Source organism: Rhamphochromis longiceps, linkage group LG11, assembly GCF_057381845.1.
Source record: "Rhamphochromis longiceps isolate RC_006_pf linkage group LG11, R_longiceps_female_GT1.1, whole genome shotgun sequence".
Classification (NCBI taxonomy): Eukaryota; Metazoa; Chordata; class Actinopteri; order Cichliformes; family Cichlidae; genus Rhamphochromis; species Rhamphochromis longiceps.
In genome coordinates, this window is record NC_140567.1 from 38,100,478 (window position 1) to 38,241,118 (window position 140,641).

Sequence of the window (140,641 nt, forward strand, 5' to 3'; positions counted from 1 at the left end):
AAATGGCGGACAAGGATTGGCAGTAGTGAAGATGGGAGGGCAATCAAACCCTCAAGGTTTTTGTATAAGCCGTCTCTGTTATCTAAGGTACAATCATTACTTTCCCAGTAAGTGTAATCTAAGGCAGAGGCTTGCACTTGTATGAATTTTAGGTCAACATTTGTTTCTAAATAGTCTGGGAGCGTGACAAGTGGCAGCTGTAAAGGCAAAGATAATACTTCCTTTCTGGGTGGTTGCTGTGAGGCAGCAGCTGCTTTCGCGGTTACGTCTGCAAGAGCATTAGAAAACATAGCTGTTATCAGTATCTGCAAACATTTCACCCTTTGTGTTAAATGAAATACACAAGTTCATTTTTGCCATTAAATCTCTGCCTAATAAATTGACAGGCGAGTTTGGAAGAATTATGAATGGATGATATGTAATTTCGTCTGGTTTTGGGCCCCAGTGTGTCTTTAGAGAATGAGTTTTGGGGCATTGCACTAGAGTTCCGTTTATTCCCATGGTGTTGATGCACACAGAGGAAACAGGCCCACTATAGAATTTTCCAGACAGTGAACTTTTAGTGGCTCCACTGTCAACTAAAAAGGAATAAGTCTTTTCACCTATCTCTATATCTAACATGGGCAAGCTTTCTGTGTTACGGGACAATTGCAAATGCAGCATCGTGTGTAGTGCTTCACACTGTCCCTCATCATCACCTGGGCCTCCCTATTGTCGGTCCAGTCTTTCGTTATCATATGGGTGGGGATTAAAATGTGGATTATAAGGTTGCTCCCTAAGTGCAAAGGGGCCGTTTCTTTGATGTGATTCCTGTCTGCGTTGCCAGTTACCTTGTCTGTAAGAGCTCTGCCGACGCCTAGTGGCAGGAGCTGGTCCTGTGTTTTGTGGTTGAGACCTATGTGCTGCTGATTTGCATTCCCTCCTCCAGTGTCCTATTTTTCCACAGTAAAAACATACGTCTCCACTCCTATCTCTCCTTCTGAGATCTCCCTGCTGCGCTTGTTGAGGGGGCGGGGCCCCTGCATACATCATTTTCTCACTTTCCTCTGAGCCTTCAACATCAAAATTTAACATCATTCTAACATTTTTAGCCTTCGTGCTGTTGGGGAAAAGATCTGCACCGGCTTTCGTTTTGACAAGTGTGATAAAGTTCTTTATCTTCATGTCATAGAGATTATCAGTGGCAGTCAGCTTCAATAGTTGTGAACATTCTGGATGAATATTGTTTAAGAATGTTGTTATGAAAATCTGATCATTTCCACCTTCAGGCATGCATGCCTCATTAGTCCAGCAGTGCGTGAAACGTTTCATAAACACTAGAATGGATTCATCTGGCTTTTGCTTACACATGGTTACTGCATTTAAATCAATTTTATCTCTAGACATTGTGAGCAGAAATTTCTTTAGATTTTGAAAAAAGGCTGTGATTTTGTCATCGTTTATCCACAAAAACGAGGTGGTGTTGGCTGCTTGGTCATTTTTAGGGTCTAGTTCCTCTACTTCTTCAATAAGCTGAGATTCAGTCACACCTGGGATTCGTTGACATAATATATATCTATAATCAGGCCCACCCAAGTGGTGGTATCTGGTACTTCTCTGTAATGCAGAAACAAAGGCTGTAGGATTTTTTAGAGGATCGGGAAGTTCTTTAATGGTTGCTGCTAACTCTGAAATTTTAGGGGGTTGAATGCAACACATGTCCCCTATTATCATGAACGGGAGGGAGGGGCTGACGTCATTAAATTGTGATCCCTGCTTTTCTTTATAACGGGTGTTTTTGTGGGGGCCCTCTTGAGTTTTTTCCTCTTTTCTCTGCTTTAAGTAGTTCCTTATTAAATTTCTGGTGTTAGTTATTGCTTTTGGCACAGTTAAACCATTCGCTACTCTAGTGTGGCGCTGAACATGATTATCTATGACGGAAACTGCTTGCTGCAGTTCAGCTTCCGTACGTTCAGTTAAAGGGTCTTTCATGATTTCCTCACACTCTGTCATTAACTGTTTTGTTTGCTTTTTATGTTCCTGTAACTCTCTTTCTCGTTCAGTGTATTCTCGTTCCTGTCTTTGATCTAGGTTAAACCAGTCATCTTCTTCTGATTTAGGTGTCATTTCAGTGCCTTCCTCACTCTTTTGGGATTCTGCTGTTATATCAGGATATACGCGCTGATGACGTGCAGCCGCCGCAGCAGCTATTAATTCTGTTTTTTCATCATAAGGCGGCGGAGCCGTAGGTTGAACGGATGGGCATATAAGGCTAGTTTTTTCTGCAGTGGATTTACTAGAGCCTACACTGGCTTGATTTAAAGCATTTACGTCTGGCTCGGGTCCTTTTTTCCATAGTGGTAGCATGCGATTGGTCACATCACGACATTCTATCATATATTTTTTACAGGACTTTTTAATCAGCCTACTTTCCTTATCACAAATAGTATTTAACATTTCTACTGACCTGTTTTCTGGCGATAATCGTTCGGGATAGGGCTCCGGAAATACATTAGGATGCATTAAAGTTATAGTTCTTAAGTTCGAGACGAAATCAGTCACGTAAGCACTTCCGCATGTTCTGGATACGTAATCATGGAAGTCTTCATTGATTCGCGAGCGTGGGTTAAACGTAACCGGAAGTGGGAGTCGTACTGAGCCGCTATTTGTGATTTTATATTTTATTTTTTTCGGTTTTACAGTTAATTTTGAGTTTTTATCGGACCCGTCTAAGGTCTTTGAATTATTCTGACCCATGGTCAGTGATTTCCAGAGGGGTTTAGACGCTTGAAGGATTTAAGTTAGTTTTTATTTTGCTGTGGCACACCTGAGGTTACTTGATTTTTTTGCTAGCAATTTTATCTTTTTAGTGAGCAACTTCTCACTTTTTAACGAGCAACTTCTCGTTTTATGACCCCAGGCAACTTCCTGTGTCCTTTCTGCTGGTGAGCAACTTCTTAGTTTATGACAGCAGGCAACTTCCTGTGTCCTTTCTGCTTTTATTTACAAAACAACAGGCAACTTCCTGTGTTTCTATGTGGGCCACTAACGAAGGCTCCTCAGTGTATCCCACTTGTTACTATGTGGGCCACTGAAGAAGGCCTCGTCAGCGTATCCCGTTTCTATGTGGATCACTGAGAAAGGCATAACACAGTCTTATAAAATAAAAGACGAGTGCCTACCTTCGTCAGTATCCCACTTCTGACACCAAAATTGAAGGAAACGGTTTCCAGGGCCTACTCCGTGGATCGGCTTCCTCCGAGGCGTGGACGTCTATCAGCAGAGAATGTACCTTCACCTATCAGCAGAGAATGTCCCTTAGTCTGTAACACAGTCAAATATATTCTCAAGTAATATTCAAGCATGCCATTCAGCGTGTTAGTACGAGCTCGGGAGCAGCTTGGGAGAACAAGAAAACAGAGACTGCTTCAGGTTGTCTTCCCAAAGTGACTCAACTTTATTCACAAGTACAACAGTTTATATAGAGGGTAAAATTCATGAGACAGCAGATTATCAGTTTAAACCAGTACAGACCAAGATAAGGCAGCGTCTTCCTGCCCTTGGGTGAAGAAGCATCCTTTGTGTAGTGTATCAGTTCAGCTACAATTGTGATTATCTCAGCGACATATTTTCAAGGCACAAAACGAAGAGTTCTTTCATTAGTGAAATCTGAAACAAACCATTTGGCCTTCAACAGGCATCTAAAAGATTAAGAAACTAATGTAGCTGAGGGAGTGATCTCTGTGGTATTTCAACCTTGTACCAGCCTGTGATTCTCACACATCAATTCTTGGGTCAAAGAGAAAAATAACTAAAACAAAGGGGCCTTATTGAATGACAGAGTTTTCCTGCATAATGTCACTATAAAACAATATCTAGTAAATGCTCCCATGGTACTAAAATACCTAACAGATGTGAGACTGTAACTTCTCATCCTGCTTGGTTTCATTGTAATTTATGAAATAGTTACGAGTTCCAACTCTTTTTAAAACGTGGACACCGATGTTACAGACATGAATTTACTTTACTTACTTTAGTGAAGAGCAGGTTTACACAGCCTACTCGTACTTTGTTGAAGTATTTGTGCTACTTTTGACTTTTACTCTGCTAATTTGAATCCAAATGTCATACTTTGTCATTTATTTTGCTGATCTTCAAGTCACAACACATCACAATCGCCTGCCAGTTTGTTACTCATGTAAATCATCTGTGACTCACATGTTACAAGCAACTCAAGCCAAGTTCAAACCCAGCAAAACAGTTTTTGTTGGCAGGTATTTCAGAAACTGTGGATCTGCTGTAATTCTCCCACAGTCGGGCCTGTCAAAACCTGAAAAAACCTGAAGGGAAGCCAGTATAGGAGAAATATGCTCTCTTTCTACTTACAACATGTGCTCAGCTCGGGTAACTAAAGCTATGCTGTCTGGTAAGGTAAGAACAGACATGGTAATGCACATGTGTTTGACAGTTTATTTCCAGCAAAACGTTCAGAACATTTTCATGCTTTCGAGCAGGTGTGACGTTGTACAAGTACAGTGTCCCGGATTCGACAAGTGGCACAAAAACAAAGCAATGGAGGCCCAGTAGAGTGCAATCAGATGAAGAGTTTATTAAGAACACACGTGTGGGAAGAAGTACACAGCATCACATCTGCGGACTTCTTCTGCCACAAATACACAGAGAATGGTTTATATAACGTCAGCGTTAAACGCCCCTTCACGCGTTCTGATAACATATTTTGTATTTCTAAGAACATCATTTGCATTTTGTACAGACAATGAGCAATTTTGAGAGCTAAGGTCAGACACAGAAGTTCCTCTTTCTAACATCTTTTCCCAAATATGGCGATGATTTCAGGCCCTGGAGGTTCCCGTGGACTTTTCTTCCTTTTGACCCATCTTCTGTCACCTGTTACTAAGCAAACTCAAATGCCAAAGGCTACAACAAGAAGCTGAATACATTCAGGCCTTCACTCAAGCCTGTTTCTAGATTATATGTACTATATGTGTTTTGTAAGCGTGTATGCAGTTTTAACCTTCTGTTGCTCTAAGTCACCTACAATAGACTGCCCAAACAAAGCTTGAGACCTTCGATTGACTGAGCAGAATACACTTCTTTAATGAGCACAAAATGCCATGTGTATAAAATGGTCTTAGCTGTAGCTGTAATAAAAGGTTAATGTAAAGCCAGCAGGTTTTAATAAACATCTTAATGCAGTATCAATACTATAGATTATATCATTAATGATGCAGAATATATTGGAGCCATAAAATAATTACCTGTTCCTGTTGTGGAATTAAAGAAAGTTTAATCCACAGATCATGTAATGATAGTGAAGACAGCTAGAAGAACATCAGTCAATAAAATTCATCAACATGAGAATAAATCAAACCGAAACCTTGTCAGGCTACATTCAGCACAAGTGGGGACAAAGAACAAGGGGACAAGCTCTATTTTAAGATTAAGGGATGAATTCATTCAGCCTATGAACGTCAGCCAATAAGAATTAGGAAACGTTTAGACCGTGTCACAGTCTTCCTCCCCAGAGTATCCAGGAGGCTCCGTTGGACCCACTCTGTGGAAAATCTTCCCATCAGGCTGCGTCTTCCACGTCAGCTTCACCTCCTCCGTGATCCCTTCCTCGCCCAGCTTCACCTTCAGCTGAAACACAGTTTTCATATATCAACAGAAGCTCCTCACTGACTGGTCGAGGTGAATGAAGTTTTTATCGCTATAAAGTGCGACTGATTCACGATGACAGGTCTGGCTGCAGTTCTTTGATGTCCACCACATGCTCCTTGATAATTTACAAAAATAAAGTTAAAAAGTAAGATTTTGTTTATATAACACCTCCCATGATAAATATCACAACCGGCAGCAATAAAGGCCCCAAAAGAAAACCTGGCGGTACACCGCAGGAAGGAGAAGGACCTGCGCACAGAGCCAAACATCATTCAGGCAGAGAAGCGCTCCAGAACAGACCCTGATCTCAGCCTTCAAGGATAACACGATGGTCAGCAGTATCAAATTCTAAAATGAGGGCAATATGAAAGTGTGCAATGTTGAGATTGATCTGTAACTGCAAAGAAAAGAAGGGTCAAGGACTTTATCAGGGTCCAGTGAAAATATTCATAGCGAGCACACGGAGAATAAATGGAAAAAATAATAAGTTTAGACTCAGAGATATCAAAACTACGGAAGCCCGTCTCCGCCACTACAAAAAAAAAGTATCAATAACTTGAAATTTTGAGTGATTAACTTGAAATTTCGACTTACTTCAAAACTTTGAGTTAATAAATCGAAATTTTCGAGTTAGCGCTGCCGATCAGTAATCTACGTGAATGACGTCATTTCCTTGTCAGCCGGAAGCTGAAGCCCTCAGCTGCAGCCAGTCATGAATGCAAACATTGCTGATCATTTTCACTGTGGCTTCACAAATGATGAAATCCCTATGCTATTAGCTGAATCACATGGCGTTACTATCAGCAAACTCTCGAATGCGCTAATTTGTTGCGATCCGGTTTTGAGTGATTACTGATTGGCAGCGCTAACTCAAAATTTTGAGAAAAGTAAGTCAAAATTTCAAGTTACTGTTCGAGAAATTTCGAGTTAAGGATTGTTTTTAGTGGCAGAAACGGGCTTCCATTCCCTTTTTCCAGGTCTCAGCAGCTTCTTAGTCGGCTGTATTGTGAGATACTTTTAAATTTACCCGGTAACTAAAGCAAGCAGCATGGTGGTGCAGCGCTTGCAGTTTCACTTTGCAGCATAAGATTGTGGGTTTGAATCCATGGACTGGTCTTCGTGTGCTCTCTGGAGCTCCATTCATTTGATATTTTATTTTTTTTAATTGGATTATAGTTGCAGGAATGCGACTTCCTGTACCTGCATTTATTATTACAGTTATTATAGCTGTGCGCTCACTGAGTCAGGGCATCGCGTGTCCTCTGACCTGCTGCAGGATGGATTCTTGCACTGTCGGGTCGTTCAGGTCTGCAGATCCCACCCTCAGCTGAACCTTCACGTTGTACTTCACGTTGTGCGTCACGTTGTATGTCATGTTCTTCTCTGCGGGCTTGACATCTGCAGTGAAATAAGAAGTCACCAGACCAGGAAGATCATACTCTGAGGAAGCAGTGATGAAGGACCCACCTTGGTAACAGAGGAACTCATGATTCTTGTTACAGTCTTCACCGAACCAGAAAGCTGATGACGTTTCCATCAAGGCACAGTCCTTACCATCCTTAGGCTCTCCAGATTTCCAGTTTGTGTACGTGGCATTGCTTCCATCTAACCACCCCCACGATGTTTTGTACAAACCAATCCAAGCAGTTTGGGTGTTTATAATGTTTGACAGCATCAGAGCAGTGATCTTGATGTTGTCCTGCTCTGTGTTGATGCTTATCAGGTCTGTGTACTTCTCCCTGCAGTAAGACTGAGCAGCAGACCAATTCATTGGTGTCTGAACCAGGATTTGATCATGTGTTGCACCTGAACAAGGAAAAAATAGACAGATTCACACCAGTGACTGTTCTTTAGAGACAGTCTGATGCTTATGTTCTTTTCTGTTTGCAGTACTTTCACTTGTGATGTTTTTAAGTGCAGCATCTTGCATGAGTATAGACTTTGTTTGATGCTGATGTTGGTGAATTTAAAAATAACTCACCACTGTAACAGATGAAATGATTCTGAACTGTACAATCTCTGGTAGACCAGAACCCAAACTGAGATATTATGACACACTGTCCCGTCCCTGGCTCATTCCCGGCCCATTTCCTGAACCAGGATGACTGAACCAGGCCTGTTTGAGACCATTTCCACATGTTCCTGAAGAGTCCGATCCAAATGTGTCCTCCTGATGCTGCCTGCTGGGCTTCCGAGTTATTGGCCGGTCCCTGGATGTTAGCGAGGTCGGTGTACGTCTGTCTGCACTTTTGGAAAGCTTCATACCAGTTCAGTGATTGACTGACGTAGTGGAACTGAACAGGCTGAAGATCACAGACCACCACACAACCTGAGCGACGACACGGGAAACAGTCAAAAGATTCTCTGTAGATTAAAAAATCAAAACGGTGCTCGAACCCTTTAAAATGTTGTTTGTTTGTTTGTTTGTCATTATAAAGTCACATGAAATGCAAAGTTACAAACAGGACTCTCAGTCTCGACTTGAGGTGACTGTTGTGATTCGGTGCCTTCTACATGAAATATCATCTGTGCATCATTTAATCATATGGACCACCTCGAGTACCAACTCTGTGATTGAGGCCTAATGATTTGAGGACAGAATCGCTAATTTGACATTGAACTTCTCCGTATAACAAAGTATTCTAGAGTGAAACTTGAGTCATGCAAGAGGACGATGGTCCCATCACAGCAGCATCTGAAAAAAGTCCCAGAAAGTTGATTCTGTTCATCTGGATGTTTTCAGCGGGAGAAACGTTTCATCATCATCAGCTGACTGCAGGTCTCCAACCTTGTAACCAGAACATTTACATAATGACTGAAACCAGCCAACTGAGGGAACAATGGGCTGGGACGTCAGCTCCCTGATCATTAATATCCAAATAGTCATGACCATTTGTTATGACCCGGCTCGAAATGACCGTAACAAGAGCGGGGTGTCCCATGACTTCCCTGTTAGGATGTTTTTGAGTTTATTATATTATTTATACTTTCTAAATGGTAAATGGCCTGTATTTGTATAGCGCTTTACTAGTCCCTAAGGACCCCAAAGCACTTTACACATCCAGTCATCCACCCATTCACACACTGGTGATGGCAGCTACATTGTAGCCACAGCCACCCTGGGGCGCACTGACAGAGGCGGGGCTGCCGGACACTGGCGCCACCGGGCCCTCTGACCACCACCAGTAGGCAACGGGTGAAGTGTCTTGCCCAAGGACACAACAACCGAGACTGTCCAAGCCGGGGCTCGAACCGGCAACCTTCCGATTACAAGGCGAACTCCCAACTCTTGAGCCACGATCGCCCTGATTCTAGTCTTTGGTTTCTTTGAGTTCTGTCTTATGGTTTATGTCTGTCTTCTCTAGTTGCTCTGTCTCCAGTTCACGTCTCTGTGTATCCTTAGTTCCTATATCCCCGTGTCCAGTCAGTGTCAGTGTCTGCCCTGGTCCCACTGTAGTGCCTGCATGTGAGTCTGTGTCTTTGTTCAGTCTGTGTTATGTGTCTTATCTCAGTATGTTCAGTTTACGCTTCCTTTGTCTCGTCAGTTCTGATTTGCCCCAGCTGTGTTTCCCTCCTGTTATTCATTCCCTGATTGCTCCCTCTGTGTATTTAAGCCCTGTGTTTCTCTGTGTCCGTGTTGTGATCTACCGTTTACCAAATGGTGTGTTCTGTCAGTCCTCCGGTGTTAGTTTATTTTGATTGTTTCCAGTTATGTTATATTTGAGTGTAACATTAAAGCGGTTTTGAGTTCACATCTGTCTCTGGAGTCTGCACCTTGGGTCCTTTTCCTGTCTGCACACAGCCGTCACATAACATTCCCACGCCCAAACAGACACAGCCACAGCATCGAACTTTTAACAACGGTTTATTCACAACAATGACACTCACGGTAGTGGGAGTGTATAATTTCGGGGTGAGCTAAGGCCAACACAACAAACAAAACTCAACCTAGGCTTCGGTTCCCCTCTGACCTGTTTACGGAAAAGAAAGAAATAACACAGTCTGACCTCCCTGGTCTAAAAACACAGGAGAAACGAAGGCTTCCCAAAATAATCGGCAGCTCACCCCTACTTGCTCCGCACTTCACACACATGCCCGACCTTTTATCTAAATAGCTATGGCTGCGGCTGCTCCGTCCGGACCTGAGGCAAGTGCACGGGAAGTCTGCCACACACCCCCGCACCGCAGCGCTTCGGTCGCCCTTTTATAGTCCATGTCCACAGCAGGAACCAGTTACATCAGGCCGTGGCCCTGCACAGGTGAATCTGCATACACACGTTAAGAAACAGAGAACCCACCAACACACGCACGTAACACCATTGATCAATGATTAATTCTTTGATCAATAACCACGAGTACCATTCACAGAGAGTTGGAGAATGGCTGCAATCACAGCGTGTATGTCACAGCATGACAGATGCACCCTTGGACTCAGAGATGGTCTTTACACAAATGGCCTCCTTGACTGAAGAAGTCAGTTGGATGTGAGACGAAACTTTTTTCCCACTGAAGACGCGTCAAGATGAATTTCATATAATTATGTTCCTGTGAGTTTGAACTTGGCAGAACAAGCTATGGGTGTGGTCCGCTTTATTTATTATCATGTCCTAGCAGCGTGTGCTTTTGAAGCCCTTGAAAGAGCAGTTTGCAACTTTACTTTGTCCCAGGGTTTAGTTGGTAGGTGACAGGAGGCAGATTCTACAGTCATGGTACAACATTGTGACTTCAACAGTTCTTTGATGGAATAATTTCACTGACCTGAGAGCAGCAGGAGGATCACTCCACATCCAATCATGACTGAGAGCTGAAAGACTGTGAAGATGTCGTCATTAATATCATTTGCAGCAGATCACGAAAGCAGCAGCATCAGAGCAGACTCAGACTCCAAAATATAATTACACAGAGCTCTACTTAAAATATATTACTTTTTATTAAAATGTTTACTTAGCCCATGTAGGAGGTACATTTTTAGACAAGTTACTACAGTCAGCGCAGTCAGCAGCCTCACCTGAGATGCAAAGTAATGTAACTGCAGGTTCAGAGTAAACTGCACAGACGTCAGTATCACAAAAAGAAGGATGGATACAAAAAAACCTTTCTTTTCATCATTAGCACAAAGTTTTCAAACATCCACAGAGCTCAGACAGGAACAGAAACGTGATGTAAGTGGGCAATATTCTTATCAGGGACATGTTGTGCACGGGCACAGTGAGGAGTGGACCCAAATGCAGACAAATTAAACGTGAAGACAGAACTGGATACTAACGAAATGCGAGCCGTTTAATAAGGCTGATGAAACAAAACAAAGGGGCAAAGGTGAAACAACATGAAACTAAACAATAATCTAAGCTGGCAGAGCTAAGGTAAAGCAAACGGACATGAAAACCTGGACACGAGGAACGTGGAACACAGACAGATATGTAGTGATGTGACGTTCTGTATCGAGGCTTCGGAGCGTGTGTCGAGTAATGGAGGGGGCGTTTCCGCGAAGCGCGTATCGAGGCTTGCTTCATTTATGGGAGGAGCTGAAAATGATGACGTCCGAAGCCTCGCTGCCCGGCTGTACCACGTGACTGGTTCAGGAAGCGGTTCGAACTTTGCCGCGAGATATGACAGCGATATAAACCCCTCAGACTTCATTCAAAATGTGGGTGTTTGATGGAGAGTTGCGGTTAGTGAGAGTTAGAGACCGTTTGGAGAGAGTTAGAGACCGTTTAGAAAAAAAAGAAATCGCCTACGACCTGCCACAGTGGAGAAACTGTTGTTTTTAAATAAAAACCAATGATGTGTCCCCTAAACACTAATCACTGTCCTTGCCTCAATGTTACAAAAGCACAACCACTGTCCACACCTCACCTCACAGTATATGATCATTTCCATTTTAAGCATTTCCAAATAATCATTTTCCATACTGCCAGTATAAATATACACAGTATACTGCCATCACTACAATATACATGTTTTACACACTCCTTTTGTTGTTGACATTTACAGGCTGTGTGCAAAAGGCCACAGTCTTCAAATTCATGCCAACTACTATTTTTACATCCAGTAGGTGTCCTGCTAGAGCAAATGAAGCTTCATGAAGCTTCGCGTTGGGGTGAACCAATTGGATGAAAAGCTTCAGTGCTTCATGAGGCTTCATCTGCCCATCACTACAGATATGGGAAGATTAACAGGCAATCCGACAAAGACTGAATGACAGCTAAACCAAAGGAAAGGAAACACACGGGGAGCACAGCTGGGACGAATGAACATAACGGCAAGACAGGAGGAAGCGAGCTGAACACGCTGAACATGGGATACGAGACTGTCAAAATAAAACAGGAAGTGCAGAGAAGCAGACCCGAGACACACAGGCTTGACATAACCTCAGGGAAATAGAAATGGGAGATCGAGCACGGACATAACTTTAGCTGCGTTCACTCTGCAGGTCTTGATGCTCAATTCCGATTTTTTGATCAAATCCGATTTTTTTTTGTCTGCTCGTTCACACTACAAATAAAATGCGACAGCAAACGCGCTCCAGTGTGAACGCTCAAAGCGGCCGCATGCGCAAAAGAAGACGTCACACACAACGCGCTCTGTTTAGACCCAGAGCAAACAGCATTGTTTGACTGATGGCCGTTAATATAAAGACTTCGGACTCCACGTTTCCCAATTTTTGCTTTAAGTTATTTTGTTATTTACATAATAATGTAAATAACCTAATAATGATCCTTATTGCTGTTTGAGAGGAGCGCTGCTTCAAAGGATAGCTTATACAGTACAAAGAAAATGTTCACGTTTCTCCAACGTTGTCTTCACTGGATGGACAGGAAGCGTTCGCGATGTCTTCTCTGGAGCTGATAATTGGCGTCTGTCTTGTGTCGGTGACATAAAAGACAGATTTAATGCGACATGACCATCAAACAGCAGTCGCTTTCTTTCTTTCTTTCTTTCTTTCTTTTTTTTGCCTGTCCCATTTGGTTCTTTAGCCGTCAGAATTGTTGTCTGAAGACCAACAAGGATACCCAATGGATTTATTTTGCCAAATGGATCATCGTGGCATTGCCGTATTGGTCCATTTGATCGACCTTTGTTTTTATTATTTATTATATTTTATTTTCAGATGTTACAGACGGGACAGACATGAGTGAGGGATAGGAATGGGAGAAAGAAAGAGGAAGGAAAAGAAAAACAGAAGGGGAGAGGGACAGTGAGAAAGGGGGGAAGAAAAAAAAATCTCCTGGATCACCTGTTGAGAGAAGAAGAATAGAAAACAAGCAAAAAAAAACCAAAACCAAAGCAACATACTAAACACAACACCATCGCATTAATCTAGCTAAGTGTAAACAGCAGTAAATACTAAATATTCAATGTTGTTGTGCAGCACGCAGGACAGACAGCGCACAATGTGCTTTGAAGTAGCAGCCAAGAAAGGTGTAATTTAAGTCTACGAGCAGTGAACACCCGTGTGCACACCTGTGTGGATCAGTGCGCTTGTATTCAAATGGTTTCCACATGTAATGGTCTGCAAGAGGATGTAGCGAGCCATAGCCCCGTCCCCCAGGGCATGAAGCAGGCATGGAGGAGATCCAGGTTCCAGACATCCAGAGGCCTCAGAGTGCGAGAGCCCAAGGAGGACCACCGGAAGGGCATCCGTGCCACCCTCATGGGAAGGGCTGAGGTTCCTCAGACGAGGCGTCACCCAGTAGCCACCGAGCAGAAGCCAGAGGGGGCTGCACCGGCGTGCCCGCCGGCTCTGCCGGCAGCCAGCTGTGCCAGAGTGAATTGAGCCGCAGGCCCAGAGGCCGGAGGCCCGAGGGCCCCCCGCACCCCGGAGGAGGCCTGACCGAGCAACAGGCGCCAGGCCCCGCCAGGTAGCCACCGGGAGTGAGCCGGTACATACCTGAGTGCCCAGCCCCGGACACCAAGAACCACCAATGCACCGACCCCTGAGGGCATCAGTCACCGGCAGGGAGTGTGGTGAGGGGAGACAGGCCTTGGAGGGCCTGGGAGTTCCCAGAGAGGTGGAGTCTAAGACCCGACCTGACATATAGACACAGACACAAACATGCATTCCCACCCTCATGCACACATATACAAACACTCAGCACTCACCCAACGTAAGGATTGACATAAATGGACATGTACACACAATCACACTCCCCAAACATACTCTATACCCCGGGTCCAGGTACCCTCGCCCCCAGAGGGGGAAACAGAACCCAGACCCAAGAGATGTTACCCTTCCCCCCGGGGTGGAGGCAAGCAGACCGTCCCAGGCTCCGCAGCAGCAGAGAGGCCAATCGGACAGCCAACATCTCCTCCCAGCCCCCCCGCCCCGATGGCTAGCAGAGAACGGGGGTGTGTGAAGACCACACACCTCCCTCCTCCCGCTCATGTGTAGTGTTGCTGCGTGTTGTTCTCAAGTGCATTTAAAACAAGGGAGAGCATGGTGCTGCTGCCAGAGAGCAGCAGGTGTTAGCACGGCCCCTCCCGAGAACCCTCAATGTCTACATGGATTTAAAATTGAGAGGTGGGCACCGGCGCCAGAGGTAGGTTTGAGTACACCAACCGTCCACTGGACGCCGTTAACGTGCCCCGCTTTCTAAAACATCGGATATGTATCGGATTCAGGACCACATACGAAAGTGACCCAGATCGGATTTGAAAATATCGGATTTGTGCCGTTCACACTGTCATACCATGATCCGATATGGGTCGCAGAGGGTCAGAAAAATCGGATTTGATGCGCTTTCGCCTGCAATGTGAACGTAGCCTAAGAAACAAATACAGAGAACATGACAGCAGGGAGACACACATGACAGACAGAAGGACACGACGGGAGACGTGTAGCCAAGATGAGACGAGACCCAGAGGGAGACAAAGACAGCACTGAGACACACAAAGGGAGACTTAAACACAGGGGACATGACAAAGTGGGGAAGAAGACACAAGGACACACACATAAACAGAGACACACAGAGAGGGACACAAAGGACAAAGACACAAGCGGAGCCTAATAACAGAGAACCGGTCATAAGTAAGCTGAGAGACGTAGTAAGAGTGAAGTCAGAAATAACCAGTTAAACAAAAATAATCATAATAATACACAACAGAAAAGTCAATGACGCTCTGCCAGATTAGCTACATGATAAAACAATAATAAACATGTAAAGGTATCATCTCTGTCCAGTGAGCTTCTGTTGAGGTTTGTTCATGAGAGCAATGACGTACCTGAGACGAGGAGCTGCAGGCGGGCTGATGGACTGACCGCTCAAAATTCTCCATCTGATATAAATCTGATGTTTCTGCCTCCTCCCACATCAACATGAAGTATGTAAAACCAGATGAAGTGTGAGTAATCGTTCATTAGAGTCCATTTGTTTAGAAGATGACATATTCAAACTTGCTGCAGATGCAAACGGGTTGTTAATTACAGCTAAATGAGGTCATAAGTGTCCATCCGTGAAACAAAGACGGAGCTCGTGCACAACAAGCAGGATGTCGAGGGGTTTCCCTCAGTTTCCCTCAGTTTCCCTTCAGTTTTCCCTCAGTTTTCCTTCAGTTTTCCCTCAGTTTCCCTCAGTTTTCCTTCAGTTTCCCTCAGTTTTCCCTCAGTTTTCCTTCAGTTTTCCCTCAGTTTTCCTTCAGTTTTCCCTCAGTTTCCCTCAGTTTCCCTCAGTTTCCCTTCAGTTTTCCCTCAGTTTTCCCTCAGTTTTCCTTCAGTTTTCCCTCAGTTTCCCTCAGTTTCCCTCAGTTTTCCCTCAGTTTTCCCTCAGTTTTCCTTCAGTTTTCCCTCAGTTTCCCTCAGTTTCCCTTCAGTTTTCCCTCAGTTTTCCCTCAGTTTCCCTCAGTTTCCCTTCAGTTTTCCCTCAGTTTTCCTTCAGTTTCCCTCAGTTTCCCTCAGTTTCCCTCAGTTTCCCTTCAGTTTTCCCTCAGTTTTCCTTCAGTTTCCCTCAGTTTCCCTCAGTTTCCCTTCAGTTTTCCCTCAGTTTTCCTTCAGTTTCCCTCAGTTTCCCTCAGTTTCCCTTCAGTTTCCCTTCAGTTTTCCTTCAGTTTCCCTCAGTTTCCCTCAGTTTCCCTTCAGTTTTCCCTCAGTTTTCCTTCAGTTTCCCTCAGTTTCCCTCAGTTTCCCTCAGTTTCCCTTCAGTTTTCCCTCAGTTTTCCTTCAGTTTTCCCTCAGTTTCCCTCAGTTTCCCTCAGTTTCCCTTCAGTTTTCCCTCAGTTTTCCTTCAGTTTTCCCTCAGTTTCCCTCAGTTTCCCTCAGTTTCCCTTCAGTTTTCCCTCAGTTTTCCCTCAGTTTTCCTTCAGTTTTCCCTCAGTTTCCCTCAGTTTTCCCTCAGTTTTCCTTCAGTTTTCCCTCAGTTTCCCTCAGTTTCCCTCAGTTTCCCTCAGTTTTCCCTCAGTTTTCCTTCAGTTTTCCCTCAGTTTCCCTCAGTTTCCCTCAGTTTCCCTTCAGTTTTCCCTCAGTTTTCCCTCAGTTTTCCTTCAGTTTTCCCTCAGTTTCCCTTCAGTTTTCCCTCAGTTTTCCCTCAGTTTCCCTCAGTTTTCCTTCAGTTTTAAGTCTCAGACTCGTCCCTTTACCAAACCTTTATCCAAACGTCACATTTTCCGTGTTTCTTCTGCATTGTTTGTCTTTAAAGACGGACACGCTTGAAACATTGGTGTCTTCATTTGAATTGGAAGCAGCATTTTGTGTGTTTGCCTTTTGTGTTTGCATAGATGTTAGAGACTTTCTGGCTGACAACTTCAGGGTTATTTGAGTAATGTTGTAATTAAGATAATTCCCTTGAAGGCTTTACGCATCATCTAAACAAATCTGTGATGAGCAGGATGGAGACACAACCTGAGACATTTAAATCCTAGTCATAAAAACATCCTAATGGCTCACTCACTTCATTCATTGATGTTGGAGCAGTCATTTGTTTTCCAACATTTTAGTGTTGCTGCATCTCCTCGTGTTGTATTCGAAAACTGCAGATATAAAATTTTCATTCATCATTTGCTTTGCATGCGTTTTATGCAAACATGGTTTTCTGTGTAAAAAGCAAAGTTTCACTCCAACGATGAAATCAACCTGACATTTTACTGAATGAAAAAGAAGAAGAAGTGACATCAGAAATATTTGCTCATGTTGAATTTGATACCTGCAACACGTTACGTCCAAAATAAATCAATAAATACAAATAAAAGTTTCCCGATGTCTGATGACACGTCGCCCGTGTGTGTGTGTGTGTGTGTGTGTGTGTGTGTGTGTGTGTGTGTGTGTGTGTGTGTGTGTGTCATGGATTGATTTGTGTCCACTTCAGTGCTGTGACTGACTTTGTGTGACATCAAAGTAAAATGATAAATGCACGAAAGAGTCAAAAGAGTTCAGACTAAACATGTAAACACAGAAAAACAAAAACAGACTTCCATCTCTCCGGTTTCTCATTTAAAGGCCTGGAGACCAAATATAAACATTTTATGGGAATAACATTTTTCTTCTGATTGTTTTTTAATCATGTGTTTTGTTAAAGTTTGGGACGCTCCATCATCACGTTTGTGTTCGCAGCGCCGTGATAGCGGTCCTTAAATGATCAGGCAGCATGCTGGCATGTTGTGGACAAAAAGCTTCCCTACAAGAAAAAGGAAAGAAAAGAGACACATTACAATCAATAAATTGATCAAACAGGAGAAGCGTTGCTCTTCTGAGGCTGTAAAATTGCTGCGTGACGGATGAGTGAAACGCTCTCACAGCCTCTTCTCAGCAGCTTTGTCTCATAAAGGAGGAAAAAAAACTACTAACAATGCTAACAATTTGTTTTTGATGCACTGATGCAGCTGAAAGAAGCTTAGTTTATTACATCTATATTGGTTCTGGAGTCTGACATGACCGTGACTTATAATCCTGCAGCTTCTACTTTGAGATGAGAGACGAGACTATTGTTCATCTCACAGACCGCATCCACTAGGATCTCCAGAAACGGCCCCCGTTCTCCTCAATTTTTGGAAGAGGTGAAATAGTTATGGCCTGGGGCGATGCTGTCTCCGTGTGTTCACATCTGGTTTGGAGAGAAGTCACGACAGGGCGCAGTAACCCCAGTATTTCAGGAAAACAGAGTATAAAGTTTACGCCTGTTTTGACGACTGTCAGTAAGGTTGTAGCAGAAACCTTGATTTGTGGTGACAGTCGAGCCGACGGCAGAGATTAGCGTGGCGGACAGACAAACTGAGTGTGACGCATGTTTGGGTAAACTGTTTCATCTTTCTGGTGACTGGAAGATAAACTTATCGCTCATCAAAGCGGGGATAGCGCAGGTCAGTAGGTGGAGTGGTTACCTCATGATCGGAAGGTCGGGGTTCGACTCCACTGAACGGCTACCCTGAGGTACCCCTGAGCAAGGTGCCGTCCCTACACGCTGCTCCCCGGGCGCTGCATTGGTGGCTGCCCACTGCTTCACTGGGTGAATGGGCTCAATGCAGAGGAGTCATATCCCTATGGGAGACTAACACACACACAGTGGGTCAGAGCCCTGACTGTGCCCCTCAAGTAGCTCCACTCACTCGACCTCCACGGCACTGTGCAGCGTGCTTCCTGATGGTCTAAGTAGAACCTGTCTGGTGTGATCAGTGAACGACCCAAAGGTCATGTGCTCTCCTGTGTCGGGCTGAATGAAAGGCTCCATATTGGTCTCAGTGTTCAGATAAACTCAAACGGACGAGTAGGGATGGGTACCAGTATCCGGTGCCATGATCTGTCATAAACGGTAGTAACCAGACCGAAAAGCAGCGCACATTTCGGTGCTTTATTTCGGTGCTTTTTTTTCCTGAGCTGTGATACACTTTAGATTCTAGCCAATCATTTTATGTTTCTGAGGATAGTAGGCGGGGCCAGGTACGTACGTTCTTTTAGAGCAGAGCTACAGATTAAAAATGCCCAAAGCGAAGCGGTCAAAAGTCTGGCTGTACTTCACAGCAAAAGATGCAAACTCAGCAGCAACAAGTGCTTTAAGGTGATACTGTGATACTGTCAAAGGAGGTAACTCCTCGAATCCGATGAAACACCTGGCGACGCATAGCGTTTTTTAAAAAAGTCGAGAAATGCGTCGTATTTGATAGCTTGCTGCGAGACCTCACACCGAGCACGTCTACTGCAGGTGGGTTGCCTGTTATCGGACCCGGAGTTAGCAACATCCCCCAAAAACACGAAGAGGAGAGTCCTGGCCCCTAGCCCTGCCAGTGTAGCAGAAATGATGAGGATGATGATGCAGCAGCAGCCGTTCTTCTCTGCGTGAGGAGCTTAATGTTGTTCGCGTGTAATTTACGTTGAGTAGGCTAACCACGTTATTACATTAATGCAGGTAAGGTGAACTAGCAAACATCATCATAGCTACATGCGGCTGTCCTCTTGTTTGATGGCAGATACTCCCTTCACCCTGGCCAAAAAGGCTAAAATGACCAAAGAAAAAGTGGAAAACAGTTAAACATGAGAGGTTTTTGGACAAAGTTTGTGTTTTCCATTGGTTAAGCACTGCTTCCAGCTAAGAGTGATACCATATATGCCCCATAGCTGCAGAAAAGGCTAACATTGTTATCTTTTTACAAAAAAACAGCTGAACATGAGAGGTTTTTGGACAAAGTTTGTGTTCTCCATTCTTTAAGCACCGGTTCGAGCACCGTTTAAGCACCGGCACCGTTTCAAAAGTACCGGTTTGGCACCGGTATCGGATAAAACCTAAACGATACCCATTCCTACGGACGAGTCATGTTTCACATGTGTGACCATGACAGAGACGTTGTCTCTATTCTGTGTTTGCAGGCCCTTGGGCTCAAATATATGCAGGCTGCTGCCACACTGTTTGACACCTTTGATAAGGAAAAATAAACCAGTTTATTTCCAGTGCAATACTTCAGTTACCAGTCAAGTCAAACAGTGATGAGCAGTGCATGATCACATCCCCAGTTCATATACTTCAACAATCACCTTAGGTCAAAGCATTACTGTCGCACATACCTGTAGACACAAAATGCTGCGACTGTATATGATGCGAACATAAAGAAGCACGAGCACAAATATTCTTGGCACGCTGTTTGTCTGCTGTGTCAGATACCAGGATCCATGTAGATGTGCTGTACTGTGATTAGAATATTTACCCATGTTTCTCGCTTTATTTACAAACACAAAACTGTCTGATTGAGTTTATTTAGATCAACATTCACAAATGGGAGAACTTTATGAGAGCTGCTGTAATCAGCTGTGCGACAGCATTATTTACTCTCGCTGCTAAAGGAGGGAATAAAGGAAGCATCCAAGCTCCTTTCCTAAGCTCTCATCATGACCGCCATGCAGCTGCTTCGGGGTCACTTCACACAGGAGGAAACCTTCATGAGCAACAGAGGTTTTGATTGGACGATCCGTTTTAAACCGTTTGATTTTTGGATTTTTCCTGTGTTTCTCAGATCTCTCTTTAATGGTTCCCAGTAAACTTATGCTCACCTAAATGTTTTTCCTGAATATACAGGCCTCAACACATCTTCGTGACTTCGTGTTGTCCTATCAGAGCACTTCGCTCTCAGACGGCAGACTTATTTGTGGCTCTTTGAGGTTCAGAATGAGAGAGTTGGGCTGAGCTATCAGCTCTCCTGTGGAACCGCGTGCTGTTTGGCCTTTAAACTTTCCTTCTTTTGACTGTGACCCTGAGTCATCTTTTAATTATTATGCTGCAGGTTCAGGTTGCTGGAGGACGTCCCGTACACTGAGCGCTGCTCCCTCACGCTCCTCTGCTTCACTTCCTGAACTGTTTGTTTCTCTGCCGCAGCGTCTTTATTTGCCTCTCTGGGAGGAGTGTTGCTGTGAGCTGTCACCTCGTAATCTTCTTGTTCCTCTTTTGTAACCAGGAGTAGTTGGGTTAAGACAAGTATACCCAAACAGTTTGAACATAGCAGCACTGCATCAATACTTAAGCAATACTGCAATATTTTCACTGATCCATTTAAATGGAAAGTCTACCTCATTAGTCTCTTGTCTCTGTGAGTCTCGGTTTTAAATCCCTCGACTGTCACATTTGGCTCAATGCAATGTTTCCAGTTTTAAGCAGTTAATAAAAGCTCCCATCGGTGGAACAGCTGCAAGGTCCCGTTAGTGATCTGATGTTTTCCTGAACAGTGAAGACTGGTGTGTTCAAATGTGAGGCCTGTTTGCTTCATCATTTATTATTAATTTTGCTGTTTTAAATGACAATATTAGAGAACTGTCACGGCGGGGTGTGCCAGTGTGAGGAAAGAGGTAGACCCAGATGCAGACACGGTGGAGACAAAACGTAGTTTCAGAAATAAAGCGAGCCTTTATTGGCTGATTGCAGAAGAAAAAACAAGGAACTAGAGAAACTAAGGAGGCTATGAACACTGTTAACAAAAAGGCTGTAACACTCAGTGAAAAACTATGACAAGAACACTGAGTAAACTAGAAACACAGAGAAACAATGGAGTAAACCTATGAAAGCTGTGGTGAGGTTAACAGACGCTCTGACACTGACTGAGTGGAACACACAGACTAAATACACATAAGGAATGACCAAAGGAAGTAGAATCACATGGGGAAAACAGCTGACAGCAATTAATACAATGACAGGACAAACTAAACATAATAAACACAAAACTCTTTCAAAATAAAACAGGAAACATAAGGAGATCCAGACATGACTTGAACTTGACAAACAAAGAAAACTTAGAGATGAAACATGGCAGAATGTAACCAGATAAACCGAAATGAAACGAGACTAAAAAGAATAACAAAACACCAAGAAACTCAGAATACTGGGTCACATGACCCAGGAACATGACAAGAACACGGAAAAAACAATATTGTAGTTCCAATTTGGCACAAAGTTGAATTTCACACTACTGTAAAATAAATAAAATAAGTCACATAGATTCATCTTTTTAAAAAAGAAGAATCCTCAACATGAAATTCTGACTCACAGAAAAATTTATTTTCATTCAACTTTCACGGCTGATTGAGTAAATACGACAAGTCACACCACAAACACAAAAATATCAGCAGCGTCTAATCTGAACAGAACAAAATTCTTTCTCGATGGCACTAAGTATAATATTACAGGCTTACAAGTAAAATACTGTCCGAATAAGACATAAAGGATTTTTCCTTTCATAATTAAATTATCACAAAGCAAAATTAAAACCTCAAAGTGCTCAGAGCGCAACAGAAAACTACAAGTGACTAAATGTTTTTTATTACTAAAATGTTGTTATGTTTACACTTTTTCCGACTGTTATTACAGGTTTTAGTGCGACATAGAGGATGACATCATCTGATTCCCGAGCTTCTGCTTGAGCTTACGCAAAAAAAGATGCGAAACAAAAACTTGGTAACTTACCCGACACAAAGATGCCGACGCTCTGTTCAGCATCAAAACTCTCCATCTGATATAAATCTGATCGTTCCTCCTCCCACGCCTATCAGAAGGTCCTCGTGTAACGTCCATTTGATGCTCGCAGTCATTTAAAGTGAAGATGACTTATTCAAATGTTATTACAGATGCAAACAGGCTGAAGAGATAGTGCGAGATAAATGAGGTCAGGAGTGTCTTCTTCATGTGTCCCGTACCTCTTTATTAAAGTGCGTTTCAAACCAGCACATCTGCTGCATCATCTGTCAGTAACTATGGAAACGTTTGGAAACGGCGGCGGCGTCCTCTGAACTGAAAGCAGCTTTTTGGGTGTTTTTACACCCAAAATCTTTTTGCCTGAGAACTTCAGTGATATTTGAATATTATTATAATTATGATAATTCTGTCACAGGAGTGTTCAGGCTCGATTCCTCCTCTGAACCAATCAGTGATGAGCAGGACGAGGATGCAGCCTGGGACAATTTACATCTCAATCCTTATTTTAATGGAAACACAAAATGCTCGTACTTTGTCTCAAACCTTCATTTTGTCGTTAAATTTAAACTGGATCAAATGATTCAAACTCCAGTCACCCGTCTCCACGTTACAGTTAACTGAAAACTGCAGGAAGCGAATATATCGACCTGGGAAGTGTTTTGTTTTGTTAAATGCATGTAAGTACTAAAAAAGACAAAAATCTTAGGAACTCTGCACAACAGAGCTGTGGGCTCTAACAACAAGAATAGCAAAGGTCCACCCTTAAAGATGGATCATCGCGGCGCAGTGGTTAGTACTTGTACCTCACAGGAAGGAGGTTACTGGTTTGAATCTGCTGGTCAGTTCGTTCTGTGCCGAGTGTCCAGGGTTCACAAAAGGAGTTTGTCTGCACGAGTTTCTGGTAAGAGTCCAAAGAGATGCTTCTCGGGTTAACTGGTAATTTTAACTGGTCAAACTTTGAATGTGAGCATTATAAACCTTGAACAAAAAGTAAGGAAATTTGTGTTTGCTTTGTTAATGCTGATTCGCCTTCAGAATTAATAAAGTTCTATGAGATGGGCCCGGATTTATCTCAGACTGTTCAGGAGCTCAGTGGTCCAGATGTGGGCAGAGATCCAGGACACCATCTTTTACGTGTCGGGAGTGAGAACAGGTTGAAATATTTTACTTTACAGAGGTTTTTTTTTCTAATTTAACACTGCAGTGATGGCTCTCATACAAATTGATCAGCTCCTACTCAATGAGTAAGTTTTCTAAACTGAGTTAATTCTGCAGTTTCAAATTTGTTTCATAAGGAGTTTTTGTTGCATCCTGTTGTAGTTTAATCACTGAACGTCATGGATCAGCAGTGTGAAAGGAAGGATGTGGACCCAAATGCAGGACTCGGGAGGCGGGACTTAAACTCAAAATTACAACTTAATCAATGGCCAAGAACACAAAAGGGAACTAATGAGAACCAACTCGCATGTCAGTGGTAACAAAAATAACAAGAACAGAAGCTCATAAATCCATAAAAATGCACAAACACGAGATTTGAGAACACAGAGAACAAAACTAAAGAAGCTCCTCCTCATTCTCTCTGTTTTGGTCTTAAGGGAGCACAGACGCTTCCGGACCTCAGTGACCAGAGTTGCTGGGATGGGAGAGGTCCATCGTGACCTTCATGCTTTGGTCTTGCACGCTTGGTGTAGACGGACCGCAGGTTCCCGGGTCCACACCTGGTCCTAGAACACAGGTACAGCTGTTTCCTGTCATTCTGCTTCAGCGGTTTGTGGACATATAAGTACACTTCCTGTTTATTATCTAACACTGTAATGACGCAGCCTGGGGCGGGGTCTCCGCTCCCGCGAGTACCAAGCGGACCCTCGCAGTGATGAGGATGCTGTGATGATGTCTCACTCTGTTCACATTTCTGGAAACCACAAATTTCAGACGGATTTTAAAGGAAAAGGCTCTTTTGTGTTTTTAGTTTACTTTAAATATGATGTAATAAATATATTTGAATCTTCACTACAGAAATTGACATTTTCTTTATATAGAATATGGACACATTTTGAATTGACTACATTTTAGTTTTGATCTTTTGTTTCTGTAGTCACATAATCAACAAGTACTGCCACACTTAAAAATCTGTATCATCCAAGTTACGTTATGGGGCATAATATCTAACTGAATTTATGAAATTAATATCTGTCTCTCTTCCACAGCATGTCTTTATCCTGTCTTCCTTCTCTCACCCCAACCAATCACAGCAGATGGCCCCGCCCCTCCCTGAGCCTGGTTCTGTCGGAGGTTTCTTCCTGTTAAAAGGGAGTTTTTCCTTCCCACTGTCGCCAAAGTTCTTGTTCATAGGGGGTCATATGATGGTTGGGTTTTTCTCTGTATCTATTATTGTAGGGTCGACCTTACAATATAAAGCACCTTGAGGCGACTGTTACTGGGATTTGGCGCTTTATTAATAAAACTGAATTGAATTGAAAAACGTTGTATAAATCTCTCTGAGTAATCCAGGAGAGCAGAAAGGTGCTGTATGAGAATCATTTACCATTTATTGTTATCATTATTGTTATTATGCTCATCTGAGAGGTCTCATGTGGAAAGCAAAGCTCTGTAGGCTCGAGGTCACACAGTTCACATCTCAGATAAATAAACTATGTCTGACTAGACCTGAAAATGTTAATTCCTGCTAAGCTGAACTGTTATAATTCACATTACTGACACATGGGTTCTTCTTGTTTGCAGCAGGCTGACAGATGAGGTCAGGCTGGAGCTTCTGTGGACTGTGATGTTTGCAGACGACACTGTGATCTGCAGTGAGAGTAGGGAGAAGGTGGAGGAGAGCCTGGAGAGGTGGAGGTCTGCTCTTAGAGACAAGACAAATTAAAGTCAGTAGAAAGAAAACAGAATCCATCTGTGTGAATGAGACGGAGACCAGTGCGAAGGTCAGAACTTATTTCTATTAGTTTTATTGTTATTTTTAACGCCTCAGTTGACCACATATTATTTTGTTTTTTATTTGTTTTTGAGGAGAAGATTTGGCTTCTTTTTCGTTCCAGAGGTTTTTCTTTTAATATTATAATTTATTTTCTTTGCTAGTCATTATTTTTTTTATGAAAGAAGAAAATGTGGAAACCCTGTTCTGTCAGCAATAAATAAAAGACGGGAAGGTCTGCTTAGCTGACATCTCTGCAACACAGCACAGAATTCATTTAAGAAGTTTCTCGGTTTTTTTTCAAACAAGGATTTTACAAAAATAAAAGTAAAAAAATCACCAAACATATTCAGCATAAACCTTTACATTCACACACTGCATCAAAATTATGCAGCCAAACTTATTTGCAAGCAAAAACGTTTTATGAGATTTATAAGATCTGTACTTTTCCTTATATTTATATATATTTTAAACATTTCTAATTACTTAATATTTATATGTAAAAATAAAAATAATATGTACTTTTAGAATGTACTTTTTGTCCTTGTCCTTTTAAAAAATAAAGATTCCACAACAATAAAAAATAAATGAGACACGTTGGCGCAGGAATCCTGCTTTGAGTGAGTCATCTTGTTTTTAGACAACCTTTGGCCAGCCTCATCGCGAGCTCCTCCGCGCAGACTCCCTGCATCCTAACGGGAGCATCACTGCGCACCGACACGGAGACCGACGCAGCGAGCGGACGACACCTCCGTCAGCCGATGTATGAAGGCTTCCTTTCCCGGATCAGCGGCTTGTTTTCGGTGATTCTCTTCTCATCCGTCGCTCCTCTATGGATGTGAAGTAAAAGCGGGCGGTAGTCAGTCGGTGTCTTCTCATCTCTGCGCTCTTTCTCCCCGCTCGGTCAGGACCGCATCCTGCCCCGATCCACAAAATGGCGGATATCAGCGAGCTGGGACCCGCCTACGGTGAGATCCAGGCCCTTTTGGTCTTCGTATCTTTTCCATCTCACCCACATCCACCGTGTTTAAATGGCCTCACTGCGTTAGGCTGTGGGGTGTACTGGGGTCAAATGCTGTGACATATTTAACGGATGCCTGCAGCAGGTGAATAAAGCGGCCGCACAGCCCATCACATCCAGTCTTTCCTTTCATGCTTCAGGGGTGGAGCGGGTCATCTTCCCGTGACTGGCACCACTGCCAGGCCGGTCAAATGAGCTCACACGGTGATTTTGTGACCGCAGCCATGTTTGAGTGGACGGTGTTGGGGAAAGATGACCGTCCTCTAAGTCATCATTTCACTGCCACGGAAAAAAGTGCGTGGGGTTTAAACGAGGCCTCGCGCGTGCCTCTGCATCATCGGTGACAAATTAAAAATAACAGCAGCCCGCGCGGGGGAGAAAAACAGGGCGTTCTCGCGGCGCTCCCACGCACGGTCTGCCTCGCTCTCGTGCGTGAGCGCGCGCCCGTCGGGGTGTGTATGGGTGACGTCATGTCTGTGCTCTCCGAGTGAAAAAACCTTTTAAATCAGTTTAATCGTCGCGTGGGAGCTGATCAGCGAAAGGAAAATAAAGTAAACGACGATTACGTCATCGATGAAGCGCCTTTTAATACAAATGAGCTGAAGATCCAGACTTACACCACATCTTATATATACTGGCTGATAAATGCAGTTAATCGATTGGCTGATTGTGGTGCGATCATAAAACTGGATGATGGTGTTTCTGTGGAAAATTATAATTGCTCCTAGTTTTCTGACATTTTTAGATAAAAATCTATATTGAAGGTTTCTGTTGTTTGCTGGTTTAAAGGACCCAGTAAAGAGCTCTGTCTGTGGTGAGCCTGAACATCCACCCAGAAGACACTCAGCCACTTTATTAGGCACAGCTTGCTAGCACTGGGTTGGGCTCCCTTTTACCTTCACAGCTGCTCTAAGTCGTCATGCCACACATTCAACATTTGGTCTATGATCACATGACATCATCACACAGCTGCTGCAGATTTGCCGGCAGTGTCCACGATGAGAATCTCCAGCTTCACCACATCCCAGAGGTGCTCAACTGGACTGAGATCTGAGCCCAGTGGAGTCACCATCATGTTAAAGAAACCAGTTTGAGGTGATCTGCAGTTTGTGACGTGGTCTGTTACGCTGCCGGAAGCAGCCATCGGCAGATGGGCCACTGTGGTAGTATTAAGGAGATGCACAAGGTCAGCTAACAGTGCTCAGTTAGCTTTGGGGTTTTAACGATCTTTTTCGTTAAGGAGCCCAAAGTGTGCAACCAAACCACACCTTTACCTCACCAGGCTGAACCACTGAGTCGGCTTCCTGTTCTTGACGGGAGCGGTGCCTGGTGGACTCTTCCACATTCAGCAAAGAGTCTTGACTGCATCCCTCAGTGCACTGAGTCGCTCCTGCGTGTTTGGCTGAGGACATATTTGCATATTTGCAATTCCAAGCAGTTGAATGGGTGTGCCTAATAAAGTGGCTCGTATAGTATGTGACAGGAAGTTCTGTCCTAAAGATCTGGTTTCACCGACAGAAGCTGCAAATAAGCAGAACGAGGGAGCTTTAAAATGACAGGTTAAGACTTCTGAATCAATCCACTGTATTATTCAGGAGCTCGTTGATCCACATACCGATCAGCTGAGGTTATGGATCAGCTCAGGACGGTGCTGATTGGAAAAGAGCTTTTGGTGTGAAGAAATGGTGGCTTCCAATGATTATGTGAACAAATCATTGAGCGTAAAGACAATCAATCACCTTCTGCATTCGTTTTAGCTGCAAAGCTACAAAGCTGTGCGCTTGAATGGTTTGTTCTGCTTCCCTGCAGAGCGAGAGTTCATGTTGAACCCCAGTTTAGTTGAGCTCCGATGACTCAGAGAACCTTTAGTCAGCAAATTTAATCCAGATTAATCAAACCAACAGGCGTCACTGGGCCCACTGAAGGGCTGTGCAGAGTTAGCATCCATACATTCTGGACTTTACTGCATTTTTTCATAATGTCTGAATCCCACTGACGAGTTTGATATTAGACATTAAATTCTCTTCATTGTCAGTTTAAATTGGGGGGGGGGAGGGGGGTTCAGTAAAATTATTATATAGTTACACCTCCAACCTTAAAATAAAGATGTTGTTCCCCACAAACTAGAACGAGCTCGACGCACCTCACATACCAGACATAGAAGCTGTGTGCAGGGAGCCTGAGGACGGCTGTGCAGACAGCTGTCTGTAGCTGTCAGCAGGGGGTCTCAGCGCTGCACAGCTCAGGTGCCCGTTAGTTGTTAATTAACTGGAGCTCTCTTTCTCTTTCCCCGTGGCTCCCACTTCCTGCAGGTCACCTGAGGCGCCGCTCTGTGTCCATCTGGGCCAAAAAACTCCCACTGTGTTATTTATTATCTGTATTGTTCAAGTGTACAGACACATCTTTAATATTCAGTAAGTTCGTTGCATTTACTTAAGTGAATCGATATGTTAAATAATCACAATTAAACCTGAAAAATTGTGATTATGTTTCTTTCCACAATCAGACAAACGAATACGTCTCATGCAGCACGGACTTCCTGTCGTATCCTCCAGTCATTAAATATCTGGATGTGAGCAATTACAGTTATTGGACACTTTTTCCTGTAATCGAGTGTAATCAGTCAGAGACAAAGGTCAGAACAGACACAGGTTACAGATGAACTGGTTACTCCGTGAGAAATCACATTAAGTGATGATTTAAACTGCTGAGAATAAACCGAGCAGATCAGAGACTGTGAGCTTCTCCTCAGTGTGTGTGTGTGTGTGTGAGCAGGAGCGTGTATTCATATCTTTGTGGGGACCAAAAATTGGAAGTTTTAGGGGACCAACAGCCCTTATAGGGACCGAAAATCGTGGTCCCCACAAGTTTGAAGGCATTGTTGAGACTCAAAATGTGGTTTTAGTGTCAGGGTTGCAGAGGGGTTATGGTTAAGTTTAGGGTAAGTGGCTCAGGAAAGCATTATGTCAATTAGATGTCCCCACAAGATATGAATGCCCAACATGTGTGTGTGTGTGTCCCAGAGTTGCCAGGCAGCGAGCTCAGCTGCTTTCAGCTCTTTCCAAAACATGACATCATCTGATGGAGTCTGAATGAAAAGCGAGAACAAACAGGAAGGAGGATTTTCTGGACTTTGATTCTGCAGCTTTTACACTTTGAGCAGCGACTCTGTGTCCGTCACCTCAGCAGCAGAAACACGTCAGACCTGCATATGAGTCAAAACACTGACAGCAAAGAGGAAACAGGGAGGCTTCAAGTGTGTGACACAGTGTACCAGGCACAGACTGCGTGAAGCTGTAAATGCTGTAACCACAGCTAATCACACAGTTCACTTCATCAACACGAGCAGTTTATTGTTTTATTCATATTTTATTTAGCGTTGTTTCCTTTAATCTGACTGAAACACGCGCTGATGTGGTTCTGACGCAGCCGTTTCTGTCACCAGCAGCAGTGTCCCGCCTGCAGAAGAATCTGATTGGTTACTCATCACAATTTAAAGCCTATAGGAGCCAAACAAAGTAGGTCATTCATTCTGGAGCAGCTCTGCTGAGCTGTGATGGAGACACAATAGCAGATGTTGGTGAAGTTGCAGTAAATAGATTTTACTAATGAAGCTTCTTAGATTTGATGGAGTTCTTCACCTCAGTTCTGCTCTTGCTCTTGTGTGTTTTTTCACCTCTCCTTGGCTTTTGTTCTGCGGTTGTGTGTTTATTTCATTCAGCGAGGTTGCTTTTCATGTTTTGGCTGCTGTGGAAATGCCAAGGGCAGCCTCGCGCTACGGGGCTGCTTCAGGCTGTGTGGCAGTGTTTAGGAGTCTGGAGCCTTCCAATGAGAGGTGGATACACTCTGCTAACGTTGCATCCTCCACCTGGGGTGGAGAGATTCTGGGACATGAGGACTTTCAGAGAACAGTGTGTAAAGTGGCAGAAACACGAGCTCCCTGCAGCTTTCCAAGAATCCCAGTGACTCAGTGGATCAATTGAAAAGGTTTTTCTCGCACTAGTTTTCTGGGATGGACATTTACTAACTGCGTCCTCTCTCTGTGGATGCTTTGCGTCCGGCCTGATCACCGACATATTGAAGCTACAGCTCGCTACGTTTTGCTTTAGCTGCTGGGTAGCACACTGAATTCTACCTCAGCATTCAGTGAATACCAAGTCAGTACATCAGTGCAGTTTCTCTGGGAAAGCTACTGTGTGTGTGTGTGTGTGTGTGTGTGTGTGTGTGTGTGTGTGTGTGTGTGTGTGTGTGTGCGCGCGCGCGCGTAGCATCAGTGTGCCCTTGTGTGACTCACAACAATACTCTTTTATACCCAGCAAACAAAGAGCTCCACAAACCCCGCCTCTCTGCTCTTCCTCCGCCCAGTGCTCAGATGTTTCTAATGAGATCCTCGGAGAGTCGATGTGGTGACTTCACTCTGTGTTACTGTTTTTAAATATGCTGTCACCGACTGCGCTGCCCTAGCTGCTGTAGGATGCTACAGTCTGCACTCTCTGGTGGTCCCAGTGCTCGAATATCTCCACCTCTTAGATTTGGATTATATGGAAGGGAAACACTGACGGTCTCTGTGAGGACTGCAGCGATTCACCAAATAACTAACTAGCTAACTACAGAAGTTAAAATAAAAGTGTGCGTCTGCAGACCAACTGTTAACGTAGCTTGACTTAGCTTCAAATCGGGCAGCTGAAGTCAGACGGCAGCTTTCTTACTTCCTGTCAGTGAACCTGAAGCGAGCAGGGGAGAGTCTAAAGGAGGGCACGGGGGGCACTACGCTGCAGATTATCATTTCTATAAAATCTAAGTAAATAAAGTAAAAACACAAATGGGTCAGTGCAACACTGAAGTATTATTAACATTAATTATTAACATCCACACCGTCTCAACATGTGTTTTACACACTGTTGCAGTCATCACATGCTCCTTTAAATCTCACACACACAAGGACTCACACATGAAGACAGTAAAGCTACATCATAGGGCTGGGCGATATATCGAGTTTTTTAAAAATATCGATATATTTTCATACGAGATATAAGATGTGACCATATCGTTTATATCGATATAGTCTATGTTACGTTATAATTATACTTGTGGAGCCGCAGGTTTGCCTCTCTTTCGTCCACTTTTGTCTCTACACAACGTTACTCGGCCTGGCCTCTCCTTCACTGAACACAACTCCGCCTCCCCCATAGCTTCACCTGCAGGCAATGACAAGATGAAAGCGGAAAATCTCCGTTAGCGAGTTACTGTGCGTGGGGCTGGACGGCGTCAACGTGTTAGCGAGCTAACCGCGCTAACGAGCTAACCGCGCTAACGACATGCAGCCAGGAGGTGCTGCACGGCCTAAAATCCTTTCATTTTCTCAAAAATCGACAGCGCGCCTTATGTATGAATTCTGGTTGTGCTTACTGACCGCGAACCGATTTTATGTGGTACACAGCGCTCAGCAATCTGTCAAATGTTTTAATATGACTTTGCTAAGCTACGGAGCTGCACGGCTTGATTGATTGTCGGAGGATTACGGCTACCGAGGAGGAGCCTCGCGGAGTGATACGTACTGTGCTTCAACGTAATATTACCGTACTGTGTGTGTATAAGGACCACAAATGGCACCTGTTCAGAGACGTGGTGCAGCTGTGAAGTCTGTCTCTTTGTTATTACGCTCAGCGTCTGTTAGTTTACATTTTGACTGCACAATTGTGAGCTTTTTGTTATGCACAAAAACAACATTGTTTTCTTTTATTTATGGACCATGATTATTTAATAAATGCTGATAATTTATTTTTGAGTAATTTCTTCATGTACATCTACGCTGTATGTAAATAAAAGTGCCCGTGTGACATCTGGGACACAGTGTGACTAAGAACTCTCTTTTTGTTCTTAACTTATGGCTTTAAAAAAAAATCGAGATATATATCTTATATCGCCATCCAGCTAAAAAATATCGAGATATGAATTTTGGGTCATATCGCCCAGCCCTACTACATCATACACGAGGCAGTGATACGCCTCCCAAAATACAGAGTAAAGACTATTTTCTGTCTCATTTTATATTTAATTACTGTTTTTATTATTTAATTATTTTTGCACTTGAGAAAATAAACATAAACACACTACAAGCGTTACGCTGGCACGTTATGTAAACCACTCAAAGTACTGCGATTTCTAAAATGGAAAAAATTAACAGTTTATTTAAGATTTGTTTTGAATATTTACTGTTGCTGATTAATAAGACGACTACTTCGTATCCGATTACTCGATATTCAAAAGTCCTCTTGGCTCCGCCCACAAACAGATGTTAATTGGGCAAAGCGTTCGGTTATATTTGGTTACTCGGTTTAGTGTTTTTAATTATTTGTCCTCCTGATAACTGCAGTTTGTTCTCCCAGTGAGGGATTATTCTGAAAGTCCTGGACCCTGCTGTGCGGTGGATGGCAGACTTCAGGGTTACAAATGGCGTCACACTGGGATAAACTGCGTGTTTGTGTGTTGACTGAACAGCAGCCTGTTGTGTCTGACTCACTCCACTGTCGCTCTCTCTCTCGCAGCCATGTCTCCGGTGCTGGCGGGCTTCCTGGGGGCTGGTGTTTTGGTTTTGGTCGTGGTGGTTCTGGTGCTGCTCTGGTCCTTCTGTCAGCGCCGTTACCTCCGAATCTCTGGGCGCTACAAGCTGCACGGGGACCGTTACTATGACTCGGAGGATCCGCCCTACAAGTTTATCCACATGCTAAAGGGGATCAGCATTTACCCAGAATCCCTCAGCAGCAGCAAAAGGATCGTGCGCGGCATCCGGCGTGTCGACCGTTCCGACCGTGACGGAGAGCGAGGCTGCACCACAGCGGGCACCGCCGGGAGGGGGATGGTGCTTGTGGACGCTGAGAACAACATCCTGGATGTCCCCGGTCAGCTGCAGATGAGTCACCTGGTCCCTCCTGCCGGCGCAGACGCCGCCCACGGCCAGGGTCGGCTGGAGCGGGCTTTACCGGTCCGTGCTGACTACTGCTGCCTGGACAGCAGCTCAGCCAGCAGCAGCCAGACCAGCAGTAAGACGGCGTCCCCCTTTACCCCCGCCTCCTCAGAGCCCGAGCCTGAGCCCAGCCTGGGCTCCATCAGCCTCACCGTCGACTACAACTTCCCCAAGAAGGCTCTGGTAGTGACCATCGTCGGCGCCCGGGGCCTCCCCGCCATGGACGAGCAGGCGGGTAGTTCAGACCCCTACGTGAAGATGACCATCCTCCCCGAGAAGAAGCACCGCGTCAAGACCCGCGTCCTGAGGAAGACCCTGGACCCACTGTTTGATGAGACCTTCACTTTCTACGGCGTGGCCTACAGCTCGCTGCCTGAGCTCACCCTGCACTTCCTGGTCCTCAGCTTTGACCGCTTTGCCCGCGATGATGTCATCGGGGAGGCAGTGGTGCCGCTGAAGGGCGTGGACCCGAGCACGGGCCGAGTCCACCTGAGCCAGCAGATCACCAAGAGGAACATGCAGGTGAGCGAGGCTTTGCTGCAGCTGTAATAAAACTAATGGTAGTTGTATTTGAAACAGTCGTGGAACAGACTTCTAGTCTGATCCCAGATTAGGGCTGCCACGATTAGTCGACTAGTCACGATTACGTCGACTATCAAAATCGTCGACGACTGATTTAATAGTCGACGTGTCGTTTGAAGCTTTGTAAGATCACAAAAGCAGGAATAAGTAGCAGGATTTAAGAGTGTAATAACGGACTGAAACAGAAGATGGCAGCACTGCATGTACAAGGATGCCAGCTGCCGTTAAACTCCGACGAAGAAGAAGCAGCTGTGTCCCAGAATTCATAGCGCAGCCCAGCTCAGTTTCCAACAATGGCGGCAGCTAGTTAGTTTTAATATTACTCTTATTATTCTTTCTGGGTCACAAAATAAACGTTTAACATATTTTCATGGAGAATGTAGCTGTGTAAACCTCAAATATCTGCTCAGTTTATCAAGACACCACATATTTTCAAAAGCGCTCCGACGTTTTCGGAGACGTCTGCTACCCACTAGCTCGATAGCTAGCCGGGGGCCATGAGAGCACCGGACTCCCGGCAGATCGTTTTCAAACCCACCGCCCTACTCAGGTTAAACATATACAAGTCACTTAGATAACTTAAAAATGTTATTGTTTGGCTTTTTTCAGTATTTTATTTGTTCCTGAGTAAATCGGCTGAGTTTATTAAACTCCACCGAAACAATCTGCACATTTCATTAAAATTTAATAAACTATCATCTTGTCTTTATTTTTAGTTAGCACAGACCTTAAACACTTAAAGCTGTAAGCTAATGATAGTTATATAAGAGCAGATGCTGCTGGTGCAATAAGCTGTACTTTTACGTTCAATGGATGATGATCTGATTAGTCGACTAATCGCAAAAATAATCGGTGACTAGTCGCCTATCAAAATAATCGTTTGTGGCAGCCCTATCCCAGATCAGCACTGAAACAGTGCCCTCATATAAATATGTTTCTGATGTAATCTCCAAAAGTTGAGTCTGTTCATCTGGATGTTTTCAGAGAAACGTTTCGTCACTCATCCAGGTGACGTCTTCAGTCTCAGCTGACTGAGACTGAAGACGTCACCTGGATGAGTGACGAAACGTTTCTCCCACTGAAAACGCTACGTGTGTGTGAATGTGTGTGTGAATGTGTGTGTGACTGGATGTGTAGAGCGCTTTGGGGTCCTTAGGCACTAGTAAAGCGCTATACAAATACAGGCCATTTACTTTCCTGGATGATGGAGATGCATCAAGACGTTTCTGATGTACTGTATTTGTATACAGCTGAAGTCACAGTTAGTGACTCTCATATGCAGCAGGAAGCAGCAACATAATAGTGACGTGATGTCCAGCCCATTTTTCTTAACCAATAAAGTTCTCAGTTTCTAATAAATATAAAATCATGTTCACAGTTGGGTCTGTTTTTGGTTGTTTCCATCCTAAATGACAGAGTTAGAAGTCACATGAGGCTAAAGCTTCCTGTTAGTGTTTGCACTCATGATTGACAGCAGTGGTCCTGGCACTTTACATACGTGACTAACTGACCCTGTTGTCTGCTCTCTGCGTTACCATGGCAGCCAGCTGCTCAGTCTGTGTCAGTGACAGCCTCGCTGTTGTTCCGTCTCTTATCAGTTTAATGTTGGATCGTCAAACATGCGAGCAGTGGACGAGAGAAAACACCGTAAACAAGAAACAGTCACCCGGATACAACGCTAACTTTGTTCCCTCTGTTGTGTGTTTTAGTGCGAGAGTCGTGGAGAGCTGCTGGCGTCTCTGTCCTACCAGCCGGTGTCTCATCGCCTCAGCGTGGTCGTCCTGAAGGCTCGACACCTCCCCAAGATGGACATCACCGGCCTGTCAGCCAGTGAGTAGAAAGCAGGACAGAGAGCAGGAAGACGCTCAGCGTTCAGTCTGACTTGCTTAGAAGATATTTTTCTGTTTTTTGAGGCACAGTCAATGTTGTGGTTGGAACATGCAGCATGGAGCGAGTCGGCCTAAAGCACCTGAATTGATTGATTTATTCATAAACTATCCACGCATATCCAAACACCCCCTGATAAACAACATGCTATAGAGCTGCTGTGCAATTGTTGTTTGTTCTTATATTGATGTAAGAGGATATTTGTCAAACATCGAAGCTTGATCTTAGACCGTTCTCCTTCTGTCCTCAGACCCCTATGTGAAGGTGAACGTCTTCTATGGCCGTAAGCGCATCGCCAAGAAGAAGACCCACGTGAAGAAGTGCACGCTAAACCCGGTCTTCAATGAGTCCTTCATCTACGACATCCCGCCCGAGCTTCTGCCCGAGATCTCTGTGGAGTTCCTGGTGGTCGACTTCGACCGGACCACCAAGAACGAGGTCCTGGGTCGCCTCCTGCTCGGCCTCCACAGCCCCTCCCCCTCTGGAGCCTCCCACTGGAGGGACGTGTGCGAAAACCCCCGCCGGCAGATCTCCAAATGGCACAACCTGAGCGAGTACTGAGGGAGGAGCACCGCCCAAAACCAGCCGACACCACCCACTGGCTGGGACTCCACCAGTGAAGCCACTGGGAAATAAAGACTCAGTGTACAGCACATACACACACACAGACACACACATACATAAAACAACACAGTCACACTGTTGTGATCATAGGTAAACTCTCTCCCTCTATTATCTCTCTACCACAACTACATCTGCAAGTATAAGAAGAATCCTGCAGCTCTTTACAGCCAGTAAACAAACCATGACGTCCATCTCTAAGACTGTTCTCGTGTCTCCTCTGGCTGTCGATGTGTGTCGACGGGGAAAGGAATGCTCAAATATGATTAAAAGAAATGTGAGAAAAAAGAAAAAGTTCCCCCTCTTGCTGTTGTTGCCATGCAGTTCATTGCATGTCCGTCTGAAAAGAAAAAAAAATCACTCCAAATGAAGAGTTGAGATCTGTGACATCACCACGGCAGGAAGAAATTTCAGCTCTGATAGAAAATATGATGAAAATACTGCATATAAACTGAAACGCTGAATATATCCAAGTAACGATTGCTCCTCTGGAGGACCAAACACTGCTGCAAAGAGTCGCTGCGACGCTCAGTCAACGTTCCATTTGCAGGATAGTTGCTGTTGTCAGACAGCAGCGTGCTTCTGCCTGCAGATCATTTTCACCCACCGCTCCTGCAGCAGATCGTACGACCGCACCCGACCCCGGAGGAAGTGCACTCGGCCTCGTTTCAACGGGGATTCAGGACCGTCAGAACCTCCTGACTGACCCTAGATCGTGTGAAATCAGCTCCTGCTCTTGAAGACTGAAAGATTATGTAAAATACTTGTTTGTAACATGAATGCATTACTCTAATTTAGGTTGCGAGTGACGCAGAGGGCGGCTGTGGTGCCTGATGATGTTTCAGCTGTTCTATCTTCAGAACTAAAACTAAAAGAGAAGCTAGTTTACCACAGGAGTGCTGTAGTTACGATGAGGATAACACTCGCTTTAAATGATGGGAGGTAAATAAGAACTTCAGGGCTTAAAACTGAAACCAATGTGGAAGTGCTAAAACCTGCAGCTCCTCTAAACACTGTTCAGGCAGCTGGGTGACAATTCAGAAAAGAAAACAACCAAAATAAAGTCTGAAAACCTGAAAGGACATTAAAAAGCAATGAAATCTGCAGCATACAGCAGTTAATGACTAGAATTCAGCTGACCGTCGAAAGTACAAAAAGTCTTTATAGTTCGACTACCTCTTTGATGCTAAAAGTAGCGTAACCAGAAACATCAGATGTAGCTTTTGTTGCTTACGACTCTTGCTGGAAAACGCTGAATATCCTGAAATGCAACAGTCCACATTCTACAGAAAAGCACTTTACTGTCATGTGACAAAAGTCCACCAAGTAATGTGTGTAAGGGCTGTTCAGTACACGCATTCAGAACTAATTAAGGCTTGTTTATAAAAGACTAATTCAGCGTTTTGACACAGTCACTGTTGATTTATCGAGGTCTTTAAAAGCTCTGATGGCAGGCGTCCACTCCAAAGGTCAGACTTCCATCTTGGACATAAAAGTTGGATGTAGGTACCGTGACATCAGCTTTTGGTCCCTGTGAAATCAAGGGAACTGAACACTCCTGCTTTTTAACTCTCATAAAAAATGACATCATGCTGCGTTCATAAAGACCTAAACTGTCAGGTGAAATGATAAATTCATCATGAAGGTGATAACAAGTAGGATTTCATTTCCTCAGTTCTTTCAGACTTCGGGCTTCTTATTCCAGCCCTCGCTGCCCCCTGCTGGTCATTAGAGGGAACTGCTTCCACATTGGGTTCACTTTTCAGACTCTGAACTTATGTTCATCTTCTGTATCCAGTCTTTATTTCTGCTGATTAGGCTCCACCTTCTCGTCTAAATATGGTCATCCTGGCACTAAACGCCAATGCTAAGGATGGGATGTGAAACATGCTCGGCGACCACGGCAGCGCTCCTCTGCTTCACTGCGCTGGTCTCATTTTGTACATTTCCCTCTCCTCCATCACACTGAGACTCTGATTTGCACTGCTTTGTAAAGCGTATCTCTCCCCCTGTGAATGTTCCCCTGCAGCCAGCTGGTGGCGCTGTTTTATATTACTTTGTTCCTACAAGCCCAGTGAATGTGTCTGAGGTGACGTTGGACTTTGGCTTCATGTTTTCTTACTGACGAGTTTGTTTGAGTGATGACACACTGTGAGTTTAGTCTCGAAAGCACATTTTAACCCCAGTTTAACTTTAACCTTGAATCTGCTCAACAGCTTGCTTACTAGTGCAGAGAGTAATAAAGTTTGTGTAAGTTTCACTTTGAATCATAGAGAGGTGAAGAAAACGCCACCTGAAGCCGGATCTCCATCGACGCCCTCGGATTCAAACTGTGACCTGCTGGCGGACGGACAGACAGACTGAGTGTACATTTGTACAGATGTGAAGATGTTTGCTGGCTTCCTTCCTGTCCGATGTTCTCAGAGCTTTAGTGTGTTTGAGCGCCCCCTGCTGTAGACCTGGATGCTAACCTCTGTGTTGGGTTTGTTAACACTCATTGGACGTACAAATAAAAACAAGTTATCCATGACGGCCGCGCCTGAACGCTCATTTCACTTTATTTACACTTGATCGTTTATTTTATGGGTCCAAGGTGGCGTGATATTAAGAATATTGTATATTGTCAACACAAACAATGGCAGATTTAATTGGCTCTATAAGGCATTATCACGCAGAGGTGGGACCAAGTCATTGTTTTGCAAGTCTCAAGTAAGTCTCAAGTCTTTATCCTCAAGTCTCAAGTCAAGTCTCAAGTAATGTCAGGCAAGTCAGAGTCGAGTCTCAAGTCACTGGTGTAAAAGTCCGAGTCAAGTCACAAGTCTGAAACTTTGAATTTCGAGTCCTTTCGAGTCTTTAAAAAAAAAAAAGAAAAAATAATGTTGCAGTTATGCTAAATGTAAATATTAGACCATGTGATTTTTAAATCTGTGTTTTTCTCAACACATGACAAAATAGTGAACTTAGAAAATATACACAAATTGTGAAATTGCACCTCTTTAAAATGCAGCTCAATTAAACTTAGCTCCAAGAATAATTTTCACCGACAGTTCTGAGATAAGCTGCATGTTATTCTTGGATGCGGTTGTAGGACCGGCTTTAAAATCGCATGACAAAAATATCATACACATTAAAAAAACTGTATCACCAACGTAGCCTGGAAAACATTTGCTAGTTAGATGAAGTCAGCTATCTCATCGTAGCAAGAGAGAAGCACCGCCTACGTTCTTTATGCAACTTCTTGAAAGTTGGAAGCTGCTCCATCTGTCTGTGATTCTCTTCTTGCATGTTTTGCATATTGCATTTCGGTTTTTTGTTGACTACTTCATAGTTTATGTACCTGAAAAAAATATCTCCTTGCAGCATTTTTGAGCGGTTTTTTTTCTTTTTTTAAAAAAATCTGGTTAATTTGATTGGCTGTGCTACAGCTCACGCACACATACGTACGGAGTGTGGTTTGAATAAATGAATCAATTGAATTAATGGTGCACACTTTCTATATAATATAATATGCGTGTTAAATTTTATATTTGGGGTGAAATATCAAGTCCCAGGTCATTGGTGTAAAAGTCCAAGTCAAGTCACAGTCTTAGAACATTTTTTCAAGTCAAGTCTAAAGTCATAAAATTAACGACTCGAGTCTGACTGGAGTCCAAGTCATGTGACTCGAGTCCACACCTCTGTTATCACGTCAACCTGCAGATCATTCTAGCACAGTAGTTCCCAAACTACCGTACGCGTACCCTCGGGGGTACGCAAGTGGCTGTAGGGGGTACGCGTGGGTTGGGGTTGGAGTGGGGATCAAAAGTTTTAAAAGCCGAAATTTGCGCTAATGCAGTTTTTTTTGCCTGTCAAATACATGACTATATACCACCCTCTGGTGTTCAGCAAAAAAATAGCTCTGACAAAATACATGGGCGTGATTTGCCCAAATGACTGACACCTAACAGTTGAAGTTGCCTCCAAGCATTCAGTGCAGCGCGAAAATGGACAAGTGGTTAACAAGAAAAAAAGGCCCTACCACAGAGACACCGGCCACAACAACCAATAAGCTCATATCTGAAGATGCATTTTCCAGTGACCGCACAGGTGATTGTTCAACAACAATGTGTTCGTCAGATTTGGATGCTAGCAGTGCTAGCAGGGATGTATCTGTGGTTACTAGCCAAGTGGCTAGCATAGCTGGAGCCAGCCATGTGGAAAGTGATGAAGTGTCTGATGCGGAGCGTCAAAGTGGGAGAAAGCATGACAGCTCGGACTGTAACACAACCTCATCAAAGAAGCGCAAATATGATGACAATTATATTTCGCTGGGGTTTACGTGTATAAATATTGGTGGATTTTCCCGGCCACAGTGTGTTATTTGTGCAAAAGTATTGTCTCAGAACTCAATGAAACCTTCACTTTTGCGCAGACATTTAGAGACAAATCATCCCCATTTGAAAAATAAACCAAGGGAATATTTTGAGCGACAGCTAAAATCACTTTCAACAAGTAAAACCTGCATTCAGGTGCCAGATCTTATGAATAAAAACAGACTACAAGCATCTTACATGGTCAGTTACAGAGTGGCTAAAAACAACAAACCCCACACTATTGTGGAGGACCTCATTCTCCCTGCTGCTTTAGATATGGTAGGGACAATGTTGGGGGAAAAGGCAAAAAAGACGATACAGTCCATTCCATCATCAAACAATACTGTCTTACGGCGCATCAATGCAATGTCAGAAAATGTTTTACAGCAGCTACTTCTGCGCATACGCCACAGTGAACGTTATGCAATACAGCTAGATGAGTCCACGGATGTGGCTGGCCTGGCGCATCTTCTCGTATATGTGCGCTACATTCATGAAGGAACCATCAAGGAGGACATGCTGTTCTGTAAACCGCTGGAACAAAGGACAACTGCCGCAGATATTTTTCAAAAGCTGGACACATTCATGAACACACATGGACTCGTGTGGGACAGATGTGTTGGCATCTGTACTGATGGCGCACGGGCCATGACTGGGAGACACGGAGGTGTGGTTTCGCGTGTGCAAGCAGTCGCGCCAGATGCCTCCTGGGTACACTGCAGCATCCACCGAGAGGCTCTTGCTGCAAAGGGAATACATGTCCGTTTGAAACATGTTTTGGACACGAGTGTAAAAATGGTTAACTTTGTGAAAGCCAGGCCGCTGAACTCCCGCTTATTTGCTGCGTTGTGCAATGAGATGGGCAGCGAGCATGAGACATTATTACTCCACACAGAGGTTCGCTGGCTATCTAGAGGGAAAGTGCTGACCCGTTTCTTTGAGTTGAGGGATGAACTTAAAGTTTTCTTCAGTAACCATCCCTTTGAGCTGTCTGAACATTTGCATGATGAAGAGTACCTTACCTGCCTGGCTTATCTGTGTGATATATTTTCTCGTCTGAACGAGCTCAATCTCGGATTACAAGGCGTTTCTGCAACTATATTCAATGTTCAAGATAAAGTTGAGGCCATGATAAAGAAGTTAAACCTTTGGAAGAACTGCTTGGATACAAACAACACTGAAGTCTTTCCTGTGCTGCATGATTTTCTGTGCTCTAATGATCTCACACTATCTAAAAGTGTAAAGCGCGAATGTAACGTGCACCTTGAGGAGCTGGCGGTGCAGTTACGCCGATACTTCCCAGAGACGGACGGCTCAAATGATTGGATACGTCACCCGTTCACCGCCGTGCCTACTTCGTTATCACCGTCTGACCAGGAGAGCCTAATTGAAATCGCCACAGATGGATCTCTAAAAGTTGAACACGCTCAAAAGAACCTGGCGGATTTCTGGATAGGGCTGCGCACTGAACAGCCCGCGCTGGCTAAGCGCGCTGTCAAGACTCTGATGCCTTTCGCCACCACATACTTATGCGAAAAGGGATTTTCTGCTTTAACAAACATGAAAACAAAATACAGAGCAAGACTTTGTGTGGAAAACGATTTAAGACTCAGCCTTTCCCAAATTGAGCCAAACATTGAAGAGCTGTGTGCCTCTGCTCAAGCACATCCATCACATTAAATAAAGTTCTGTTTAATGAAAGTTCATGGCCTTTATGCTCTCGACAAAAAAGTGAATTCTAATAAATCCTTTGATACACTGCTAGTATTAAGTAGTAAAGTTTGTTATTAAAACTCTGTCATTACTAAAAATTATTGATAAATTCATTTGGTGGTGAGAAATAATCGACTGTGCAGTATTTATCTTTATGCATGCGATATTGCAATGTATTTATAGACACTAATTAAGAGTCGTTCGTAGTAGGGGGTATGCGGCTGAGGGTGACATGTCTCAAGGGGTACGTGGCTGGAAAAAGTTTGGGAAGCACTGTTCTAGCATATCTAAATCTTTACGTGGTACTTTCTATATGCTGGCAGTACACACCTCACTTGTAAGGGTCATAGTTTCTACGTTACAGGGTTTTTTGTCAGTCTTTGACGTGTCGACCTCATTGGATGGAAGCCAGATTTAATTGGATTGTCACAATGACATCACTCTATGCCTCTAATAAGTTTAAATACGTTTTTTCACTGTGAATGACGCAGTTTTGATATTAGTAGTGTGTAAGCCATTTTAACCATTAACTTTATTTGAAGGAGTTTTATTAAAGTGAGGAGCTGTATCAGTAAGTGTGCACCGGATGTTTTAATAAGAGAAAAATGCAGCATGTCACCAGATTTTCACATCATTTAAAGATTGAGAAGATGTCTTTCTTAGAAATCACCAGAGCCAGTGTCATCTGACCTTTGATGATCCCTGTCACATGAACGTTTCTCAGAAACTCTGACACTGGTTCCTTCATCCCGCCTCTCTCTGAGCATACTCTGACTGCATTTACCCAAGAAGACACTGACGTGGTCCACGGAGAGCGAAACGCCTGTAATGACACAGATATAAACGATTAACCTGCTAACAAAAAAAAAAAGTGAAAACCTTTTACATAATATTCTTTCAGTGGTTTTGTAGAGTCTCCGGCAGGCTGCTGCTGATGTTTGCTGATCGTGTTGAAGCATGACCTCATTACTTTCACATTTTACATTAACAGTGAGCCAGTGTTTTCTTGTTTTTATGTTTTCAGACTTGTATCTTATTTGAAGTTCCTGAATTGAGTCATGCAGCTACAACAATTTGTAGGGTAGATTACAAAATGTCACTGCTATGTATCAAGTGACAGAAATATCGGTTGTGTCACGTACGCCTCACAGTTACAGGAACACGGTCACGATCGATGCGTGAACACCAAACCTGAGCAAAACACTGGGAGACATTAGCTGATGAAGGCAGATTCAAAACACCAAGCTGGCCATGGTGAAACCACTCCAGGATTCATAACAAGCTTCGGTAACGAGCGGACCAACAAGCCTTAGTACTGATTTGATAATATCATTTTTTTTAAATCAGTCAAGAAGAAGCCAGTCAGTCACTCCTTACCTTGCAGCTTCTTGTTTCAAAGTGGCCACACCCCCACCTGTAAGCCTGATCAGTTACAGCTTCCTGTTTCAAAGTGGCCACACCCCCACCTGTAAGCCTGATCAGTCACAGCTTCCTGTTTCAAAGTGGCCACACCCCCACCTGTAAGCCTGATCAGTTACAGCTTCCTGTTTCAAAGTGGCCACACCCCCACCTGTAAGCCTGATCAGTTACAGCTTCCTGTTTCAAAGTGGCCACACCCCCACCTGTAAGCCCGCTCCTGTGTCTCGTTCCCTCATTACTTCCTTGTGTATTTCAGCCTTGTGTTTTCCTCTGTCCGTTGTTGCCTCTCAGGGCTGTGTGTTATCGCCTTATTGTTCATTTTGAGTTCTGCGGTTCCACTTGAAAGTTTTGTGTTTTCCCTGTTTGTAATTTTAGAGTTTTTGCCACAGCCAATAAAGCGGCCTCTTACTGTTCAAGCTTTTGTTTGAGTCCTCATCCTGCCTGCAACACAGCTAACCTGGACAGTATCGGATCGATACTAGCCTGATCAGATCAATACTTCTCTCCTCTGCGTTCAGCTCGTGGCTCCAGTACATCAGAACGCAGACGTGGCTGTGCAAACGCCGCCCTGCCCGTCCTCCACTAACATTTTGCATTTTAGATGTTTTAAAAAAGGCCTTAGTTTTAGAGGAAGTCTAAACATAGACCACACACCAGAGGGTGCTGCAGAAAGAGTTTAATGTCTTTAACTTTACGTCTGTTTGAAAGGCTTCGATCAGTTGTTGGTTTATAGTTTCGTCAGCTTATTATTACCTTTATTCTGGATATTTCTGCTGATATTTTCCGGTGGAGCGTTGTGACTATCAGCTGGATTTACAGTATTTATATTTTGTGTTGCGTTTCCCTCGGCTCTCAGTTTCCTGTACTTTCCCCCTGAATGACCCTTTTGATTCAGAGGTAATTGATTAGTCAGAGACATGTACAGCAGGGCAATCATTCAATTTCCCCATTAAAGTCTAAAACCTCAGTGACATCACACCACGCTCCAGCCAATCTGGTCGCTGTTTATTAACCTCAAATCCCAGGAGCACTCTTTATCTACAGATTATAAAGTCAGAGTGTCTTCATGATTTTTGTCATCGTGACTCGGCTCAGCTGCTTCATCAACAGTCCTCTAATGGGGTAAGACTCTCCTGTGTGTCTGTGTTAGAGTTAAAACAGAAACTCTGTTACTGGCGCCTTGTAAAACCTGATGCTTGCAGGCACCAGAAGCTCTTCCTGAGTTTGGGACGATCAGCTCAGGACTCTGTGTGAAGTTTCCTTTCTCATCTGTGGGAAACAGCAGCTTTAAATGCTGTTTTTTATGTGTTGGCTTTGAATTCTCCATTTATTACCTGTTCTGTTCTCATACACAGCAAAATCTCCAGTGTTAAATTAACACTGGAGAGTGTCTATATGGGTCCAGTCCTCTGAGTGTTAAATACAACACTGTTGAGTGTTAAATTTACACCTTTGACAGTGTTATATGTTTAATAGTGACCCAGTCAGTTTTGAAGATTAACAAAGACTAACACTGAGCAGTGCTGATCTTCTAACACTGGAAAATAACTCAAAATGTTAGAAATATTCCAGTGTTAGAAAACCAGCACTGCTCAGTGTTGGTCTTTGTTAATCTTCAAAACTGACTAGGTTACTTTCCACCTGTCAGACGGTTGGTGGTTTGCTCCCTGGCAAATTAACCTGCTTTACGGTTACACAAGTAGTGTTTAGAGAAAAAGTAAGTGCATGGTTAAAGAAAATGTTTCATGTTAACAAAATGACAATTTTTTAAATCATCTGGAAATAAAATTTTTATTGTGTTTGAGCATGTATTCATATCTTTGTGGGGACCAAAAACTAATAATTGACTTGAGGGGACCAACAGCGTAATGGGGACCAGAATCCTGGACGGCATTTTTACACTCAAAATGTGGTTTTAGTGTCAGAGTTACAATTAGGTAATGTTTGGGGAAAGCATTACGTCACTTAGATGCCCCCACAAGATATGAATACCCGAGTGTGTGTGTGTGTGTGTGTGTGTGTGTGTGTGTGTGTGTGTGTGTGTGTGTGTGTGTGTGTGTGTGTGTGCTGGCACACTGGAATATTCAGCCGCTTTTCTTTGCCTGTACAGTAACACATTTTTGTGTAATAACACTCGTACGTTCTGAATGTTTTACCGTTGCATAAGAACCAAGTTTATGTTGTGACCCCGCTCTACACTTCTGTGCGCTGTAAATCCTTTAATTTATTTATTTTCTGCGTATTGTTCATTTTCTTTAATTTAATTATTCTATTTTACTTATTTCTTTGTAGTGAAGTAAGAATCTTATTGCCCAGCGTAACCTGAGCGGTGCGGAGGACAACAAACTTCTTCATTCAAAGTTTATTGCAGATAACAGTAACTACCTTTGCTCCTTCTGAAGAAATTATGATGGGACCCTAAAAAAATTACTACGTACAATAATGGATTTCTATACATTTTACATCAGATGAAAATGTTTGTTGTAAGATTCAGATAATTATTTATTAAAAGTGAGACATTTTAAATGAGAATAAGAAAGTATATCTCTGTGCCCCCCTCTCCCTGTTAATGCCCTACCTGCCCCCCTGGAAACACTTTGCTAGATCCGCCCCTGCACAGTTACCAGCTGTCAGCTACATAGAAAAGGATCCTGGTGTTATTTGTCTCTCAGAAACAGCTCATAACTTCCCTTCAACTCATTCATCCAGCCAGTCCAGCTATGCATGTAACCCAACTAATACCTGTGGTCACTGCTTAACTTTAACGTTGCGAAGCTGCCAATTTACCGCTCAGTCTACATCCCCACCCTCACCGATGGTCACAAGCTCTGGGTAGCGACCAAAGGATGAGGTCATGGATACAAATGAGTTTCCTTGGAAGAGAGTTCGGCAGAATATGGATGGATGATTTCCAATGATCCCAGTCTGAATTGTGGGATTATTTCCACTTCATCCATGTTGAGTAGTTTAAATAGACGTTGCTGAAAATCAAAAACAGCAACAAACAAATAAAGAAAAAGTCAAAAAAAGTTCCCTCATGCAGAAAACTGCAAAATACCGATTATGTGTCTGAAATACATAACGTTTATCTTGGTGCAATAGTTTTCCTCGTGATGTTTTTAGGTGACTTATTGAAGGTGCTTTCCATTTTCCACAGAGACGACTTGTAAAGCTGAAACTCAGATGATGCAAACTCAAGATCATTTTCTCCCTGTAAAGTCTTCACGCCGTTTCTCTGCGCTCTCGTTTTAAAGAAAGGCTTTTGTGCTGCGTCTGAGCCGCTGTGTGCTCGGCGGCTGGAGCGGATGGTGCGAAGAAAAGACGATTTTCATGCTGGCTTTGGTCGAACAGTCGTGAGCTTTGTGGAGGCTTGGCAGCTGACTGCCTCATGCTGATGTGAAGGTCGTGGAGGCGAGTCTGATCTGTGACCTCTGTTTGTTTTTTCTCAGATTTGGCGAAAGAGAAATGTCATCTCATCCAGATCATGAGGTGAGCTAAGAGCGAACATACTTAGGCTTCGCCCAAACGTTTCTCCAGCTCCTCCACAGAAGAGGAGGAAGGGATTCGATCTGTGGAAGCATGAGCAACAAATGATGAAATACAGAATGAATGGGAATAAAAGAACAACGTGATCTGTGTTTGTATCGATATATAAGTATGTGAAAAAGTATTTGTGAGGTGGAGGTGGGCTCGGATCATTGTCCTGCTGCATAACCTGAGGGAGCTTTAGCTCCAATGCCCAAATATTCCAGTATTCCCAGTTCCAGCTTTAAAAAACCCCATTGTAGTCCTGATGAGGTGTAACGGTTTTCCTCCTCGTGTTTCAGACCAATGCCATCCTGAGAGCTTCCCATCTGCCTCTGGTTCGCTCAGCGTTACAGATGGTGACTTCGATGTACTCGGGGGTCAAAGCTCGCAACCGTCTGCTGGGTCTGATGGGAGGAATGGCCGAGGTCGGAGTTCGCAGCTTTTCCCAAGAGGCCATGAGACGAGCCACGCCCCTCCTGCAGAGTTTGGAGCCACAGAGTACGTGACAGCACTGCTGGCACCGTTAGCTTCATCTCACCTAATCACAGTTTCGCTGCCTCTGAATCGTGTTTGTCTTGTTCTCCACAGTCGATGCTGCCAACAGTTTTGCTCTCGTTGGTCTTGATCACCTGGAGAAAACCTATCCGATCCTGAACCAGTCAACAGACGAGGTCAGTACCTGCTACAGATGTGATGTTTCTGTTGTGGTCATGTCACAAACTTTTCTTTGCACCGCTGCCAGTTAAGGTAACGGTAAATTTCTGCACTAGAGTACGAGCGAGCAGCCAGGCTGTCGAAACAACAGGATCCAACGGAAGAAAGGCTCAGCATTGTTTTAAAAGGCTATACACGGATCATTTAAAATCATCACCTTTATGTAAAATTAAAGTAATAAATGTAGTTTTTCCATCCAGCTTAAAGTCCTTCAGACATCACTCAAAGGATTCAGTTGTAGTTTCAGGTGTTTGTCTAGAACAGGACACCTGGGGGCAGAAATCACCTGGAGAAAGCCTCAGGGCACTTCCTGCTCAGCAGCCGACACACAGAGAGCTGCTCTGAGGAGGTGGTGGAAACCAAACCTGGAGCTCAAAGAGATTCATTAGGCAGGCCCAAACAGGACTGTAGATAATTGTAAAGTGTCTCACATGCTTCAGCTGCCCCCAGGTGGATCGTATCAGTTTGATCTCCTCCAACATTTGCAGTGTCTCTGAGCCTGTTAAAGGCTTAATGTGCAAAGACGACTCTTAAAAACCGTTTACAATGTCAGGGAAGGCTGCTGCCTGATGTTACAGGGACTTTAAATCGCTGTAAATGCCTGCCTCTGATCAGGTTATGACTCACCTGAAGGACGCCTTCTTCCTGACCCTGGATGACGTGCAGCTGTGGGTGGTGGACGGCCTGGACGCAGCTCTGGATCAGCTGGAGCGTCTGGCCAACGTAGGCCGGGTGGCTGTGCAGCAGCTGCAGAACACTCAGGTGGGCCAGGCCGCCATGTTGGGACTCGATGACGTGCTGAGTCGCGTGGAGGACGCCACCGCCTACTACCTGCCCCTCCCACCCACACTGCGTGAGTATGAGGAGGGTTGTAGTGCTCTTTGGCAAAACAGCTATTTTTCTGTAAGTCTGAGAGATTTAAGCTAATGTTGCCTCACCTGTAGTTATCGTGTTATCACACAGAAATGCATCCCTGCAGCTCATATTTCAGACGAGATTATCGAGAATCAACTTTTTTCTGTGGAAAACGTGTGTTTTAGTGTGAGTACATATCTTTGTGGGGCAAAATCCCCACAAGTTTGAAGGCATTTTTGAGACTCAAAATGTGGTTTTAGAGTCAGGGTCATGGTTAAGGTCAGGGGCTGGGAAAGCGTTATGTCGATTAGATGTCTGCAAAAGATAGGAGTACTTGACACTGTGGCTGTATCCCAATTCAGGGTCTGCAGCCTTAAAGGCCGCATTTCAAGGCCGATTACGTCACAGCGGCGCGCCGAAGGCTGTCCCAATTCAAAGGCTGCTCGAAGTGCGGCCCTCAAATGCGTCCTTCATTTCCCTGAATTTTAAGGCTGTGGCAGTGTAGACTTCGTGGTCCCATATATCCCACAATTCATAGCGCGGCAGTCGGTGTGGAGAATTCTGCCGCAGACGGCAGAAGCGGAGCGGCCGAAGAGTAAACTGTGAAAAGTAAGTACTGAATATGATGTCACTTATTTATGTGCAAATGTTTAATAACGAAGAACATTAAAACATTACTGTTGGCCACATGTCTTATGGCCTCTGACAGTGGACTCATCTCTGTGCTTGTCCTGCTAGACCTCAGTGCAGCGTTCGATACTGTCGACCATAATATCCTATTAGAGCGATTAGAACATGCTGTAGGTGTTACAGGTACTGCACTGCAGTGGTTTGTATCATATCTATCTAATAGACTCCAGTTTGTGCATGTAAATGGAGAGTCCTCTTCACACACTGAGGTTAATTATGGAGTTCCACAGGGTTCAGTGCTAGGACCAATTCTGTTTACATTATACATGCTTCCCTTAGGCAGCATCATTAGAAGACATAGCATACATTTACACTGCTATGCAGATGACACCCAGCTCTATCTGTGCATGAAGCCAGATAACACACACCAATGAGTTAAACTGCAGGAATGTCTTAAAGACATAAAGACCTGGATGGCCGCTAACTTTCTGCTTCTTAATTCAGATCAAACTGAGGTTATTGTACTCGGCCCTGAAAAGCTTAGAAATATGGTATCTAACCAGATTCTTACTCTGGATGGCATTACCTTGGCCTCCAGTAACACTGTGAGGAACCTTGGAGTCATTTTTGACCAGGACATGTCCTTCAACGCAAATATTAAACAAATATGTAAGACTGCTTTCTTCCATTTGTGCAACATCTCTAAAGTTAGAAATATCCTGTCTCAGAGTGACGCTGAAAAACTAGTTCATGCATTTATTACTTCCAGGCTGGACGACTGTAATTCATTATTATCAGGATGTCCTAAAAACTCCCTGAAAAGCCTTCAGCTGATCCAAAATGCTGCAGCAAGAGTCCTGACAGGGACTAGAAAGAGAGAGCAGATTTCTCCTGTTTTGGCTTCCCTTCATTGGCTTCCTGTTAAATCCAGAATTGAATTCAAAATCCTGCTCCTCACATACAAGGTCTTAAATAATCAGGCCCCATCTTATCTTAATGACCTTGTAGTACCATATCACCCTATTAGAGCACTTCGCTCTCGCTCTGCAGGCCTACTTGTTGTTCCTAGAGTATTTAAAAGTAGAATGGGAGGCAGAGCCTTCAGTTTTCAGGCCCCTCTTCTGTGGAACCAGCTTCCAGTTTGGATTCAGGAGACAGACACTATCTCTACTTTTAAGATTAGGCTTCAAACTTTCCTTTTTGCTAAAGCATATAGTTAGGGCTGGACCAGGTGACCCTGAATCCTCCCTTAGTTATGCTGCAATAGACGTAGGCTGCCGGGGATTCCCATGATGCATTGAGTTTTTCCTTTCCAGTCACCTTTCTCACTCACTATGTAACAGACCTCTCTGCATTGAATCATATCTGTTATTAACCTCTGTCTCTCTTCCACAGCATGTCTTTATCCTGTCTTCCTTCTCTCACCCCAACCGGTCGCAGCAGATGGCCCCGCCCCTCCCTGAGCCTGGTTCTGTCTGAGGTTTCTTCCTGTTAAAAGGGAGTTTTTCCTTCCCACTGTCGCCAAAGTGCTGCTCATAGGGGGTCATATGATTGTTGGGTTTTTCTCTGTATCTATGAAGCGCCTTGAGGCGACTTTTGTTGTGATTTGGCGCTATATAAATAAAATTGAATTGAATTGAATGTCGGCGAAGTTATGTGACATTAGTGACGTTTGCACTAACTTGGTTTTAAAGCCTTTACTTTAAAATATACGCCGTTCAATAGCTGAGCTTAATCTTACAGAGAATGATCAAAGCTCATGTAGAAAGAAACAAATGAACAAAAGATTTTCTCCTTCATTTCTGTCAAACAAAGCTGTATGACACGTTTCCAGCTGTTAGTATCATGGTTGCTAGGCAACCTGGGCAGCGCAACGGAGGCTAGACCGTCCCAATACACAAGCCTCGCACTTCCGGCCTTAGCGGTCTTTGAGTACGCGGCCCTTGAGGATCGTTGAGGCTGCATACTTTAAGGCTGCAGACCCTGAATTGGGATACAGCCTGTGTCTGCGTGTGGGATATTTTTCTGCAGAATTCAACCAGCAGAGGGAGCCGAAGCTCTGCTGACTCCCCAAACTGCTGCTGGCGACTTCAGCTCTTTATGCTGATAATAGCCAATGAACCAATCAGAGAGCAGAGTCCTCAGTGTCACATGTTGACGCCAATAACACTGAAGGTGACAGGATCAAAACCTCACTTCATGTGACACTCTGAGGAAATTTCTAGACTGAGTGTGTTTACCGTTTGTCTTTATATCTATGTGAGGCCTGGTTGGAATTTTAAAACAGCGAGGACATTTGAGCTGTGTCACCGAAAGTGTTTTTAAAATCTTCTTATTGTAGGTCAGGGGCGTCAAATGCAAGGGCCACACCAGGAAATGAGACCAGACATGAAGTTTCTGAACATGCTTTAATGTCATGTGAAATGCACGTCCTGCCCAGACTCCAGTTCAGCACGAGTTCTACAAACGTTACTTTTGATGGCTGCTTGCTGTAACCTATCTTTATGAATGCAAAGCCTTCTGCCTCTGAACGTCTCTGCCATCCATCAGGTCAGGAATGGGAGCTGAGGGTGCAGCAGTACGAGAGTGAAGATGATGGCGATGAGCCCAGTATGTGGACGAGGGTCCGCAGCCTCCTGCTGACTCTCAGCCTGCAGCTTTATCACCGCCTGATGAAGATCAGAGAGCAGCTGCAGAGAGCCGTCAGGGCGATGGGAGACGCTGCCGACAAGGTGAGAGCAAACCAAACTCCCGCAGAACTCGGTGTGTGATGTTTAACGTGAAAGGAAACACGACAGAGTTGTGGGGTTTGTTTAGGCGACCTGAATGCCAGTGAGAGAAGAAATCAGATTCATTTTAAGGTCCGGAAGACCTGGGATCTAATCCACATAAACCTAAAAGAGGAACCAAATCTAAACTAAACTACATCTAAACATGTTGGAGGATCTCAACAGTTCCCCCAACGAAATGGCAAGTCCAGAGAGCGTGAGTTCTTAGAAATTCTTTCACATACCCAGCAGACATCCTCGCGTGGACCCACTTTTGGTAGCTGTGGGTGAACTGTGGGCCTGTGTGGGCAGAAAAAACCCACACTTATCCCACACTGACCTGAGTGGCTGTGCTCACCGCAACTTTGTCCTTTGGGGCCTCAGAAAGGGGCTTCTATGGGCACACTACTACACTTCCCAGCTGGGGCACATCTGGACCTTATAGTGCAGGATTCATTCCATGTAATCTGAATCATATCCAGTAATTTGATTGATTAAAATCAATCCCCCAGCTGAGTTTGGGCTGCAGATAAATGATAAATGGCCTGTATTTGTATAGCGCTTTACTAGTCCCTAAGAACCCCAAAGCGCTTTACACATCCGGTCATCCACACATTCACACACTGGTGATGAAGCTACATTGTAGCCACAGCCACCCTGGGGCGCACTGACAGAGGCGAGGCTGCCGGACACTGGTGCCACCGGGCCCTCTGACCACCACCAGTAGGCAACGGGTGAAGTGTCTTGCCCAAGGACACAACGACCGAGACTGTCCAAGCCGGGGCTCGAACCGGCAACCTTCCGATTACAAGACGAACTGCCAACTCTTGAGCCACGATCGCCTCAAGAGTTGGGATAAAAGTATAACAACTTGGACGTAGCTTCCAGGTCCTGTCTTCTGACTTATGACCAGCAGGGGGCGATATCTATGATCTCCTAGCTTCTCTGGGCTCGGCCGCGTGTTTCACATGATACTGAATAAACGTTTTAGACAGTTTTGTAAACATTGCGTATTTTAAGACTCACAAAGGAGGATTATCGAACAACAACAACAGCCAACAACCTCGAAGTTTGATGGTCCCATCGATTTAAAACACCACGAAGGCGATGATGAAAAAACACATCACAAGGTCAAAAAACAGGACTTCAGGACCCTGGGGCTGATGTCACCAGAGGAATTAAAACATTTAAACCTTTTCTAATGATGATGATGATGATAAGTATCTGTCAATCACACTTTCCAGGTTTTTACTTTAAACCTGTCTTTATGTTTGAATGTGAGGAACTGACTGTGACAGTCACACTTTAAAAATACAAACAAAAGTCCTCATAATTATGACGAGCACATGAGGAAATATGTCCACCTGGGCCAAACTAAACTACACGTTTCTGTGTCCTGAGATAATTTGAGTCCAGTGTGTTCTCGTTTTGTTGTTAATGTTAGTTTCAGTTATTTAGCCTCCTAAGACCCGAACTCTTCCACAGCAGCATTTTTAATTTCTCTTTGATATTTGGGCTGATTGGGTCCTGATGAATGTAAAAACAAAGAATTAGCAGATTTTTTTTTTGCCTAATTTTTGTTTCTAACAAAAATAAGAGCCACATATGAGGATATTCATTTTAAATTTTGATAGAAGAGTAGCATATAATGTCCTCGTAAGTGGATATCAGGCCCTTGTAGAGCAAAATTGAGTATTTTGGTCTAAATAACCCAAAATGTGATGTCAACATATGTGGACGCCAGGTCCTAGGAGGTTAAAGCTTTTAGTTTTCTGTGTTATTTTTAGTAGCTGTTTGTCGTTCAATAATGACTCAGGGTTCGTGAATATCATCGAGCATCATTTACTTCGAAACAAAGCAACCATTACACGTTAGTCATTCCATTCCAGGGGGCGGGTCCCCTCCTCTTGCTTCCCGTCTCACTGCGTGCATGCGCAGCATACTAATACGGAACAGGTATATTAAAGCAGCATTAATGAACAACATTGGTCAGATGTTCTACAGTAGCGTTCACCTTTGACTCGTCCTCCTCAGTTTATCCTAAAACCCCCACGTTTCTCCTCCCAGCAGCTTTTATGACTCTCAGGCTGGGACCAGCGTTTATCGCTGAGAGGCGGCGGCAGCAAGCTCTTTCCTAAAACAAACGTTTCTGTCATTTTCACCATGATAGAAATCTTCTGCCGTCCAGAACAAACAAACGAGGAGACGTGAAGCAGCTGCTGTAAGACGAGTGGTCTCGTTTATCTAGCTCTGTGAGGACCAGTTGTTAAAAAATGAAAGCAAATTAGCCCAACACACAGGTCTGTCTGAGGGTTCAGAGGTCGACACGCGAAGTTTCCGATACAAAAGTCCAACCTGTTCAAAGTGTCTTTCTTTTCTTTTTATCCAATTCAACATAAAATATCCAATAAACCTGAAGAAACATGATTCAGAAGTGACTGTGCAAACCAATGAAACCATCCCAGAAGCTGTGGGATGAAACTGCACTTAAAATGGGACGTAAGACATTAAAAAACACCTCATGCACGCCTGACAAGTCAGAAATGTTCCAACTTAAGAATCTTGGAACATTTTGGCCAGTTTGTCCAGAAAGTCCTAAAACTGAGAACATAGAAACCTGAACAACAGCCCTACAAACTGAAATATGAAACGTCAGACAGGATAAGAGCGGCAGGATGTTTCTCAGACACCTACATGTGTGCTCATTACACCTGGGAGCGCCAAAGTGTGTGTGTGTGTGTGTGTGTGTGTGTGTGTGTGTGTGTGTGTGTGTGTGTGTGTGTGTGTGTGTGTGTGTGTGTGTTGGCGGCAGCTACATGACTGGACACACACGCACACACGCACACACACACACATCAGACTCAGTTTGATCGAGTACAGATTAGCGTTGTTATGTGAGCAGATAAATTGAGAAGAATTTTAAACGAGAAGAATCCAAAGAGAGAAAACGTGACTCGACACTAAAACATGAATGAAAGCAATGGGAGGAAGCTCCAGCCTGCTCGGTGCAGGTGTTGCAGGCACACCTGTATTCACGGCGCTGTAATGACAACAGGAAACGGCTCATAAAGACATCTCCGAGGTCACTTTGACTTTGGCCTCCGGGCCTCACGTGTAAATGTTTTTTAGGGTGTGGATGAGAACAGAAAATAAATATCAGCGTCAGTTTAGATGTCCTGCTGTTAAAGAAAACACAAGTGTTCTCTGAATAGCGAGGGATGGATTGATGGCACACAGATGGGAGTCTCCTGCCTTCGGGAAAATGAGCTCCATTAAAGATAAATGGATGTGCTTCCTCAGCAGACGGCTGTAATCTAAGCGGAGCTCGCTGCCTACGTGCCGCGTGGAGCGTCTGAGCTGATGGGGCGATAACGGCCGAGTGTGGTCTGCTCAGACTCACGGCCTCAGCTTGTTTAAAACATCATCAGCGACATGCAGAGCGACACAGATCTACATCATGATATTCAGCCTCTGCCCTCAAAGTGCACAATGAGAAGTTTATCTGTGGGTGATTTTAACTGTATTTCACAGATGCAACCTGTTACTTTACGCTACACTGAGAAACACTCATTACACTACACTCAGTGTTTGTACAGAAGCAGTTTTTGTAGCGTTGCCTCTACAGGACAGTTTAAATCACAAGTGCAGACTGTCAGCGTCACTTCAAGGAGTTTAAAATTTGTCATGAATTGTTCTGGACTTTCATTCATTTTTATGTACAATAACTGGACAGACTAACTTTAATTTTAAGGACTGGTTTAACTACTTTAATACTAGTCAGTCTAAACTGTGAGGCGCTTTCACCTGCTGCCATTCATGCCCACGCCATCACCCTGCTGGTGTCTGCTTCAGCTCACGAGCTCTTTCTCTGCTTCTGCTTTTCCCATCGTTCAGCTCCAACTTCATCTTGGTTTCTGTGCCGGCTTTTTTTCTGGCTAATCCAAGTTTTCCTAAGTCGGGTCTGTCCTTCTTGTTCTTCAGTGGAGTGCAGTCTATCGTAAACTCTGTATTTCCACTCATGTCCCGATTCAGACCTCATCATCGCGTTCTTCACTCGCTCCCATGTTGTGCGGAGGTTTTCTTAAACAAGGAAAGACGTCTGCACCACGATTTGTCTCCTGTGTGTTTCAGACCTTTCAGTGTTGCTGATCCCGTTGGTGGATTCCTTCTTTTTGAGACTTTTTAAGCAGATTGTGGATTTTTGCTGTTCTTATTTTGGTTTAATTTTGGTTTTTCATGGTAATAACGGCCACCTTCACTTCAACTGCCTGTCAGTCAATTGTTTAAGTACCTTTAAACTCAGGAGTTTAGATCATTCCTAAACCATTAATGCAATTTTATCTTTAATGCAAATGATAATTCGCACTCAAAACACATCTTGATATTCATATCTTCAAGATCAGGCTTCAAACTTTCCTTTTTGCTAAAGCATATAGTTAGGGCTGGACCAGGTGACCCTGGATCCTCCCTTAGTTATGCTGCAATAGATGTAGGCTGCCGGGGATTCCCATGATGCATTGAGTTTTTCTTCTTCACTCACTATGTATTAACAGACCTCTCTGCACTGAATCATATCTGTTATTAACCTCTGTCTCTCTTCCACAGCATGTCTTTATCCTGTCTTCCTTCTCTCACCCCAACCAATCACAGCAGATGGCCCCGCCCCTCCCTGAGCCTGGTTCTGCCGGAGCTTTCTTCCTGTTAAAAGGGAGTTTTTCCTTCCCACTGTCGCCAAAGTGCTGCTCATAGGGCGTCATATGATTGTTGGGTTTGTCTCTGTATGTAGTATTGTAGGATCTACCTGACATTATAAAGCACCCTGAGGTGACTTTTGTTGTAATTTGGCGCTGTATAAATAAAAATAAATTGAATCTTTGTGGGGACCAAAATGATATGAATACCCGACGTGTGTCTGTGTGTGTGTGTGTGTGTGTGTGTGTGTGTGTGTGTGTGTGTGTGTGTGTGTGTGTGTGTGTGTGTAAAGATGCACACAGAGGATTGTGAAGTTATTTGAATGAAAGGCAGAAACGTGACAATGTTTGTCTAGATTGTGTTTGTGCATTACGTCGTCCTGATCACTGAGCCAAACACTGACTGCGCCCAGTGTTATTGTAGGTCTCTATCTTACCGTATAAAACGCCTTGAGGCGTCTGTTGTTGTGATTTGGTTTTATAAAATCAAACTGATTGAATTAGACCTGCTGCTGAAGCTCCACGTGTTGCTGCTTTGATAGCACCATTACTGCGTGCAGCACCACGGGAAAGCAAAGACCTTCACAGTTTTGGTGCAGCCTTCTGAACTGAAGCATCGTGATTCACCGCATGCAGTAGAAGTAGTGAGGAGCGATAAAACGAGTTGGATGCCCTAAAATGTTTCAGCTCTTTGAGTTTTAATGAGTCTTTTATCAAAAGCATCTTTGGTGTGAGGAAACACTGAACTCTATCCTTTCCCCTGTGAAACATGAAAGGCTTCTGTGGTGTTTTTACTTCACCAGTGAGCAGTTTGTTTCTTCTTGCTGGTATCTGGCCGTGCTGTGAAAGGCACGTCGCAGTGACCCTGCAAAAGCCTGTCATCTCCTCCACAGTGTGACTTATAAGCACAGGCTGGTCACATTTCTGAGGCTCGGCTGTGGGCGCAGCCGTCCTGTTTCATTCAGACTAATGAGGACGTGTCTCTGCAGGTGAGCTGGTCAACATGTTGTTGTGTCAGCAGCAATCAGCCGCCTCAATCAGCCGCACAGCGACAGGCTAATGCCTGTCGCTGTGCGCTCACGTGTTCAAGTGGCTGTTTGTCAGCAGCACAGAAGGTCACGGCCCGCTGTCTCAGTTTGACCCAAATACCCGAACCCCAAATTTCCCAGGACAGACCTGAGAACATTTTGTATTCGGAGAGAAAAACAACAATCTCTGCGTAAATATCTCGTTACGCATCCTGGCTTGTCTCTGATTGGTCGGCTGATGCTCAGTCAGCTGTCACTCCAATAAACAGGACCAAAGACTGGAAGCATAAATTCCAAAATGTTCCTCCTGCTGTTTATTTTTAGCACCACTTGCTTTTCTCCCAACTTTTTTGCTGCGAATACTTTTCATGAAATAGTAAAATATCTCAGTTCGAATATGAGTTTATGAGATGTGCAAATTATTGCATTCATACTTTGTTTACATTTTACACAGATCCAAACTTATCTGCAGTTTGTGTTGTATGTATGTTATATGCAATTACATTGGCCCAAATCTAAATTAGACAGAGTTTTGTCTCTCGGTGAGCCCTGAGTGTTTAACCTGCAGAGACGAAGTAAATGCAGACGAGGCAAGGAAGAGGAAAAGGGAGCGCAGAAGGAAAGCAGCAAGTATAAAAGAGAAGGTGGCGAGGGAAGTAAGAAAAATGAGAAAGGAAATGATGTTTCACATAAAGGATGATGGGATGGAAGGTTGTCTGTGTGTGCGGCTACTGCAGGTAGGGGAAAATCTAGACAGTGTGGAGTGAACGTCGGACAGGAAGCAATCAGTGTCCTGATGTATAATTACACTTTGATCCTTTTCCTTTTAAGTAAGTGATGCAGATTGTTGCTGTGAGCCTTTCTGGAGTGAGGCAAACAAACATAATTCCTCTTATTACTGAACTTTCATCCACATAATGCAGTGTTGCCACGAGTTTACAGGCAGGCGAAATAAATGAATGGATGTTTTTATCATCTAAGAGCCCAAATTCCAGGTTTGAAGCTGTTGCTTATGGACCAGATTACGTGTCACTGTGATCCTGAAACAAGATATTTTTTATTAGTTTATAGTCTTCAAAAGAAGTATTCAGCTGGAGGCGTGGTTCTTCTAAATACCAGTACAAACTGGAGTCCTTTCACATGTGAGTGTAGTTAATTCAGTGCTTTTCCTCCACAAAATAAATGCATCACTGATTACATTTGGGGACGTGTGACAGACGGGCCCTCATCTCATTCCTGCTGTTCCTGCCGTCTTTGTTCCTGAGCAATCCCTCCTCACGCGTTGCTTTCTGTGTCCTCACGTGTCGCTCTGCTTCCAGCTGGTACCGGTCCAATTTTTCTCCCCCGTTGTGTCCCAGAAAATTTGCTGTCTCCGTAAACTCTGAGAGGTTTACGGAGAGTTTATGCCAACGAAAGGACACGAGTGTCCCAGTTCGGGTATGGCACTCACTTATTACAGATTTAAGGAAAGTGCAGAGAGGCCCCACTGAACAGTAACACAGTATTTCACTACACAGATCAGAATTCATCACCGGGGTAAAGGAACTCAATCAAGCTGTTTGCGAACTTTCTTCATAATAACACCAAAAACTAAATCCTGGAGATCCTCGGGTACTGTGATCTGTTCCCAGATGGTGTTGCATGTTTGATCCACCTTCTCATTGATCCAGGCTTGGAACTGGGACTGGGAGTAGCTTATGACCCCATGAGGTTGGGTTTGTGTCTCCTCCTGGTCTCAGAATTGTTGAATGTGTTAGCCATGCATAGGTCCATTGCACCTGTCCATGATGGGTCATGTTTAGGCTACTAACAGATACATGTATGTGTTTACTGTAAAACAGCTGTAAGGAATTCTGGTTTATGTGACAGAAAAGTTAAAGGAGCTGAAGAACAAAGCAGCTAGAGGAGTGAAAAAGTCGAATTCTTCCGAGTTCATTCACCATTTTAGTAAGTTTACTGCTGAAGAGACACAAGATTCATGGATGTTCTAACAACAGCACCTGTTCCCTGCAGGTTGGTCTGCTTCGGGTCCTCAAGTTGTCCGGTGACCTGCTGCAATTCCTGCAGGGCCTCCTGGTGGCGCTGGTGTACCAAGCAGAGGCCCTCAGAGAGGCCTCTCTGAATGCGGTCAGAGTTCGGGCGACCATGTTGGCAGAGCTGCGTGTGGTTCGTCTGGTCCGAGCAGTACCCCTCCAAATCCAGGAGCTGCTTCAAGAGCTGAGGGAAGTGGCCAAGATCATCCTTCAGTTCGTGTTCAACACCACACCACTTTACGACATGGTGAGTAGAAAGCACCTGCAACACACCTGTAACACACCTGAGACATGTCGGGATTTCCAACTCCACTCCCCATTTGTTTTCAGCTGCAGAAGCCATCTCCTCAGGAGGTGGAGGAATTCTTGAACCAAGAGGAGCTTGTATCCGACAACTCGTCTCGTCGTGGCTCCAGTAACAGCCTCTTCCTGAAGGCCATGGACGGCCGTCCTCGCCGCCGCCGGAGCCTGTACTCCCGCGCTGCACGAGGTTCCGGGGGTCCTGTGAGCCCCGACCCAACTAATGGCTGTCGTCGCTCGAGTCTAAAGGAGCCCCAAGCCGCAGAGGTGGAGGGCACGCCCCTCCCTTCCGAAGGCGCCGCCCTTCGACGGCCATCTGCCGCCGAGCTGCTCCTCGCCCCGCTCAAACAGTTCGTCTCCCAGAGCCAGAAGGCCTTCGAGTACCTGACCCCCAACTCCTCCGAAAATGCTGCCAACGCTACAGAAACAACCGACTCCTAAACACCACGCTGAGGTTTGACCCCACCCTTATCCCCCACCGACCGCGGCCTTTGACCCCGACCCCCGAGCGATTACAGCCGGCCACCTCAGTCCTGGATGATCAGACGAACCTGCCTCAGCTGCTGCTGGTTTGTGCGTTCGTGTTCAGCCGCAAAGCTGTCACCAAATTATCATTTGATCGCTGACGCCGTTCTCGCTGTGGACAGGCGGCAACATGCAAAACCTACAAGAGGTTTCCTAAAGGAGGTTTTTAAGACAGAAGAAATAAAAAAGGGCCCAAGACCGATTCGTATGGGACGCCTCCCAAAAAACACCGTCACATGAATCTAGAGTATCAGCCTGCATCAATGTAATTCCAGAGAAAACTCTGTCATTAGGTTTAATTGGGTTTAATGTCGAGCCACAAAGTCCCAAATAATCCCAGATCTGTTTCACATTTAGCAGAAAATGTTCTATATTTATTTCACAATTCTTTCAAATATGTTAAATGTATGCTGTTCATAATCTGCTTTGCTTTGTAGAAGAAGCAAGAAGCCTTTAGCCACATTTCATAACCTTTTTCCAGTCACAGAGTTGATGAGATGTGACTGAAAGCTGTTTTGTTTTTTTGGTCAACGTGCAGCTTGGTTATGATGTTATTTTGTGTTTTGCTCCTGATAATCAAGCACTGATGCAAAGTAGTGATGAAGGCTCTGTGTTGTTGGTTGGAGATGTGTGGATGGGTTTGATACCAAGACTTGTTGGGTAGACGAATGTTCGCCAAGTTCTGAACTTTATTATGTAAAAAAGACAGATGCAGCAGAATCTAGTCAAAGTGATCAGCGGTGGTTGTAATTGTCCAAAATATCGAGCACTTTGAAATATTTCACGTTCAAACCTGTCAGGAAGTGACCCGTTTTATTTGGACAGAAATTTGCTGAAACTCATTTAATCTCTTTTAATTAATATAGTTTTGATAATTTAGAAGTTATCATTGGTTTTATGGTTGTCACTCTTGTCTGTATGAAACCACTTATGTAAACGATGATCTGAAAGTGTTTCTGACTGAGCCACAAGTTCAAATAAAAGCTTCATCAAACCTCAGAGGACTGAACAGTGACTTTGGTTCATGTTGTTTATTCAGGTTTGAATTTCAGGGGGAAAAATTTCTGTACAACACTGATATGAATAAATAGATTTATGTACAAAAAGAAACATTCATTTTACAGTACAGATAGGTTCTTTTGTTCTCATATATCCCAGATAGCTGGGTCAGCTGACGGCGGGCCACTCGTTCATCCAGGAGCTAAAAACAGACTGAACCCAGCATTCCTGCAGGTCCATGATGGTGTAAGTTTAGTGTCTGGAGAACCTGATAACCTGTTTGAAATCACAGCCAGAAAAAACGCTGATCGTCAGTCAGTGAGCGAGTTCACATCTAAACCAGTTTTTTAATCCAACAGAAATGTAAGTAGCTGATGAATTAAAGACGTCCGTCTGACACACAAAACTTTCCGACATTCCCACCAGGCTGCAGAGTCCTGATGATTTCAGATGTTTCAAGGGGAACTCGAGAATTTGTTGAGCTTTTAAAATATTTTCTGAAACAATGCAAATTTAGTGCATGCTTGCTACCTTAGCATGCTAAAGACTATACACAAGGCTAATGCTACAGTCAGTGTTTTTGCACATTTGGTCACAAACCAAAGAATGGAGCACATAATGTCGGCCCTATTACAACACTATTGGTTCGATAGAATGGTTACCAGAATTTAATCAGAGGAGGTTACGTGACTGAAGTCAGTCGGGTTCACGCTCTTCGGTGCTGGAAGAGTTCATCAGCTCATCGGATGGAAGAGCATCCTGCCTGTGCGGCTAATGGAAAAGTCAGAGGACCACCTGTGTAATTAGGATTCATCCTCTGAGGAAGAAACTTTGTGTCAGTGTCTGATAAGTGCCGAGATATTCATCGCCTCTCTGCTAGCTGAGCTAAAGGTCTTCAGCTCCAGCTGCCCCTCTTTATTCTGAAACAACTTTTCTCTGACCAGCTTTACCGTCGACCTTCCAATAAAGAATCGTTCTCTCAACCTCCTCAGCCCGTCTCGTATCTGACCTTTGACTTCACTCAGGAGGCATCTGACAGGAAATTCTCGCCCTGACGTTTTCATCTCATCAGAATGAGCAAAAACAACCTTTGCATGTTGAGTCTACTCCGCCCGTTTCTTTGCAAACACTGCAGACACGCTCCTGACGATCCCTCGGACGCCGGCCATGCTTTTTCTTATAGCTCGTGTCTCTTTCACGAGGTCGACCAGGCGGTGAAACACCAGCAGGACGCCGTGGTACGTCTCCGCCGCGGACACCTCGAAGAAGCCACACTGTTGGGACAGGGCGAGCAACCGTCCCTCCTCGCCAGAGACGCTGCGGTGCCGCTGCAGGTCGCGTTTGTTTGCCACGATGATGATGGGGACAGAGGACGGCTTCCTGCTTCGACGTATCTGCTGCAGCTGCTGCTGGACAATGTCGAAGCTGCTGCGATCACACATGTTGTAGACGAGGATCATCCCGTCAGCCCACTGCAGCTGTTTGTCGCTGACGGAGGAACTCTTCTCTCCGGGCTGTGGAGAAAGCAAACGCACAAACTCTAAAATTCATGCTCACATCATTATTTATGGTGTTAATATGCAAATTTGTGCAAAAAGGTTCCCCAAACTAATCTGTCGAACTAAACTAACCACACGCTCGATATAAACGATTGGTCCTCAGTCTGCATTCTGTCTATTGACCATCAGGGGGCGACTCTTCTGACGTTCCTTGGTATAGAGCTCTATTGGAGACACTTGACCTATGACCTTAGCAAACACTTTCCCCATGTTTATTTTATTAATCATGTTTACCTCAGATTTAAGATGCCCTTTAATCACCATGGATACTGATGTGTGGTACCTGCTCCATCTTTAGCACTGACCTTTATTATATTTTTCAAATCTGTTTGCTCAGCCACAATTTGGGAACCAAAAAGGTGTTTTAATATAAAGGATCACATTTTAAAGAGCTGGAAATACACCTGTGTGTGTGCGAGGTGCAGCCAGGTGGAGACCTACCTGTGCATACTGAGAGTCCCAGATGTTGAAGCAGATCTCCTGCCCATCAATTCTGTCAACTCGGCTGTAAACTGACTCTGAAAGAACGCGAGATAAAGGGGAAGCGTGAATAAATATTCATAGTACTGACACTGAATAATGATTTCGATCAGTCGGAGCATGTGAACACAGACGTTCTCTCTGACTGAGCAGACAGAGCTCTCACCGATGTCGCCGTACTCGCTGATGAATCTCCTGGTCAGAAATCTGACGGTGAGAGCTGCACAGAGAGAAAAGATCATTAGATCAAAGAAAACACTGCAAAGTAAAAACAGAAATCAGAACATTGAAATATGTTCATAGCTGACTACAGAGCTGCTTCCTCTGAGCAACATTTGAGCTAGAAAACTAGAAATGAAGTGAAAATACGAGAAGAGAAACATAAAGAGGAGGATATTTCTAACGAATCAACATGAAAACGTTCTGTAAGCAAAGGTGAAATATTCTGGAAATGAGCCAGTTTGATCTTTACTCACCGGACTTGCCGACATTGTGAGCTCCGAGCAGCAGGATGTTCACCTCCACCCTCTGCTGGTTTCCCTCCATCGCCTCCATACGACTTTTCTCCTGTACCACCATCAGGAATCAGTTCAGGTTTGCTGACAATAGATGCCAAAGATCTGGAGGCGCCGCTTCAGATCGCTGGCTTATGTACCCCGTGTGGGCGGGGCTTCGGAGCTGTGAGTCACAGCCCAGTCTGACTGCAGCCCGTGCTTGGTGGAGGGTCTTATCTGGAGTCTTATTACAGCAGTAACGAGGCAGATATGGAGGCAGATATGAGCATCTTTGTGTACGTGCTTGTGCCGGTGTCTTTTTGAGGGTATTTCAGGGCTTTCACTAATTGTGGGAACATTTTAGGACATTTTTGCACCACTCTGATTGGTGGGTGGGGGTGGGAGTGGGGTGGTGGTGATATAATGACCTTTCTCTGTTGTTTACAACCTTTCTGCTTTTATACCATCTGACCTGTTTTGAAGTGAGGGGACATTGAGGGCGTGTCTCTGTCTCATTTTTCAGTTATTGGGACATTTTTGCATCGTGTGAAAATCTGCAGATTTGTGCAGCTGGGTTCGTCTCAGTGGGGAAAGACTATGTGCTGCAGAGCGCGTCGATTAAACGACGAGCTTCGTTTCTGCGCCTCTTTGGCTCCACCTGCTGGCTCCCAGCTGAACAACCTTATTCTTCCTGTTTTTCTTCAGCAGCCGCAGAACTTAACTGATTATTATTTTCCTCAACAAATCATTTAATTTGATATCAAATTTCATTTCATTTCCAACAAATTTAGACCAAGTTATCTGATCTTTATTCATTACTGGATCCCTCGGGGCCATATTTGGTGTATAAATCATGCAGACAAATATGTGACCTTTGTATCGTCGACTCTAAGACTCTCGAAGTCCTCGTGTACCTAAAAGTTTACACTTAATCATTTGGTTTAAACGCGGTTTGTCCCACCGCACGATTTTCAGCCTACCGAGAAATTTCAATAAGACAACGATCAAAGTCTCACGGGGTTTCCACAGCGGATGGTGCATTTGGCAGACTTTCACGGCATCCTGATGCAAGCACAAAGGAATTTGTGTTCCGAGTAAAGATGTGATTTACAGTCACGTGAAAAAAATATTTAATGGTATTTTTTAAAACACAGCCCAACATTTTCTTTGATAAAATGTACAGCCGAAGAAGAATCCACGTTTAGATTTGAATTCTTGTTCTGATTCCCGTTTCTCTTTTTCAGTAGATTTTTATTTTTTCGATGAGTCATCAAAGTAAAATTATTTCAAATTCCTAAAAAAAGGGAACATAAACACAGACTTTCACAATAAAGTTTGAACACAGGTATGTGCATGACATCGAACTGCGCACACAAAGAAACGAGTCAGCGTTCCCCAACCAACACCAGGGGAAACATGAACCGGCTCATTGGTTCCACAGACGTGTGACTGGGATCCGTTTGGACACGACAGCTTTGACATATAATTATTAAAGAAAGAGAAGACAGCGACATGAAGTGATTAGAAAACAAATCGCGTCATAAAGCTGGAATGAAAGAATAAACAACAGCTGAGACCTCAGCAGGATGTGAGTCAAATACTGAAGACAAAGATCAAATACAGAGTCGCCTGTTACAATAAATCACATGTCGACTGAATGTTCACAGTAAATACACGAGACTCATCTCAGATACAAAGCCAGTCAGTTATGGAAAAGAACGTTTATTTTAATGTTATATTTTTATATATGTCAAACAAAGTAAATTCTCTGCGTATTTCATCGTAAGAGAAAAAACAACGTTCGTGTAAAACATGAAATATCAAACGAGAAAACTCGGACTAACCTGTAAACATGTCACGCTACTCGCTGCAGGCGTGCGCGCCTCAGCTTTCAGGGGAAATACCAAAAATTAGAACACGTTATGGCTGATCAGCTGCCAAAGAGATGAAATCTGACAGTAGTAAAGGTAACAATACTGCCACCGAGGACTCGCTGTAATTACAAAAGTAACAGCTTCCTGTCTGAATGAACGTGTCACACTCACTTTACATAAGGCGGTAAAATCGAGCCCGGCACAAAGTCTCAGACGAAATCACCCGTTTAATGTTTATAAAGTCAGAGCGCTCACAGCACGGACACTGGGCCGATCGATGCCGCCATCATTTCATCCCCTTTTGAAGAAAAATGTGAAATACTGAAAAATTATTGCCTCTAAGATGTGACCACTCCCAGAAAAATGAACTTTTTCATACCAAAAATATTGTTTAAAGTTCAGACCAAAATCATCGATTACGACTCGCAGATGCAGCGAACTGAGTGCAGAAATACAGAAGCGCTGGCGAGGACGCGTCCCGCCCACCGCAGAGGAAACCTTTAGCGGTTCTTCACGCTGTCAGTGAGAGACGACGGGGTTAATACTCCTGTGGGGTTACACGCGGCGGCCACTCAGAAACTGACTTCATCATCAGCGGCTGGGTTTCCAGGTTCTGTGGGCGGCTTTAAATTAAGGCACATGGTGTTTCTGAAAAATGCTTTTTAAAGTTACTCGTGCTGTAACTGTCTACAGCTGCCTGCTGTGAGCTCAGATGCTTCCTGTACATCAGAGTGCAGCACACCTGGAGGAGCTCCCCCTGCACCCCTGGAGGAGCCCCTGCACATCTGGAGGAGCCCCTGCACATCTGGAGGAGCCCCTGCACCCCTGGAGGAGCCCCTGCACATCTGGAGGAGCTCCAGCACCGAGCGCACAGAGCCGAGCTTCCACCGATCAAATCTGCATCAGGACAGGTTTTTATTTTCTTTGAGCCGCTGAAACTCTGATTTTGGTTTTTAAAAGCAGCGAGGAAACAAACCGATGAAGGCGGAGCAGACGAGCGTGTTTCCGGTCACACGCACGGTTAGTCGCGTCGTTTCCATCGCGCTACGTTCAGTCTCGCTGGGCTTTTCACACAAACTTATGACATCTGAAGACGGCCCCTTGCTACAGGAAACTGCGACGGGCAGTTTCTCCTTCATTTTATGTGTAAAGGTCATATACGAACTATTGCTGAGGTCACTCGTACATTCATGGGTTAAAAAAGAAAAAAAGCAGCTGTGCAGAGTTTTCTTGGTCATTTAAAACCTCCTCAGTCATCGTCTCTCTTTCTCCTCTTTGGACCAGGACTTCCCTTTAGATCCAGAAAGTCTCTCAGTCTCTTCCTGAAGTCCTCGAGTTTGGATTCCGGTATTAACCCTTCTTCTTTTTCCAACTTTAACCTCTCGTCTTCTCGGCCATGCTGCGATCTGCTTGCGTGTCCAGCGGCAGTTTGCGGGTTTGAGTTCGGTGCGGTGAGGAGTGAAGGATGGAGCTCCGAACTCAGAGTTTCCACCAACTTCATCCGGAAACTTTCCCGCAGTTTCTGCAACTCGTCGTCCTGAAAACAGCAGAGAGAAGGCAGAGTGACGGCTCGTCCTGCTGCTCAGTTATCTCAGCGAGTCTGCGCTGAAGCCGAGCGTCGGCAGCTCGGCGTCACTGAAAGAAGCCAAAGCTCGCGCGTCAGCTGCACGGCAAACATGGCTGCAGGCGGTGAAATCAGCCCTAAATTCTGATTATTTATTTTCAAATTATACGTCCAACATCTTCAGACGTGAAACACCTGTGAGGACGAGAAAGGAAGCCGGCGCATCGACGCCACACTCACAGCAGCGCTCGATGAGGTCGAGAATAATTAGCCGACACTAGCGGACAGGTATCACCTGAACAGGTAAGACTGACTCCAGGTCATTTTCCTGCTCTCTCTTTAAACTCGGGGAACTAACAGTAGCAGCAGGTTAACAGGAAGCACGGCTTTCGCAGCCGCTAAAAAGGCGCCGTATCCTTCAGGTTTCTTTGACGTTTCAGGGACAGGTGCCGCGGGGTGAGGGGCGGGGAAAAGCTGATCAGGACCACAGACTCTCACATCCACAGCACAACTCTGCTGCTCTTATCACCGAGGCAACGCCACTCAGGCTTCATGGTAAAACTCTGCCTCCTAGTGGTGAAAGTTTAAGGTACAGTTTTAAAACAAATACCTGCATAAAAAAGTTGGACGTTATGAAGGCGAGCCATATTTTACTTTGTGTCCTTATAACTGAGCAGCTGTGCTCACAAGCACAAACAGCCCTTTAGAGACCTGGATTATTATTATTATTATTATTATTATTATTATTATTATTAATGGAATAATTAATGTGTTTCATCCATCCGGCATTTTAATTTCATGATAGTATCAAAAAGTACAGTTTAACACCGTCTCATTAATTCATTAAAGAGAGACAAACAGTTCATCGGCTCCGTGTTTGACTCCACCTGCTCCGTGCGTACCTGAGAGGCGTCTTTAAACAGAGTCCACATGTCAGAGACGAGCTCCGCGGCCGTTTGATACGGAGGAGGCCGGCGGAGGGTCAGGCGGTCCGATATAGACTTCAGCCGAGACAAACCGCCAAACTGAAGAGAAGAAAACAGAAAGTCTTCATCGCTGTGACCTGATCAGGCTGCAGGAGCGCCACCTGCTGGTTCAACGACAGCTACAGGAGACCCTTTATTTTGCGTTTCCCAGGTTTATTTTCATTCATGCACCTTTTATGAAGTGTATAAACTTGTTAGCTGCTAAAAGCTTCTACTCTGACTGGAGCTTTGTTCAGACTGACCTGAGAGCACCGACTGCAGACTTCAACCTTCAGATGCAGAACGAGACACTCGCACCTCTGAAAAACAAAAACAGACACAACACACAAAACTTTAGAAGAAAATCTACCACAAACCGATGGAGACAAGAGTCACGTTGTGAAGTGAGGTTCATGAGTAAGCGTTTGTGAGCAGACGCTGACCCTGAGGCTCTGCAGACTGAGGCTGGTGCGCTGAAGTCTCTCGGTGCTGTAGGGGTCCGACGGGTCTGACAGGTTCTGACATAATGAACAGGCCCACTCTGACCTGCAGGACAAGGTCAAACAGCAGAGGTCACTTCACTGTGTGATGTTACTGACACTCATAGTATGCACTTCCTGCAGAGGTTTTGATGCTCAATCACCAGGTAAGGAAGACCCAAAGAGCTGATTCTGTTCATCTGGACGTTTCCAGAGAAACGTTTCGTCATCATCAGGTGATGTCTTCAGTCTCAGCTGACTGCAGGTCTCAATCTTATAAACAGGACATTTGCACAATGACTGAAACCAGCCCACTGAGGAACAACGGGCTGTGAGGTCAGTTCCTTCAGCATTAAGACTTGTCATGACAGCAATTTGCAGTACGGCTGTTCGATATAACCATATATATCCATCGTTTCATTTTACGCTATCGTTTGTTTCGTGGTGTCGAAAAATAAACTGTTTACGTCAATATTTTTTCATGTTCTGATGTCACTGCAGTGGCTATATTCATTTCTTAAAGTTCTCTCTTTCTCTTATATTTAGTATAACCACACTACAGACGGACAAGCGCCTGTTTTAATGCGTTGTCGTTAGCAACAACGACGGTAACAGCATCGCGTGTCCGCTTGTTTATGTTCCACATAAACCTTTCACAATAAAGCTCAAGATCCTGTTGAGACTTTTCAAAATAAACTGAATCACATGAAAGAGCAGATTATTTACGGATGAAAATTTAAAAAAAGAGCCGCCAGGAGCTAAAAAATAAACCTTAGACTCAAACGTTAGAACAGGCTTTTCCCCGCAGCACGCCGTGTAATAAATACTCACAAAGAAAACGGCGCCGTTACAACTTATGTCTAAAAATGTGTCGTTTCATGCATCGGTTAAAACACTCGACTCCAGCTGGAAACACTTCACACAAGTCGAGCTGCTCGAGATTCACAGAATTTACATAAATGTTAAACTTTTGTGACTTATATGGTTATCGGGATGATAGACGTCTTATATCGGGATATGAGATTTTGGTTAAATCACACAGCCTGATTTGCATATCAATGCTGAAGGAACTGACCTCCCAGCCCATTGTTCCCTCAGTGGGCTGTTTCAGTCATTATGTAAATGTCCTGTTTATAAGATTGAAACCTGCAGTCAGCTGAGGCTGAAGACGTCACCTGATGATGACGAAACGTTTCTCTGGAAACGTCCAGATGAACAGAATCAATGTTAAGAGACTTCCTGCAGAGGTTTCATAATAAAAGTAAATCAGGAAAGAGTTGAGTTTTGTTCATAATAACTTAAAATGAAAAAAAAACAACTTTTTGAATAGGCTTTAGATTGATTTTCAATCCAATGGTCACACATCAGTGGACTTCAGTCATCTTAAAGAAGCAAAAGGATAAAAATTATTTTTCTTACCAAAAGTCGAGTCCAACTGGGGGGACGTGGCAGTCTCTGTGGTATCCTCGACCACAGGCAGAGCAGATGATCGAAGTGCCGGGCGATGCACAAACCGAGCAGGCAAGAATCTCCAGGGTTATCGGAGAGTCTGGGGACGATTCCGGCTTCATGAAATCCTCTTTGTCAGCCGGCCCGTCTTCGGCATCGGACTGCAACGGAGCACAACGACGACAGTCTCTTAAAGCTGAGCGGTTCATTTTATAATCCAACTTTCTCAAGTTTGCCTGGGTTACAGATCGTGCATCCTACCTGACAGTCGTCGCTCATTTCCTCCAGGTAAATCTCATCTTCAGTCTCTCCAGGTAACAGACGAAAACTGGGAAGGGACCGTCCAAATCTTGGCAGGGACACAGGCAGTCTCAACACGGACACTTTGGGCTGCCACCGACTCAGACTGAAGTCCTCCTGTCCAATCACGGCGCTCAGCTCTTCGATGTCCTTGTCAGGAGTTACCAGTGTTGGTAAGTCGTCTTTTGGCTCGAGGGCGTTCGGTTTTGCTTCGTCAGAGACACAAGTGGCGTGCTCGGTTTCTTTCGTTTCCTGGACCTCCTCAGTATCTTGTATAGTGCTATCACAGCGAGAGTCAACCACCAAGCCCTCCACGGGAACCTGCTGAGTCTGTTCCTGAGGGGAGGGGGGATGAAGTGTGCTGTCGAGTTCCTGAAGCGAGGACAAAGGGCTGCTGGGTAAAGCCGGGCTCGTATCCTCCATGGTTTGCTGCTCTGACGGTAACGTGCCGCTCGGTCCGTCGCAGCTAGAGTTTCCCGCAGAAGTCTCTGGACTCACTTCTGTGATGCTGCTTTCCTCGAGGCCGCTTCGTTTCTGCGCCGAGGCCGGATGGAAAGCGCGATGATCAGGCAGCCTGATGAGAGCAGTCTCGTTGAGCAGCACCTGATACATACTCTGAGTGTTGGTCAGCATGACGATGGTGGGCTGGTTCCAGTGAGGACCAGCGGTTTGGTTCAGAACCTGCAGTGGTTGGACGGGTTTAAGTGAGGATAGAAACTGACCCGCCGACAGGGGGAACGTGGAGCCGGCAGGCAGCATGCTGAGAACAACTGAGGAACGGGAGGCGTCGGTTTGGGGGAGGAACAAATAGCTGGGAGATGAACAACTGGTGGCGGAGGAGGGAGAACTGATGAAGGACGACAAGGTTGGAGTGATAGAGGGAGCGAAGATCTGTGACGTACTGAGACTGCTGACTGGAAAAAGCGAGTGAGACGTGTGGAGCAGCGAGCGAGACGTGTGGAGCAGCGAGCTGTGCGCCGCTGTGGAGCAGGTGGTGCTGGGCGGGGTGGCAGAGGAGGAGTATACGAAAGCTACAGAGGACGAAGTGGACGAGGAATTCCAAAGAGATGAAGGAATGCTGACGGGAACAGGCGAGGCAGCGTTACTGCTGGTCAGAACAGCAAAGGTGGATGTGGGTGGGCTGGTGGAGGAGGAGTTTATGGTTGTCGAGGAGGTGGTGGTGGCATCAGAGTTGACTGGAACAAGTAGGTTAGGATTACTGAAGTTACTTGTTTGGGGGAGGAGGCACCAGGAGGACACGGGACGGGCGGAGTTTAATGTGGAGGAGGTGGCTGGAGAACCAGCCAACACCATGCTTGAATGTGTAACAAGAGGTTTGAACTGATTCGGAGAGGCGCTCGGCGAGTTAGAAATCTGAGCAGGTGGGCAGGTGGAAGAGACGGTTGGAGGAGAAACAGATGAGAGGCAGGCGGAGGAGGACAGACGAAGATTAGACTGATCGTAGGGCAAGAGCCACGCCGAAGGGCGACACGTGGAACTATCTGGAACAACCAGGTTAGTGACACGGCTGTCGAGAGTCTGGAAAACAGACGCGGTGGTGGCTGCTGGACAGGTGGAGGTGGGAAGAGGGGTGGATAAGGAGGAGGGGGGAAACGCAGACAACTGATTGGTTAAATGTGGTGACGAGAAGCTACTGATGGTAACAGGTGTGTCGGGGGAGGTGTTGGCTTGAGCGATGGAGCCGGTGAACACTGGATTGGTGGAGGTGGAAGGAGTATAAGAGGAGGTGGAGGAGTGGGGAAACATGGAGGTTGTGGAGGATGGCGGAATAGTGGGCTGACTGGACACAAGTGCTGACAGACTGGGACGGGTGGAGATGAAAGGAGTGATGGAGGAGGGAAACATGGCGATCGTGGAGGACAGAGGAACGCTTGGCTGAGCAGACACAGACGTTGATGGTGGAGGGAGAACACTGGTAGTAGCTGGTGGGTTACAGTTCATAGCTTTGCCAGTTTGAGGGGTGCTGTCAGTGGGCAATGGAAAGGTGGAGGTGTGAGCAGGAGGGGTAATGGAAGTGGAGCAGCTGGATAAAAGCGTGCACAAAAGAGAGGCACGGCTGGTTGGAGCGCCTGGGGCATTACAGGATGGGGGGAGGGGCCTGTTGGAGGTTGCAGGAGAGGTGGCGGTTGGAGGGAGAGCATGACTCAACTGACCCGATGGGGAACTCGAGGGCGGAGATCGAGGATTGACCGAATCCTGAGTGCCAACCTGGTTGTGAGTGAGGAGATTATAAAGGGTTAGGTTGGGCGAAAATTTCCAAAGGGCCGAAGATGAACTTGACTGTGAGGATGGAGAAGGTGTAGCAGCACAGTCATCAGGAACAGGTGTAGCACTGGAACCGGCCGTCTCAGTTTGGGGGCCGGGGGATGCCAGACAGGTGGAGGGAGACTTGAAAGAAGTGGAGTCTGTTCCATGTGTGGGGGCAGATGAGGATGTAAACGACAGATGAAGCAAATGAGAAGCAGAGGCGCTGTCCATCACGGTGCTGGAGATGGGGTTGCAGGTGGAGGTGGGAGGAGGGGCAGCAGGAGTCGCCGGAGTTCCTGTGTTTTTATCCAAGGTTGGTGGCACAGCGAAAGGGATCCAGGAAACATGAAGGTTACCTGGAAACCGAAACAATGGAGGAAGAGGAGATGGAGGAGGGTGCAGCAATTATTTTCTCTCGATTAAACTACATCCAAACTCAAACAGCATCGACATGAACTCTGAGCTCGTAAAATGATTCGGTTTGGTTTCCACACGTACGGCCGAGCATCCGCTGCAAAGCTGAAGACAACATAACAAACAGATACACGAGCGGACTTACAAAGCTCAGAGAGGGTTTCCTCGTAACCCAACTTGGTAATGAGCTTCACTTCAGGCATTTTCAGAGGGGGGTCCGAGTCCTGATCTAGAAGCTCCTTCATTTGGGTTTTAATCTGGCAGAGAAAACAAAGCACGGATAAAATGGTTGGTTCACCGTCTACGCTCTACATCACCAGATTAACGTTTTCTGCACAACTTCTGTTTGTTTGCAACAGTGTTGCGTTTTGTTTTCAAAGATTTTTATAAACAATGATTATCTGATATGATTGGGGGACGCTCATAGGGATCCCTGTGCATGACTTAAGAGTCACATGATGTGCGAAACGTCCCTTTTTAGGGGTTTTAATCTTTGTTGAGCCAGATAAGGGAGGAAAGCCTGGCTTTGATGGACTTTAGTCTAACTCTGTGGGGACATACCAGTGAGGACTGGCTCCTCCCACAGTTTTGCATCTACAGCAGACATTAGTGAAGATAGGCGACATCCATGAACATGGAAACAACTCCAGTCTCTTTGCTTCTAACTGTTGTTGTTAGATTTCTGTCATGACTGTTCATGTATGATTTACATGTTTAAACGTCTCTATCGCTCTGTAAAGACTTCAATATTCAATATTAGTCACACAGCATTTTGAGAGTCAGTGCGCCTCGCATGTTTTCATATTATGGTATGATGAGTACAGCTGCAGTGTGTCTGCCACATCTCTGTGTACCTGTGCGGTGTGTGAGAGCAGGGTCGGCAGGTCGGTGAGATTTCGGGCCTTTTCGAGCGTTTCCTTCATGGACATTTGGCTCTGCTGCAGCTGCTTCATCTTCACCATCCTCCCCTGAATCTGCTCACATTCCAGCTCATACACCTTCTACACACACACACACACACAAATCATTTTTTAGGCGCTCCATTTTTTTGTATTTTACCAGAAACGTTGGCGTGCGAGGCTGAGTGAGCACAGACGTTTGATACTGAGAGCAGCAGCAGATAAGACTCAAGGTTACGCTGAGGAGTGAAACTCACTGCAACAACTTCAGAGCACAGACTGAAAGACTTCTAAGAAACATCAGCAAGAAGAAAAATCTGTTCATAAATTCGGTTCCTATTTTGAGAAAAGATTTGCGTCACTTTCTAACAAATGAGAAACGTGCACTTGAAGCTGAGGCAGCGGATCAACTCTGGCTGCAGAAAACAAAGACTTAGATAGAGACGGGGACACTGCAGAGAGAAACAGGAAATGACATCAGCCTGCTAGATAGTCAACAATATTTAAAACAGCTGATGGATGTTACCTTTATGTCTTTGAGGAGTGACACCATTTTCGCTTTCAGAAGTTTAGCAAACGCGACGAATCCCGCCTGCAGCTCGGTCCTCAGACGAGACTCTGTTTGCTCGATGCTCTGCAGCCTGAAACACAGCAGAAGCACGAGGGGGGGTTATTTTCCAGAAAGTCCTCAGACGGGACAGCGAGCACCTGAGGAAGGTTCAAGTTATTAACACTAAGTAGGAATGAGGTGGCGAGCTTTACCGCGTGGAGACTCAGAACAGTGAAATTCAGTGAATGTAACACAAATTCTCTGAATGTTTCCAAACATGAAGATAACGAGTAAAAGTCTGTGTGAGGATTCACAGCAGCGCGGAGGCTGACAGTGGGAGCGTTTCACGTTAACGAGCAATAACGACTTCAAACCCGACGCAGTATGGTGATGGGAGATCAGGAGGAGGCCCTGCAGCCTGTGGCGAGTGACACTTTGATCCTTTCCTGCTCCGTGTTTGAGACGTCACAGGTCAGGATGTTTATCAAGCCACGCTGCACACTTTCCAAGGGCAGCCACACATTATTCCCGTCCACGCTCTTCTGCTTATCGTTGTCAGGGTCACGGGGGGGTGGAGCCTACCCCGCAGAGTACACCCTGGACAGGTCGCCGGTCTGTCGCAGGGCCAACACGTAGAGACTGACAACCATTCACACTCACACACAGTATTCCCGTTTAAGAGTATTTCCAGTGCCACTGTGTAAATTGAAATGTTGTTTTTTTGCCCTCTGTGGCAGATTTCAGGCCCACAAATGATTCGACCAACACAGAACTGAACGTACAGAGACGGTGTTTTTGTGTTGGCCGGTCTGCACACGGTTAAAGACACCCGCTCTGCTGCTCCTCTGTACATTTACTCATAATCTGCTAAACGAAAACACATTTAAGAAGATTAAAAACACTCGAGCTGCTGATATACATTTCTGTTTGGTTCTGTGGAGTAAGGATTTATTCTGCTGGTGAGCCATCGTCTTTTCAGGAAGTAAACAGTGAAATCATCAGTCGTACCTGGTCTCCATGTCCTGCAGACTCCGCCTCACCGTGTCCTCCTGCCTCGTCGTGGAATGAACGTACACGTCCAGCTGCTTCTTCAGGCTGACCACCGCCTCACTGACAAAGCGGTACCTGGAAACAAAAGCAGCTCACGGCTCAGTGTGCCGGCTCACGTCTGCACTACAACCACTTTAACTCGAGAATGCGTCCGACCCGGCTCACCTGTGGTTCATGTGAGTCGTCAGCTGGCAGTCTCTGCAGGTGAGCTGCTTACAGGTGAAGCAGATGAGTTGGAGTGGCTCAGATGGGTGGAGTCTGCAGAACTTGGTGGGAGAAGACAAGATGTTTCCTGAAGAGACAGACACACACACACACACACAGATTATCACTTAGTTTGCTCACTGACCGTGATCTCGATGATTACTATAATATAACAGGTTGTAACAGATGAGGTAAAATCAGGTTCCCACTGAAACCGTCTCTGGACCGAGCGCCCAGACCTGAAACAAAGTATGAAAATAAAGTAAAATATGTAACAATGTAGTACAAATACTGAGTGTACGGTGTTTGATATTATCTGCGGGACTTTCCCTTCGTTTCCACGTGTTGGGCTCGGAGCTCAGTGGAAGTTTGGCAGGTGAGGGAGACGCTGGAGTCCTGACACGCTAATGGTGTAAACACAGAAGCTGGAAAGCACCAGTGTTTCTGAGCTGAACACTGCAGAGACAGGCTGGGCTTAGCAGACCACTCCCCATTAAAGCGAGTCGTCGTTTCTACAGCTCGACCCGTCGGGTCAAAAAGACTAAACTCTGTCCGGCTGTTGGAGGATTCAGTTCTTCAACAATAAATAAAAACAGTGGACTGAAGCGCCTCTGGCTGCTCCTGCTCTTGGAACCATCACATCCTGTTTCATTTGTATCAAACTCCAATTCATGAACCAAATTCTTCACAAGTTGTGGCTTACACACACTTGGATGTGCTTCTACACTTTTACAACATAAAAGATCTTTTTGAAGCTCGTCACTAAGTCAAAGGTCAACAGCGACGGTCAGCTGACAGCAGAGAGCAGTTTCTCTCCAACAGAATCTGGATCTGGGTGTGGGTGGGGTTTTTTTACCTTCTGGCGGGTGATGGAGGAGCCTGTGTGATCTGGTCACCGTGACTCTGCGATGCGCCGACACACAGACGCCGCACAGAGCTTCATTACAGTCGAGACACCAACATGCGGCGGAGGCTGCGTCGCAGTTGCTGCACTGAGGAGATGAGAAGGCGGAGACGTTCACAGGTGAGACCGAACTCCAGCTGGAGGTCTTTTCTTTTATCAGTCAATTTAAATGCCATAAAAATCACACAAATTCACGTTTCCTGCACGTACGGACCACGGGAGATCCTGAAAGTGTGTCACAAGACAGAACGGTCTTCATAGGGCTCGTGGTGTCTTCACCAGCCTCACAGTGTTCTACGTGCATGCAAACACACACTCACACACATTTTCCACATGCTTGACTTTTGTTGCCATGATGCCAGGCATCTCAATGAGACTTTTTACCTGGATAAATAAAGGACTAATAATAATAAAATGCTGCTGCAGGATCATATGTGAATATTCTTTGGTTAAAAAGCTCAAAGCAGGAGATCCTGGTGCAGATACAGATAAATAAAATAAGGTTTGCTGGAGGTTCCCACGCCACCGTCTGAGTTACCTGCTGACTCAGGTTGTCTTCTGATGCTCCTGTCGCTTCCATGTTGCTCAGCAAAGTTGCTTCCTGAAAGACAGAAGCTGATGAAGTCCGGCAGCTATGATGAGAACATTTGTGGCGTTGGTGATGTGCCAATCTAATATGTGAATCAGTAATCAGTCTGATCCTGACACAAAAAGCTAGATCTGACATTGGTGACATGGTTCCCCTTTACTTTACCAGGCGACAGCAGCAGCTAGCGGGAGCGCTAACATAGCACGGAGGAAGTGATCCAAAGAAGCAGGTTCAACAAACTCTAAAATCAGAAACTCTTTGTTTTTGGTTCCAGAAAGGCTGATCACAGATTATGTGCAGGAGTAAAGAAAGTCATCATCAGTGGAGCTCTGATCCCAGGATTCCCCACAGCAAAGAGTAAATAAGGAGCGGAGCCTCCATGTTAGTCTTTGGACACAGTGCGCACCGTGATGTTCATCTTAATCAGGACGGGCTCGGGTCACTGTCATCATCATAAACATCCGCAACAGTTTATCAGCGTTTCAGTTTCTTAATCAAGTTTCATGTTGCCGACGGACGCCACAGGCTGTTTTTATAACACACCGTCTTTACTGTTTTATAACTTTATCTCATTTCAGCCTTCAGTGACAGACGGCAGCTTTCTCACAGACACGTAACTGAAAAAAATACAATTTGAATTTAAAGTTTTGTCTGTAAAGACAAACAAGCTGTAGGAAATTTCAAATCAATGTCTACATGTTGGTAATTTACATTTGAAATAGTTCAGCACAGTTTTGGAAGGATGGTCTCGTTAAATACAAACAGCTTACAGATCGTGGACAGAATAACAGTACGATCAGCTGTGATCAGATCCTGATCAGATATCATGCAACTGGATCCAGGTTGGAGTCTCCTGCCGTGTAGTCGGACCTACTGAGACTGATTTATGTGATTTATATTAATTTAAGAGACTGAATCTTTCAAAATGTTGAATTTATGAACAAATCGATACAAAATGTGAACACAGTGAAACTCACTTTAATCTCATTTCAGCCTCATCTTCACTCAGTGACGCAGGTCGTCCAAAGGGGGCACAGATATACGTATATATACCCTCACTGTGTTTACAGCCCCTTGCTGCACTTTAAGAAAATCTTCCAAGTGAACAGACTAAGCTCAGACAGTCTGTTACCATGGCAACTGACTCAGAGTTCACTCTCTTTAACAGTAAACCTGAGTTTCGCTCATCTGAGAGCTGCTATTAACGGTATTTGTAGTTTGAACGCTGATCATGAGTCTGCGCTCATGTTTGTGCGATGGTGCCGTTTTGTTGGTCACACAGCTGCAGCGTTCGTGCAGTCGCGTGGAGGACAGCGCAAAGGTTTCTGACTGCAACGCTGCTGCAGATGGACAGAAACAACTTTCTGGGAAACATCGTCCATTACGTCAGAGTCTGACCCCGCAGCTGTTGTAATAAAGGTCCATATGTGGCCTCTGCGGGCCCTCCAGAGCTGAGTCCACATACTACAGCAACCACGCTGCCACAGAAACAACCGCAACTCAGCGCGTCTCCTCTGAGCCACATCTGACACTGGGCTTCGTGGGTTTGTCACCCTCAAGTCCACCCTCACGGGAAAAACCGTTAGAGCCACACATAAAACACACGCAGGCGTGTCTGTGGAGGATCTCGGTCATCCAGGTCATGGAAGTTTCACCTCTCATCAGTCCTTCAGTTACAGGGTTTAGCGTGTCTCCACTAGTCACGTCACGGAGCGCGTGCCTGAGGGCCAAGGTGAGCCGAACATCATGTAAACACAGAGGAGCGTCCCAAACACCGCCATGACGTCATCGCGCGGGAAATGGAGTTTTTGCTTCCCACGGTCGCCAAGTGCTGGCTCGGGGCGTGGTCTGACGAGTGGCGCCGCGATTTGGCGCTGTGTAAATAAACCTGAGCTGAGCTAGACCCGGACCCGAAACGCCGCTAAGGGGGCCGAGAGCCCCGTGTCAGAGACCAGCTCCGACACCGGAGGTTCAGCCGAGATGTCATGGACTCACCGTCACCGTCCGCTCCATCCACAGACACGCACACCGTCGACATTCACGGTAACACGAGTCCTCCCGGTTTAGCCTGGAACCAACAAGAACCGTTACAAACACAACACAGATATAACTTCCGCCCCGCTTCTTCTTCTGGTCCGCGCAGGTGACGTCCCGACTGTGAGCGTATTACCGCCACCTGCTGGTCGTCACCGGAAACCTGTGGTATTTACAGACCTGCTGCAGGTTTGGGAAACAGCGGAGCGTCAGAAACACGTTTATACACTCATCGACCACTTTGTTAGGTACACCTCGCTGCGAGTCCCTCACTAACATAAGGAAACACATTAGACATAAAAACACGTCATAAACATCAACCGTCACCTCTGTCCCGTTGTGTTGTTGTTATATTCATGGTGCTGGAAACCTTCCTCGGAGACGTGGTTCCACCACATCCCGGAGGTGCGCTGCTGGACTGAGATCAGGTGACTGTGGACCTTTCAACAGGTCAGTTTGCCCTCGTCTACCTGCCTGAATACACTGAGCTGCTGCCACGTGATTGGCTGGTTACATAATCAGGGCTCAACAGGTGTACCTAACAAAGTGTCCAGTGAGTGAATATATTGGATTTTAAATATATTTTATTTTGTTAATATATATATTTACCTTTTTAAATGTATTATTATTTAAATACATTTGAGATGTTAACATGTTTTGAAAGTAATTTTATGTATTACTCTAAGATAATTAGCAAATTAGTAAAATAGAGTTTATTACTGGGAAATCGAGGTGGATAATAAAGAAAAGAAGGGGCGTGTCCTGTCTGTTTTCACTGTATCACTTCGCACCAAATGCAAAGATGCTAAAAACACAATTTTTAAAAAAAAGATATCCTGATGTTACAACAAAACCGTGTCGGGCTGTGTCCTCAGTCTATAACAAGTTGAGCTTTTCTGCTCTTTCCAGAATTATAATAATTACAGCTTCACTCAAATATGGCTGAGGTGGTGAAGCAGCCCTGCAAACACACAAAACTCTGCTTCAGATTCAAATGAAGACACAAACCTGAGACCTGATGCAGCAGACGTGTTCAAGGTTTGATGCTGTGAGAAAAGCTTTATTACACTCACAGACTAGAAGTGCAGAAGAAGGTCAGAGAGGATGAATGCACGAGCACAGCTTACAGGGTATCACCTCAGTCTGGTTTCATGGTTTCACACTTCATTCCCTCACCATGTGGTGGTTGATGGAGGTCAGTCTGAGGACTCTTTGCTTCTCAAATGAATTTGAATAAGGCAGATTTTTGCATAAAGAAAAGACTCCTGATATCTTTAACCAAATAAACCTTAATGAGCGCTTACCTTTCCTGATACTATATCTGGATTTACATAAATTACGATGACCTTCTGATAGAGGAGCAGATGTTTATTATCTGGACGGTTTTAACTGTTTCCAGTTCAGCAGACTGGATGCTTCTCTTCATGTCAGCCGTTTTCTACATTTTGTGGCTCTATGAAGACAAGCTCACTAGAAAGAGAAGTGAGATGAAACATTCACTGATTCAGTCATTTAGCATCTTCTTGTAGCCATGGAAACGATTGTTATTGTAGGACTCACTGGGTTCATCAGTTGCACAAAGCACAGAAACATGTGTCTCTCTTTCATATTGCAGCTGCTATCAGGCTCAGTACACAAACCTGAGCAACAGCATGAAGGTCGCCGCTCTGCTGGCATCAAACGCCTCTGATGAGGTCACCGTGCATGGAAATGGTTTGAACAGCAGCGGGTGTGGTCAGATGGCAGCAGTACCCAGCACAGACAATGGAGGTCGTGCTGGTCTGAAGCGAATCGTACCGATGGCGCAAACGTCAGGTAAATATGTGTGTTTTTGTCCTGTGTACTGTTTGTTTGTATACATGTCTTTCTTGCTGCTGTTACACCCAAATTTCCCCTTGTGGGACAATTAAAGGATTATTCTATTCTATTCTATTCTTTTCTAAATGGTTCAAACGGCTGTCGTGAAATCAATCCATGTAGAGCAGTGTCACAAACCATGGAAGCCCCAGAAAAGTGCAATGAAACGATGAGTTTATTAACAGCCCGGAGAAAACATCAACATATGTCTTCTGACCAAAATACATGTTGTGGATACTTATAAAGCAGTGGGGTACACGCCCCCCCCCCCCCCCCCCCCCCCCCCCCCCCCACAGCGTCAATGACAGATTAAAATAGGTTTCAGACATTAGTCACAGTTAATCGTACATCTTTAATAGCTATAAGCAGAGATAGAACTTCTCTTTTCTATAACACCTTCCATACAAGGTAATAAACTTCAAGCCCTCAGGGTCTCTGAGGCTAATTATTGACTCTGATCATCTGTTACCAAGTAGAATAAAATATATTAAGACACCAAATGAGTTGAGGCCTCCGGCTGGACACATTCCTAGATTATATGTATTATATGTACTGTGAGCATGCATTGCAGTTATCCTTCTATGTTCTAGTTTCCCTCAGCATGGATCACCTGGACAGTCACGCCAGTGAAGCTTAAGACCCTCAATGAACCGAACATCAACTCAAAATAAGCTCAGATAGGCAATGTGTATAAAATACTTCTAACCGTACCTGTAATAAAAGTTAACATAATGGAAGGATCCTCAAATGGACATCTTCAATAAACAGCTGTAATGCAGTATCAATACTGTGAGAAATATTATTAGATGAAATAATGCTGTAAAGAATGTTATTAATGCAGTTACAATGATGCAGATTATATGGCAGCAATAAAAGAATTTCTGTATCTCCACACGGCCCTTCATCACTCCGTCTGTGAGAGCGAGCACTGTGATGGTTTAGTCTGCACACTAGGACGGGATCAATGATTTATTCCCTGATTTTTTATTTTAGGTTACAAGCTGTAAAGATTCAGTGTTTGTCTGGATTTAAAATAATGTTACAGTCAAACAAAATGTTAGAGCTCTGGACAGAGTGCAGAACATGAATAATCAGTCTGTCTATGAGAGGTAACAGAGAACACGATAAACTATGTACTCGTGTTAAACTCGCGTTGATGATTGGGAGTCACTGGTCTTCATCCACTGACACCAAACACCAGTTCTGTATGGACCGCTAACCCTCACTGGTCTCATTGCTCTCCCGACTCTGTGATTAAACTCCAGGTCTGCTCTGCTCCCGTCTCTTCCAACAAAGGAACCTCTGGATTTATTTCTGGGAATAAACTGTTCAAATACTGTGCAATCATCATCTGTTTTTAGGTTTGGGTATACTTTAAATACGACAAAGCTGTGTTTCTGTGCTTTTTCCATGAACATTTGGACTCATGGTTGCTGCTTATTATCAACTAACTGTATTTTTTTTTATCTCTTTCAGAAAAATCGAACCCATTAAAGCTGTAATTCTCGTGCTATCAGCTTAATGCATGATTAAAAAAGATATTTAGCAACAGTAACAGATTTCCCTTTTTTGGTTATCCGAGGGTTCGAGTAAAGAGGTGATCGTACACAAGTCCTCACTGTGTTTCTGTATGTAGCCGGTGTCCACACAAGAAAAGACCAGAGCCACAGAGGCTCCATGTAAACATATTACTCAGTTATATGTGAGGGGGCAACAAATCATTAACAAACTGGTTTAAATACATCATATAAAGTATAACTGTTTTCCTGATCTGACTGGAATTTGATGGAGAAAGTGCAGCTTTAGGTTGTTTAGTTCAAACTTAACTGTTAATAACTGAGTGAAACTGGATACATCCATGAGGCATTTTCTCTTATCTTCTTGCTGAATGATGACATATGGACCTTTGTTGAGTCCAAGCTTCAGATGAGTTCATTTTAAACATTTTGAACATTCTTCAGTCTCCCCAGCATTTTATTGCCAACTCATATACAGCTCCTCTTTAAGTTAAATAAATTCATCATTTATTGAAGCGGGGACAGGTTTCTGTTCAGCAGTCAGACCGACAGAGAGTCAGAGCTGCGTCACATTTATTACAGTTTACACAATACAACACAACACCTCCCACCATAAAACCCCCCAATGGTTCTAAGACAAGGCACTGTGTGTGTGTGTCTATGTGTGTCTATGTGTGTGATGGGGGTGTGTTTGTGTGACCTCCTGCTCACCAAAAGGGTCATAAAAGCAGGAAGCTTACAACACAAGAAGCAGATCTGTCAGACAGGATGTATCTGCAATAAAACCTCCCCCAGCACAGAGAGGCTGAGGTGGTCAGGATCAAAGGAATGTCTTGATCCTGCTGCTTAAACTAAGACTTTACAAATTTAAGAAACACAATGACAACATTCAACAATTTGACTTAACAGTTTGATTTTAAATTTGACTGATTTATTTTAAGAGGCTGTGCACCACAGGCTTTTAAGGTGTGTCTGACAATCTGAGCTCTGATTTAACTGAAGAATCAAAGTAGAATAATCAAAATCATGAAATGTATTCAAATTAGTTTTATTGGCGCCCTGTTTGCCATCATAACCCGTAAGTTGTGAAAAAGTAGAGGCGTGTAAAGTTGCTCTTTTATTTAGTTCATAAAATAAGATGAAAATTACAAATTTCATGCATTGAGAAAAACAGCTGAAGAAGAAAAATCATAGTTATTAAAAAGAAAATCATTTGCACCTGTTTCCTGACACCACAGCAGGACCCTCAAAGCAGAGCGTCACCCTGCTCAGGAGAGTCGTGATTAGAGGTCCAGCAACACTAATCTACAGAGTAATTACTTTTCAAACATTACACATACATATACTCGATTACTAACCCTAATATACACAATAATTTAGGAGCTAGCTACTGATATTTGTCAGTCAGATAACTTCTAAAGATTAAAAGACGTAATCGATTTATCATTAAAACATCAGCCAGTAATAATGAATACACAGATGATGTCACTTCCTGGTGTGCAGACTAAACCGCCACAGTCTTCCTTCTCACAGTAAGCGGCTGTCTCCTCCTCTCTGTGGAAAACCTTCCCATCAGGCTGCGTCCTCCACCTCAGCCTCACCTCCTCAGTGACTCCTTGCTCCGCCAGCTTCTCCCTCACCTGAAACACAGTTTGCACACATTATGACAGTGTGTAAAATCAACAAGTGTTTGAAACCTGATGAAGACACAGTGACTGATTTATAACCAGCACAATCACCGAGGAGTCTGAAAATACCAGGATCACTGAACTTTCATTCTTAAATTCTTGAATTCATGCCTATGTACAACGAAATTGTGGGTGCTCGACAACAACTGTGCAGAAATAAACAATTTGGAAGAACAGGTTGCAAAGTGCTTTGAAGTAGTGCAAACTGAGTCTGTGTGTGAGCGTCCTGAGTGATGAGGGTTACCCAGACCATGGCTCTGATTTGTGGGTGGGTGGTCAGGGTGGGGTGTGGGGGGAGGTGTGTGGGACCTGATTGAGCTGGGGTGCTGACCAGAGGGCAGCGGGTCAAAGAATTGGTGGGCAGGATGTGAGGGGTCACCTGTGATCAGTTTCTGGAAATATTCATTTGATTTATTAGGCTGTAGATTAGTAAGCATGTCCTGAAAGTCGTCCATGGCTATCTTTATTATACTGACTCTGCGTCTGACACTAACCACAACACAGGGTTTGGGACAGTTAGGTTCAGGGTCATCAGTGATGATGACCTCACAGGGTTAAAAAGCCAATCTCAACAGAGAAAGTTGATAACCGCTGTCTTTATTATCTCTTTAAGACTTTGTTGAGGCAGCTGACTCAAAGAAAGTCTGGCTGTGTTGAACTTTGTAGTATACAGTCTACAGACAAGATTAAATACTTATACGGCTTCCTTATTCTGCCTCCAAATTACTTGCCAAGTGTAAAAAATCTTGTATTTTCACTCAGGAAGTGAGCAACATCATGTGACCTTGGAAGGGGCGGGGCTACATGCATTTACACAGAAGCGTGGAGCGAGGAAGAGCCTGTTTCACCTGTGAGCTCAGTAAAAGGAAAGGATGAGTTTGGGCCCAGCAGCAGAAAAATTCCACTGAGTGAGCAGGAGTGTAATCATCATCGTCATATCCAAGGTGGAGCACCCAACCCCCTCCATCCATCCTCCGTTTACACTGCCCCTGCATCACGAGCACTGAGACACTACAGTGAATAAAGTTAAGGTGGACTCCCCATGTTACTTCCCTTCTTTTCATGCCAAATCTGTTGAGGGGCGCCTTAATTTAACTATCTATATTAAATTTTGTGTAACAAACTGGGATATTTAGAATAAAGCTATATATCGGAGCTACTTTATTATATTTTGTAACTTTGTAGCATATTATATTTTATTTATTGATTGTATTGGAGGAACTGTGACCACATTATTTCCTCTGGTATTAATAAAGCATTTTGATTCTGCTACCTCTGCAGCTCATTAGCTGCGCTCATTTAACCTGACTGAGCGTGACCAGTAGAAATAAAGGATCGAACTCAGTAATTCCTGGAAACCAGATCTTTGTTCAGCGTCAGCAAACCAGCAGCTTAGCCTGTAGCTGATGACTAAAAGGACCCACAGTGCTCAAACTGCACCTTTTTCATGATCCAGGGCAGGTCTGGCTTCTTCTTTCAGTGAAATTTAGTGGTGACTTTAAAATCAGTGCATTTTATTTGTCTGTGACTGAGCCTCCATCTTTGGGAGTGGTGCTGTGTGAGACTCTCAAAGCACGTTTTGCACTTTTAGAGGAGATGCACTAAAACTGTAACATCATTAAAAAGACGCTGAAGCCAAACAAACAAAGAACAAAATAAAAACTGTTTGTTCTCTATGATTGGAACTGACATGTGAAATGTGTCGGGTTGTGTCGTCATCATCACTGATTTGTTTGGAGGAGTTGAGCTTGAACGCTCTTTTCTCCCAATTCTAATAATGACAACATTATTCAAATAAGACTGAAGTGGTCGGGCAGACGTCAGTCTGTTTGCATCTGTAATAACTTTGAATAAGTCATCTTCAGTTAAACGACTCTGAGCATCTTTAATCAAATGCACTGTAATGAACACTGGGCTGCTTTCTAAAAAACCACTTTTACAAAGTCTCTGATGGACGTGGGAGGAGGAGCGAGGATGACATTTATATCAGATGAAGAGTTCTGACTGTGTCACAGCTGCACAGACGTCTCATCGTGTCGGGTATGTTCTGCATATGTTTGGTTTATTTGATAATCTCACACATTCATTGTCTGGTATTCTAATAAACAAAATGATGATAATTGAAGGAAGACAACATTTTTAAAGTTGAACGTTTCAAATATTAAATATGTTTGATAGTTTTGTTTGAATGATTAGATTAGATAGAAATGGAGTGAATGACAGAGACAGCTGCCTCTTTGTTGATGCTGCTTTAAGTGTTATGATTAATAATGAACGAGCAGCTGCAGATGAGATTCATGAGGACGTCTTCACAGTTTTTCAGCTCTCAGTCATGAAGAGGTGTGGACTGATCCTGCTGCTGCTCTCAGGTCTGTGAACTCATCTCAGTCGCCTCATTTACAGTTTGAATAAAACTTTTGATGTCAGAAAATCAAAGAAAGCACAAAGTGAACTGCTCCATAGGGATTATTTTAAAGGTGTCTGTAAACGAGCTTCAAGCAGTCACAGGAACACTCGTACAATCTCCAAAGACCTTTGTCATGTCAACTAAACTTCTAAAGGTTTCTTTGGGTCCAGTTAGAAGTTTGATTGACAGTTTAATAGTCGGCAGTTTGTAACAGTCTGTATAAAGTATAAAAGAGTAAAAACGGAAAGAAAGGAGGGAAGAGTCAGTGCATGAACGTGGCTGTTTGTGTGCACTGCTGAGAAAAACACGTCTTGATTTTATTTTCTGTGTAGAAATCTGACTGAAAGCCTGAAACGCTGCAAACCCGTCAGCTCGCTGAAAAAGATCCTGACTGCTTTTACCACGTCCGTGTGCACGTTAGAGCAGGGCGATATGACCAAAAATATTTATCATGATATTTCATTTTCTTATTGTTGCCTAACATTGTACCGGTATTACCGTGAACGGTATAATATGGCCCAGCCCTAGTGCACGTGTTGTTCAGCTTTGAGCCTCGACCACTAACACGTCGTTTTCCTTCATTGTGCACACTGAAGAGGAAAAATCGTCCAAATACATGTGCAATAAGGCCAGAGTGAAAAACAAACTTAGCACTGTTAAAGCAGCTTTTTAAGCTGATGTGAGAGTTTCGCCCTGGAGCAGGAAACCAGTGTGTAGGTGTCCACAGGCACCATAAAACAGCTTTTAACCAGTACACGAGTTACACATCCTTTGAAGGACACATATATTAACATATATTCACGTCTTTAAAGATGTCAACAAAAAGTTTGCGTTGTGGTAGCATGTAAAGAATTTATTCTCCTGATGACTAAAATAGTCGAGCTGAGGTGAGTCTGTGACCGCGCTGACTGACTCGTGTCCTCTCAGGTTACGTGATGGTCTGCCATCTTCAGTCTGATCAGTTAGTCAGACAGCTCCACCTGGTTGACCTGCAGAAGTCCTGGAACGATGCTCAGCAATACTGCAGAGATGAGTACATTGACCTCGCCATCGTTAACAGCTCAGCTCTCATCCAGGAAGCCCAGAAAAGGGCGGGGAGCACCGAGGCGTGGATTGGACTCTCCAAAGACTGGACCTGGTCTCAAACTGGTCCAGTTCAGTCATCCTGGTTTAACATGTGGTCACCGGGACAGCCAGGGACTGATGAGTGTGTGATAATAACTGGATCTGGATCATGGTCCACTGCACCGTGCTCAAATAAACATTACTTTGTCTGCTATGACGGTGAGTGTTTCAGACTTTGGTACCAGGGTTTGACAAACTGAACATTTTAGCTGCAGGTTTGAATCCGTCTGATCTTTTGTTTCAGCTGCGACTAACAAACACATCCAGGTGAAGAACTCAATGACCCCGTCTGATATCCAGGTGGAGAACTTAATGACCCCGTCTGATATCCAGGTGGAGAACTCAATGACCCCGTCTGATATCCAGGTGGAGAACTCAATGACCCCGTCTGATATCCTGGTGGAGAACTCAATGACCCCGTCTGATATCCTGGTGGAGAACTCAATGACCCCGTCTGATATCCAGGTGGAGAACTCAATGACCCCGTCTGATATCCTGGTGGAGAACTCAATGACCCCGTCTGATATCCTGGTGGAGAACTCAATGACCCCGTCTGATATCCAGGTGGAGAACTCAATGACCCCGTCTGATATCCTGGTGGAGAACTCAATGACCCCGTCTGATATCCTGGTGGAGAACTCAATGACCTGGTCTGATGCTCAGTCTCACTGCAGACAGACGTACACAGACCTGAAAACCATCACCAACACGCAGGACAACAGCCAGGTCGCTTCTATGTTGTCAGATACTGCTGGTGCCTGGATTGGACTGTACAGAAAATACTGGACGTGGTCAAACTCGAGCACAGCCTCCAACCTGCCGTGGGGGCCCGGGCAGCCTGATGACAGCGTAAACTGTGCCACAATAGTCGGATCAACAGGCTCCTTCAACAGTCATAACTGTGATGACCAACGCCCCTTCCTCTGCTCCAGAGGTGAGTCTGTCCTCTGTGTTTCTGCACAGTCTGGTCCTCCTGGGCTCATCCGGACACTCTTGGCACAGCACTGCCGATGCTTTGGGTGGCGCTGTCATTTAGTGTTTGCTCTGTCTGCGGTAGAGTATCACTTCCTGTTCCTGTTTCAACACAGGAACAGGAAGTAGTAGTTGAGTAGCTTATCTGCGTAGCAATTTAATTAAAAACCTTTAGATAACTTCTGTTTTCATAGTATAATCTTCACGTGCACCATGGCTACTTCACCTGTCCCTCCTGCACTTTCTTGCTCATTGTGTCAGATGTTTAGTTACTCCTTTAGCAGTAATGATATCTGTAACAAATGTAGCATATTTGCAGCTCTGGAGGCCAGGATTACTGAATTGGAGACTCGGCTTCGCACCCTTCATTCACCCATAGCTAGCCAGGCCCCTGTAGCTGGTGCAGCCGAAGATAGCGTAGGCCCCGCTAGCTGTTCCCCGGCAGACCCCAAGCAGCTGGGGAAAGAGGGCGGCTGGGTCACGGTGAGGAGGAAGCATAGTCCTAAACAGAAGCCCCAGGTACACCACCAACCCGTTCATGTGTCTAACCGTTTTTCCCCACTCGGCGACACACCCGCCGGGGGTCAAACTCTGGTAATTGGTGATTCTGTTCTCAGACATGTGAAGCTAGAGACACCGGCAGGGGCCAGAGCAGGCGACATTGAAGGAAATTTAAAACTGCTGGCTAAGGGTAAACGTAAATTCAGTAAGATCATAATTCACGTCGGCAGTAATGACACCCGGTTACGCCAATCAGAGGTCACTAAAATCAATATTGAATCGGTGTGCAACTTTGCCAAAACAATGTCGGACTCTGTAGCTTTCTCTGGTCCCCTCCCCAATCAGACCAGGAGTGACATGTTTAGCCGCATGTTCTCCTTAAATTGCTGGCTGTCTGAGTGGTGTCCCAGAAACGATGTGGGCTTCATAGATAATTGGCAAACCTTCTGGAGGAAACCTGGTCTTGTTAGGAGAGACGGCATCCATCCCACTTTGGATGGAGCAGCTCTCATTTCTAGAAATATGGACAAATTTATTAAACCCCCCAAAATATGACTATCCAGAGTTGGGACCAGGAAGCAGAGTTGCAGTCTTACACGCCTCTCTGCAGCTTCTCTCCTCCTGCTACCCCCCCAAAAACCCATCTCCATAGAGACTGTGTCAGCTCCCAAACAGACAAAAAACAAACTAAAACCAGAAACAAACAACTTAAACATAAACAATCACAAAGAAAGAACAATACAGTATCCACATCTGAACCAAAGAGTAAAACAGTGAAATGTGGATTATTAAATATTAGGTCTCTCTCCTCCAAGTCTCTGTTAGTACATGACTTAATAATTGATCAACAAATCGATTTACTCTGCCTTACAGAAACCTGGTTGCAGCAGGATGATTATGTTAGTTTAAATGAATCAACACCCCCGAGTCATTCTAACTACCAGAAACCTCGAAGCACAGGCCGAGGGGGTGGTGTGCTGGGCTGGTTCTAGACAGGCATATATGAGGGGGCAGACAGAAATGTAAAGGGGGCACATGGTGGCAGCTGAGGCGAATGTGGGGTGCTCTGAATAACTGTTTTTGTCATGTAATTGGATTGCACTTTGTCAAACCTCTACCCTAAAACCTGACCAACTTGGGTGTCCCCCCTGAAGGCTCAGCTTCTGCAGGTCTAGATCTTAGTGTCACTGAGGCACACAAACCCCCTGACCACGTTAAGGTGGCAATCACTCAGGAGGAAAACTGAAAAACAAAATAAAAAATAATAAAATAAAATATTGCTCATCAGATTCTACCAACTAAAAACATGACATTTACCTTAATTAGATGCCCTATGTTAAATACATTTGAATCCAACCATAGTACTTCTCACTATTGCCAATATTAACAAAACTAAAAAGGGTAGGCCAAGTTATGAAAAAAGGGCACTTCTCCAACTCTTGAAAAATAGAAATAAAAAATACATTAAAATATCCATCCAGTTCTTTAAAACCAACAACATAAAATCTATCTTAATTTGATTGCCTAAGTAAAGTATCAAATCAATTTTATTTATATAGCACTTTTACATTATACATGCTTCCCTTAGGCAGCATCATTAGAAGACATAGCATACATTTACACTGCTATGCAGATGACACCCAGCTCTATCTGTGCATGAAGCCAGATAACACACACCAATGAGTTACACTGCAGGAATGTCTTAAAGACATAAAGACCTGGATGGCCGCTAACTTTCTGCTTCTTAATTCAGATCAAACTGAGGTTATTGTACTCGGCCCTGAAAAGCTTAGAAATATGGTATCTAAGCAGATTCTTACTCTGGATGGCATTACCTTGGCCTCCAGTAACACTGTGAGGAACCTTGGAGTCATTTTTGACCAGGACATGTCCTTCAATGCACATATTAAACAAATATGTAAGACTGCGTTCTTCCATTTGCGCCCCTCCCTGAGCTCTGAGTTCTGCTGGAGGTTTCTTCCTGTTAAAAGGGAAAAAGTTTTTCCTTCTGACTGTCGCCAAAGTGCTTATTCATAGGGGGTCATTTGATTGCTTGGTTTTTTCTCTATATGTATTACTATAGGGTCTACCGCACAGTATAAAGCGCCTTGAGGCGACTGTTGTTGTGATTTAGTGATGTATAAATAAAATTGAATTGAATTGAATGGCCCTTTTCTTTCTCTGCAGATGTCAAACCTTCAGCCTCGAGGTCAGTGAAGGTTCAGCTGAGGGCGGGATCTGCAGACCTGAACGACCCCACAGTGCAAGAATCCATCCTGCAGCAGGTCAGAGGTCACACGGGCCCCGATACAAGGAACAGACCGCTATAACTACTGTGAAATGATAGAGAGCAGTGAGTCTGTGCAGGTTCAGGGACACGTGACAGCACACAGCTGCAGAGATACGGGGCTCGTTTAATGCAATCCCATCCATTTGTATTATTTAACCTTTTTAACTGGTAACTTGAAGAAGTCACTTAATTTCAGATTACTGTGAGGAGACGACGTGAACCAATGACAGGCAATGAGGCCTAATTCCAGACTTCAGTTTCATCCCCAGCCAGTTCATTTAGTTCATTTCCCCCAGAAACAGCACCAACAACGTTTTCTGCTCACTACAGAAACAACGGCTGATTAATGAGGAGCTTCTGTTAATGTGTGAAAACTGTGTTTCAGGTGAGGGAGAAGCTGGTGGAGCAAGGAGTCACTGAGGAGGTGAAGCTGAGGTGGAGGACGCAGCCTGATGGGAAGGTTTTCCACAGAGAGGAGGAGACAGCCGCTTACAGTGAGAAGGAAGACTGTGGCGGTTTAGTCTGAACGTTATTGGCTGATGTTCCTCAGATGATCTGCTGTGTAATTCAACTTATTTCCATCTCTGTACTCTGACTGCTGGACTGTAACAGCGTAGCTTTGCATGACTGACAGTTGGAAATCATCCTTCTTTATCCTAAGCTCAGATCAGAGTGTCTGATGAGCTGTTTTATGCCTCTTTGTTTCTTCTGATTGGTGAAGCTAAAGTTTGCAGGTGAGCGGGTGGGCGGACCTTCTGTGTCTCAGATATAAATGTTCATGATATCCTGTCTCTACATATGAAAGTTCAAGAGGAGAAAAAGGTGAAACTGAGTGTTCAGAGCAGCCTGATGTCTGAGCTTTTTGACTTCATACTTTATAGTTCAAATGAGCACCCAGCAATATAACAGTAGATATGCCATATATGTCAGTGAATCGCACATTTATGCTCTCTATTATCATATTAAATATACATTTTTCTGTCTCAGAAATGTCTCTGCTGCTGTTTGATTCTGTAAACTACAGTCATGGCTCTGCATCCATCTTCATTGTAGACTCTATTCAATAAAGTCTATTGATATTTTATTGTCCTGTCAGAACTTTCAGTTGCTTCATTTTTATGCTCTTATTTTGAATTTGATGCAGTAACACACATCATAAAGGCTGAGACAACATGAAGTTTAATGCTAAACAATAAGAGTCTCACATACAGTGAAGCTGATTGGCGGGACAGCAGTCACATGACTGGCTATGAAATCCCAGACAGACAATCCAACAGTTTGTGAAACATCTGAATGTAAAATGCTGAAAACTTCTGCTGCTCATCTGTTCACAGAAAAATCTGTGAAAGCGACGAGACGGCTGTGTGACGGTGATTTTCAAAATAAATTCAGATCAAATATTTTCTGTTTTAAAACACAAAGTGTTTCACAGTCTGATAAAACTCCACATTAAGACCAGAGTACCTGTCCACACAGCGGTGCATTCACTGCTGCACACACACGCACACGCACACACACACGCACACACGCACATTAGAGGAACAAAAGCCAAAAACAACAGGAAACAGATTAAAGCTCATCTATAAAATGAGTTGTCAGCAGTCGCTGCCCTGACATGGACGTGGCTGATGTGTTTACAGATGCATGTCTTTATTTTTCCTTTTCATGATGATCATGTGTTTTGAATAATTGTATTGTTTGTTATTTTCTCTTTTACCGTGGGAGGGGCTTTCGTGAGAATGAGATAAAGTAAATGATGGGCTGAGGAAAGCTGTTCCAAAGTTGGGAGCTGTGACTCTGGGTCGGTTTAGTCTGCCCACCAGGAAGTGACTGATCAGCTGATTTTTAATGGCTGATGTTCACAGGTTGATTTGACTCTTTTTTATCTTTAGAAAAATGCTCGTTTTGTTGGACAATAACATTTTTGTTATTCAGAGATGCTAACAGTAGAAAAGGTCTGAGTGGTAATGATCGAGTTTTCCTTCAGGACTTCATCGTTCTTCCTGAAAATGTGTGACTGACCATTTAAAAGTCCAGCCCTTCACCTCCACAGTAACACTCTAAGGAGTTTAAGACCATGGCGCCATCTGCTGGCCAAACCTTCACATTGCACCACGAGAATAGAATAGAATTCAACTTTATTGTCATTGCACACGTCACAAGTACAAGGCAATGAAACGCAGTTTGCATCCATCCAGAAAGTGCTTTAGCCACAATATAGATGTATTACAGAAATGGGTCTGTTACAATGTTCATGGTATGAAGGTATGTCATGAATAAGCTCTAAGTATGTGCAGGCTGTAGTGAGTATACAGGCTATGAACAGGATATCAATATGAACTATGCAAGTTATAAACAGCTGGTTATAACTTGCATGTGGTTTATAGAAGATGGTTGATCACGCACGCACGCACACACACACACACACTAGAGGAACAAAAGCCAAAAACAACAGGAAACAGATTAAAGCTCATCTATAAAATGAGTTTCCAGCAGTCGCTGCCCTGACATGGACATGGCTGATGTGTTTACAGATTCTGCACTGTAAAAAATTGCAGTGAATTTGACATATAAACCATGTAAAATCCCTACAGAAATGTATAGTAAACCCCAAAACACATTTTTTCTGTTTCAATCACAGTGAATTTTTGTAAACTATTAAACAGAATGTTTTTGTTACATTTATGTTACGTGCCTCCAACCGAAGGCGAGCTAGATGCACCTTAAGTCTAGCATGTCCGTTTGACCCACTGAAGTCTGGGGACAGAGGATCGAAACGAGGTAGAGTAGGAGGCACCTTAGGCTCCACCTGGACTTTGGGGGGAGTAGCTATAGCACCAACATCCTCCTTCAGAGGTTCGACACCTTGCTCAGCAGAAAGAACGTTACCATCACATACCTCTGAACCAGTCAAGATTTTCAACTCAACTAAACGTTGTAAGATAATACCCTTAATTTCCTTTTTTGCACTATATTTCTTTACTGGAATATCAAAGTGTGCCGCAATACTCAATAAGTCATCTTTACGACATAACTCAAACTTCTCAGGTCTCGGAGCATGAATGAAATCTTCTAAGTCAAAATCCATACTTAATTACAAGGCAGTAACATTGTACCAAGCACCAGCGTTGTCTATAGCTCTGGAAAATAGATCCCGGACGAGCCCCCACTTGTGTTACGTCTCCTCGAGGGCAGGAGGGGATAACACAACAACTCCGGAAACTCGGTACAGGTGTTATGAAAAAGGTTTAATGGCAGCGCTCTCACAGATTAAATAACCCAGATTCAAACAACAAATGTGGGGGAGAAAGGGACAGTTAGGTTGTGCCAAAAAAAACACCAAAAAGACAAAACCAAAACTTAGCTGATTCTATTATCCTAGAAAAGCAAAAACAAGAGGGAAAGACCCTAAACCTCAACTCGAAACAAGCTCAAAATTACAGATTATTAAGAAAACACACATAAAACCATGCCATCTGCTAATTCAGCCACTGATATGCCAGAGAATGATAGTCGGTCTTATCTCAGAAATATGTGTCTCTTTTACCTTAAACTGCAAGGACAGCTGCTAATTCCTGCCTCTATAATACAGATTACTTGGATTTGAAGGGGAAAAGGTCTTCTGGACTACATGACCACAGTTGGTGTCAGCAAAAGCAAGACGTTCCTTCAGACTGATGCAAGGCTTCAGAGGATACGGGGACGGCAGAGTGGCTGCTCAGATGATGTGAAAGAGGTGGTCCTGCTTCTGCTCAGCTACTTTGAAGAGAAGGAGTCCATGCTTTTCCATGTAGAAGATGCATGTCTGGCAGATGAGGTGCAACTGGAGCAAGTGTCTCTGACACCCACGATTATTGTCTTTGGTAAGTCTGTTTCATAGCTCTCTCTCTCTCTCTTTTTAATTGCACTGTTTATAGAATCTCATGTACTGCAGTGCTTATTAATATAACCTGTTAAATAATTTGTTCTCAGGTCAGTCCTGCTATTCCTTAAGATGATACATGCTGAGTCTTGATCGGAACCTCGTCAGCACAAACATATCCTCATTCATTTCTGCACTGTGCATCGTGTTCGGGAGCTACTACAATTTTAACATCCATTATCTGGCTTCCACTCTGGAGGTTCTTCAAAGGTGAGCAAATATGTCTTTCTTATTTCTCAGACCTGAGAATCTCGCGGTACAACAATTGTGATTGAGACTCTGAGATCTGGAGTCTGGCTCTGACTCTTGGCTGGGTTTGGACCCGGATTAAGACTGTTTTTATAAAATAACAGTCTTTATTTTTCCTTTTCATAATTATCATGTGTTTTGAATAATTGTATTGTTTGTTATTTTCTCTTTTACCGTGGGAGGGGCTTTCATGAGAATGAAATGAATAAATTTTTCTTTTTCTTTTTTTTTGTGAGAATGTCTCATGACAGTGACGTAAGCGAGTGCGACGTTCGTGACAACAGCTGTGTGCAGATCAACAGTGGATCACATATCGATTATGGGAGAGAGTATGAGCGTGCAGCGTTTAAAGCGTGGAAGCACTGACCTTACTTTGAGTTTGATTCCATAAAAAGTGACAAAAACATTAGTGTCCGCTGTGCGTGGGAAGAAAACTTCTTTTTACAGCGAAAAAAACCCCCAAACGTCCGAGCAAGCACCGAGTAGCTACGATGTAATTGTAAATGACCCAGATTATTTGTTTATTTGATATTTTTCAAACAGTTAAATCCCTGAACGAATTATACCTTATAATATAGATTAGACTCTTATTTTGAAATTCGGAACGGGCAACTTCCGGGAAGGAAGATCGTACCGCAACTGCTTGCCGCAGAAAGGATTAATGAGAAGGTTATCGTTTTCCATCCATCTTAAAATTAGCATCTAGCTGGAAGGCGAACAGGTATGTTTGTGTGTTGTACTTGTTGTTTACATTTCGGACAATTTGTAAATGTATTACTTGATTGTTAATAAGTTTATGAGCGATCTAGCAGGCTGATGCTAGCACCTCCTGTGCCTTTTCTGTGAATTGATTAGCATAACAGAAACGTGGTTATATCAAGTGAATGTTTGTTTTATGTTATGGTTACAGCTCTTACGATGTGTCTATGGCAATTTGTGAATAAATGGGTTGGAATACCCCACCATGGTCCATCCGTAATGATCATTGAGTGCATCGTCTGAATAAAGTCCGGCTGGAATGCTACAGTAAGAGCTGATCCCCCGCATCATCCTGCTGCCATCCTGCACCACGGAACCACGAGGACGAGTCACGGAGCTGTGTTGCTATTCGTCTGGGATTGACAAGACATTTCACGGAGCAACTCAGTGCCATTCTATGGGTCTTCTAGACAGAGACTTTATAATCATCATGCAGCTGGCTTAATGGTTTGATGTGACGGTCAGAAAAGGTATGGAACATTTCATTCTAATCGACAAGGAAAGGACATTCATTCTCATCAGTGGTGGTTAAAGGGAGAGAGAAGGTCGTCAACTACTGTGGACATCTGCTGCATTAAGACACAACGGACATGAAGTAATAACAAGTGAAGTAATTTTGTTTATTGGTATTTACCACCACTACTGTATATTTATCATTCTTTCTACTGACCAAAAAGGGGGTGAAAGAGGGGCATTTAGTTCAATTTGTAACTGTACAATAGTAATGGTGTATTGATCTGTGTTTAGCATAAGAGGTTTACTTTACCACATCAGTTTGCAACAGCTAGCAGGTTGCATTTATTATTTTATACATTTCTTCTCAATGTTGTGTTGGTTATCCGCTTCTATTTCAACTTGGTTTAAAGTGCAAAGATTCTCCTCCCTTCTGTTAATGCAGCCTGTAAGTTATAGTAACCACAAGCAGCTCATTAACTAAAGCCTGCAAATTAGATAAGTAAATAACATAAACATTAAGGAAATGGAGACTCCCTCCTCACAAACAGAACTAGAGCATCAGATAGTCGACCTGCAGAATAAAATCAAAGGGCTTAAGGCGTCTCTTGAAGACACATCAGAAACTACGGAAATAGAACTTTTGGAGAAGGAAATTCAACGCAGAGAAGAAACGTTGAACAACTTACAAGGTGAGCTTAAGGAAGGCCTCCGACGTTCCACTCGAACAAAAACCCCAACTCCAAAGGCGCTCGAAATGCAACAGGAGGAAGCAAGAAAAAGGGAAAGAAAGTTCATCTCAACGTACGAAAGATGGAAGATTCGAGCCCGAGAGTCAAGAGAGCAGCTCAAGTCAGACATTAGTAAAGGCGAGCTGGCATCTTTGATGGATGCTTTGGAGAAAGAGAAAGAAACTGTGTTAAACACTTACCTTGAAATACGAAGTCACATTACACCTTCTCCAGAATTAAGACGTCACGTTGACAGTTGTGAGGCAGTTACAGCCGAAATTATGAAAGTTACCTACGAGAGAATGTCAGATCTCGATGGTGATTATGATGCAGAACAAGTACATTGCCGTCTCAGGGAGCTGCTTAAGAACAGCTACGCACGCTCCATCTATGGATCCACTGCATCTAGAGTGACAAAGTCAATCCGTAGTCACAGAGGCACTACTCTAACACTCAAACAGGCGGATGCAGCAGCAGAGCTAGCTGCTAAGGAAGTCGAATTTGAAGGGTTGCTGGAAGAAGAGAGACAAATGGAAAAGATAGAGGAACAGCACAGAAAAATGGAAGTAGAAAAGCGCAGACTTGAACGCCTTCAAGCAGAAAGGAATCTGAGGGCTGCTCGGGCCAAACTGCAAGTCTACAGCCAGGTAGCCTCGCAGGAAGGCAGTCCCCATTCCTCTAATAGTTCAGTGGGAAATCATCATGTTCCCCCTGCTATCAACCCTCCAACTCCCACCGTCACAGCATCGCCACCCGACCTAAACGTGTCATCCCTTGCCCAAGCCCTACAAGACAGTATGGCTCTAAATAGACTTCCAGTTCCAGAGCCGTCTGTATTTAGTGGGAACCCCATTCAGTTCATTGAGTGGAAAACTTCATTCATGTCACTTATTGACAAAAAGGCCATCTCCCCAGCAGACAAACTTTATTACTTGAGGAAGTATGTAGGCGGCCCAGCTCGTAAAACATTAGAAGGAACTTTCTATAGGAATGACAGCGACGCTTATAAGGATGCGTGGAACAAACTGGATAACAGATATGGCCAAACCTTTATTATACAGAAAGCCTTCAGAGATAAGCTCACAGATTGGCCAAAGATCCAACCAAGAGATGCAGAAGGATTAAGAGACTTCTCAGATTTCTTAAACGCTTGCCAAGATGCAATGACACATGTGAAGAGCCTCGAAATACTGAACGACTGTGAAGAGAATAAGAAGCTAATCCTTAAACTACCAGAGTGGATAGCATCTCACTGGAACAGGAAGGTTACTGAAGCCTTAAAGGGCAATAAGGAATTCCCCAGTTTTAAGGACTTCGCCGCATTTATGGCGACAGAGGCAGAGATTGCTTGCAATCCAATCACCTCAGCTTATGCCCTCCGCGGCTCTGAGTCGAGCACAGCAAAACAAGGCAGCAGAGACCCTAAGAGGAACAAGGCAAGGGTTCTAAACACACAGACTGAGGCTGACACCGAGAGGCTCAAGCCAGTTAAAGGAAAGGAAAGGTCTCCTTGTGCCTTCTGTCAAAATAATCAACACAGACTACATGGATGTCCCAAGTTTATTGCTAAAACTCTGGAGGAGCGTCGAGATTTTGTCAGAGAACATAAGCTCTGCTATGGCTGCACCAAACCTGGACATAGTGCAAAAGACTGTCGACATCGACACTCATGCAACACGTGCAAGGGTAAACATCCCACTTGTTTACACGATGACAACTATTTAAAGAAGGAAAGAGTTCTGCCACAGGAAACCACTATCCTGAGCAATGCCGGCCAAACGGAGGCTGCTGCAACTTCAATGTCAGTGATTACTGGACAGCCAACTAACACATCAATGATTGTGCCTGTGTGGGTGTCAAAAAAGGATACAGGAACTGAGAAACTGGTTTACGCCTTGCTGGACACGCAAAGCGACACGACGTTTGTTGACCAGGAACTGAGTGATGTATTAAAGGCAGATTCCTGTCCAGTTAAGCTGAAGTTAACTACTATGATTGGACGCGACGTGATCGTAAAGAGCCAAAGAGTCTCAGGGCTTTGTGTTCGGGGTTATCGCTCTTCCCTCCTCATCGACCTTCCTCCTGCTTATACCAAGGATTGCATACCAGTAAACAGAGCCCATATCCCAACATGCGAGACAGCTAAAAGGTGGAATCATCTCTCCAAGGTCATAGAAGAGATTCCACCTCTACAGGACTGTGAGGTTGGTTTATTGATAGGCTATAACTGCGCACGAGCAATGGCACCAAGAGACGTCATAACGGGAGGAGACGATGAGCCTTATGCAATTCGTACCGACTTAGGATGGAGCATAGTTGGTGGTACGTCGACATGCCCCGACACCTCAAGTACGGCGGGACAGTGCTTCCGAGTTGCAGTCAGGGAGCTCCCACCAGTCACTCCGGCAGATGCCATTCGCATTCTAGAGTCTGACTTTAAGGATGCTAAGGAAGACGGCAAACCAGTGTCTCAGGAGGACATCCTGTTCCTGGACAAACTCAAGAACCACATCGAAAAGAACAGTCTAGGTCACTACGAGATGCCGTTGCCCTTTAAGGAGAGACCTACCTTACCTGACAACAAACAGCTTGCAGTCATACGTCTGAGCCATCTAAAGAGGAAGCTGTTAAAGGATGAAGGGTACAAAGAACAGTATATCAAGTTCATGGAGGAGGTCATAGAAAGGGGTGATGCAGAGGAAGTCCACGATGATGGGAAAGAGGGCGAAAAATGGTACATACCTCATCACGGTGTATTCCACGACAAGAAGCCAGGCAAACTGCGCGTGGTGTTCGACTGCTCTGCCAAGTACAAGGGAACCAGTTTGAATGATCATCTGCTCACTGGTCCTGACCTGATGAACAATCTCAACGGTGTACTTCTTCGCTTCTGGTTGCACTCCACTGCATTGATGTGTGACATAGAGAAAATGTTTCACCAATTTCATGTGAAGAAGTCAGACCAGGATTACCTGCGCTTCCTTTGGTGGAAGAAAGGAGATCTCGGTGCACAGCCCTAAGAATACCTTATGAGGGTGCATATCTTTGGCGCAGCCTCATCGCCTGGCTGTGCGAACTACGGATTGAAGCATTTGGCTACAGAAAATAAAGACCGATACCCATTAGGCTCTCAGTTCATTCTGAGAAATTTCTATGTCGACGATGGAGTCACAAGTACAGACAGCTCAGAGAAGGCTATCAAGTTAGCAGAAGAAGCCAGAAAACTTTGTGCCCTGGGTGGTCTTAGGCTCCACAAGTTTGTGTCCAATGACAAAGCTGTCCTGGTAAGCATACCAGCAACTGAACGTGCATCAGACATTAAAGACCTCAACCTTGCCTTTGATAACTTACCTTCAGAGAGAGCGTTGGGTATCCAATGGCACGTCGAATCAGACTGCCTGAAGATCAGCACCAACCTTAAGGAACAGCCTGCAACACGTCGAGGCATATTGTCCATTGTTGCATCCCTGTACGATCCCTTGGGTCTCATAGCCCCCTTTTTGCTCATTGGAAAGGAAGTGCTGCAGCAGATGTGCTGCCATGGAACAGGTTGGGACGACCCTCTAACCAACGAACTTCGTCCACGGTGGGAGAAATGGAAAAACGACCTCAACAACTTGGAGAGGATAAATATACCCCGAAGTTATGCCCCGGCAGATTTCGGAAGGGTTATTAAACGTGAGTTACATCACTTCTCCGACGCAAGCACTACTGGCTATGGACAGTGTTCATATCTGAGGCTTAGCAATGAAGAAGGAGACATCCACTGTGCTTTAGTCATGGCCAAATCTCGCGTCGCCCCAACAAAGGTCACCACGATCCCAAGATTAGAGTTGACGGCTGCAGTCATCTCTGTGAAAACCAGCAATGTTTTGAAGGAAGAACTTGGATATGCGGACATTGAAGAGCATTTTTGGACCGATTCCAAGTTTGTACTAGGGTACATCAATAATGAGGCTCGACGTTTTCATACATTCGTAGCCAACCGTATCCAGAAGATACATCTCTACACGAATCAAAGGCAATGGAGATACGTCCCTACTGACCAGAATCCTGCGGATCGTGCTTCTAGAGGTTGTTTTGTCCATGAGCTAATATCATCGGACTGGTTTACCGGCCCTGCATTTCTATGGGAAAACGGAGTTGACCTCTCAGAAGAGGTGGCTCCGGAACTGTCAGTCGGAGATCCAGAAGTTAAGGAAACACGGACTCTAAACACGGAAACTGTAGAACAAGATTCTCTTACTTATCGGCTGGCAAAGTTCTCATCCTGGACTCGCGCCATCTGTGCAGTGGCTCGCATTCTTCGAAGGATCAACAAGGATAAGTCAATCGGCCTCTCTACAGTGCAGGAAAGAGAAGAAGCCGAGCGCCTCATCATCAAAGATCTGCAGAGACAAACATATTCGGAGGAAGTGCGGCTACTGAAGAAAGGTTGTCAGCTGCCACCTCATAACAAGCTACATCACCTCAACCCCTTCTTGGACAACAATGGTGTGATTAAGGTGGGAGGTCGACTCCGTGATTCAAACCTTCCTCTCTCAGTTAAACACCCTACCATCATTCCAAAGGAACATCATGTTACAAGGATGATCATAGCATACTGTCATGAAGAAGTCAAACATCAAGGCAAGGGGATGACTCTCAGTGCAATTAGGACAAGAGGTTACTGGATACCAGGAATTGGCAGGACGGTTGCATCCTATCTTCGCCGATGTGTAGTTTGTCGGAAGCTTCGGAGACGGACAGAAGAACAGAAAATGGCCGATCTCCCTCCAGAGCGAGTAAATCCATCTCCACCCTTTACCTACTGTGGAATGGATTGCTTTGGACCCTTCTATAGCAAGCAAGGACGTAGTGTGCGAAAACGATATGGTCTCCTTTTCACCTGCTTCTCCTCCAGAGCCATCCATATTGAAATGCTGGAGGATCTATCTACAGACTCATTCATAATTGGACTGCGCTGCTTCATTGCTATACGTGGAGCCGTACGCCAGATCAAATCTGACCAAGGCAGTAACTTCCTAGGAGCCAAGAATGAACTGCAGGAAGCCCTCACGGAATTAGATGGTGATAAACTGACGAACTTCCTTTCTAAGAAGCAGTGTGACTTCATCCTAAATGCTCCTGGATTAAGTCATGTTGGTGGAGTGTGGGAGCGTCAAATTAGAACAGTCAGGAGTGTTCTCAACGCGACCCTTGGACTCTCACCTGGAAACCTACCTGATGCTTCCCTCCGAGCATTCTTCTATGAAGCAATGACGATAGTTAATAGTCGTCCTCTCACTATTGAAAACCTACATGATCCCAACAGTCTTGAGCCTCTGACACCAAACCACTTACTTACCCTGAAGTCTACCATGGCCCTTCCTCCCCCCGGCAAGTTCATAAGGGAAGATATGTATGCGAGAAAGAGATGGCGCCACGTACAATATTTGGCCGAGCAGTTCTGGAGCCGTTGGCAAAAAGAGTACTTAGCCAACATTGCCTTTAGACAACGCTGGCACACCCCAAAGAGAAACCTGCAGATCGGGGATATAGTCATAATGAAGGATGAAGACTTGCCCAGAAATGAATGGAGGTTGGGAAGAGTCGTAGAGACTACAATGGACAGAGATGGACTGGTTAGGAGAGTGAAGCTCTGTCTAGGTGACAGGAAACTTGGCAAAAATGTTGAACGTCTTACTAAGCGGTCAGTGCTCGAACGGCCAGTTCAAAAACTAGTCTTATTGTTGGAAGGTGACTAGTCCATTCCTTGCATACTATGCTTCTGTTGTTTGGTCATTATTTGTATTATGAAATCATTGTGTTCTTTCTTCCTATGTTTATGGAGTTATGTTTTTGAACACTAATGATTTGGTGGGAGTGTAAATGACCCAGATTATTTGTTTATTTGATATTTTTCAAACAGTTAAATCCCTGAACGAATTATACCTTATAATATAGATTAGACTCTTATTTTGAAATTCGGAACGGGCAACTTCCGGGAAGGAAGATCGTACCGCAACTGCTTGACGCAGAAAGGATTAATGAGAAGGTTATCGTTTTCCATCCATCTTAAAATTAGCATCTAGCTGGAAGGCGAACAGGTATGTTTGTGTGTTGTACTTGTTGTTTACATTTCGGACAATTTGTAAATGTATTACTTGATTGTTAATAAGTTTATGAGCGATCTAGCAGGCTGATGCTAGCACCTCCTGTGCCTTTTCTGTGAATTGATTAGCATAACAGAAACGTGGTTATATCAAGTGAATGTTTATTTGTTTTATGTTATGATTACAGCTCTTACGATGTGTCTATGGCAATTTGTGAATAAATGGGTTGGAATACCCCACCATGGTCCATCCGTAATGATCATTGAGTGCATCGTCTGAATAAAGTCCGGCTGGAATGCTACAGTAATAGGAAACTCAGAGAAACTCGCGGATTCTTCAACTGACATGACTGCTGCAACTCACCTGCACCAGGGCAAACCTCCGCCTGCCCCACTCCTGCTAAACAGGTGAAAATAGATCAACAGGACCGCTGAGTCTATTTGAAAGACTGAGTGTAAACACAAAAAAATATTTTATTTTATGTGCAGAAAATAGGTTTAAATGTTAAACAAATTTCTTCCAGTCAGAGAATGTTGTATATAATTTAATGTTTGCTTGATGCATAAAGTTAGATGAGTAATAAATAAATAAAACTAGTTTTAAAAACCATTTGATCACATTTTGTATGATGGATTATGCAGAAAAAGTAGAATTGGGCTGAAAGATCTATCGCTTTATCACCTCTTCAGGTTGTAACTAAAAAACTAATTACTTTTGAAAATAAGTATCAGTAAAGTAACAGGATTACTTTTGGGGGGAAGTAATCAGTAATTAGTTACTGATTGCATGGCGCCATCTGCTGGCCAAACCTTCACATTGCACTACAAGAATAAAGACTATGTAGTGTGCATCCTGGTAACTGTGGCTTGTTTACAGACTCTAATATACTGTGTGGAAATGTACAGATTGTTTGTTTGTTGCATTCAGTAAGACCTGAAATTAGAGACTGCACTTCTATACAGTCAGATTTCTTCCAACCAGACCAGCTGCCCCCTGCTGGCCTGTAGAAAGAATGCAGATTCAAAGCTTCACGTTCAGATGCGCCAACGTCCATCCTTTTTTTACAGCCTATTTGTGACTTGGCCGCCATAGCAGTGGGTATCAGTGTGTTTACAGTTTTGTTTACATGTGAACAAAAAGAAGAACAGGACTGTAACTACATGCAACCAAAGACGTGATTGGTCAATGCATGTGGACTACAAATAAATATGTATATAAATGAATAAAAGCATCTTTCACCATTTTTGTTCATTTAGCCAATTTTTTGCAATAAGTCATCCTCGGCTCGCTGTGTCCACAGAGGACGTGTCCACCTATAAAAGTGTGAGGGCTCAGCAAACTCCAACCCCTCCACCACTGAGGATGTAGGCCCATCCTTCCTGTCCACTCAGTGAGCCGATACACACCAACGTTGATTTTCTCACAAATAATTATTCTTATAAAAATTTAGTCGGCACACCGCAGTAGGATGTTATACTAAAAGCAGTCACAGGTTTATTAACATTGAGATGATCAGATGGTTTACAGTCAATAAAAACATGTTAGTAATATTCAGAGTGAATATAAATGATGTTAAAAACAAAACATCACAGTTTCAGCTAAGAGATGAAGTCTAAATGAGAAGTAATTTATAAGATTGTGTTAACTCCAGGATTACATTAAAAAAGACATTGATTAGCTAAAAACATCCTTGTTCCATGTTTTTGTTAGAGTGCAGTCATGTCGGTGACCTTTCCCTCTGCTCGACTTCACCTACGGAGGACCAAAGCTGACTTCATGAAAATAAAGTAATACAGCTGATAAAAACGACTCATATAAAACACTTTGAAATACAAACGAAAAAATACACAATTTAATTCCTTTTAAATACTTTTTCATGGTCTGTGTTCATCATTTTAAATTCATGTATTAACTTTAGAGAACCTTGAAAATATTATTTCAGTATTTTATGATTTGAGATCAGTTTGAATGAGTCAGACTTCAACTTCCATACAAGAAGTGACTATAATTCTCCTTTTATCCATTTTCCCTATTTCATGTTGTGTTATTTTAGTATTATTATTGATAAATAAATTTACTATTTGAGTATTTTGTGGACATATTATTACTCATTTGTTACTTTTCAGTGTTACATATATTTTGCGATGTATTTGGTCAAGAACGTCTTAGCTCTGTAAATCGTTTTCATTTATGAAAGTTTAAATTATATTTATTTCTAAACACATGTTGTCATTTACAAATGTGTTTATTCATTTGGCCTGTTTGTTTTTCAACAAGTCACCTTTGGTCCTCCGTATATTCGGTGGGTTTGAAACAGACTGCAGGTTATAACTCGTCTTTAATGCAAACAAAGTTTGAATATCACCAATAAAACTCTTCTTCTTTTGTGTCTTCATGTCCCACTGTTACCCTGCAGCGCCCCCCTGTGGTCTGCACAGAGAAACCCGGCAGGTGTGGTGTTTCTGGGCTCAGGTGTGGTGGCGTTTTGGCTTCAGAGCTCACTGCAGCAGGCAGGTGCACTTGGTGCCTTTCTCTTTGTGCATGGTGCCGAACAGCTGAAGGGCCTGGTTGTTGATCAGCTTCCAGAAGTTGTCGAAGGAGATGTTCTGGCCGCTCTGCACACCCATCTGCTCCAGGACCTTACCCAGGCCTTCTTCATTCTCCACCGTCTGCAGGCAGGAAACAGCAAGTCAGTCAGCACTGCTGGAAACACTTAGTGGAAACTCAGGGGAGCGTGATCTCAGGCACAAAGCACTCCACCAACTCTGGTCCAGAATAACAGAGAGGAGGATGTGACCTGCTTCATTACTGTTAGCATGAAAGAGTTTTATTTCATATTTTTTTTTTGCTTCTCTTGTATGCTTAAGCATCCATCCATCCTCTTCCCATTATCCTTTTCAGGGTTGTGGGGGGGCTGGAGCCTATCCCAGCTGTAATGTTAATTCAATATTTTTAACATAATACTGACTCTAATCACTTTTTCCTTTCTTTTCATGCAAAGTGTGTTTTAAGCTTGTTTTAAGACTTTAAAAACAACGTTGAGCTGTCAGTGCACAAAGACTCGATTAGTCTGATTGTTACCTAACGTGGGACGTTCTGCTGACTGATGGCAGTTCGCTGAAGAGAAGCCCATAATTAAATCACCTCTGCGGCGCCCTCTGCTGTGCAGATGACTGCATTTACAGTTGGTGTCCAGGTGATGCAACAAAAAGCAGAATTCTTTACGACAACTTTCAGAAATATCATCAAACTTTAAGCTAAAGGAATCAGTTGCTTTGTCATTTCCAGAGATGGGCAGTAATGCGTTACTGTAATTCGATTGCTTTTTTCAAGTAACGAGTAAAGTAAGGGATTACTATTGCAAAAACTGTAATTAGATTACCGTTACTTTCCCGTCGGAACACTGCGTTACTAAAACCGTGATTTTTTTTTTTTTTTTTTTTGCGAGAATGTCTCACGACAGTGACGTAAGCGAGTGCGACGTTCGTGACAACAGCTGTGTGCAGATCAACAATGGATCACATATCGAGTGCAGAGAGAGTATGAGCGTGCAGCGTTTAAAGCGTGGAAGTACTGACCTTACTTTGAGTTTGATTCCATAAAAAGTGACAAAAACATTAGTGTCCGCTGTGCGTGGGAAGAAAACTTCTTTTTACAGCGAAAAAACCCCTAAACTTCCAACAAGCACCGAGTAGCTACGACGTAATGGGAAACTCACAGAGAAACTCGCGGATTCTTCCACTGACCGCGGCACACCTGCACCAGGGTAAACCTCCGCCTACCCCACTCCTGCTTTACAGGTGAAAATAGAGCAACAGGACCGCTGAGTCTTTGACTTTATTTATTTTCTGCTGTGTTTCACTTGCATCTATTTGAAAGACTGAGTGTAAACACACAAAATATTTTATTTTATGAGCTGGAATGTGCAGAAAATAGGTTTAAATGTTAAACTAATTTATTCAAGTCAGAGAATGTTGCAGATAATTAAATGTTTGCTTGATGCATAAAATTAAAAGATTAAAACTAATAAAACAAGTTTTAAAAAGAGACTTTTCCATCTGATTACATTTTGTATGATGGATTATGTAGAAAAAGTAGAATTGGGCTGAAAGATCTATCACTTTATCACCTATTCAGGTTGTAAATCGTGTTTTTAAAAAGTAACTAAGAAATTACTTTTGAAAATAACTAATCAGTAAAGTAATGGGATTACTTTTGGGGGGAAGTAATTAGTAACTGATTACTTTTTACAAGTAACTTGACCAACGCTGGTCATTTCTAATAAAAGCATGTTGGAGGATCAGTGTGAAATCTAGTTCGGTTGTAGACATGAAGGATTTTTTATTTTAGGAATGATTTGATTGGGAGTATAAAAACAAAGTCTGTTTCTCAGTTGAAGCCCTCAGCGTGGACTGGGATGGATAAATAAGTGACAGAAAAATCTGAGTTTTGCTGACTTTGTTCCAAATAAGGTTTTAAACCCAAAGCACAACAAAAACACTTCAACTTCTACCATCTGTGCAGATTTCCCTTCAGGACTTTCTGAGGACTGTCTCCGTCATAACGTCTCTGATCTGCAGTGAGCATTCCCGAACACGTCAGACGTCACCGAGGACGCATATTATTCCAGCCCCCGCGCTTAATTAACGAGGAACAGACGCATGTTCTCCTGCAGTCTGCTTACTTGGTTAAACAGCCTTTGTTTGGAGACCGAGTTAAATGATTTGTGATTGGAAGACGAGCTGTGATGTCATCAGTACCTTGGCAATTGCCGGCATCTGACTGGAGATCATGGACTGGAACTGGGTGGTGTTCATGGTCGGTCCGTTGTCTGCAGCTTTGTGAAACTCGGTGACCAACGTGTTGAGGGCCAACTCCAGCTCTGAGTACTGAAACAGGAGCAAAACAGCTGCTGTTAGCAATACTGTTATTAATCATCAGGAATCAATAATCAGTGAGAGACTGACAAAAGCTCTTGACCAACAATTTTTAATTAACCGTTCTTTCTTTCTTAATAAAAAGGCAAAGATTACGTCTGAACCAGAGTCACATTGTTTCATATTCCTGGAAACTTTGTTCCCAAACGTAAAAATCAGTGAGAGCTGCTGATCGCTGATTTTAATCATCGTGAAAAATGTCAGGATATCAAGACAACATCTTGAAATCTGTTCCTGAGAGAAAATTGAGTGAAGACGAATACCGATGATAAACGTGTGTTTGACCATCTCATGTCAAACATGAACACTTTTACACTTTATTGAATGTAACAACAACCAAACTGCATGAAACCATCTTTGTAATAATAAAGAAGCCTCTCATGTCTGTCTGCTCTGTGTTGGTCCAGTGTTTGTGATCCTGATGATTTGAACTTTACTTATTGATGAGATAGCCTTTATTTGTCAGTTGCAGGTCTTTTGCCCACAACCGAGATGACAGACCTTGCCGACCGTACATATAATACAGAAACATCACATTGGGGAGACAGGTCAGGCCAGGTAGCGAGGAAAAAAACATCAAAATGTGTAACACAGAAGGATAATACAGGAATGCACAGATATCAACACACCACAGCACAATAAACACAGACAGCAACATGGGGAAGAGTTCCAGTGTGTACATCTGATCTGGGACCGCTACAATCTTCGACTGCGCCTCCAGCTGACCCGATGTCCACATCAGAGGGGAGGTAAGCGTTGGAGGTGGCGTTGGATCCGGGGTAGGGAGGGTGATGCGTCGGTGAGTGCTTATCAGTATATGTATGTGTGTGCGTGTCCAGAGTTCAGCTGAGACAGTGTCCTTCGTCCTGCCAGGCTAAGTAAACAGTCTTCCAGCCAACCCAGGTGGCCTTGCATGGAATGGGAAGGGAAGGAACAGACTCAACACAGTCGTCATCAGGGAGTTGTTGTTCGGCTCCGGCCTTGCAGCTGGTGCCAAAGGGGTATCCGCATGAAGTGATGGTATTTTTTACTTTAGTGCGAACAGCTCATATGAATTTCAAAGCAGTTCTACAGTCCAACACCGGTCTCTCAATCTCCCGTTGGAGAGCCGCGAGCTTCGCCATACTTGCGTTCTGTGATGTTGTCATTTCTTGTGCTCAAGGAGCCGATTCTGAGAACTCACGGCAGTGTGCCTCCCCGAGATGTCATCCAATTTGTGCCCAGAGATGTTATTCCGAGCGAGCCCTTCCGAGATGTATCCAGTCTGCAGTCAGAGATCTTATTCTGAGTGTTCACAGCAGCCATAGCCTCTCCAAGATCTTATCCGTGCTGACTCAATGAGCCCATTTTGAGAAACTCACGCCTCTCCCATCGCTTCAATCCCAGCGGGCAGCCTTGTGGGGGTTTGAACAGCTGGTTCCACTTTCTTAATTCTTCGATAAGTCAGGGCCAAGCCAGCTCCGATCAGCCAGAACCCCGTTACCATGGTTCAGAATAGGTCGATATCTTCAGCACTCAGGCTCACCCGAGCCCAAACTTCTCGTTGAGGAAGGGGTGTCAGTTGCATTTAGGGACCAGTTGATCAAATCCATAATTCCTCTTTATGTTTTAGAAACAGACTGTGAGAGAGTGTTCCAGGGAAAAGGAATACAAAAAACACGAGACTAGACAAGGACATAAGCAGGGAAGATGAGGGAGAGGAGAAAAAGTGCGTCCGCCTCCTCCGAGAGCCAAAGAAGAAAGTCAGCAGCAGATACGAACATTTCCACACACAGTTCATCCTGCTGTAATTTTACAGGTGGGCTTCATCCCCGATGTTAGCGACAGCTTACAGATATAAAACAGATAAAGAACAATTGCTCTACCGCTCCACTCTGACGCCCTTCACCTGTCCTTCCTCTTCACCTGGATCTCATCCCTCAGTTGTCTGTGCATATATAACTGTGACGTTTCCTTAAACGTGTTGATTGGGACTTTGGGTCGCTGGTCTGTTAAATAAACTGGTTTCCTGTTCCCTCCATGACACATTCTGTTTCACCAAGCCTTTATCCAGCGCACATCAAACATGGCAGGTATGTTTCTGGGCACTCAGGGGTTTTCCTGCTTTAGGTTTTAAGTTTGCATCTGTTAGCAGTGCCTGCTCCACTCAGTGTGCGGGGAAGGGCTCTTTGTGATGACCTCCACTGACTTCTTACGCCCACAACCCCCACACTGACCCAAACTCTGACTTTAACCCTAAAACTGAGGCTTAACAGCCAGAATCTGTCCTGATACTCACCCTCTGTGACTGCAGCATCTGATGCATTTAAGGAACGTGTGTAAATTACAGCTACAAGTACACTAGTACTGTCAAATGGACTAAAACATGCAGGAGATTAGAAAGATATCTCTTTTCCTGGGTAACTACAGGGTGCAGCTAAATGACACACAAAGCTGGAATCTGAAGAATTTCTAGCATCACAGATCAGCGTCTCCAATCTGAGCGGGATGATGTTTCGTGTGATAAATCCAGCAGTGCTAAAGAACAGAGGCAGCGAGGTCTCTGCACACGTTTAAAGAAACAGGACGACCCAGCCACAGCGTGTTTCCTCACAAGCACCGGGGTTTTATTCCACCCTCTCTGTACAGACTCATTGTGTCAACACTGGATCTCTGCTGTTACTCATATGCGCCTCACCCCGTCACTAACAGGACGAGGATCTGTCAGCCAATCACAATCTGGACTGATAAGGTGCTCGATTTGATTTGAAATGTCCAATGTTCATATTGCAGTTGTTATGAAGCATTAATCATTTACTCCTGAGTGAGAGATCAGTCGTTACTCTTTAGTGGACAAAAATAAACCCATAAACTGACACAAGCTTCGATTTCTGCACCAAATCTTTTGATTTACGCTCTTCAGTAACAATATTAAGTTTCACACTGGGACAAATCATCCTGGATTTTATTTGTTCGCTACACAAAAATATTAACATCAGAAGTTTCCTCCGAGCTCGAAACTGATTAAGATTGGGCAGGATCACAAAAATAAGGGCAGTAATCTTTAAATTCTAATGAAACATAATGAGGTTCCTGCAGTGTGCGGGGCTGGGTTTGAGCTGTTTGGCTTTGCTTTGCCTCGGCCGAAGCAGAAAGTGTTAAACAGCTGAATGAGATCAGACCGAGCGGCCCTCTGAGGGCTCAGCTGCTGTTGTGAAAGAGGGCGGCGGCTGCAGAAGTCTGCCTGATCCCAAACCAGAAAAACTATTTCTCCTGCTTTAACAGGCGAATTAAAGAGAAAAGATGACTGAACACGAGCCGAGACTCAGAACGTGTCAACCAGCTTTTATGTGTTTTTACTCAGAGGGTCCAAACTGCTTCAGCTCAGTCCAGAGATCCTCTGAAAACCCACTTCATGCGATTGTCCAGCCTCCTTCACCCAGTTCATGTGAGCTGCTTGTGCATGGTGGGTGTAGCTGAAGCAGACGAGCACTTAAAGGGTCTGCTGTCGGCTCCACCTGTATTTTTGCATTCTCAGTCAGTTTAACCTGAGCTCAAATCTGCATCAGCGTTTGGTCCAAAGTAGAAGCTGAATGCAACACTGCCTCCCAGAGGCCAAATGCACCAACTACAGCTTTATTCAAGCGGATTTACAGCTTGTAATGGATTTCCTTACATCCATTTTATTTTGCAGGAACTGCTGTATACTGTGTGCAGAAAAACAGTAGACATAAAACTAACTGTACAAATGATATCAGCTTGAAAACGAATAACGCCAACGCAGTGTGGGAAAGCCCCACTCTTAGGGCATAACGCCACTGCAGACGGGGCATGGATGAGCAAAGTCAAATCCAGGCCAAAGCCCGGCTGCAGCACCAGAGGTCAGAGCAAAAGTACCAAAGCTCTGCTGGCTCCAAAGAAGAGTCAGTCAAGGTTAAACTTTAGAGCTGAAACAAAACAGTTTTAGTCTCTGTAGCTGATTTCCTCCATCACAGATGAATAAAAAGAAATAACTTATTTATTGGGTGAATTGACTTGTTGAGGCTCTAAGTTAGGGGCGTGGCTTCTTTGGCTGACAGGAGTCCACACAGCCGTCTGTTCGGCTTCACTGGACCTGTGGGCCGTGTTTTGGAGCATCTCTAATGTGGTTATCTGACCAACAACATGGCTGCTGTGTGGTTAGGTGTAACAACAGACTGAAGTCTGAGCTCCATTCTGATGAATGAAATTTCAGCAGCCAGTCAGCACGTACCTGTGCTCATGTTTTGCACCTGTACAGTTTATGAAAGCAGCTGCTGAACCAAGCTCGCTACATTTAGCTGATAACTCAGCGCTCTATGGTCAGGTCTGTCCCCAGAACCCCAAAGGCAAACATCACGTACTCAACAGGAAGAGCCAAAAGCCCAATGCCATCTTTTATGTACAGTCTGTTTAAAACTAAACCAAATGGGGAAGGTTTGCTGATACCATCAACCCACATTTATTTTATTCAAATTGAGCCAGGAAAGAAAAGTTTGACTAGAATTTCAGAGCTTCGGCTTCCAGTAACTGCTGTCCTTTATCTGCATGCAGCAGCTGCTTTCATTTTCAGGTCGCCGGCCTCATTATTTCACGTTTCACTGCGCTGCTTTCATTAAAGCGCCTTTAAGCTTATTTATAGAAAATAATCAGTCACACTGATGGAACATTACTTAGCCTTTAAGGTATTATAGTTCTAACCTGGGCTATTCTCATAAATATTACTTTTACTGTATTACTTTCAGAGAAATAAACTCTACGGAGACGCAAACACCGGACAGAGGAGAGAATCTGCACCTCTCGCACCTGGAAGTAAATCAGTGTTCCCGTTTGATTCGACCCGTTTCCTTCATCTCTGTCTCACACATCCTCATAAACTTGATCATTTCTCTCTCCAGCAGCTTCATCGCGCAGCTCTGGGCGCCCGATCACACCCAGCAGTCCTGCGCTCCGCCCGCCGAGCCCGTCTCAGCCGATCGCTCTGATCGACCAGCCGGGGAGTTCGATTATCTTACCTGAGTCTCCATCTCAGAAGTTCGGTCCCAAAAAACGAGTAAAAAACAACAAGAACAACTAATAACTGAAAAACCACCGAAACCGAGGAGCACCGAGCGGAGAGTGCCGGAGGATTTACACGTTTCCTGCTGAGAGTCACACAAAGTCCTCCCACTCACCACACACACAGTGATACACGCGCGAATACACACCCACTGAACACACACACGGACGTGTGAGCCTCCGCTGCTTTCAGACCCTCTAAACTTTGTGTAACCTCTTTGTTTGTCAGCGCTGAGCTCTTATCAGCCCCACCCACACGCGCGCGCACACACACAGAGGGACGTGACCAGTCCAAACTGACAACTAACAGCAGCGTAAGATGAGCTTTCTGGAACAGCCTGTTCAGGTTTGTTCTCAAATTCTTATAATTGTTAATCAGTGGAGACGCGTCACAGGTCCGTCACAGGGAACTGGACCACACCAGCCGGGTGTGTCTCCGAGGGCCTGAATAAGTCATTCTTACGTTTAGAGTAAAAGCAGATCTCTGGCGGTGTTTCTGTTGGGACAGGAGAGACAAACAAGCGGCTCGGGGTCCAGATCCAGCCCGCCAAAGCGTCCGGTCCGCCCCTGGACGTTTTGCAAAGTGTGGAAGTTGCAGTGACGTCAGCGACGTTGTTTGTGTGCATAAATTGGCCAAATGACTGTGAATGCTACACGTGAGACAAGATGCTGATTGGACCAGCCAAACATAACTTTTATGCGTTTCCACTGTGACGTGTTTGTGAGATTCCACTCATGAGATTTCTCAGCTGTTTTTACAAAGATGACACATTAAATGATCAAAACTATTTGACAAAATACTTTCGGTTACCTGTGCTCAGGTGAACATCTTCAGATTGTTTAGCTACAGATAAGAGAACATGGAGGGTGGGTCTTATTTCCAGTTTTAAACGTGGTCCGTGAACTCGACTGAATCCTGTTAGAGGTGACAAATTAAAGGAAAAACTAACAAAGTTTGTTAATGTCACATATGGACCGCCTTAACACCGATTCTCCAAGTCTCTGAGAGTGGGTGGATGAACACCTTTCTTCCAAAAGATAAGGTGGAGTGCAGTTTTACACGCTGGCGGTCGTGGCGTCTACTGACATCCTGGAAAAGACCCAGATTCCCAGATGCTTTTAGCAAAAGTGCTTTATAAATAAACTTTATTCTGATCACTTTTGGATAAAACCAATAATTAACTTTATTTATTGGAAAGAACACAGCGAGCACAGTCCTGCTGTAAAAGATGATCTGAAGAAAAAAAGTCTCTGCTGTCTGAAACCATAAATCAAAAAAGGAAGACGCGTAATGATCGTGGCAGCAAGCAGGAAGCAGTCAGTAAGTGTGGTCAGGCCTCGACAGGTGAGGCTGGCAGTTACTTCCTCCTGCAGAGCAAAACTTTCAATGAAACAAAGAACATTCAGTCTGTAGATTTCAGAGCGACTTATTACTCCGTGTGCTCAGCACGCCTCACGCTACACGCAAACACACAAAAATCATGTTATCTGATGCTTTGGCAGTATGTGTTTTTACTTTCACACCAATCAAAGCTTTTCATTAGAAACGGTCTTTTCACTTCTGTCGGTTCCTGTTGTTCCTTTGTGTCGTTTTAAGTCTGTGTGGTTCGTTTGGTCTCTTTTAGCTCTTTATTCTCAGGTTTTGTTTCTCCGCTGTCACTGAAACACTTTCACGTTCTGTGCTTTACCGTGGACGGATCAGAGGATCAGTGCAGCGTTGAGACTAACGTGGACCATTTTGGGTAGAACAGAGGAACCAGAAGACAGTCAGTCTACATTCTTACCATCACCTACGGCCGTCGGGTCGACAGGTGAGCTCGAAGGATCAAGCAGCAGATAATCATTCATCTGTAAGGTGACTGAGCTCAACAAGGCGAGGAGCTGCTTGGTGGTGTCAGCTGATGTCAGGCAATCTCACCTTGGAGGTTTTCAGCGTTTGTCCTACTGCAGGGATGTCGAACTCATTTTACACAGTGGGCCAAATATTTGGATCTTAACTGACCCGGATCGGTGAAATTCTGTCAGTTTGAAGAAATTAAACTAAACCCTCAGATTTCTTATTATAAGAAAAATAAATATACTCCAACAGTGTGGCTCAGTTCAGTTTGCATGATAAAGAAATCACGACACCTTAAACTGTAAGAAATAAACATGTAAAATTACAGAACAAGCTCAGGTAAATCTTTGCTCAGACTGTCTTGTACTAATAAACAAAATAGATAATTATATAAAATTATAAGAAAAGTTTTTCTAATTCACAGAATTTTAAAATGTGGCTTTACAGCAAAAACAAAAACACAAGAAAGTCGTAAAACTTTTAAAAAATACAAGTAAGTCCAAAATTTATCGCCTGCTCCACATTTTCCAAACCCAACAGGAGTCTTTGCCAGGCCCATTCTGGCCCTCGGGCCTTATGTTTGACACACCTGCCCTACTGGGATGAGCCCTTTAGATCTCGGACGTTCTCCTGTGTCCCGCCTTTTTGTGGCGGTCTCAAAAGCACAAACCCGAGGCTTCAGGATGTGGGTCCACGAACCGCTACCGTCTGTTTTCTCTATGATCCGTTTATCTGGAGCACATCTGGATTCTCCGCCTCACTGAGACGAGACTCGGACTTCAGAATTTAGCCCGTATTTTTGTCTCTCTGTGGAAAAAGTCGATAAGTGGAGCTAAAGTTTTGTTATCAGGTATTTCATGTGTAAATTTGCTTTATTAGCTTTAATCACAAAGTGGAACATCTGGCTGAGCTTCATGGTCCGGGAGACGGAGCCCAGAGAGAACCCGATGGTTGTGGAAGGTCCTGGAGGTTTTGAGCACGGTCGGGTCGGTGAATGACGACTGAGACGAGGGACTCGTGCTCTGAGAGAGCAGAGTTAAAGGAGTGGTCGCTGTCGGACTCGCCTGACCCTGGTTGGTCCTGGTACATCAGGTCTGCTTCACTGGCCAGAGGGGGAAACAGATGTTCAAGACTTTTAACCTCCGAGCAGGTCACATTTAAAAATATCTACATGTGGACATGCGATCCTTTACGTTTACCATCAGCTTCTATCAATGCCTCCTTCAGACGTGTCCTACCTGAGTTCAGAGTCCAGGTAAACACTGTCATCACTGCTGGGGCGCTCTCCTCGTTCTGCTTCCCTTCCTGAGCGGCCACTCGGACTTTGCTGCCTCGCTGTGGGGATCCTCCTCTTTATCTGCGCGTTTGTCTGGCGGGTCGACGACAAACTGGGCCGCTCATCATCAGTGGAGTCTCTGAGAGAACCAGACAGAGAGCATAGACCAGTGGGTCCCACTGTGGGGCAAGCCACTCTTGGGGGACACAGAGCTGCAAGATGGAGGGGAACCTTTACCCCAGATTCTGAATCCGGGGCAGGGAAGAACATGTTTGACTGATTTAGAGGAAGCACTTCTGTGCTGAAACATCTGGATCGCTCATCTGCTCCTTCACTAAATTTAATTTGGAAAATAATGTTAAGAAGCAAATATTTGTTGATGGGCCCCGAGCACAAGTGCAAAGAATTTAAATCTTTAACATGACTCTTGACAAGGAAAGTAAGGAGAACCGGTGCCGTTCTCAGCTGCTCCAACAGCTTTGGGAAACATTTATCACTGAAAGAAGTTCAGAAACGCTGAAGAGTAACAGATCATAGCTGCGCGCTAGGTTTCTGTTAACAGCGATCAGTCTACGGGGAGGCGTGTGCAGCAGAGACTGACAAATGTAGCTAATACAAAAACCGCAATTCCTCTGATGGCCACTTGAGGCAGGCTGCAGCGGTAAGTCAGCCTGTGTGGGGGCGTGGCCTCAGCTGTCGCTGCCAGCTGTTTGTTTTTAAACAGTGACAGCAGGCATCTCCATGGAAACCGTTGTAATTCTGCCTCGTTACAGTTGTTTGGACCCTTCGTCACCCTGCGTCTCTGTGACGTCCTGTCATTGGATAACGTCAGAACTCAAATCCAGTGCCGCTTCTCTGCTTTATAAATCACTTAAAACAGAGTCAATGAGACACATGGCGACACCGCTCTGGCTCAATTTTACAGCCCTTCTCTGGCGTTCACTCACAGCTCCTCCTCGCTGTCTTCCTGGAAGGTCAGAGGTCGTACGCAGATGACACACGTGCTCCCCAAACTCTGGAAGCACGGCCGACAGTACACGCCTGCAAAGAGACGGCAGCTTGTAAAAAGAGCATTCATCCTCATTCATGACACAAACTCTGCTCGTTTTAAATCGCTCACTACGAACTTATGAGGAAATGAAAGGACCAGTGAAACAGTGACCCAGGCTATCACTGGGTGCAGTCTGATATAAAGTTCTCCTGCTGGGTGGACTGATTCAGTGTCACAGATAACAGGTGTTTTTTTATTAACCAGCTCAATGTAATCCTCTCTGCAGCCTTTTAAAAGGATCTCTTGGCTCTGTGAAACCTAAACAGAAGCTAAAGAGTTAAATCTGCTACAGTTACAGTTATCTCTCACTTCAGCTGAGTCAACAACACTGAGTGCTGCAGGACACTCCCTCAGCGTGCGCACACACACACACACACACACACACACACACGCTCCAGTTTACGGCGTCACACTGCAGGTATTTGTCCTGGTGTGAGAAATGATTCAGTCTTTCGCTGTTTTTTGATGTAAAGCGTTACCTCACTGTTTAAAGGGAAAGACACACCTCAGAGACTAAATCACATCACATTCATCATCAGGGCTGAACATTGATGCTATGTCCAGCAAACAGACGTTTCAGGGTTGATGCAGATATCCGGCACGTGGCTCCCTGTGCTTACTTTCTGTTGCAAATGTGCAGAAAATCTGCAAAGAATCTGGACAGGAAGAGGCGCCACGTGGAGAGGTTAAAGGTCAATCCACCCAATAAAAACTAAAAACCTCAGGACGGTTTTACCAGGGAGCGCCCTCGGTGGGTTTACCTGAACAGTGCGGGGCATCACAGATGACTGCGCTCAGGTCAGGCAGGCGCAGCACCTCTCCACAGACCAGACAGCAGGCAGGTGTCGACAAGCCCAGCAGGTGAGACAGGCGACCTCCTCCAGGTAACCTGACAGTAATGCAAACAGATCGCATCCTGACCTTCTGAAGGTTCTGGTCCCTTAGTTTCATTGAATAATACCAACCCTGTTATTAATGTAACCACACACAATGTTTCAACATTAAACAGGCTGAAGTCGATCTACTCTGCTCATCCCTGTCAGACCTGTTGCATCGCATTAACCACAAGCTCTGACAGTGAAGCAGCATAAAGGATCATCACATCAGGCCACGATCTAAAGACACAAAGTCAGTGACATCAGGGACTCCAGCGAACCACGGTGGGAGCCGTTATCCACACATGGAGAAAGCCTGGAACAGTCCTGGAAGCTTCCCAGGAGCGACCGGCTGACCAAAATTCATCCAGGAGGACCTGCAGGCCTCAGTTAAGGTCAGAGGTCACGATTCAACAAAATGAGAGTGAGCAAAAAATGGCCTCCGTGGGAGAGTCCAATGAAAACCACTGCAGACCGAAAAGATCGTCTCACATCTGCCAACAAACATCTGGAAGATCCCAGTAACGTCTGGGAAATATTCTGTGGACTGACGAGGCAGAAGCTGAACTTTGTGGAAGGTTTGAGTCCCGTTACGTCTGCGTCAACCTGCACGCAGAACATCAACCTGCCACCACTACAGTCGGACTCGGTGGTGTGATGGTCCGGGCTGCTCTGAGGGAACCACGAGTGAGCGAGGATGTCGGCCCATCAGGACGCAAACACAGCAGCGAGTGTCTTTCCCTTCACGAATGAAATCATCATTTGAAAAAAAAAAAAAACTGAATCAGACTGAATTTGTGTTCAACAGTTTCTGAGGGAAATACAAATGTTTTTCACTCCTACAGCACCTAAAGCGTGCACGTGTTTGTGGGACACGACTTTAGGTCAGTCTTTGTACCGTATCAGCAGAGCATGGAGACGTCCTCCTCCTCCTCCCGGGTCGGTTGTGCTCCTGCCCACAGACCTCCTCAGGGCTCTGCGCACCCCCCTCCTCTGATCCAGGATCTGCTGGCGGAGGAACCGGATCCTCTCCTGTCGAGCGCAACGACAACAGCCCAGCTCGTCACAATCATGTCTCACTTTTCCCTCACACATCCAGAATGTCACGCTCTGTGATCAACATCCACCACAGCAGCAACACAACCTCCCGCTCTCTGTGCAAAATCAGAAACATTGGCAGAGTTTCAGCGTTTGTCACGGAGAGTTAAAACATGCCGCTCGGCGGGAGGGTGAGGGCAGGTCCGCTGTCAGGCGATGCAGAGATAAACGGACATGTTGCAACGACACACTGACGGCCGACAGATGAACGTGCTGCTTCTTACGCTTTGTGAGGGAAGATTTCAACATAAGCAGCACAATGAAGCTGGAATCATCAGAAAATTCCACGTTAAAGAAATTAAGCTAGTTTCACACTCCAGTGACCTGCTGGTGTCCCGCTCAGATTCCCACTGAGTCCGTTTGCTTCTCCTGCAGCTCGTCGTGGGTTTGTTTTAACATGCAGTGAACCGCGGCTAACACACTGATTAAGGAAACAGCATCAGTGAGACGAACACGGAGTAACCGACTAACCATCCTTATATAAAACATCACGGGGCCGTAAATGAACCCACGCTGTCATGTTACTGAGGACTCACATCTAATCTGTCGAGGCTCCGACTCCACACTAACAGAAAAATCAACAGGCCAAACTCAGCCCAGCAGCATCCCAGCAGCTCTCCCAGTCATCTAAACGGAGCCCATGAGGCTGCGCTGGGCTCAGATTTGGCGTGACACTAAATCTGACCCGGCGTCCTCCAGCCAATCGCATCTCCGGCACGCACTCCTGGCAGTCAGAAAAGCAACCACGCCCAGAACACGCGGCTGATTATATTTCACTACAAACAGAAGAAGAGGAGGAATCCAGAAAGCAACATTGGTGTGATTTATTGCGTGAAAGTTGCATCCAGCCTGCAGAGCGAACGACACGTGCAGCAGACACACACTAACGTGCAGACAGAGGAAAAGCAAACACCAAACTGAACTCTTTGTGAAATCAGAGTTGAAAGCGGCCGACGGCAGTGGGTCATTTCCCAGAAATTTCACAACCACCACGACCAAAGCACAGAAAACAGATGTGTTAACAGACACACTAGTCGCCGTTTGCCACAGCAGTTTGTGATCAACATTAGACACACAGCCCCCGCCTCAGAGCCGTCGACCAGCCGGGCGGCACAGGATGTTCTGGTTCCTGTAACCCGAACAATCAGGGTCGCGCAGAAAGGCGTTGCCAAAATACATGAGGTTGAAGCGGCGAGCACCTCCACACCGTTAAACCTGCGCCAGCTGTCGAGCAGCGCGCCCGCCTCTAACCTTTTCAGCGTGAATGCTTCGCAGTCACGAGCAGCGGGCACGACCTCAGAGTGAGTGCAGGCTGCAGCTGGGTCATCGCCCGGATTTCTAACATGCGGTGAACGTGGATCTATTTGAATCCTGACAATAATCCTTTCCTAAACCGCAGGCTGCATTTACAAAAGATGGCACCGCCACCATGAAGCCAGCCGCTCGGTCTCATGCCCAGCGGCATGCTGGGAAATGTTTCTAACCTTCATTGTGAAAGTGTTTTGGCAAAAGTCAAACGTTGGTGTTATTTGGTGGTTGTTTATTGATTTATTGATTTCCTTTTGTGGGGAATCGTCTAAGACTGGGAAAGCTTTGGCCTTTAAACTGGAGATCGGATCTATGTGACGGAGTTGCCGGGCTGGTTTGTGGCAGCAGCGTGTTTTCCTGACTTTCGGCCTCGCCCGGGCTCGGGTCTCTGCGAGCAGTCCGGACCTGCCTCCTCCTTCCTCCTCTCACTCTTTCATTCTGCAGATTCTTCAGATGCCTCTCTGCTCCGTGACCTTTCACCCACAGCAGCAGCTGTTCTTCCTCTTCGCTCGTCTCACCAAAACAGCACACCTTCACTCGGAGAGGAGGAGTGGGCGGGGCATGCAGGTGAAATAAAAAAAACCTGCCCTGGGGCACAGCTCTCCTGATCCTCGTGTTGTCAGAGGATCGGTTTACATCATCTCTGCGAGGCTGGCCGGCGTCCAAAATCCTCGAAGAGAATATGAGCCCAGGTTTGAAAAAATGCGAGCCACCCAGGAGCGGCTGCGTGCGCTGCCAGACAGCTTTGTTAGAGGGTTCAGAGCTGGTTTAAATCAGAGTTCTCCTTGTAAATCCACACCACTGCAGTGGATTTAAAACTCACACAGTGTCGACGGACGGGCAGGAGGCATGACTCAGGTGCAGACTTCCAGCTTCAGTTCAACTGGTTTAAACAAAAACGCAGCAATAACCTGCGACAAGGTTTCCACCCACCCACAAATTTTCTCCCATTTCTCCATTTCGGGGACGCCTCTCGCCCTGTGACAGCTGGAGCCCGTCCCCGCTGTCACAGGGCGAGAGGCGTCGTCCGAATCATGTGACTCTAAGTGTGTGAGTACCTGCTCTCTCTCAGGGTGATATGAAGCACAGATGAGGCGTCTGCAGCGCTGCATGAATCCGCTGGTCAGAGACACAAGCAGAGCCAAACCCAACAGGAAGCCTGCAACACAGACCACAACCAGTAAAACCAGTAAAGTCCCTTTGTCTCAATGTGGTTAAAAAAGAAAGGTGAAAATGTGTGTGGCTGAAACACCGACCCCGTCTTCACGGTGTGACGGCAATAACACACATACAACACAGATATCGGACGGACAGCTGATTTGATTATGAAAAGGTTGCAATCAGACAAACATCACATTTGTCTGCATGTAAATCTCTGATGTCAGGTGAACATATTTGTGTTGGTTTGCCTCTGCACACTGGGCTCTGTGCTGGGTGGGTGCTCTGTTAGAGGCGGCCGGGGCTCAGGCCTTTGCCATTTGTTTTTCTGGTGGGTTCTTATTAGGGCTGCCACGATTAGTCGACTATCAAAATCGTCGACGACTGATTTAATAGTCGACGCGTCGTTTGAAGCTTTGTAAGATCACAAAAGATGCAGGAATAAGTAGCAGGATTAAAGAGTGTAATAACGGACTGAAACAGAAGATGACAGCACTGCATGTACAAGGATGCCAGCTGCCGTTAAACCCCGAAGAAGAAGAAGCTGTGTCCCAGAATTCATAGCGCAGCCCAGCTCAGTTTCCAACAATGGCGGCAGCTAGTTAGTTTTAATATTACTCTTATTATTCTTTCTGGGTCACAGAATAAACGTTTAACATATTTTCATGGAGAATGTAGCTGTGTAAACCTCAAATATCTGCTCAGTTTATCAAGACACCGCATATTTTCAAAAGCGCTCCGACGTTTTCGGAGACGTCTGTTACCCACTAGCTCGATAGCTAGCCGGGGGCTAGGCTAACTAGAGCCGTGAGAACACCGGACTCCCGGCAGATCGTTTTCAAACCCACCGCCATCTTTCCCTACTCAGGTTAAACATGATATATGAGTCACTTAGATAACTTAAACATGTTATTGTTTGGCTTTTTTTTTAGTATTTTATTTGTTCCTGAGTAAATCGGTTTGGCTGAGATTAAAGTTATAGTTTTTACACAGCTGAATAAACGTCAAGCAGACAGCTGATTATCAGAAGTGTGAGATGCTCGAGAATTTACTCCGGTGTCCTGTTATATTTTAGATAGCAAGGAGTTTATTAAACTTCACCGAAACAATCTGCAAATTTCATTAGAGTTTAATAAACTATCATCTTGTCTTTATTTTTAGTTAGCACCGTAAACACTTAAAGCTGTAAGCTAATGATAGTTATATAAGAGCAGATGCTGCTGGTGCAATAAGCTGTACGTTTTACGTCCAATGGATGATGATCTGATTAGTCGACTATCAAAATAATGGTTTGTGGCAGCCCTAGTTCTTATTGATCTCAGTATCTAATTATTTCATTGTAAGGTTTGAAGCTCATGCTGTGGTCTGAATAGTTGAGTAAGTGGAGCGTGTAAAGTGATGAAGGATGCTACGACTCCATGTTGTCACGTCATATGAGTGTTAGAAATCTGACTGTCTGCTCTTTCAGTTTTAATGAAACTCAAATATTCCAAAAGCTCTGGACGGATCAGTGACTGATGAGTCATTGCTAAGCTCAAAACAACACAACCTCTTCCTCTGCTCATCTTTGTTGTGATGTTTGCAGGTCAAAGCTGGATTAAAGCTCCTGAGCTCAGGACGTGTTTGTGTCAGAGACGCTCTGTCGTCACAGCTTCTCTCAACAGTCACTCAAAACGTTGCTTCCAGTCATCTGCGTGTTCAGACAAAACAACGCAGTCGCTCTGACACTCGGATTCCACATTCCTGGGTAGTTTTTGTTTTTTTAAATCCTCTTCCTCTGCTGCTACTGGCCCGTTTCCAGTACAGGAAGCTTCTATGAACTCAGGAATCTGGCTTTTATTTTATTACGACTTTGCTTCCAGCAACAAAATGAAACCACTGATGCCTGAGATGAATAACACCGATTATCTCGTTACAATCAGCCTCCTGGTGTGTCCTTGTGTGGGATTTTTAACACAGCAGGTGAGCAGTCAGCTGTTCGAGGTGATGCCCTGGAGGCAGGTAAAAGGCCAGTGAGTGATTAGGGCAGGGGTCACGTTGCACACAGTGATCCAAGGAAGGATGACAGGTGAAGCAGCCAGTATGCTCAGAGCCCACACAAGGGTTACTGCAGCTCAAAGGAGCCAGATCACTCCACCTCCACCTACAATGAGCACAGAGCCAGGCCAAGGTGGTGTCCCGGTCTGATGAATTACTTTTCCTTTTCCATTGTTTACCTGGAGAGGAGATGGAAGCAGGATGTACTACAGGAAGTGTGTGTGTGTGTCTGCGGGGAAAGTATAGGTCCTTAGATTGAGACCACATTCATCTTCCCTTCATGGCAGCGTCCTCTTTTGTTCAGGGATCATTTGGGTAGATTGTGAATCCGTTAACAGCTAAAACTAGGAAGATTATTCAAAAAGCTGCAGATGCATAAACTGGATCTTGTAATCAGTGCAGACCTATCGATCTATTAGTACAAAATCATGTTATTCATTAGATGACTGCATTAAAACTGCGTCCAAAGGCTCCACAGCACAGACACTGCAGAGGTTACAAGAGCTGAAACTGAGCAGACAGCTGGCAGCTACAGCCACCTGCGTCACTGCAGCCACGCACTGATTTATTCTAAGCTTTACGTGGTTTGTCCTCCTTTAAAGTTCAATGAGGCCAATTGTGATTCGCTTCCTGTGTGATGTCATACCGAGGATGAAACACGTGTTGTAGTTTGGTTCTGACGGCTCCAGCAGGCACTTCTTGCTGATCACGGTGATGTTTCCCCGCTGCAGGATGTTGAACGAGGCCACCACGTCTCTGTAGATGTCTGAGGCGTAACCCGACCCGTTCACCTGGACCGCCACCGTGACCGGAACTATCGGGACAGAGCGTCACGCTGGTCACCGCTCACAGTGAAAACGCAGGGCTGTTTTTGGCAGGTGTGCTGGCTCACCTCTGGCCACGATGTCCTCCGTCACCTGGTGGTGCACCTGATCCAGAATCCAGAACACCAGGAAGTCCAGCGCCACCAGCAGGCTGCCTATGATCAGGTGCCTGAAGACCGAAACCAAGCCCGCCATCACCGCCCGCCGCTCTCTGTACGTCAGCTGAAATGACACTGCAGGACAGACGCGTCAGATCGCTTTGATGAACATCGCTGATCCACAAACCATGACCTCGTCCAGCACCTGCTGTGTACCTGTCACACAAGCTAACAAACAAACCCACACACACGGATGTACTCACGTGGTGTGATGTAGGTCTTGGCCTCTCTGCGCGTGATTGGAAACACAGAGGCTCCGCCTACTGAGGTCACCCTTTGGTCAAGGTCTTTAAACTGAGCAGTGATGTAGTTGTTATCAAATTTAATATTGTGGAGGTACCTGTGTCTGTACTGCACTGCCCTGCAGACACACAACCACATCAACACCCATCAGCAACAATCAGCATCGAGGTTAATGCAAAGCAACGCTCGTGGAAATAAAGTGAAGTGTAAAGAGTGAGACGAGGGGAAAAAGTCAAATAAGGAAGCTCGTGGAGTAAAAATGCCACAAAGAGCTGAACATGATAAAGTGGATCGATGAAGCAAAATACCTCAAAAAGCGAAATGAAACTGAATAAAAAAGGAAACGAGCAGAGCGATGTGAGAAGACGATGCAGAGCTGAAAAACTGCAGCGATGAGATTACAGATGAGTCTCTGCTGCACAGATGTTGCTGCGTGAGCTATGAAAGACTTCCTGAATCGTCCTCGTGTAGCTGAAGTAAACTGAAGCATGTGGTTTGCATTTGGCTAAAGTGACCTAAAGCATGCAGAGTATGTGCAGATGTCATGAACTAAAGAGCGCAAATGAACCAAACTGAATCAGGCAGCTCAAGTAAGCTGACGCCTGTGGATCAGGGAGACCGAGCGGCGCATGTGGAGCGAAAACAGAAATAATAAAACATTTTCCTGCTTATTTTATTTTTTGCATTTTTCACACTTGCAGATCATCAAACAGATTTTAATGTGATCAATAATGATTTGGTTTACAGGGAGGAAGCTCTCCAAACCCACCTGTGTGAAGAAGTAACTCCACCCTAAACCTAACACCTGGTTGTGCGACCATAACTGACGCTGAGCAATGAGTGCTTCACGTCGCTGTGGAGGAAGCGTGCCACGCTCTTCTTTGCAGAATTATTTGAATTCAGTCACATTAGAGGGTTTTCCAGCAGGAACAGCCTCTTCAAAGCATTTTAGGCGCCACACGATGCCGTGTTCCTGATCACCGTCCTGATGGTGGAAGGTTCTCCTTCATCCTGGTCGAGAGCAGAATCCATGGTTCCACCAGTTACAGCGACTCTGACCTCACCTGATGCGAGTGAGGCCTGCGGTTCTTTAGATGTTGTTCTGGGTTCTTCTGTGACCTCCCAGATGAGCCACTGATGCGTTCCCAAAGTAATTTTGGTCGACCAAAGTTTTACAGGCTTAGAAACGGATCTGCAACCCTCTCCAGACTGATGGATGTCAGCGACTTTGTGTCTCAGCTCTTTCTTTCAATCGAGGAATGATTTGCTGCTGTTTGGGATCTTTTGGCGTGCTTCGCTCTGTCAGACGCGCTTTGTCTAAGTCAGGGGTGTCCAACTCCAGTCTACTGTCTGCAGCTTTTAGATGCATCCCTGCTCCAACACAGCTGAATCAAATTGCTTGGATCATCTCTTCAGCACGCCATCAAGTTCAGCAAAGGCCTGATAACAAGCCATTCATTTGATTCAGGTGTGTCGAAACAAGGATGCGTCTAAACGCTGCAGGACGGTAGCTCTGAAGGACACCGCTGGTTTAGGTGATCAGCCCCGGTGTGGCCGTGAAACTGAACTCATGAGTTAAGTTTTATTGTTTTATTGTAAAATGCATCTATTTTGATTGTAAGCCCAACAAGGGACAATTGTTGAAAATTAGCAATAGCTATAAACTTGTGTATTACATCAGTTTCCTGTTTTGTACTTGGACTCAGTTAAGCTGCGCTGTCCCTTTTAAATAAATAGATTCAAGGAGGGGACGAATACTTGTGGTGTGACTGAAGGATTTTAAAGTGTTGCGTTGCATCTATTAGATGAACTGAAGCATGTGCACTGTGTGGAGCAACTGAACATTAGATAGATTCAGTGAACCAAGTGTGTAGATGTGAGAAGAGTCCCGACCTGAGGAAGGAGCAGGCGAGCAGGACGAGGCCGATGTACGCCAGCGGTCCACTCAGCTTCTGAAACACTTGAAGTTCCGATGAAATCTCCGACATGATGCTCTGAGACATCTGGTGCAGAGACTGGCTGCTGTTGGCATCCAGGTCAAAGTCCAGTGAGGCGGAGATGTTGAACTCAAACTCACGCTTCATCTTCTGAAACACTGCAATGACAGCTGAAAGAGGCAGGAGTCAGCCTCTGTGCGCCCGGCAGTAAAGGCTAAACAATAAAGAGGAAATGGACTCACGAGCCGCGAGACGTTTCCTCAGGTGGTCGGCGATGTAGGAAGGGACGATGCAGAAGAACTCGCCAGCTGAAAGACCAACAGTGAGACGATTACAGAGACGTAAAGATGAACGTGAGAGCAAATACAGAGTTTGGACTCTTTGGTTTTTAAGGCCACGCTGACATTAGAATAAAATCATTGAAATAAGTGAAAAGTGTCCTGGACCGTGAACAGTAGATCTTGTCCGACACTCCTTTTCCACGTTTTATTCTTTAAGTCTCAGAGATTACAGCCTGACCTTCTGTAACTTTGATATTTGTGCCTCTGAGGGTTAACGTCCACACAAGGACCGGGATACATGGACGCACCGCGGGCCAGGTTGCAGAGCGGCAGGAAGCCGTCCACGATGTTGCACAGGAAGTTGAAGTCGCCCAGCAGCTCAGAGCAGTCGCTTCGAGCTTCCTCAAACAGTGACCGGCACTTCCTGTACGGAGTTCCCATCTTTTCGTTACAGATGTCCCCGATATCGGCCAGGAAGCGTAGGACATTCCTCAGCGCGCGAGCTGCAGGGTCAGAGGTCAGAGGTGTAAGGTGAGTATCTGCAGGCGTATGGCAAACATGGTCGGTCAGACACACACTGTCTCCTATAAGGCCTCAGCCCACCCACAGTGCTACACACCTCAGGCCCAGCCTCCTCCCTTTACCAAACACAGAAACTCAACTTAAAATCTGAGGTCAGCGACACCTGTTCTGTTCTGGGCGGGGCCTGCAGCTCTGAGAGTGTGGATCCCCAGGTATGCACATGGAAGGTGTGAAACTGCAGCCAACTGTAAATGACTGTGGGTGAAACCATCAGTCCTCTTTAACACAGGGCTGCACTTCCTGCCTTCACAGCATGGTTCGGGTCAGTTTTCCTTCATCTACACCAAATGAGAAATTCTGAAGAGCCTATTTGAGATAAATACATGCTTTTACAATCTTATGACCCTCTGAGGCGTCTTTGATGTTTGTTAGCTCAGTGAAAGTGTTTTCTAATTGGTTCATTTTGTTATGTCACAGGTGCAAAGCTTGCATTTATATTGCATGTACACTTCATCTGTTTCACAGTCACGGCCACTTTCGAATGACTAACTTGTCTTTGGGACAGAAAGAAACGTACAAACTGTACACAGACATGCCCCGGCTGGGATTTGAACCAGGAACCTTCTGTCTGTGAGGATATAGTGCTGACCACTGTCGCACCATGCACTGGATCTGGTGGCTGCATCTGCAGGAACTGCTGTCCCATATCAGCTGGTTAAAGAGGCTGCCTTACCAACATGGCGGATGCTGTCTGTCATAGCGTAGATGAAGTTCTGGACTCTTCCTGCGACGGCGTACGCGTTTCTGCTGATCTCCCTGATGTGGTCCAACACGGCTGCAAACCAACAAAAACACTGACGCTCACAGCTCGCCACATTCATCTGATTTGTGACTGGATCAGAAAGAATTATATGAATCCATGAAACTGGATAAAAACGGCAGCAACTGATATAAAATTCATATTTTGTTTAAAATTCTATTAAATTTCAATATGAAACACGAGTGGTAAATTTTTAGGAGCACTGGCGGCTGTAACTGCAGTGGGTGTGGGGGCGGGTCTTACAGAAGAGGGGCGTGGCTGCTTTCTGCATCAGTTCCTGCGTTTGATTGGCTGCCAGCTCAGCTCCACACAGCAGGCTGGAGGCGGCTCGCTCGGTGTTCTCCAACGTGTTGCTGAGCGGACCGGACACGAGCAGCGACACGAACATGAGGAGGAGGAAGTTCCTGCCATGACCTGAAACACAGGAAGAGAAGCGCTGTGACGGCGTGGACCTGGCGTCTAATTCAGAAGCTCTGATTGTCCACCTCTAATCGGGAATAGTGACTCTGCTGGGAACTCCATGTTTATTTGGGACCTTGGGATTCAACCTCCACTTCAGAGCTCGTACTGCATCAGGTCCATTTGCGTTTGGGAGGAGGTCCAACTCTGTTTGAAGGTTAGGGAGCACGTAGAGTGTGTGTTGCTTCAAATCTGAGAACTCTATTTGTGCCGTTGTAGAAGTCTGCTCAGAGATTTCATACCTGGAAGCTCATAAGTGGAGAGAGTCACGTTTTTTCTGAATCAACATGGAGGCTCTAACTTGATTTATGAGTCCTAACTCATCCCTTTGAGCTATGACGTCATTTAGAAATGCTTCTCTGTTTTGGAAGCTCATCTTACTCGACCGGTAGTGTAAGCGCCACAATACCAGAAGACGGTTTACTTGACTTCATATCTAGATTTTGCACAAGAACAGCATGATGAATTTGAATTTCTTAAAGTTGTTCCCTTTAACACAGCGAGTGACGTCGTGGACAAAGATGGAGACCTGCGTGTGACGATGTCATTTTGATCATTTCAAAGCAGAAGTTCTCAAACTGAATTGTACAGGAGCTCAGAAGTGTCTTATTTAGAGCTTTAAAGGGCAATAACAGCTCGACCTCTCAGAGTTTTCACCATCTGAATATTGGCGCGCAGTCTCTGAGAGCTCTGTACGGCGTCACCTGTGGTCGTAACTTTATTCTAGAGATGGCACGATACCACTTTTTTATGTCCGATACCGATACCGATATCATAAATTTGGATATCTGCCGATACCGATATGAATCCGATATAGTGTTTTTTAATCAACAAAACTGTTTTTTAAATATCTTGCTGCATTTTGTATAAGTTCATACTCAAGTTTAAAACAACAACTACACTAAAGCTATTCTGTTATACCTGTATGCAAAAAAAATGTTTCATAGTTCAGCAATACTGATCAATCTAATAAACTTAAACCTACACCATCCTCCCTATTCTGGTATTTTAAAGAGTACTTAGCGTAAATATTAAGCAACCTAACTAATAGGGTTCCAACTCCCAGCAACAACAAAAATAAATAAATAAAAAATAAGGAACCACCCCTCACGCTCCACCTCATGATGCTTAATCGACGTAATCAACCTTAATTTGATGCAATGTGAAAAAAAATGCACAGAAATCAATTATTTTTCAAGAAATATTAAATAGATTCAACATCTTTCTTCAACAAAATTGCAGACTGCACAGATGGTACCTTCCCAAAGGAAAAAGTACTATAGCTTACTAGGGTATATATATTAGACTTAATAGTTACTATATACAGTAATTGACTTCTATTCATTTTACATCAAATTAAAACTTTGGGTGTCAGATAATTATTTATTAAAAGCTCGACATTTTAAATGAGAATAAGAAAGAAAAGTATGTCTTTGTGCCCCCTTTTCCCTGTTCATGCCCTACGGCCCCCCTGGCTAAACTTTGCTAGATCCGCCCCTGCACAGTTACCAGCGTCAGCTACGTAGAAAAAGATCCTGGAGTAGAAAGTAATATTAAATAAATTCTAACAACAGCTGATCAAGCTTAAACGTGCTGCTGTTGTTCAGCCGCTGGTTTCCTCTTTCTGGTGCAAAGTGGGCCAAAAGCAAACTAGAGACACGGACTCACGACAGAAAAGCCGATCAGCTGATCATTAAGCAGTTTCATGATTGAAGTAGCAGCAAGAAGAGGCAGTCGCTCCATATATCGTTTGTTAAGCTTAACGCAGGAATGCTTTACAAACATTCAGAGATGGACTTACACACTTGCTTTACTTCTCTCGGGGATAACTTTGTCGGAGATGAAATGCCGGGTTGCTAGCGAAGCTCCACATGCTATCCAGACCACCGACAGGTCCCGCATGCCACAGCCGCTCTATCACGTGATGCATACTGCTCCGACGTGCTAACGTTCTGAGGCGAGTTACGGCGTGTTGCAAGTTTTGTGAGGTGCTTTCGTGATATTTAATGGATCGGATTACATTTTTTATTTTTCTCCGATATCCGATCCAGTAATTTAGGTCAGTATCGGACCGATACCGATACGTAATATCGGATCGGTCCATCTCTACTTTATTCAGGAGCTTTTTGAGAGCTCTGACTTCAGTTAGAAGCTCTGCTGTCTGTTTCAGAGCTCTGGCTGTTATCGGAAGCTCGTCCTCTGTTTGGAGACTAAAAGAAGTTGGGCTGACGGGATCACTACCATCCTCATGTCATCCAAGAAATGTCTGTTTTTAAATTATTTTTATTCTTAATTTACAGAGTTTATAAGTTTCTTTAGTAGTAGTAGCACTAACGATGAGGACTTATTACAACACACAATATTGTCATTTTTGGGATGTTTTTCTCTTCTACAGCATGTCAGATTTATATCGATGAACAAAGAGAGGATCGGTATAAAACCTTGAAGGCGCGTCGCTGACAAACCTGAGCACATGGAGGGCAGCATGACCATGATGCTGGCCCTGACGCTGACCGACAGCCCCATACCGAACGCTGCCAGACCAGCCAAGCACAACGTGGTGTGGGCGCAGAACCACAGCGGCTGTTTCTGCAGGAAGAGAGTCATGAGTCCGTACAGAGACGCGATCAGCAGCCCGGATACAAACGCCACCATCCTCTGCCCCACCTCCACCAGGTGAGCTCTGAGCTTCCTCCTGCCGCTGAGTCGAGAGCGTCCCGCCGGTCTGTGGAAGCAAAAACAGTGAACGACATGTTCACTAACCTGCAGCACCACATAGACATGAAGCTACAGTGCTGCCACCTGCAGGCCGTGACGTACAGGCGGATTCACAGTGGCTGGGATATTTATCAAAGATCCGTCTTTGTAGGACAAATTAAATAAAAAACTAATAAAAGTTTAAAACATCAGCCCTGTCTTATTGTATTTAACAAACATGTCTCAGGACTACCTCACCTTCTACCTGCCTTTTCCCCGAGACTCGTCATTTCAAACACAAAAGGCTGAAAAGCCTGATTGTTGTTCCTGTTTGCATCGCGCTGGTGGACAAACAGAGACGACTACAACGGAGTAACAGACTTTAAAACTATCTGTGAGTTCTGAGTAAGAATAAACAGCTACGTGTCTCTGTTACACCGTTTTAATGTTGGATTAATGGAATAGAAACGATGAGTTTCAATGTCAGCTGTGAGTGCGCGCTGTGCAGTAAAGGTCTGCACAGACACGGTGACGTCGGCGAGGTCTGATGCTGGGTGTGAAACCAGAGATGATAAGCCCGTGTGCTGCCCCGAAGCACACGTCTGTTTGTCCTCGCCTTTCACCCTGATGCAGGTCGTAACTTACAAAATACCATCCTGTTGTGTAAACTCATCAGAGTCCACTGACGTCAAGCCAAGTGAGAACTCTGGGGTTGTTTCCCCAAATAAAGCCGGAGGAGCCCCGCCCCCACGGATGAATGTTGGGTTCACTTTCAGATGCTTCCATCCTTTATATACAGTAAAATAATTTGCAGGAAGTGAATAGGAGGGAAGTTAAAATGTTCTGTGATGAGGCTGTGGAGCAATAAATGTGAGCACAAATCATTTTTTAAAAAGGTGAAAGGTTAACATCCAGGTCACTCTAAATGAGAATGTGTTAGCTCAAAAGCTAACAGTTAGCACTCAGGTGAATCTGGTCCCTCTACCTGCTCAGAGCTCCTCGGATAGTCTCTGTGACTCCGCCCCTCTTCACCTGGACTGAGATGTCACTTTTCATCAGGAGCTGTTTCCTTTCTTCACTCCTCATCTTCATCTTTTACACCAGGGGAAACGTTTCCGCGTCACCTGGAAACCAGAGACACATCACGTGACAGGCCGAAGCTAACAGAAGCTCCAACAGTCAAACGTCGATACGTTTGTAAGCGGTGTGCGCTTGAACGCAGGTTAGAGGAGCGATTTGTGGTGAATGATGGCTGACACCGGGACACGTCACAGCTGTGAGTTCACCCACAACAACTCAAAACTCAGGTGGTGGAGCTGATCAGCCCTGAGGCTGCCAGCCGACGGTCAAAACCTGTTTCCAGGTGTTTGTGCTTCCTTACAGCGGCGCACAGGTGCGTTCAGACCATCCTGCCTCCAGTTGTCCATCGGTTCCTCTTCAGCCAATCAGAGGAGTTTCCGGTGGCTCGCCCGCTCTTCAGGGCGCTGTATGGAGTAGCGACCGGCACAGGTAACACCTCCAGCGACACACCTGGGCGGTTCATCTCTGAGCTTCAATCCGCACATGTTGGAAACCAGCGCGGGCATCAGAGCGAAAAGACGCCGCAGAGCTGCGCTCATTTTGGGGCCGATCAGCTGTTCGGAGGAAACAGGAGCGCGCACAGAATCAGCCTCTCATTAAATAATTTCATTCATTGTAAAATACTAGCTGATGTTATTATGACTTAGTCACATTGTTGTTGTCTTTATTTTTAATATTGTGTAATTTTATCATTTGTTACTATAAATATAACGAATGCAAAGCTCTTCTTTTACTTTCCAGCTGTTTTTATTATTATTCTGAAAGGTTGTTAGAAAAAAGCCGATGTGATGTTTGACTCCTGTTGTTGTTCGTCTCACCAACAGTCTTGTTCCTGGGCATTGCCCACAACCTCCCGCTGACCTTTGACCTGAAGGTGGCAGTAGGATGTTTGTTTGTTGGTGAGGCGAGGTCGCACACTCACATCTGTTCTTTGAAACACGTTTGAAACACGTGGAGATCTGACCGAGTGTGTGTTTCAGCTGTGTGTCTCGCAGGCGGACTCCTGTCTTCGTCCTTCAGGTGTTCGGTCCTCCTCGTGTTTCCCAGCATGCTCGGCTCCCGTGGCCGCTCCTACCTGATCCTGCTGGCCCTGTCTGTGCTGTACGCAGGTAAACAGACGCCTGTGCAGAGTGTGCACACGGCTCACAGTGTGGTCAGTGCCGTCATCTTTTTCATGGAGTCGTATCAGAAACATTCTCGTGTCCAGTGAGTCCAAAGTTTCATGAATCTGCAGGAATCGGCACATATTTGGCTTTTTAACTGAAAAAACAAAAATAATGAGCTCAGAAGGAGATGGAGGGAGGATCCACTCCTCTCGTCTGTACCTGTGAAAGCACAGATGTCCAAACTGTCTTCATTCTGCTCCCCTCGCTCGTGTGTTTGGTCAGAATCCCTGAAACCAAATCATTGATGCGTCATTTAGAAAAAAACATAAAACCCACAAATAACTTTTCTACAAGCTCCACTGTTTCATGTCAGCAAAATATTGATCAGCAGGACAGATTTAATAACACTTTATCAGCAAACATTAAACACTGTTAAAAACAAAGTGCAGCAATCAAACCAGCAGAGGTCAGTGCTGTCTGAAGTCACACAGACCTGCTCCCGTGTGACTTTGGGATAGGCTGATATACTGATCAGTGTTAAAGAGTTCAGACAACACCAACGGCAACAATCAATGTGTGCGTCGTCCCGAGGGCTCAGGCTGAGGCCGGCTGCACTTCCTTTTGGTTCGTGAAGACGTTTCACTTCAGGCATCTTCAGTTTTAAAGATGAGAAGCTTCTTTGTTGAGAGGTGAAATGTTTCATCCTCATGAACCAAAAACCTTCATTTCGACCACTTAGGATGAATGAATACTAAATACATATGAATGAATTAACAGCTACAATGTCAAAGACTACAAAGACCTCTCATGTGATGGAGTGACATAAAAGCGAGTGTTGGAACGTGTTTAAAGCAGCGGTCACCAACCCCCGGGGCCTCGGACCGGTACCGGCCGCGAGAGTTGAGGCTCAGGTGTGAAATGTCTGGTTTTCAGGGTTTTTATTGGTTTTCAGCGTTATTTTGTTATCGTCTTTATCGTTAACTCTGTTTTCCTGGGTCTTTTCACGTCTGTTATGAATAAATCTTCTTTTTTTCGGTACCGGTTTTATTTTGTTGTATTTATCCGCGACACCTTAAAGGCCGGTCTGTGAAAATATCGCGGGCATAAACCGGTCCGTGGCGCAACAAAGGTTGGAGACCGCTGGTTTAAAGGACGTCACTGATCCTGTGAGCCTGCACAGTAACATTTATGAGTCTGAGTCGTCCAACATTAAAGTGCACTGAGACAGTCAGACATACTGGGTCCACAGGCCTCACTGGACCCAGTCTGTCTGTGGCTGATTAAATCTTTTACTAAATACATAATACAACATGCAGATACGATTGGTTACCTCAGCGGCTGAATGGGCCTGATTAACATGTCTTCAGGTGAGTTTTGTGTCATGTGATGCTGCGTCCCGTCTGCAGGCCCAGTTTCAAACATCCAGCGTAACGTGGAGGCCGCCGCCGTGTCTGTGAGCTGCAACCTGGACCTGCAGGTCCGTCACAGCAAGCTACTGTGGAGAGAAGCCATCAAGCCATTTTTGATCATCACACAGGAGCTCATGGTGAGAGGAACATGTTTCAAAGCTCCTCTAGTTTAACATAATAATAATTATCACCCTACCTACTGCCATGAACATGAAGCTGAGGGGCCTCAGATCTTTTGCTTCTCTTCCAGGATGATAAAGAAGGTTTTGAGTTGGAGGCTTTAAATGTCAGCAAGAAGTTTCAGGACATCAGAGACGAGATGGTCCTTCAGTACGGATACGACCGATTCGAAACTAAACAAGGCGGCGGTAACAGCACCCAGGAGGAGTTCACCGCCAAGACCCTAAAGCAGTGCGACAGTAAGTCAGAAACACCAGAAACACCAGACGTGAAGTTCAAAGGTTTCAGGCAGGAAACACAATACAGAAGGAAACTGTTGATCATCATCCTCGTGTCACCAATACGAGAAAACAATCGCTTTAAATGTCGTCACTAATGTGATTCAAAATGATTTCACACCTGCTTCACAAACGTCATTTAAAGATGAGAACTCGCGCGTGGTTTGATCCCCAGGTGTGGTGGCTCAGGGCGTGCAGCGGTGCGTCGATTGGTTCGCCAACAGGTGGACGGCGTGTTTGGAGGCGATCCCCGTCCCCGTCATCAACTACATCCTCTGCATTTCAATGAAGTTTCACTTCCTGTGTGACATCATGAAAGGTAAAAGGTTATACGTACCACGGCGTTATGAAATATCCACATCCAGCTGACCCCGCGGTCTCTACTCTTTCCAGTCAGACATTTCTAACTCACAAACATCAGCATCAGAATACATTTAAACTGTCACCAGAAAGTCTTTGCTTTAAAAAATAAAACTGAAATTGGGCTCCGGCGCTTTGGTGTAATACCACTTTGAGCCACAAGGTGACACTGAGTTTAGCATCCAATCACAACACAGCATGACAACACTATTATTGTTAGCTCGGTGCTAGTTTGTACAGAATTCACATTAAAGTAATATTTAGCGACTTGTTCTGGGAGCTCGAAGAGTAAAAACGAGCAGTTATATTTTTAAATAGTAAAAAAACGACTACACTAAACCTTTCTGGTAAACGCTGCCATCTTGTGGTGGAAGTTTTTATTAAATTTAGCTCAAGGTTTTGCAAAAAGCACCTTTAAATTTGAAGGTGTGCAAACATTAGCTTCAGTGTTCTGAGCGGTATATCGTACTCAAGTGTCCTCAAACGTAAACGGCAGATTATTTTTGAGTTATTATTTCAGGGTTGATAGTCTTGGTGTTTTGGTGACTCTTCTGTGGTGCTGAAAAGGCAGCTGCTGTGATCTTTAGTTCTTCTCCTCCTCCCATCAGTCATGACTCCGTGGTGCAGGGACAACATTCCCGTGGAGGGAAACTTTGGTCAACTCTTCGACCGGCTGAATGTTTCGGTTGACCTGCTGTCCAGAGAGTTCAGCGCCGAGCTCACCGTAGAGGTCAGACCTGCACCGCCGGTCCTCCAGCACCACCCACAGGACGAACCCAGAGTCGGCTGAAATGTAACCTGCGTGTCGTCTCGCAGGAGGAGGAGCAGCCGGCGCTGAGCGAAGCTCTGCTGGACCAACAGTTCACCAACGCTGTCAAAACATCCTTCCAGAAACTGACATCAACGACGGGACGGGTGCTGAACATCCTGCAGATGCTCCTCTCCTTAACCTTCATCACCTTCTTCACCCAGTAAGAGTCTCACCTTCACCTTCATCCCGTTAAGATTCACACCTTTATCTCCATCTTCTTTTCTCCTCTGCAGGGCGTTTGGGTACCTCTGGCAGTACAACAGGGACATTTGTTTCGACAACGTCTACATCACCACCTACTTCAGACAGATCGATGCCCGCAGACGGAAAGCGGTATCATTCTCATCCTCATCATCCTCACTTCAGTACAGTCCACGGTCTGACCGTCCTGTCCTCTCCTGTGCTGCGTTTAGGGGAAGCGCTGCCTGCTGCCTCTGAGGAAATCTGAGAAAAACAAGCTGATCAACCCCTGCAGTCTGAAAATTTACCCCGAAGAGGTCAAACAAGTGGTGCGTTCAAGAGCAGTAACTCTGGCAGTATTTATGTAGTGTTTCACAAAGTGCTTCACAGGAAATAATCCACTGTAATAGCAGCAGTGACGTGACTCCTCAGTTCTTTGCACTCACCTAAAAATCTGCAGATTTGTTAAAGGATCATTACCCTAAATACCACTTTTCCATCTTTTTAAGTTTAAGTTATTTTTATAAATAACGTGTTTAGACGTGGCCCAATCAGAGTGCAGCACTCTCACAAACAGGTATGCAGCAATAGCAGATTTCTGTGCCGTTATAAATTCAAGGTGCAATTTCAGGACACAGTCTGTGTTCAGCCAAATACACCCAGAAAAGGTGTAATACACATTTTACTGTTTTTATAGCTGATGATCACAGTTTAGTTTAATAAAGATAAAAAAGTATTTGAGGTTGTGACTTTGAACCTTGTCCTCGTGCCTGGCAGGTTTTTCATTTACAGTGGGATGCAAAAGTTTGGGCGGCCTTGTTCATAGTCATTATTTTCCTGTATAAATCGTTAAATATAAGCGTCAGTTAAATGTATCATATAGGAGACACACAGTGATGTTTGAGAAGTGAAATGAAGTTTATTGGATTTACAGAAAGTGTGCAAGAATTGTTTAAACAAAATCAGGCGGATGAATAAATTTGGGCTCCACAAAAAAAAGAGATGAAATTAATATTTAGCAGATCTGCCTTTTGCAGAAATTCCAGCCTCTAAACGCTTCCTGTAGGCTCCAATGAGAGTCTGGATTGTGGTTGAAGGTATTTTGGACTGTTCCTCTACAAAACATCTGTAGGTCATTCAGGTTTGATGACTTCCGAGCATCAACAGCGCTCTTTAACTCACACCACAGGTTTCAATAATATTCAGGTCTGGGCTGAGATGAACGTTGTACTTGTTCCTCTGCATGAATGCTTCAGTGGATTTTGAGCGTTGTCTTGTTGAAAGGTCCAGCCCCGGCGCAGCTTCAGCTTTGTCTCTGATTCCTGGACATTGGTCTCCAGAATCTGCTGATACTGAGTGGAATCCATGTGTCCCTGAACTTTGACAGGATTCCCAGTCCCTGCACTGGTCACACAGCCCCACAGCATGATGGAACCAGCACCATATTTTACTGGAGGCAGCAGGTGTTGTTCTTGCTGTGTTCTGTTTCCTCCATGCATAACGCCCCTTGTTATGCCCAAATAACTCAGTTGTAGTTTCATCAGTCCACAGCAGCTTATTCCAGAATGAAGCTGGTTTGTCCAAATGTGCTTCAGCAAACCTCAAGCGTCTCTGTTTGTGCTGTGGGCGGAGCAAAGGCTTCCTCTGCATCACTCTCACATGCAGCATCTCCTTGTGTAAAGTGCGCCGAATGGTTGAACGATGCACAGCGACTCCATCTGCTGCAACATGATGTTGCAGGTCTTTGGTGCTGGTCTGTGGGTCGACTCTGACTGTTCTCACCGTCGCTTCTGTCTCTCCGAGATGTTTCTTGGTCTGCCACTTCCAGCCTTAACTTGAACTGAGCCTGTGGTCCATTGTCTCAATCTGTTCCTAACTGTGGAGACAGACGGCTTAACTCTCTGAGACAGCTTTCTGTGTCCTTCCCACCATGATGCTGAACAGTCTTTGTCTTCAGGTCATCTGACAGTTGTTCTGAGACCCCCGTGTTGCTACACTTCAGAGAAAATTAAAAGAGGAGGGAAACTTACAATTGACCCCCTTAAATACTGTTTCTCATTATTGGATTCATCTGTGCATGTAGGTCAGGGGTCACTGAGCTTACCGAGCCAATTTGAGTTCCAGCAATTAGTTCTGAAGGTTTTGGAATCAATAAAATGACAACAGATTTATGCACCTGCCTGATTTTGTTTAAACAATTCTTGCACACTTTAAATCCAATAAACTTCATTTCACTTCTCAAACATCACTGTGTGCGTCTCCTATATGATATGTTTAACTGACAGTTTTTATTGTACCAACCAACGATTTATACAGGAAAATAATGACTATGAACAAGGTGGCCCAAACTTTTGCATCCCACTGTAGCTGCAGAATTTCCAGTCTTACTGCTGCTTTGCACCACTTCCTGTTTCAACCCC

General features: G+C 44.7%; 11 protein-coding genes and 1 long non-coding RNA gene across 22 annotated transcripts in view; 7 read left to right on the top strand and 5 right to left on the bottom strand.

The window, feature by feature from the left end:
* Positions 1–2,772, bottom strand: part of LOC146659979 (methyltransferase-like protein 27) — a 16,249-nt gene extending 13,477 nt beyond the window's left edge. For 2 of the 3 annotated variants that reach the window (XM_085423972.1, XM_085423971.1), the window contains exons 1-2: positions 2,447–2,771; positions 1–268 (exon numbers count right to left, since the gene is read on the bottom strand). The exon at positions 1–268 is cut by the window's left edge and continues 2,506 nt beyond it. The gene's annotated coding sequence lies outside the window, so the exon portion shown is untranslated. Of the gene's footprint in view, positions 269–2,446 lie in introns of all 3 variants that reach the window. The other variant, XM_085423973.1, reaches the window with a different exon arrangement.
* Positions 2,773–25,636: 22,864 nt separating this feature from the next.
* syt11b (synaptotagmin XIb) lies at positions 25,637–38,577 on the top strand. Its single transcript, XM_085423955.1, has 4 exons — positions 25,637–25,937; positions 32,539–33,479; positions 35,249–35,369; positions 35,677–38,577. Exons 1-4 carry the CDS (start codon positions 25,904–25,906, stop codon positions 35,985–35,987), a joined length of 1,407 nt encoding a protein of 468 aa, XP_085280081.1. The 5' UTR covers positions 25,637–25,903; the 3' UTR covers positions 35,988–38,577.
* An 8,419-nt stretch (positions 38,578–46,996) lies between these two features.
* On the top strand, positions 46,997–61,601 carry plin6 (perilipin 6). Its single transcript, XM_085424219.1, has 7 exons — positions 46,997–47,020; positions 47,359–47,557; positions 47,648–47,730; positions 48,389–48,626; positions 51,809–51,990; positions 59,759–60,025; positions 60,109–61,601. The coding sequence occupies exons 1-7, from the start codon at positions 46,997–46,999 to the stop codon at positions 60,517–60,519; spliced, it is 1,404 nt and encodes a 467-aa protein (XP_085280345.1). The 3' UTR covers positions 60,520–61,601.
* A 29-nt stretch (positions 61,602–61,630) lies between these two features.
* On the bottom strand, positions 61,631–64,372 carry LOC146659982 (ras-like protein family member 11B). Its single transcript, XM_085423974.1, has 4 exons — positions 64,118–64,372; positions 63,808–63,861; positions 63,603–63,679; positions 61,631–63,116 (listed from the first exon to the last, which is right to left on the bottom strand). The coding sequence occupies exons 1-4, from the start codon at positions 64,218–64,220 to the stop codon at positions 62,706–62,708; spliced, it is 645 nt and encodes a 214-aa protein (XP_085280100.1). The 5' UTR covers positions 64,221–64,372; the 3' UTR covers positions 61,631–62,705.
* A 148-nt stretch (positions 64,373–64,520) lies between these two features.
* On the bottom strand, positions 64,521–80,116 carry trim33l (tripartite motif containing 33, like). 2 transcript variants are annotated; one of them, XM_085423956.1, is made up of 15 exons: positions 80,006–80,116; positions 79,640–79,712; positions 77,594–77,656; positions 77,008–77,143; positions 76,113–76,239; positions 75,906–76,022; positions 74,874–74,988; positions 74,303–74,449; positions 73,594–73,705; positions 70,728–73,390; positions 70,437–70,627; positions 68,982–69,084; positions 68,802–68,858; positions 68,476–68,598; positions 64,521–67,546 (listed from the first exon to the last, which is right to left on the bottom strand). In XM_085423956.1, the coding sequence occupies exons 1-15, from the start codon at positions 80,074–80,076 to the stop codon at positions 67,259–67,261; spliced, it is 4,386 nt and encodes a 1,461-aa protein (XP_085280082.1). In that variant the 5' UTR covers positions 80,077–80,116; the 3' UTR covers positions 64,521–67,258. The 2 variants fall into 2 exon arrangements, with proteins under 2 accessions (XP_085280082.1, XP_085280083.1); XM_085423957.1 differs by lacking the exons at positions 79,640–79,712; positions 80,006–80,116 and adding an exon at positions 78,622–79,476.
* LOC146659984 (uncharacterized) lies at positions 79,478–85,489 on the top strand. 2 transcript variants are annotated; one of them, XR_014913844.1, is made up of 4 exons: positions 79,478–79,687; positions 79,788–80,128; positions 81,294–81,493; positions 84,291–85,489. It is a non-coding gene; the product is annotated as an uncharacterized LOC146659984 (long non-coding RNA). The 2 variants fall into 2 exon arrangements; XR_014913845.1 differs by having other exon boundaries at positions 79,479–79,687; positions 84,586–85,489.
* Positions 85,490–86,496: 1,007 nt separating this feature from the next.
* Positions 86,497–93,121, top strand: LOC146659985 (uncharacterized). 3 transcript variants are annotated; one of them, XM_085423961.1, is made up of 6 exons: positions 86,497–86,780; positions 87,056–87,109; positions 88,075–88,431; positions 88,517–89,206; positions 91,933–92,030; positions 92,421–93,121. In XM_085423961.1, the coding sequence occupies exons 2-6, from the start codon at positions 87,073–87,075 to the stop codon at positions 92,559–92,561; spliced, it is 1,323 nt and encodes a 440-aa protein (XP_085280087.1). In that variant the 5' UTR covers positions 86,497–86,780; positions 87,056–87,072; the 3' UTR covers positions 92,562–93,121. The 3 variants fall into 3 exon arrangements, with proteins under 3 accessions (XP_085280087.1, XP_085280088.1, XP_085280085.1); XM_085423962.1 differs by having other exon boundaries at positions 86,767–86,780; positions 87,023–87,109; XM_085423959.1 differs by lacking the exon at positions 86,497–86,780 and having other exon boundaries at positions 86,791–87,109.
* Positions 93,122–96,675: 3,554 nt separating this feature from the next.
* Positions 96,676–101,169, top strand: LOC146659986 (uncharacterized). The gene is made up of 2 exons (XM_085424220.1): positions 96,676–96,927; positions 97,117–101,169. The coding sequence occupies exon 2, from the start codon at positions 97,945–97,947 to the stop codon at positions 101,167–101,169; it is 3,225 nt and encodes a 1,074-aa protein (XP_085280346.1). The 5' UTR covers positions 96,676–96,927; positions 97,117–97,944.
* Positions 101,170–101,178: 9 nt separating this feature from the next.
* Positions 101,179–104,488, top strand: LOC146659987 (uncharacterized). The gene is made up of 2 exons (XM_085423977.1): positions 101,179–104,238; positions 104,432–104,488. Exon 1 carries the CDS (start codon positions 101,179–101,181, stop codon positions 103,894–103,896), a length of 2,718 nt encoding a protein of 905 aa, XP_085280103.1. The 3' UTR covers positions 103,897–104,238; positions 104,432–104,488.
* Positions 104,489–105,708: 1,220 nt separating this feature from the next.
* s100v1 (S100 calcium binding protein V1) lies at positions 105,709–114,379 on the bottom strand. The gene is made up of 3 exons (XM_085423978.1): positions 114,194–114,379; positions 109,005–109,133; positions 105,709–106,913 (listed from the first exon to the last, which is right to left on the bottom strand). The coding sequence occupies exons 1-3, from the start codon at positions 114,203–114,205 to the stop codon at positions 106,743–106,745; spliced, it is 312 nt and encodes a 103-aa protein (XP_085280104.1). The 5' UTR covers positions 114,206–114,379; the 3' UTR covers positions 105,709–106,742.
* A 2,547-nt stretch (positions 114,380–116,926) lies between these two features.
* dcst2 (DC-STAMP domain containing 2) lies at positions 116,927–134,776 on the bottom strand. Of its 5 annotated transcripts, XM_085423979.1 has the most exons (17): positions 134,199–134,776; positions 133,803–133,941; positions 132,586–132,845; positions 129,905–130,075; positions 129,575–129,676; positions 128,628–128,822; positions 128,281–128,346; positions 127,995–128,208; positions 126,062–126,219; positions 125,769–125,933; positions 125,523–125,690; positions 122,740–122,840; positions 120,174–120,307; positions 119,162–119,289; positions 118,297–118,390; positions 117,312–117,488; positions 116,927–117,175 (listed from the first exon to the last, which is right to left on the bottom strand). In XM_085423979.1, exons 2-17 carry the CDS (start codon positions 133,907–133,909, stop codon positions 116,986–116,988), a joined length of 2,430 nt encoding a protein of 809 aa, XP_085280105.1. In that variant the 5' UTR covers positions 133,910–133,941; positions 134,199–134,776; the 3' UTR covers positions 116,927–116,985. The 5 variants fall into 5 exon arrangements, 3 of the variants coding, with proteins under 3 accessions (XP_085280105.1, XP_085280106.1, XP_085280107.1); XM_085423980.1 differs by lacking the exon at positions 134,199–134,776 and having other exon boundaries at positions 116,927–117,170; XR_014913847.1 differs by lacking the exons at positions 116,927–117,175; positions 134,199–134,776 and adding an exon at positions 118,906–119,056 and having other exon boundaries at positions 117,450–117,488.
* Positions 133,955–140,641, top strand: part of dcst1 (DC-STAMP domain containing 1) — a 12,293-nt gene continuing 5,606 nt past the window's right edge. The window contains exons 1-11 of the mRNA XM_085423982.1: positions 133,955–134,093; positions 134,201–134,326; positions 134,722–134,796; positions 134,878–135,006; positions 136,410–136,549; positions 136,663–136,831; positions 137,046–137,189; positions 137,839–137,960; positions 138,047–138,201; positions 138,275–138,374; positions 138,455–138,550. Coding sequence (XP_085280108.1) covers positions 134,063–134,093; positions 134,201–134,326; positions 134,722–134,796; positions 134,878–135,006; positions 136,410–136,549; positions 136,663–136,831; positions 137,046–137,189; positions 137,839–137,960; positions 138,047–138,201; positions 138,275–138,374; positions 138,455–138,550 — 1,287 coding nt within the window. The 5' untranslated portion in view covers positions 133,955–134,062. The remainder of the gene's footprint in view (positions 134,094–134,200; positions 134,327–134,721; positions 134,797–134,877; positions 135,007–136,409; positions 136,550–136,662; positions 136,832–137,045; positions 137,190–137,838; positions 137,961–138,046; positions 138,202–138,274; positions 138,375–138,454; positions 138,551–140,641) is intronic.

Coding starts and splice junctions, on each gene's coding strand:
- syt11b (XM_085423955.1), top strand. CDS start 25,904: ATGGCGGATATCAGCGAGCTGGGACCCGCCTACG. Junction 25,938..32,538: donor CGAGCTGGGACCCGCCTACG/GTGAGATCCAGG, acceptor TCTCTCTCGCAG/CCATGTCTCCGGTGCTGGCG. Junction 35,370..35,676: donor CATCACCGGCCTGTCAGCCA/GTGAGTAGAAAG, acceptor TTCTGTCCTCAG/ACCCCTATGTGAAGGTGAAC.
- plin6 (XM_085424219.1), top strand. CDS start 46,997: ATGTCATCTCATCCAGATCATGAG. Junction 51,991..59,758: donor TGGGAGACGCTGCCGACAAG/GTGAGAGCAAAC, acceptor TGTTCCCTGCAG/GTTGGTCTGCTTCGGGTCCT. Junction 60,026..60,108: donor CCACACCACTTTACGACATG/GTGAGTAGAAAG, acceptor ATTTGTTTTCAG/CTGCAGAAGCCATCTCCTCA.
- LOC146659982 (XM_085423974.1), bottom strand. CDS start 64,220: ATGGTGGTACAGGAGAAAAGTCGTATGGAGGCGATGGAGGGAAACCAG. Junction 63,862..64,117: donor TCACAATGTCGGCAAGTCCG/GTGAGTAAAGAT, acceptor CTCTCTGTGCAG/CTCTCACCGTCAGATTTCTG. Junction 63,680..63,807: donor CAGCGAGTACGGCGACATCG/GTGAGAGCTCTG, acceptor GCGTTCTTTCAG/AGTCAGTTTACAGCCGAGTT.
- trim33l (XM_085423956.1), bottom strand. CDS start 80,076: ATGTGGTGGAACCACGTCTCCGAGGAAGGTTTCCAGCACCATGAATAT. Junction 76,023..76,112: donor ACGACTCACATGAACCACAG/GTGAGCCGGGTC, acceptor TTTTGTTTCCAG/GTACCGCTTTGTCAGTGAGG. Junction 69,085..70,436: donor CCAGTTGGACTCGACTTTTG/GTAAGAAAAATA, acceptor CTTGTCCTGCAG/GTCAGAGTGGGCCTGTTCAT.
- LOC146659985 (XM_085423959.1), top strand. CDS start 86,929: ATGATTAGATTAGATAGAAATGGAGTGAATGACAGAGACAGCTGCCTC. Junction 87,110..88,074: donor GATCCTGCTGCTGCTCTCAG/GTCTGTGAACTC, acceptor GTGTCCTCTCAG/GTTACGTGATGGTCTGCCAT. Junction 89,207..91,932: donor CCCCTTCCTCTGCTCCAGAG/GTGAGTCTGTCC, acceptor CTTTCTCTGCAG/ATGTCAAACCTTCAGCCTCG.
- LOC146659986 (XM_085424220.1), top strand. CDS start 97,945: ATGGAGACTCCCTCCTCACAAACAGAACTAGAGCATCAGATAGTCGAC.
- LOC146659987 (XM_085423977.1), top strand. CDS start 101,179: ATGAGGGTGCATATCTTTGGCGCAGCCTCATCGCCTGGCTGTGCGAAC.
- s100v1 (XM_085423978.1), bottom strand. Junction 106,914..109,004: donor AGATGCCGGCAATTGCCAAG/GTACTGATGACA, acceptor TCCTGCCTGCAG/ACGGTGGAGAATGAAGAAGG.
- dcst2 (XM_085423979.1), bottom strand. CDS start 133,909: ATGAAGATGAGGAGTGAAGAAAGGAAACAGCTCCTGATGAAAAGTGAC. Junction 118,391..119,161: donor TGATGCCCCGCACTGTTCAG/GTAAACCCACCG, acceptor GTCTCTTTGCAG/GCGTGTACTGTCGGCCGTGC. Junction 117,489..118,296: donor GAAGACAGCGAGGAGGAGCT/GTGAGTGAACGC, acceptor TGGTTCTCTCAG/AGACTCCACTGATGATGAGC.